The 144179-nt window shown below is 39.2% G+C and overlaps 4 protein-coding genes across 11 annotated transcripts; 3 read left to right on the top strand and 1 right to left on the bottom strand.

Moving 5' to 3' along the window:
- Positions 1-45381: 45381 nt before the first annotated feature.
- LOC104225023 (uncharacterized) lies at positions 45382-63518 on the top strand. 5 transcript variants are annotated; one of them, XM_070156128.1, is made up of 4 exons: positions 45395-45802; positions 45894-47598; positions 55502-62222; positions 63230-63518. In XM_070156128.1, the coding sequence occupies exon 3, from the start codon at positions 56722-56724 to the stop codon at positions 58069-58071; it is 1350 nt and encodes a 449-aa protein (XP_070012229.1). In that variant the 5' UTR covers positions 45395-45802; positions 45894-47598; positions 55502-56721; the 3' UTR covers positions 58072-62222; positions 63230-63518. The 5 variants fall into 5 exon arrangements, 3 of the variants coding, with proteins under 3 accessions (XP_070012229.1, XP_070012228.1, XP_070012227.1); XM_070156127.1 differs by adding an exon at positions 54393-54465 and having other exon boundaries at positions 45395-47598; XM_070156126.1 differs by having other exon boundaries at positions 45395-47598.
- Positions 63519-76447: 12929 nt separating this feature from the next.
- LOC104225022 (receptor-like serine/threonine-protein kinase ALE2) lies at positions 76448-86690 on the top strand. Its single transcript, XM_009776774.2, has 9 exons — positions 76448-76906; positions 77934-78017; positions 78186-78299; positions 78377-78478; positions 82484-82852; positions 82935-83207; positions 83488-83877; positions 84719-84959; positions 85713-86690. The coding sequence occupies exons 1-9, from the start codon at positions 76843-76845 to the stop codon at positions 86431-86433; spliced, it is 2358 nt and encodes a 785-aa protein (XP_009775076.1). The 5' UTR covers positions 76448-76842; the 3' UTR covers positions 86434-86690.
- A 6800-nt stretch (positions 86691-93490) lies between these two features.
- Positions 93491-101081, top strand: LOC104217449 (uncharacterized). 4 transcript variants are annotated; one of them, XM_070156087.1, is made up of 13 exons: positions 93493-93744; positions 93858-93918; positions 94020-94109; positions 94225-94302; positions 95544-95618; positions 95837-95889; positions 96801-96951; positions 97065-97178; positions 99152-99275; positions 99375-99472; positions 100014-100152; positions 100425-100477; positions 100754-101081. In XM_070156087.1, the coding sequence occupies exons 1-13, from the start codon at positions 93647-93649 to the stop codon at positions 100835-100837; spliced, it is 1218 nt and encodes a 405-aa protein (XP_070012188.1). In that variant the 5' UTR covers positions 93493-93646; the 3' UTR covers positions 100838-101081. The 4 variants fall into 4 exon arrangements, 3 of the variants coding, with proteins under 3 accessions (XP_070012188.1, XP_070012187.1, XP_070012189.1); XM_070156086.1 differs by having other exon boundaries at positions 93494-93744; positions 93849-93918; XM_070156088.1 differs by having other exon boundaries at positions 93661-93744; positions 93838-93918.
- A 34643-nt stretch (positions 101082-135724) lies between these two features.
- LOC104225200 (multiple C2 domain and transmembrane region protein 10) lies at positions 135725-139627 on the bottom strand. The gene is made up of 2 exons (XM_009776965.2): positions 138945-139627; positions 135725-138392 (listed from the first exon to the last, which is right to left on the bottom strand). Exons 1-2 carry the CDS (start codon positions 139482-139484, stop codon positions 135900-135902), a joined length of 3033 nt encoding a protein of 1010 aa, XP_009775267.1. The 5' UTR covers positions 139485-139627; the 3' UTR covers positions 135725-135899.
- Positions 139628-144179: the final 4552 nt, after the last annotated feature.

Raw genomic sequence — 144179 nt, 5'->3', positions numbered from 1 at the left:
CTCATAGATCGAAACTTACTGGTGAACACGGAGAACGTAATCCCTTCCCTAGGTCCCCTCTGCTCTAACGTGGAGGGTAAAACTCTTGAGAAACTAGATGATGCTACTCTATCAAGGAGTATAGTTGGCCTCGCACTCAGGGTAAGTTTTTCGACCTTTATTTTTCAATTTCAATGCTTTATGCTTTGTTCTCACTTTCTGATCTCTTCTCTTCTCTTTGTTTTACAATATGGTTTTGGAGATTGAGAGTTCTAGGCGAGAGGCTAGGCGTAATGCTATTACACCCCACATTTTCGTACGTGAAAGTATGTCATAAGTGAATTGATGAAAGCTCGGAAATGAGATGTTATATTTCGCATTTTCATACGTTAAAGTTTCGTCTTAAGTTAATCGACGTAAGTTCGGGAATGAGATTATTTTGGGATTATAAGTATTATGCTATTTCAAACAAGTGATTAGTAAATTCGTAAGTTAAGAGGGTAAGTGAATCAAAGAAAACGAGTTTCGTCGAAGTTTGGAAATTTCGAATAAAATACGGTCCAAACTATAATACCTGGTATTTATGGACTAGTACCATACAAGGTACCACATGAACATGATAGTAAGGTATATAAGGTGTGATAAAAGTGAGTAGTATTTTAAGTAATTTGAGATAATTTTTAAATATGTGGATTGGATAATTAGTGACTTTAGTGGGAGATTTACTAATTAATTAGTTTATTTGGATAAGTTTAATCATTCTCCTTGACGTGGCAGCCCAAGATTACTCTTAGTCATTAAAATAGGTGGCATGTAGGGCCTTAAGGCCAAAGATTAGTCATCCTAAATTGGGGCCCACTTTCTATGATAATGATACCAAGTCATTAAAGGGACATGATATGTTTAGAATGCAATGGATTACAAAAAACTCTTATGAAGTGAGATGCTCTTAAGAGCCAACATACGGATTTTCCCATATCAGTAAGAAAGTGAGGTGCTTATGTTTTCTAAGCTATCGGATGAAAGCCACAAAATTCATATGAGACTATGTAATGTAATAGCAACGGGATTTGCAATTTTAAGGGATCCCGGTACAATCTTTCTCAAGAATATCATACGAATATTTCCCTACTTCGATCCGTCGTTATGTATTATCACAATTGACGTGTGTTAGAGGGATTCTCAAGAGAATCGGCTCAGGTATGTTAAGAATATCCCTTCTTTCCTTTTGGCATGATCTATACGACACGAACGGAATGAGAAAATGCACAACTTCCATAAATAACTTTATTTGTAGAAGTATTAGAGGTGCCTATGTTCTTGAATTCTCATGTGTCTTATTATTACATCTTCTATTCATGGGTATCAGAAAAATACGTAAGTTGAAAAAAGTTTACTTCATGATATTACTCAAAGGCATAATGGTCTTCTGACATTCCGAGAGTATTTATTGACATACTTCTCATACATAGCATTCATTTATATATATACATTGACCCATGACCAGATGGTGTTATATACGTGTGTGTGTATATATATATATATATAGGTGTGTGTCTGTATGTGTGTGTGTGTGTGTATATACATATATATGGGATATGGGAAAAGGTTACGGCATTATATATGCACCACCACCTGATCAGTTGGTATACGTTGATGATTTGCCTATAGTGGCAGAGATGATATGATGGGATGCCCTCAGAGGCTTTATGATGTTATGAACGCATATACTCATGCATGGTATGACATTTATACGCATATGCATGACATTATAATATTAAATGATTCATAGAGCTATTCAGATATACATGTTGGGTCTTTTACTCCATGTTTCTCTCATATCTATTGTTTATTGATTTTCATTCCTTACATACTCGGTACATTATTTGTACTGACATCCCTTTTGCCCGGGGATGCTGTGTTTCATGCCTACAGGTCTCGATAGACAGGTCAAGAGTCCTCCAAGTAGTCTATCAACTCAGCGAAAGATGTTGGTGCGCTATATTTGCTCCGGAGTTGCTTGTTTGGTTTGTATGATTTAGACGTGTATTGTTTGGTATAGCGGGGCCCTGTCCCAACCTTTATGATAAGTATGTACTCTTAGAGGCTTGTAGACATATGTCATATATACGGATACTTGTATGGCCTTGTCGGCCTATATTTTAAGTATATAATGGATCACATTGGCGTTATAGGCCCGTATGTCATAGGTATGAATTTCTATATCAAGTTGGGTCATTCTATGTTGGGTCATTCTATGTCGGGTATTCCCTCATGTTTACTCTGGTTATCTCATGACGCCCCTTCTGGCCCACTTACCTATGATGATGTAATAAGAAAGATACGTTACATTGGTACTCAATTGAGTAAGGTACCAGGTGCCCGTCGCGGCCTCATCGATTTGGGTCGTGACAAAAGTGGTTTCAAAGCAGTTCTGTCCTAGGGAATCTACAAGCCATGTATAGTAGAGTCTTGTTTATGGATGTATTGTGCACCACACTTATAAGCAGGAGGCTACATGGCATTTAGGACTGTCGCTCTTTTGTCTTACTCTAGATCGTGTGGTAGAACTCAGTTGTAAGAATTCAAACTCCTAAACTCTATGTTATTCATAATAAGACAATACCTACATCCAGAAAGATAGTTGGTAAGAGGTTGAATGTGGCTATGAAAGAGTTGAGTTAGATGAACTCGATTTTGCATAATGCTTATGATGAGTAAATGTAAGGTCTTTAGTAGATCATATGTGTACTAAGACGGGAAAGCCTTTTGATAAATAGCCTTAATGTAGGAATATCTATCCACCCCTATGGTAAAAGGCAATGAAAGATTCAGAAGGTAAACACAAGTTTCAACTAGTAATAAGCAAGGTGAAGAAGAGTATGAGGCGCCCAGTTAATGAAGATTATTAGTATTTACAATTCAGGCAGAGGAATATAAGCTTTTGATTACCTTCAACAATAACAGAGATATATACAATTGATCACACCCATCTCAATTATGCCCTATGGGAGCTAACAGGTGTAGTTTAAGAGAAGGACGAGATATCAGGATCCGGTTGGGGTTAGAATAACCCAAAATGGTGAATGGATTGTTTGCGTTAGTTGACATTTCCGAAGGATATTACAAATGTGCTAATAGATCTCCTTGTGAGACACCTAGATGGTGCACTCTAAAATAGTACAGCTAGATATGAGTACTACAAAGATAGGCACCGAAAGCCTTGAAAGGATGAATATTACTGTCACGACCCAAAATCTAACTATGGTCGTGATGGCGCCTATTGTGTTACAAGGCAAGCCTATTTCCCAAAATATTACTACTAATTAATTTTAAGGATTTAATAAAACAATACTAACATTTAAATTTCTCATAAACTAAATCAACTCTAAATATTATTAATATAAAAATACAGAAGATGGCCCCAAATATCGGGGTGTCACTAAATCACGAGCGTCTAAAACTATGAACTAAGAAATATAACTGTCTAACTGCCAATACAGTCCAAAGAAGAAATAACAAAAGGAGTAACAAGTTCATGCGGACACTAGCAACTACCTTGCAATCTCCACAGATAGCCGGCCTAAATTCAACAATCGCTGCGCTCTAACTCACCTAGATCTGCACATAAAGTGCAGGGTGTAGTATGAGTACAACCACATCAGTAGTAACAGAAATAACTAAGGAACTGAGCAGTAGTGACGAGCTAAGTAAAACAGTCTAATTATTTATTTTCACAATTTTAAAAAAATAAACATGAATAAACCGGTAAATTCCATAACTCAGTAAATACCACAAAGAAATTTAACAGATAAATGCAGCAACAACAAAAGTAAATGCAACCTTACAGCAGTGTCACTCCATAACACATCACTCGCACTCAACACTCAACACTCAACATTCAACACTTAATACACTCAACACTCTGCGCTCACTAGGGTGTGTACAGACTCCGGAGGGGTTCCCAAAGCCCAAGCGCTATGCACGGACAACTCACGTGCCATCATATTAATACCTGGATCCGCACGGTCAACTCACGTGTTACGCGGACAACTCACGCGCTATGGTATGAATACCTGGACCCACACGGTCAACTCACGTGCTACACAGACAACTCACGCGCTAAGTTATTAATATCCTCTCAACCAGGCCCTCAGTCTCACTCAATCATGTACCTCACTAGCCTCACCATCATCAATAAATAAGGGAACACAGCCCACATCAAGTATCACAACATATTAGCAAATAATAAAGACTGAGGTAAACATGTACAATAATTTCTATGACTAAGTACAAATAATGTGAGCATGAATAAAGCCTAAGCATGATCTCTAACATGAAGGCAAACAAGTTCAACTACAAGTAAATACATAACCACAGATAATAGCCATTAGGCCTCACAGCCTCACGTGAAGGACCAAGTCTTAATCCCTCGCAGTGCACACCCACACGCCCATCACCTAGCGTGGGTATCACCACCAAACAATCACATGATATCAATTTCTCTGAGTTTATACCCTTAAAGCCAAAGTTAAAACTGTTACTTACCTCAACCGCGTAAAATTCTACTCCGGGATGCCCTCGCCTCTGGACTAGGTCTCCAAAAGCTCCGAATCTAACCATAATCAGATTAATATTATCAACATGGCTAGACAATCGAATTCCACCATAAAACTACAAAAATAGGTCAAAAATCAAAAACCGACCAAAACCCGGCCCCCGGGCCCACATCTCAGAATTTGTCAAAAATGGCAGAATCATAAACCTTGTTCTCTCCCGAGTCTAACCATATAAAATTTATCAAAATCGGACTCTTAAATCCTCACATAAAACTCTCCAAAACTCAAACCCTAACTCTCTTAGTTTCACTTGAAAATCATCAATCAAATCCCAAAAACGATGATGGATTCATGAAATATAACTAAAACCGAGTAAAGAACACTTACCCCAATCCATATGGTGAAAATCTCCTCCAAAATCACCCAAATCCGAGCTCCCAACTCAAAATATGACAGAATGAACAAACCCTAGTTTTATATATTTTTTGCCAGTTATTCTGCCTTATTTCTCATGCCAAACGATTCCGAAACTCATATTTTATGCCTCCAATGGATTCCTTGTGAAATTCTAGTCAAGTTAGGCTTTTGAATCACTCCATTTGACCTTATAATGAATGAGATATGTAGGTTTTAATAGTTGCAAATAGTGCAGAGTTTTAAATACGCTGCTAGTTGCAATTTCGTAATTAATCTGAAAAATCTAGCAACCTAATTCTTAGTAAAATGATCCTAAAATCCGTATACGATGTCCAAATTCGATCATTCTTTTTGCTACGGGTCCGTAATTAAGATACGGATCTAATTCTTCAATCAAAAAAGAAATCGGAGCTCATTTGTTCAATATGATATCATTTATGCTTGAAGAAATGTCGTCGAAACATAAGAAAAACGAGCGCAACACAACCCAAACCTATTCAAAACTCACCCGAGGTCCATGAGACCTCAACCAATAATTTTAACAAGTTATATATCACTACCCGAACTTAGTCGAACCTCCAGAACACCCAAAACAATACCAAAACACCAAATCAACATCGAATTCAAGCCTAAGAATTTCTAAACTTCCAACTTTTGCCAATTCAATCCTAATTCTACCACGGGCCTCCAAATTATATTCTGGACACACTCCTAAGTCTAAAATCACCCAACGAAGCTAATCGAATCATAAAAATCCAAATCCGAATTTCGTTTACTCATAAGTCAACTTCCGGTTGACTTTTCTTACTTAGCTTTCTAACTAAGAGACTAAGTGTTCATTTCACTCCAAAACTACTCCGAACCCAAACCTAACAACTCGATACAACTCAACACAGCTGAAAAATACATAAAGAAGCATAGATGGGGGGAAATGGGGCTATAACTCTCAAAACAATAGGCCAGGTCATTACATCATCCCCCTCTTAAACAAACATTCGTCCTCGAACGAGTCTAAAAACATACCTAGAGTCTCAAATAGGTGAAACCTTCAGCAATACCTTTTCGTCACATTCAATTCATATGAACTCATCTTGCGGTCACATCATACTCATCACGTATCCATCCAGCCACTATTTTTACTAATAGGGACACTACCGAACATATAAGTCCAGCAGCACGCGCTCACACAATCAACACCTTAGTGTTCAATCTACAGTCAAAACCCAGCCTCAAATCCTCCAGACTAGCCCAACATCAACACACAGAAATCACATCTCGCACCTCATCCAAGGAATCACAATCCGTCGATGCACAACTGATATCGAGAACTCATGTGCGCATACAAATGCATGGAATGAATTCAAAGAGTTACACTTCAAGCTGAATCAATACCGTACAATAAGAATTCAAGAAGGTGAAGTTTTCCTAAAGGTTCTGCATAATCTTGAAGATAAGTACAGACGTCTCCGTACCGATCCACAAGACTCTACTAAACCCGCTCATGACTTGTGAGACTATGTAACCTAGGCTCTGATACCAACTTGTTACGACATAAAATCTAACCATAATTGTGATGACGCCTATCGTGTTACAAGGCAAGCCTATTTCCCAAAATATTACTACTAATTAATCTTAAGGATTTAATACAACAATAATAACATTTAAATTTATCATAAACTAAATCAACTCTTAATATTATTAATATAAAAAAATGGAAGCTGGCCCCAAACATCGGGGTGTCACTAAGTAACAAGCGTCTAAAACTATGAACTAAGAAATATAACTGTCTAACTATCAATACAGTCCAAAGAAGAAATAACAAAAGGAGTAACAAGGTCCTGGGGACACTAGTAGCTACCTTGCAATCTCCAGAGATAGCCGACCTGAACTCAATGATCGTCGCGCTCTAACTCACCTAGATCTGCATAGAAAGTGCAGGGTGTAGTATGAGTATAATCACCTCAGTAGTAACAGAAATAACTAAGGAACTGAGCAGTAGTAACGAGCTAAGTAAAATAGTCCAATTATTTATTTTTACAATTTTACAAAAATAAACATGAATAAACAGGTAAATTCGATAACTCAGTAAATACTACAAAGAAATTTAACAGATAAATGCAGCAACAACAAAAGTAAATGCAACCTCACAGTGGTGTCACTCCATCACACATCACTCGCACTCAACACTCAACACTCAACACTCAACACTCAACACTCTGCGCTCACTGGGGGTGTGTACAGACTCTGGAGGGGCTCCCAAAGCCCAAGCGCTATGCACGGACAACTCACGTGCCATCATATCAATACCTTGATCTGCACGGTCAACTCACGTGTTATGCGGACAACTCACGCACTATGGTATCAATACCTGGACCCACACGGTCAACTCACATGCTACACGAACAACTCACGCGATATGGTATTAATATCCTCACAACCAAGCCCTCAGTCTCACTCAATCATGTACCTCACTAGCCTCACCATCATTAATAAATAAGGGAACACAACCCACAACAAGTATCACAACATATTTACAAATAATAGAGACTGAGGTAAACATGTACAATAATTTCTATGACTAAGTACAAATAATATGAGCATGAATAAAGCCTAAGCATGATCTCTAACATGAAGGCAAACAAGTTCAACAACAAGTAAATACATAACCAAAGATAATAGCCATTAGGCCTCACAGCCTCACGGAAAGGACCAAGGCTTAATACCTCACAGTGCACACTCACACGCCCGTCACCTAGTGTGGGTATCACCACCAAACAATCACATGATATCAATTTCTCCGGGTTTATACCCTCAAAGCCAGAGTTAAAACTGTTACTTACCTCAACCGCGTAAAATCCTACTCCAGGATGCCCTCGCCTCTGGACTAGGTCTCCAAAAGCTCTGAATCTAACCATAATCAGAATAATATTATCAACATGGCTAGAGAATCGAATTCCACCATAAAAACTACAAAAATAGGCCAAAAATCCGAAATCGGCCAAAACCCATCCCCTGGGCCCACGTCTCGAAATTAGTCAAAAATGGCAGAATCATAAACCTTGTATCTCCCGAGTCTAACCATATAAAATTTATCAAAATCGGACTCCGTTTGGTCCCTCAAATCCTCACTTAAAACTCTCCAAAACTCAAACCCTAATTCCCTCAATTTCACTTTGAAATCATCAATCAAATCCCAAAAATGATGATGGATTCATGAAATATAACTAAAACTGAGTAGATAACACTTACCCCATTCAATATGGTGAAAATCACCTCCAAAATCACCTAAATCCGAGCTCCCTAACTCAAAATATGACTGAATGAACAAACCCTAGTTTTATATATTTTTATGTCAGCTATTCTTCCTCGTTTCTCGTGCCAAACGAATCCGAAACTCATATTTTATACCTCCAATGGATTTTTTGTAAAATTCTAGTCAAGTTAGGCTTTTGAATCACTCAATTTGACATTATAATGAATGAGATATGTAGGTTTTAATATTTGCAAATGGTGCAGATTTTTAAACACGCTGCTAGTGGCAATTTCATAATTAATCTGAAAAATTTGGCAACCTAATTCTTAGTAAAATGACTCTAAAATCCTCATACGATGTCCAAATTCGATCATTCTTTTTGCTACGAGTCCTTAATTACGATACGGATCTAATTCTTCAATCAAAAAAGAAATCGGAGCTCATTTGTTCAATATGATATCATTTATGCTTGAAGAAACGGCGTCGAAACATAAGAAAAACGAGCGCAACACAACCCAAACCTATCCAAAACTCACCCGAGGTTCTTGGGACCTCAACCAATAATCTTAACAAGTTATATATCACTACCCGAACTTAGTCAAACCTCCAAAGCACCCAAAACAACACCAAATCAACCTCGAATTTAAGCCTAAGAATTTCTAAACTTCCAACTTTCGCCAATTCAAGCCTAATTCTACCACGGGCCTCCGAATTATATTTCGGACACACTCCTAAGTCTAAAATCACCCAACGAAGCTAACGAATCATAAAAATTCAAATCCGAATTCGTTTACGCATAAGTCAACTTTCGATTGACTTTTCTAACTTAGCTTTCTAACTAAGAGACTAAGTGTTTATTTCACTCTAAAACTACTCCGAAGCCAAATCTACCAACTCGATACAACTCAACACAGTTAAACAATACATAAAGAAGCATAGATGGGGGAAATGGGTTATAACTCTTAAAATGACAGGCCGGGTCAGTACAATTACCTTAGTGTGGCTCTCGTCCCTAGTAGAGAGAGAACGTTGAGCAACCCGAAGAGTCACTGGATGGAGCAAAGGGGAGGTAAAAGCAAAAGAATGCCTTGTTGAAGTTTTTAGAATAAAGTGATAGACATAAATGCTAGGGGGAAATAAGAAGAGAGTCAATGAAGCATTATGAGTAATATATGATACATGGATGACAATGGTAGATCTAAAATATGACAGTATTACAGAGTCTATAGTCAAGTGAAGGAAAAGACGAGAGGTGACAGGCCTTGAGACAACAAAATAATATAGGCCATAAAGTCATACTCTCATTTTGAAAAATAAGTTCGTGAATCTAACGTGACTACCAAAAGGAAAAAAATTAGACCCCAAAATAATATAAATCGGTATGGGCTGCTAAACAAGATAAACTAAACTTGAATTAAGGACTGAATGATTTGATAATGGTCGACAACATGAGAATTTCAGATTTCATTTCAGCGATAATAGAATGGACGACAGAAGAATAACCTTTAAAGGTCATTCAGGAAGACGCTTCCCTAAAGCAAGCAATGTGAATAAAGTTAAGTTTAAGGGACTGTATATACCAGTTATACAAAGTGATGGATATAAATTATTCATGTTATTTCATATGTAAAAAATAAGCTTTTAAAATAAAATATGAATAATAATATCTTATCCTCGCATATTTTCTAACATTTCTTGTAGGAAAAAGAAATTATGAAAAAGAAGGAAAGAAGCTAAAAGACAAGAGAATGAAGCAAAGCCACAGTTGCACACATCATGTTCATATTCGCAAATGTGGAATATACGTATGGGCTTATGGAAAGAGACAATTAGATATGAAAAAGAGCTATAGATGCGGAATCTATATACACAAAGGTCACATTTACATATATGGAACCTACATTTGCAAATCTAACCCATGAAGTCAAGAATGGAAGCGAAAGAGTCATATATGCATGTGTGGAATCTATACCTACAAAGGTCACATTCGCATACATGGAACCTACATTTGCAAGTCTAAGTCATGAAGTTAAGAATGAAAGCAAAAGAGTCACATATACATGCATGGAATCTATATTTGCAAAGGTCACATTCGCATACATGGAAGCTACATTTGCAAGACTAACTCATGAAGTCAAGAGTGAAGCACAAGTACCATATTTGCATATATTGAATCTACCTACACAAAGGTCACTTCGCATATATGGAAGCTACATTTGCAAGACTAACTCATGAAGTCAAGAGTGAAGCAGAAGTGCCATATTTACAAATATAGAATCTACGTACACAAAGGTCACTTTGCAGACATGGATTTCACATTCGCAAAAGTGGAAAACGACAAAAGCTACTCATCTTTTCCTATAAATAGCAAGCTCTCTTTGTATAAGGATATCAAATCTTTGGAAGACAAGAACTAGTCTTGGTCTTCTTTCTTTGTAGTAAAAATATTTTCTTGGTCTTTTAAATATTTCTAGTCTTCTAAATATCTTTTTTAGCTTTTCTTACTCCATAATATAGTAATCTCTTTCGGTTGGGATAGTTGATGAAGCTTGATATATTTTATAATACTATCCCAATTTTTATATTCTTGGCTTGAAACTTTTTATTTACATTTCATATTGTGCCGAAATTATGGTTTTTAATTACTCTATCATCACATCTATATATTTTATCTCTAAGTTATTCATATATTAATTTTGTAATTCTCGCGGAGAAAAATTAATATATATTAACCGATGAATAAAATAGTAGTGTGAAAGTAATTTTTCAGTTTACTATTATTTCAAGTCAGTAATCTTGCTTGCCTCAGTTTTAATTCTCACGGAGGAATTATTGTAGTCATGATTATTGATCCTTGGTAAAAATATTCTCACTGTCACGATCCTAAACCCGGACCCGATCGTGATGGCGCCTCTCGTGAAGACAAGGCCAGCCGACACTTCCTATTTCAGTATTTAACAGTTAAACAGTAAGAAATAGTCTAAAGCATGATAAAATAATCCAAGGTTTAAGAAGATGATAGTATAATATGCAGAATACAACCCAACACAGCCCGATACCGGGGTGGCACTAGTCATGAGCATCTAAACAATCCGGGATACTCAGAGAAAACTACAAAGTTTAATACAGTAACTAAAAACATGGAGCAATAAGATAAAGAGAAGCTCTGGGCTGTGAACGCCAACAGCTACCTAGAGACTCCTCGGATCCGCTTGAGCTGGGAAGATCACTCGGGAGTGGGACCATATGTGCCTGAATCTACACACAGGGTGCAGGGAGTAAAGTGAGTACTCCAACTCAGTGAGTAATAACCATAAATAAAGACTGAAAGCAGGAAATCACGTAAAACACATTTGCACACTATAATGAAGCAGTATAATCAGTAAAAGATATGTGAAAGTCATTTAGCGCAATTAAACTTCATGAAAACCCTTTTGAACATTTAAACAGGTAAAGGACAGGAAATTAAGAAAATAAACACATAAAAGTTTGCCCCTCAGGCACAGTATCAACAAATCCGCCCCTCGGGCAATATCCCAGAACAATACCAGCCCCACGGGCTATATCTCACATCACAATGGGTACCCGCGCTCATTGGGGGTGTGCAGACTCTTGGAAGGGCCCCTTACGGCCAAAGCGCAATATCAAGCCATCTCATGGCATCATCACTAGGCTCTCGGCCTCATATCAATCAAGCCACCTCATGGCGTACAAACCTCAGGCCCTCGGTCTCATAATCAATATCAAATGTTTCCTCACAACATAGGCCCTCGGCCTTACTCAGTCAAAATCCTCACAAGCCACTCGGGCAATAGTAAAACATGATTCTCAGCCCAAAATATCATTTAAAAGATCATTTAAGTGTTAAAACAGAGTACATATGGCTAAGTATGAAAACAGTAAAATATAACATGACTGAGTTCAAGTATAAAGTCAAAATAGTGAGGAAATATCAATAAAAGTCCCCTAAGGGATCAAATAGTTGGCACGAAGCCCAAATATGGCATTCAGCCCAAATAATGATGATAACAAATAGATTTTAGTCAAATACGCGGTAAAATAGTCATTTGGGGCGGACTAAGTCACAATCCCCAATAGTGCACGACCTTGCGCTCTTTATCTAGCGTGTGTGTCACTCCAGGGTTTCATACCCTCAGAACATCATTTACAATTATTACTCACCTCAATCCGGTCAAATCTCTAGCTCGCAACGCCTTTGCCCCTCAAATTGGCCTCCACTCGCATCGAAACTATCCAAAATCAGAACGAGGACGTCAAAATATGCTAAGGGAACGAAGCCCAAGCGAAAATAATCAATTTACAACATAAATCCCGAAACTCACCCGAGGCCCTGGGGATCTCAACCAAAGGAACTAACATATCTCAAAACCTTATTCAAACTTGTACCAATCTTCAAAACCCCTCAAAATCAACCAAAACACATTGGATTCAAGCCTAAGTTTCCAAAATCTTCTGAATTCCGCTTTTGATCAAAAATGCAACCAAACCACGTCTGAATGACCTGAAATTTTGCACACACATCCCAAATGACACAATGGAACTACTACAACTCTCGGAATTCCATTCCGACCCCTATATCAAAATCTCACCTACCAACCGGAAATCGCCAAAAATCTAATTTCGCCAATTCAAGCCTCAATCTACTCCGGACCTCCAAAACTCATTCTGATCACGCTTCTAAGTCCCAAATCACCTCTCGAAGCTAACTGAACCATCAGAACTCATATCCGATCCCTCTAACACATAAGTCAACATCCGGTTGACTTTTCCAACTTAACCTTCCTCAAAAGAGACTAAGTGTCTCAAACCATATCAATTCCTTTCCGAACCCTAACCAGTCAACCCGATCACATATAGAACCATTATACAAAGCAATAAGAAGAAGAAATGGGGGAACAGAGTGGTAACTCATGAGACGACTGGCCGGGTCGTCACACTCATGAAGTTTTTACTTTCTTTTAGCACAATTCAAGCAAGAAAAATATTTCGGTTTAAATTTCACTAGTCTTAAATTGATCAATTAACATAATTCTCACGGAGTGTTATTACTTAGTTATTTCTTAGTGAGAAAAATATAATTGTATTAGAAATAAGCAATTATTCTTTAGAGAAATAAATGTAGAAAATGAGATTTTATTATAGTAATATTATCATGTGAATTCAATGACTCCCAACTCTTTTTTTTAAATTATAAATCTTCCAAAAGTTATTTGTTTTGTTAAGTAATTAACAACTTTTAAACCTCACTCACTTTTCATTAATTTGATTCTCTCAAATAGTAGTTAAAATATTATAAGTCTGTAGCATAGATTATCCAGTCTCTGTGGGACGATATCTTAAACTATATTAGAATTTGACAGAGTACGAGCACGAAATTCCAATACACATTGGCCTTATCACTAAGTATCACCCTCATAAGTAAGGAATTTCGTTATCCTAGGTACAGAAAGATTACCGCAAGGCGAGTAAGGGTCATCGATGATGTAAAAAGACGTCAAAGATGAAGAGGTAAAACATCTATGGGTAGAACGTCACAGCACTAAATCTTACTACTCCCCTAAAAGGGGGGGGAATATGGAATAATGTGTTATTAAGTCAGAATTAAGTGGTTCTAGTAACTATGGAATGGTAAAGAAAGAGTGCGATAAAAATGAGAAAGGGATGAGATTGCACTTATTCGAATCCTACAGATATGCTACGATTCCAGGACATTATGCAAACACGACGTCAAGAAAAGGAAGTGAGGGTTTCTGCCTAGGATGTTATTGATAAATAAAGAGTCAGTGCGAGAGGTAAGTTAAGACAAAGGAAATAACCCAAGAAAATTTTCGCAGAATATTGATATGAGAAGGGGCCAACAAGTAATTAGTAGTTGATTCAGGAAGAGCCTAGTTATGGGTATACAGATACAGATAAATCAACAAATCATGCAAGATAAACATAGTGCACCCTAACATGGGGAATTCTGTCTCGCAGATATGATATCGTGATCCTTGAGAACTATTTAGATATGAGTTGGGGTAGTTAAAGGTATCATATGAGTGTTACTAAAATAAAAGAGAATGCCACTGGAAAGACAACCAAAACTTCAGTTCAGAAGCAACTATACGAGCACACGAGCATGGAGATAAGTAACTAAGGATAAATATAGGTGAGTACGAACATCAAAAAATTTATTGAGTATACGATGTAATAAGCTCGCAGCTTTACAAGAGTCAGAGGGTCTTCCCTAAGTACTACAACAAAAGACTAGCTGAGAAATAAGGAAGAAGGCTTCAACCTAAGCACAGTGACCTAAAAAGGAACTTGTAACAACAGTCTCACAACAAGTTTGTATGCACCCCATAAGAAAGTGGCACCTATGGGGTGGATAATGAACGGGAAGAAAAAAAATCAAATCAAAAGGTGATATATAAGATCATATGGATTGTATGGAATTCCAATATGAGTGGGCACTAAGATAAGCCAAGTATTCATTCAACAAGTGGCAGAACGACCAGGAAAAGTAGTTGCTTGCATTTAAAAAAAATAAAGAAGGAAAAAAAGGAATTATTCGATCAATTATCTAGAGTTAGTTACGTTATGAACACACTTAAGATTTCGGGGTGTTACCCATACAGCATATATGTTGACAATCACACAGCCGTAAGAGACTCTGGTATAAGTTAAAAGAAAGAATTGAGTTCAGGTCATAGACAAAAGATTTAATTGTTAGAAGATTGTATCCTGGATATTCCATAGCGTCCATGAAAGGCTAAAGTAATACCATGAGCCGTAGATCAAAAGATAGCTTAAGCCTACTATATAAAGGTTGATCAAAAGGAAGAGGAAACTAAAGAGTTACATCAACAAAGTAAATCAGGAGTCTGATTATTGGACCCAGAAAATTATAGAAATCGCGATTGAGGACATTGCAGAATCACTCTTAATATCAGAGGTACAAGAGAGATAGTACAGTAGCTATATTTTATAACGGCTTTACGATAAAGCCAATTAGAAAAGTACCAGCCTTATAAGACGTCAGTATGAAGCTCCCACCGGATCGTGTATGCACTAGAGGTGCAAGTATTACAATAGAGCTTCAAGTCGTGGATGTGAATTATACCTATGTAGAAGAGAGGTCATGAAAGAAATAGAAGATATGATGCGATATTTTAAGATAAGTAAGGTAAAGGTGGACAACTTACGAGATAATCAAATGCAGAAGGTTGTGAATAGTCCTTACTTTGGATAGAAGACTAGAAGTGCGGGGATTCAATATCCAGGAATAATAGCAGCGGCATTAGTGGCATATCTTCCAGCCTATGGTTTCTAGGTATTGAGAGGTCTAGTTAAGAGTGTAAAGAAGAGTTTGAGACGATGTGATATCTCTCTTGATGTTCCAGAATAACATAAGAAAATCTATGGTGCAAGCAAGTTGAAGGAAGGTGGCGAATAATATAAATAGATATGTGTAGGTCGCAAGCTAAAGTATGGTAAAGTGACAAGGTTTTAGGAAGGCCGGAGTAAGGATAAGAAAGGGCGAGTGAGAAGGTGACGAGAATGGATAAGTCTTAAGAATTAAGCCCATGAAAACAAGAAGAGCTGATGGTTTCTCTAAATTATACAAAGCTCGGTATAGCCTGAATGAATTCAAAGGAGTCTAATACTAATGGCATTTAGAAGAGATGGAATGTTGCCCTGATAGTACAATGAGGGTGTAATTGTGATAGATAAAGGATGACAATTGGGCCTTCAAATGAGTAATGATTTGAAGAGGATTTCATGAATTGTACGGGATTAAAATACCCACGTAAGTGAATCACATTGGGATGCTATAAAATATGGTTATTGAAGTATAGTATCGCTACTAAGTGGATCAAGAAAATCACTTCAAATATTCCTCTATGCAACGTAAGCCCTAGTGGCAGGGTAGTACGTAAGAAGTTTCAAGTTATTAGTGGTATATTGTAGATCAATATTGAGGTGCATCAACATTAGATGGAAAAAAATCACAAAGTATGAGATGAGATTAGGTCGTCATTCTTAAGATGAACAATAATAAGAAAACATTAAAGGACTTAGATTTATACATATGGGATAAGCAAAAAAAGTAACCTGGAGTTTGGTAGCAGACCTCAGTAATGATAAATCGAAGTAAGAGTTATAGCAGTAAAGTCATACGGATGAACGGATCTATGAAATAAGATATAGCAATATTCGTAAGTTCGACAAAGTACCGAACGAAGAACTTCAGCATACCTATAGATGCCCAGAGTGACACCTTGTCAACTTCTGTATATGTTCACAAAGTGAGGCCTAGAGATTGGCTAAAAACTGGAGGAAAGAGGAGAGAAGAGTCGTATAGGTGCACATACAAGGACAAAGACGTACATACTACATGATAGAAGGTAGCAATAGTTACGAGATTGGAGGAATTACGACCATAAATCATGGTGGGAGAAAGAGGCCTAAAGGGGGGAATGCCCTGACCTTTGGATTTATTCATAGAACAGTTGCTTAGATGGCAAGGAGAGTACTAAAGTATTCGCAAGAGCTATAGATTATGATAGTGACAAGTGCATCAGTCAATATTCGAGGACGAATGTTCCAAAGGGAGGAATGATGTTACACCCCATTTTTTCGTACGTGAAAGTATGCCATAAGTTAATTGATGAAAGATCAAATAATGAGAAGTTATATTTTACATTTTTGTACGTTAAAGTTTCGTTGTAAGTTAATCGACGTAAGTTCGGGAATAAGATTATTTTGGGATTAAAAGTACTATGCTATTTGAAACAAGTGATAAGTAAATTCGTGAAAGTGAGAGGCTAAGTGAATCGAAGAAAATTAGTTTTGTCGAAGTTTGGCAATTTAGGATAAAATACGGTCCAAACTATACTACCCGGTATTTATGGACTAGTACCATACAAGGTACCACATGACCATGATAGTAAGGTGTATAAGGTGTGATAAAAGTGAGTAGTATTTTAAGTAATTTGATATAATTCTTGAGTAGTATTTTAAGTAATTTGATATAATTCTTACTTATGTGAATAGATGGGTAATTAGTGACTTTAGTGGGAGATTTACTAATTACTTAGTTTATTTGGATAAGTTTAATCATTCTCCTTAACGTGGCAACCCAAGATTACTCTTAGTCATTAAAATAGGTGGCATGTAGGGGCCTTAAGGTCAAATATTAGTCATCCTAAAGTGGGACCCACTCTCTTTGATAAAGACACCAAGTCATTAAAGGGAAATGATATGTTTAGAATGCAATGGATTACAAAAACGCTCTTATGAAGTGAGATGCTCTTAGGAGCCAACATACGGATTTTCCCATATCAGTAAGAAAGTGAGGTGCTTATGTTTGTTAAGCTATCAAATGAAAGCCACAAAATTCATACGATACTACGTAATGTAATAGCAATGGGATTTGCAATTTTAAGGGAGCCCGGTACAATCTTTCTCAAGAATATCATACGGATTTTTCCCTACTTCGATCCACCGTTACGTGTTATTGCAATTGACGTGTGTTAGAGGGATTCTCAAGAGAATCAGCTCAAGTATGTTAAGGCTATCACATCTTTCCTTTTGGAATGATCTATACGACACGAACGGAACAAGCAAATGCACAACTTCCATAAATGAATCTATTCATAGAAGTATTAGAGGTGTCTATATTCTTGAATTTTCATGTGTCTTATTATTATATCTTCTATTCATGGGTCTTAGAAAAGTACGTAAGTTGAAAAAAGTTTACTTCATGATATTACTCAAAGGCATAAAGGTCTTATGACATTCTGAGAGATTTTATTAACATATTTCTCATGCATTGCATTCATTTATATATGTAAATTGACCCATGACTAGATGGCGTTATGTACGCATATATACATATATACACATATACATACACACACACACATACACATATATATATATATATATACATATACATATACATATATATATATATGGGATATGGGAAAAGGTTACAATGTTATATATGTACCACCACCTAATCAGCTGGTATACGTTGATGATTTGCCCATAGTAGCAGAGATGATATGATGGGATGCCCTCAGAGGCTTGATGATGTTATGAACGCACATACCCATGCATGGTATGACATTTATATGCATATACATGACAATATAATATTAAACGATTCACAGAGTTATTCAGATATACATGTTGGGTCTTTTACTCCATGTTTCTCTCATGTCTATTGTTTACTAATTTTCATTCCTTACATACTCGGTACATTATTTGTATTGCCATCTCTTTTGCCTGGGGACACTGCGTTTCATGCCCGTAGGTCCAGATAGACATGTCGAGAGTCCTCCAAATAGGCTATCAACTCAGCGAAAGATGTTGGTGCGCTCCATTTGCTCCGGAGTTGCTTATTTGGTCAGTATGATTTAGACATGTATTGTTTGGTGTGGCGGGGCCCTGTCCCGACCTTTATGATAAGTATGTACTCTTAGAGGCTTGTAGACAGATGTCATGTATATGTATACTTGTGTGACCTTGTCGTCCTATATTTTAAGTATATAATGGATCACATTGGCCTTATAGGCCCCTATGTCACAGGTATGAATTTCTATATCAGGTTGGGTCGTTCTATGTCGGGTATTCCCTTATGTTTACTCTGGTTATCCCATGACGCCCCTTCTGGCCCACTTACCTATGATGATGTAATAAGAAAGATATGTTACTTTGGTACTCAATTAAGCAAGGTACCATGTTCCCGTCGCGGCCCATCGATTTGGGTCGTGACAAATGCTATTTTCCAGAAGATAGAGCGGAAGTATCACGAGTACCCTAACAAGCACCGCAAGATATGTAGCTGGTATGGGGAGAGCAGCAATTTCCAGGCTCTCTGAGCTGAACTGAATGAGAAGGATAACAAGTTGGTAAGAGTCATCGGAAAATGCAGCATTCTCTAAGGGGAATTAAGGGATAAGGAAGAAGAACTTGAGGTGAGGAAGGGGGTCGAGTCCCAATGTGCCGACCTTCAAGCCCAAGTGGTATCACTGCGCACTGAGCTCAAGTAGTGTCAAATCAAAGTGGACACTCTGAGTGGCAAGGTCGCTGAGAAGGCAACGGAGTGGGAGAAGGTGGAGTTGGCCCGGTTGGGGGCTGTAAGGAAAATAGAGGCTTTTGCGATCGCGGTCTGCATTCTGCATTCTGAGTAGGAAAGTGCTCTGGAGACGTCCAAGCTCAGAAAGGAGCAGCTTGATGAATAGATAGAGGAGTTGGAAAAAGAGGCTTCAGGCCTTGGTGACCGAGTTGCTGCTCCTGAAGTCGGGAAGGCACAGTTATTGGCTCAGCCATCTTCCTCCCGTACTTCTGCTTTTCCTGATATTCCACAGGATATTTATGAGAAGTGGATCCACACCGAGGCCCAACGGGATATATTTAGAGATCTGATAGGGGCGGGAAAAGTTTTGGAGGCCGATTTCGAGGATGCTCGTGCTAAGGTACGTACAAATCGGATTGTTTGTGGCTATGACCTCGCTACACCGGAGGCCAGTGATGACGAGAAGGATGTGGGTGTGGTTCAGATTGAACAGGATGCCTAGTATGAGGATGAGTATCCCGATGGCAATGGCAATGGAGGAGAGGCGAGTGGAGATGGCCTAGGCAATCAAGTGGATGTCGCTGCTGGGTCCGACAACGATTAGTTGTTTTTGCTTTTCTTTTAGTCACAAACTTGTGTACATTTTTTTGTGTGGCCGTCTTTTCTCTCCTTTGTAAAAAGAATATTCTAAGTATGAAATGCTAGTTTTGTTACCCGTACCTGCTTCTTTTTCTTTTGTTCGAGTTTGTGTTCCTCTTTTCTTTTGTTGCTTGGTTGCCTTAGTCATAACAACTTGGTTCGAATAGGTTGAAAAAAGCTGAGGGCCGAATAGGTGTTAATTAGAGTGAGGTCGAGTATAACCTATACTTAGTTATGGCTGAGGGCTGAATATGTGTTAGTTCGAACGAGGTCGAAAGTAAGCTATATTTAGTTATGGTCGGGGCCGAATAGGTGTTAATTCAAGCAAGGTCGAATGTAGCCTATATTTAGTTATGGCCGGGGCCAAATAGGTATTAGTTCGACCGAGGTCGAATGTAGCCTATATTTAGTTATGGTCGGGGGCCGAATAGGTGTTAATTCAAACGAGGTCGAATGTAACCTATATTTAGTTATGGACGAGGGACACTTAGCTGTTAATTCGAATGAGGTTGAGTGTAACCTATATTAAGTTATGGCCGAGGGCCATTTGGGTGTCAAGGCGACGTTGTTTTGGCGAAAATATGGGTAAACTTCATGCATTTGTGCTTTGTTCATACACTTGGAGAAATTTACATATTTTTCAGGGACATTCCAGTCCTAATCTATCTAGTGTTGGCAGGAATTCTAGTCGTAGTCTATCTAGTCTCTTCATTGGTCGACCTAAAAAAGTATATTGAGAGGTTAAGCAATGAACTAGCCGTCATGTGACTCCATTTGTTCGCACTTCCGATTGAAGTGTCCCCCTCGTTGCATCGTTAAAAACCTCCTTGATAAAACCCGATTGGGACAAAACTCAAGTGAGGGAAAAAGAGTATGACTTGAAGGACGCTTTTTCTTAAAAGTTGAAGTACTTGAGGTGGTTGATATTCCAGTTATTTGGTAGTAGTTTTCCTTCCACTATTTCTAGTCGAGATGACCGTTTGTTTGTTAATATTGTGATTTTGTATGGGTCATCCCAATTTGTTCCCTGTTTGCCTTTCTGTGGGTCTTTGCTTGCTTGTGTCTTAGCTTTAAGCACGTAGTCCCCGACTTTGAGTGCTCTGACCTTTGCCTTTTTGTTGTAATAGCATTCTGCCTATTGTATTTTGGTGATCATCCTTATGTAGGCCATATCTCTTCGTTCTTTGGCTTCGTCGATCTCTTGCTTTCTACTTTCGTCATTCCTCGACCCGCTCTTGTGGAAGTATCTCAAAATGGGCTCTCCGACTTCGACCGGTATTACCGCATCAGTCCCATAGAATAATGAGTAGGGCATTTCTCCTATGCTCGTCTTTGGCGTTGTTCAGTAGGCCCACTTCTGGTAGTAACTCCGACCATAGTCCCTTGGCGTCCTCGAGCTTTTTCTTCATGATGTTTAGTATTAATATATTGGAGGACTCCGCTTGCCCGTTTCCCAGGGGGTGATACGATGTTGAGAGTATTTTTTTTATATACCACTTCTCAAAAAATTCGGCAACCTTTTTTCTATAAAATGGGGTCGTTATCGCAATTGATCTCTTTGGGGAGGCCGAAATGACATACGATATTTTTCCATATAAAGGCGGTCACTTCCTGTTCGCGTGTTTGGGCGAACGCTCCTACTTCTACCCATTTAGAAAAATAGTTAGTTAAAATCAAAAGAAATTGTACGTTACCTCACCCTTCGGGAAGGGGGCCAATGATGTCCATTCCCCACTTGATAAACGACCAAGGGGAAGTGACTGAGTGGAGGTGCTCGCCCGCTTGGTGGATCATTGGGGCATACATTTGGCACTACTCACATTTTTTTACGAAGTTTGCAGCCTCTTTTTTCATGGTGGGCCAGTAGTAACCTGCCCGTATGAGGCATCCAACAAGAGCTCGATTGCCGGAATGAGCTCCGCAATGGCCTTCATAGACATCTTCAAGGAGGCGCCGCGACTGATTTGGGCCTAAGCATTTCGCTAGGGGGCCGCCATACATCCTCTTGTATAGGTCGTTATAAATGATGTTGTACATGATTGCTTGCATTCGAAGTTTCTTGGCTTCTTTTTTATCATCTGGGAGTACGCCATCCTGCAAATATGTAACAATACAGTTGCGCCAGTCCCGAGTTAGGTTTATGGTTCTTACCTCGATTTGATTTATCAATGAGTTGAAGAGTGTGACCACGTTTCTTTATCTGATTGTAATACTTTTGGTGGTCGTTGCTAATTTGGCGAGGCCGTTAGCCTCAGCGTTCTGTGCTCGAGGGATCTGACCGAGCTGACATTCGTCAAACTCGGCAGCAGCTTAGAGATCTCGGTCTGGTATTTTTGTAACCTTTGCTCTTTGATCTAGAAAGTCCCTGTGACTTGGTTGACAACGAATTGGGAATCGCTAGTGTTACATGTCTTGCCCTGTATTTGAGTACTAGCCTCAACCCTGCAATTACGCCCTCATACTCGGCCTCATTGTCATTCATGTCCGGGCAACTTATGGACTGACAAATCACTTTGCCGGTCGGAACCTCGAGTACGAGTCCCAGTCTGTATTAGAGGCGCCATCGGTGTACAAAACCCATATGTCCTATGTTTGGGGGGAAGCCTGGGCGGCTTCTTTTTTGACTTCGGGCATTATTTTTGCGCTGAAGTCGGCAACGAATCAGCAAGGGCTTGTGACTTTATCATTGTTCGTGATTGATATGTGATATCATGCTTGCTTAATTCTATGGCCTATTTAGCTAACCTACCCGATAGCTCGGGTTTATGCAAAATACTTCATAAGGGAAAAGTTATGACTATTGAGATGGGGTGACATAGAAGTAGGGTCTAAGCTTTCGTGAAGCTATGACCAAGGCTAGGGCCAATTTTTTAAGCTAGTGTTTTGCTAATGTAATAGGCGTACCTTTATTTTCTCGAACCAAGATTGCACTCACAGCTACTTCGGATACAGCGAGGTAGACAAGAAGGCGTTCCCCAGGTTCTAGTTTTGAACACAATGGTGGTGATGACAAGTAAGCCTTTAACTCCTTTTGGGCTTGGGCGCACTCGGAGGTTTATTGGAGGTCGTTATCCTTTTTGAGTACGCCGAAGAATTTGTGGCACCTATTAGATGATCCCAAGATGAACCTTGAAAGGGTGGCGATACGGTCAGCCAACCTCTGAACATGTTTTTGGTGGTTAAATGCTCTGATATCCCTTTGATGGCTTTGATTTGGTCGGGTTAACCTCGATGCCTCAGTGTGACACTAGGAACCCAAGAATTTTCCTGAAGCCACACTGAATGCATATTTCTCAGGGTTTAGTTTCATTTTGTATTGCTTGAGTATGACGAAGTTTTCTCTCAAGTGGTCGATGTGATCTTCTTTCCTTTTAGACTTGACCAGAATGCCGTCTATGTAGACTTCCATCGTCTTGCCGAGTTGGTACTTGAACATTTTTTTTACCAACCTTTGGTACATTGTCCCTACATTTTTCAGTCCGAAAGGCATAACTTTGTAGCAATACGTTCCTTGATGGTTGATGAAAGTGTTTTTTCTTGATCCTCCTCTTCTATAAGGATCTAATTTTATCCTGAGTAGGCATCCAAAAACCTCAGCAGTTCGTGCCCGGCCGTTGCGTCGATGAGTTGGTTGATATGAGGTAATGGAAATGAATCTTTGGGGCATGCTTTATTTAAATCTGTAAAGTCTATGCATATTTGCCACTTCCCGTTTTTCTTTTTCACCATGACCACATTGGCGACCCATTGGGGTTATTTTGACTCCCTAACGGAGCCATTTTCCAATAATTATTTGACCTCCTCGCGTACTGCATCATTTATCACGGAGTTGAACTTATGCCTAATCTGCCTCATCGGGGGTGGAATGGGTCGATGTTCAACTTGTGAGTGGCAATTTCTTTCGGGATACCTAGTATATCTACATGGCTAAAAGCAAACAAATCTATGTTAGTAGTTAAGAATTGATTGAATTTACCTGGTTCTTGAAGCTTACAGCTGATGTAAGCTTTCTTGTTGTGGTCATTTCCATCTAATTGAACGGGGTCGAGGTCTTCTATGGTCGATTTTGCAGCTTCTACTGTATCCGGGTCTCTGATGATGTCCTCTTTCTCATCACAAATCAACCTCGGCCTTGTTAGTTGCTATGTCTCTTTTGCTTTGCCCTTCATTTGTGAGTGATCATATAATCTAGGGCGATGCGGTAATATTCCCAAGACGTGCGTTGTTGTCCTTGTATGTTGGATACTCCCCATGAAGTTGGAAATTTGATGACTTGGTACAAGCTGGAAGGGATGGATCTCATGGCGTGTATCCATGATTGCCCTATTATGGCGTTGTATGTTGTGTACTGGTCCATGATATGGAATGTGGTTTCTAGAGTGACACCGCCAGCCAGGCCAAGGAGTGTGATTTCTCCAAATGTTCGTTTAACTACATTATTAAATCTTGTTAGTGTGATGCAATGCGGCACTATCTTATCCTCGAGTTTCATTTGTGCAAGTACCCGAGGGTGGATAATACATGTGCCGCTCCCGTCATCTACCATAATGCATCTCATATTTGTATCTAGAATTCTTAAAGTAATAACAAGGGCGTCATAGTGAGGGAATACCAAACCGTGGGTACCTGACTTATCGATGATGATACTTTCTTCGAGTTTGTCATACCGTTCATGAGTGATCGACCGTTTGAGCTTATGGGTTGTGGTGAACTTTATGTTGTTGATAGAAGTTTTGTCACCGCACCGATAATCATTTGGATGGTGTGGGTTGGTGAGGGTAATTTTAGTGGTCCTTGATATCGTTCGCGTCCTCTGGCAAAGTTGGTCCTTCCCGGGTCACTCAGCAATTCTTTGAGGTATCCTTGTTGAAGCATGTTTACAACCTCCTGTCTTAGGGCGATGCAATCCTCGGTTTTGTGTCCTCGTTCTTGGTGGAACTCACAAAGGGCATCTGACTTTCTGGTGCTCGGATCCGACCTTATCTTTTGTGGCCACTTTACCTTCAGACCGAGCTTCTCTAATGCGTAGACTATCTTTAAAGGTGACACATAAAAATTGTGAGCAGATAACAAAGGGGGCATACCTCTCTCGTTCTGGTGAGTCCTTATCCTTGGTCTGGGCGGGCCCTCTTCGTGGCGGGAGGGGGGCACAATAGATCTTCTGACATATTGTAGATGTCGTTCTCGGTTGGGTCTTGGATCTATGAGGTCCCTTCTGATATCATTTCTTCGATCTTTCCTAGATTCGGCTCGTACCGAGGTCAATCGATGAGTTGGCTCATTGAGGTCGTCCTCGTCTGCTCGAACCTTGGCGCAATAGGCGTTGTGTATTTCATCCCAAATGGTTGGAGGATACTTTATAATCCAACTTAATAACTTTCTCATCGCCCTTGAACCATTTCTGCTCAGCCCGTTTTGGAAAGATGCAACGGCCATTCCTTCTGATACATTTGGTAAGGTCATTCTTACTCGGTTGAATCAGGCAAGGAAGTCCCTTAATCCCTCTCCCGATGACTGCTTGATAGCAAATAGATCGTTCACTCTTGCCTCTACCTTTTTGGCCCCAACGTGGGACGTTACGAACTTGTCGTCCATCTCTTTGAATGTTACAATAGAATGCCCGGCAGCTATGAATACCATGTTAATGCTCTTCTACCAAAATGGAGGATACTTGTTCCTTGGCGAGGTCATTGCCTTTCACAGCGGTGACATAGTGAGTTACATGGTAATCGGGGTCGGTCATACCATCGTATATTTTCAGATAGGGCGGCATTTTGGAGGTCTTTGGCATAGCATGCAGGGCAGCTTCATCACTATATGGTTGCTCGACAAACCGACCAGCGTCTCTCTTTGGCAAGAGTTTCGGGGCACCTGGTATCTTGTCGACCCTTTCTTGGTGTTCTCTCATTTGGTCCCGAAACGCTTTGTTTTCGTTCTCCATTTCCTCCATATTTTTCAAAATGGTGGTAAGGGTGATGTCACCCACACTATTAACGATGTTGTGAGTAATACCGGTCATTGGAGGAGGGAATAGATCATGCTGCTCACCCACTGTTGGTATAACGCTAGTCCTTACATTCTCTACAACCGTATCCTAAGCGGGCTTGTGGAGGATATTGGTTAGCGTGTTAGTTAGCCAAGCTCGATGAGCTTTTTACTGCTGGTGGTGTCTCGTCCATCACGGACGTGGAAGCTCTTTTACCGCGAGACATTGTGATGCTGCCGTGAGGAAGAGGTAATCCGCCTCGCCTGGGAGAGGCATTAGGTGTTGTATCCTCACCTTTTGTTTCAGAGATCTCATTGATGGTGTTCAAGAGGTTAGTTGTAAGGTTGCCTATTTCCCTCATTCTTTCTTCTCTGAGGTTGCCTATTACCCTCGTTCTTTCTTCTCTGTTACCTGCCATATCAGATCTGTGCGTACAAGGAAAAGGAGTTATGTTCTTGGGTTTTTTTTATCCAGGCTAGTTGTAGATCTAAAGGAAACTAAAAATTTAACTAGGAAATCCCCACAGACGGCGTAAAATTATTTGGCTAAAAATTATAAACTTTCGGTTAAACTATTAAATTTTATGTAACAAGGGGTTAAACTTAGTTAATGATAATATCTCTAGATTTAGAACTTGACAGCATGGATAATGTAAGATAATGTCGGTGGGAAACTAAAAGTAATGCACATTTAATATTCCAAAAGATGTGAGCAATAATAGGGGAATATCAAGCAATAAATGGCATTTATGTATATAAGGAGAATGATTCACCCAGTAATGAATGAGATAGATGATTATTCCTCCTGGCAATGATGAATGACAAACAAATCCTAAAATGTTTGAACTATTCTCGGATCTGATGGAAAAGTATGGAATAATATGAGCAAGAATCTTGATGAAAATGTAAAGTTTGTATCTTTGCTAGAGAGAGAGAGAGAGCATCTTCTTCTCAAAAGTGTTCTTGCCAAGTGAATATTACATGTCCTACACTATTGTCTTTTTTATTTATTTAAATGAGACACATCCCTAACAAACTCTAATAGCATATTCTCTTTACTATCCTATTACAAGAACTAGCCGTTAATATTTTGTCTTTGATGCTCGACCTCGGTCGTTGTTGACAGCCCATCTACGAATCTCACTGCTTCCTTGTCGACCTCGACTGGTCCTTTCCTTAATGCTGCTTACCGCTAAATTTCCTTAGGGCAGATTTTGGCCTATATAGTATGTTCTCTTCATAGATTAACCTCTCTATAACAGCCTCGTTTGTTCCAATATTTTTTAGGTGTTATAGTGAAGTGATGTTATAGAGAACATATATTATAATGTAATATTAAAACTGGTTCCGAAAAAATATGAATTTTATAGTGAATGGTTGTTATATAGGGATACTGTTATAGAGAGGTCAAACAGGAATATGTTTTCATACATTGCAACTATCTGTTTGGCTTTATTTTCTATCAACTCAATTGCTAGGTGAGCCAGAGCCATTGTCAAGGTCAAGGTTCCCGGTAGACTAGATGTCAATTATTTTCATTTGGACAGTAATATTCAGCTTATGAATTTGATGTTAGTGCTTATGTTTTTTTCTCTCAGCTGCACGATAAATTATAGTTTCCCCCGATCTTGATAAAACTGTTTGTGTCCATTATGTCCTTTGTTAAATAGAGTCTTTAATTGGCGGTTGGGGAATGTTGTTATGGTTTACTTATAGCAGCTTTCGGCACTTGTAAAATTGATACATTACCTAATGTGAATAAGTAATGGTGACTTGTTAGACTGGAATCAAATGTTTTGTTATGGATGTTTGATCTTTGAACTATTGCTTTCACCTAAATGTACAACCTAATTTAAGCATATAACATCATTATGTTATTTGAGAGCGTATTAACGAATCGGATTCAAAATGCAGTTCACATGTAAATTTGAAGAGAATAACAATCATACTTCACCAAGACATGGGGAAGCTTTTTTACCAACTGAATTGTTTGAGAAGAGATACAAATTCTGGTAATATTATCAATTACATGATATATAGAAATTTATTCTTTCGTGATGTTTAATCTACATACTGTAAAATCATTTGGTTGGTAGCTTGTGAGGCCTCATATGACTTAAATGATGCAGGTAAAAATAACACAACCTGCTATGATTTGGGATATTGAGTCTTTCTCCATTCTTGCCGACTCTAAAACTCAAAGTATTTCTAGTAAACTAACCGGAAACTTAGAGAAAAATTATGTTTTGCTAGATCCTATTTTCTATAGAGGTCTCCTTCTCTTAAGAAAAGCTTATTCTCATGTATTTTCTATGATTACCCAAAAAAATTAAAAAATAAGAACATTGAGCGAAAGAATGGAAGTTTTAATAGTTGCAATTAGGGTTGTGCACGGATTGGATCGGATCGGATCGGATTTAGCACATTTCGGATTCTAAAAAATGCAATCTGAATCCAATCCGAATTATATCGGATCGGATCAAATTTTAAAGTTTGGATCGGATCGTATTATGCCTCAAAGTTGCAAATTAATATATCTATTTTCTTTGTAAAAGAGGCATACATTAAGAAAAATTCATATTTATGCAATTATGAGAGTATTATGGTGCCAATATAGCTAAATCTAGCAATTATAAAGGTAATAACTTGGAGGAAAATGTAAAGGAAGTACTGACTATCCGAAATTAAAGTGTAGTATATACATTGCCTCATAATTTTGGATTTCGGATTGGATTAAAATATACCAATTCGAATCCGATCCGAAATTTTAATAAACACAATCCGAAATTCGAAATCCGAAAATGAATGGATCGATTCGAATTTCGGATATCCGATCCGAATGAACAGCCCTAGTTGCAATATACACTAAAACTTCTTTGCTCTGCGTTTATCATGTTGGATACAAATTAAAGACTAGATGTTCTTTTAAAAATAATATAAAATCTGCCAATTGATAATAAGTATTGACATTTTCAAATTTCCGTATTAGAAATGAACAGGTTTTTAGGCTCAGAAACACGAATGTGCATAGGAATCTCCTTTGTGTAAATGGATTTGTACATAGTATATTCAAGCAGTTGGAGGTAGACAAGAAAGAAAAATAGCACAGCTAGCACATTAGAGAAATTAATGACCGTTGTAGATAAAGAATAAATGTAAATCAAATATTAATACACCAGAAAATTCCTTAATTTTAGAAAAAGATTAGCATGGTCGAAAAGGATCGAGAGTTAGCATCAACAAGTTCACTGTTAAACTCTTAAATCATAAACTATTTAGCTACAACATTATGCATGGCTAAGAAGCCAATTTGACCATGGTGAGTGCCTTTCGGCTTCACTTGTTTTCCAACACAGATGGGTATATTTGTTATATTGGTCTATTGATAGTAGGCTAGAAATTCGTATTTTAGATGTATTTTACACTTTAATTACTGTACTTTACGTATGTTAAAGCTTAAAGGATAGTGAATTGCACTTATTGCGTGTTTTATGCCTTGCAGGAAGTGTTTATCAGTTAAAAAGTTAATTTGAAGTTGAATCGAACAAATTGGAGCTTTGAAATCTGAGTAAAAACCCAAGAAATTAAGTTGGGATCGCGTTCGGGGGTTGAGGACCAAGTCTGGATGTCAAAAAGTGGAAGAAAAAAAAACACTCTGAGAAAACAACACTGTCGCGCCTATACAACACTGCGGTTGTGCAAATTCTATTGTCTGCTAGAAATTTGCTCTCTGAAAATGCCCACAAGCGCGTCGTGCCTGTACAAAATTCTTAGAGTTATTTCCAGTTTTGGCTTGGAAATGGTAGTTTTATTCGCACCCACTTCTACACGGTATAAATACACCAAAATATGTTTTTGAAGAGACATTTAACCTACAAAAGTTTTGAGAAGTAACTAAGGCAAGAACATACAAAAATTCATCAAGATTTCAACCAACAATCGGTGCTATACTGTCATGACCCAAAACTCAACATGTCATGATGGTGCCTATCACAGAACTAGGCAAGCCGGCAATCTCAAATAACTATGCACTTTGGATTGAAAACATGATAAAATAATTTTAACAGTGACAAATTCTCATAAATAACCGATAAGAATATACCGCGACTCAATACAAAATCCCCAAAAGCCGGATGTCACTAAGTACATGAGCTACTATAATGTCAACACAGTCAAATTGCTAATACAACTGTCTAGAAAGATAGAACAGTGCTAAATAACTAAAAGAAGGAGAGTCAAGGTTTGTGGACGCCAAAGCAGCTACCTCAAAAGTCTTCAAGCAGATTAAGCTCTAAATCTAGCGACCGTCGTGCCCAGAAGTACCCGGATCTGTACATGAAGTGCATAGTGTAGTATGAGTACAACCAATCTAGTGTACTCAATAAGTAACATGACTAACCTTGGGCTGAAAGCAGTAACGAGATCTATCATGACCCAAATTCCCATAGAGGCCGTGATGGTGCCCAACGTCGCCGTTAGGCAAGCCAACAGTGAACTAGTAATGTACTTGTTCCTTTTTAATAATAAAAAATACTTGATTTTTTTATTTATTAAGTAAATAAATAGTGAGAAATTATAGTAAGGTAAAGCATAAGCAAATGAGATAGTAAATACAGTGAAATAAATACTCAAAAGCATAAAGTGTCTACTAGCATATTCCCAAAACCTAGTGTCACAAGTGTATGAGCAACCAATAGAATATACAAAAACACCTATGTTACTATCTGAAATGAGATAGACAGAAAGTAAATACAAAAGAGAGACTATGGGTGCTGCAGAACGGATTCAGAGAGCAGCTCACCACTACGCCTCGGGGTAACAGGGTTGCACGCCTGAATGATTGTAGATGCACCTGCCTCAGGTTCTACACGATTAGTGCAGAAGTATAGCGTGAGTACATAAATAACATGTACCCAGTAAGTATCCAGTCTAACCTCGAAGAAGTAGTGACGAGGAGTCGACATCGACAATTACTATGGGCCAATAAATAAACTGCAGAAATTCTAAATAGACATGGAATACATCAATAATAATAATAATAACACGATAAAAAAACAGTAAACAAGTGATTCTTTAACTAAAAGTCCATTTAAAATCTCCATTGACACATACTAACTTCAATAATTACGGGCCATCAAGTAAATTGTAATTTCTCAAGTCATAAAAATAATATCAAGTGTAATCGGACTCCGAACATTATCACGCACGATTTTATGATGAGGTTGTACGGCCCGATCCAGAATAATGTGTACACCGCTGAGGGTCGACCGACAGGAACCATAGATGCCTCTATTATACTGTTGAGGCGTTCGGCCTGCTCCACAAGAAGAGAGAATTCTCTACGGACATCCGATTTAAAGGTTATCACAAGACTAGTTCCCAAGGAGACACAATTTCTATCAACGGCCAAATAATTCGCCAAAACTCAAAATAAGTGAAGTTTGGTCTTTACGAATCCTTTAACAAGTTTCAACATAAATTAAGCACTTAAATTAACAAGTAGAGTGCAAACAATACAAGTATTTGATGATAGGGTCCTGAAACTACCCGGACATAGGCATATTTTGTAGCTATGCGCGGACTCTCGTCACTTTGTGCATAGATAGAACCCACAATTAGAAGCAAATATCAATTTAAAATATCTATGGGGTAAATTCCCTCTTACAAAGTTAGGCAAGAGACTTACCTCATCCTAAAGTTCACTTACAATTCCACTCTAAAGCCTCAAGTTGATGCCGAAGCTAGCCAAATATTATATAAATTAATCAATATATACTCGCAAGTTCATAACTTATCTATTAGAGTAATTACCCAACACAAAACGAAAAATTCCTAAAATTCACCCCCGGACCCACGTGCCCGGGTTCTAGAAATTTTTGAAGATAAATGTTACCCATAACCTCACGAACTCAAATATATAATTTCTACCCAATTCCATAATCATTTTCGTGGTTTAATCCCATTTTTATCAAAATCTAGGTTTTTCAACTAAACCCATGATTTCTACCATTTACATGTTAAGAATCTACCCAAAATCCGCATATTAAACTCACATTAAGTAGGAGTCACTTACCTCACGATGATAGGCAAAAAACCCTCTCCAAGAGCTCCAAAATCGACCTCCCCTAGTGAAAATGGGGGGAAAATGAGACTAAGTCTGAATTAAATGAACCTCACTACCTCAGCGATTTTTGCACCTACGACAATTGTGTCGTACCTGCGGCTCCACTTCTGCGGACAAATCAATGCAGGTGCGGACCTTGCCCAGGCCTTCCCTTCTCACTTCTGCGGACAAAGCCTCGCTTCCGCAAGCCTACCTCTACGGCAAATGGGTCGCACCTGTGAACCCAGTCTGGATGGCACCCTTCCGCTTCTATGATCGCCTTCCTCGCACCTGCGAGTTTGCAGGTGCGGTATCTGCTCTACTTATGTGACTACAGGACAGTCCATGCCAGGCCGATTTTGCGGCCATTGGATCGCTTCTGCGAGCTCGCACCGGCGGCCAATTATTCGCAGGTGCGAAAGCACCAAAACGCCTGCTGTTTCGTGCTCCTTCCAAGGTCAACCATGTTTTACACATTGTCCAAATAGCACCCGAGGCCCTCGGGTCCTCGTTCAAACATACCAACAAGTTCATAATCATAAAACGGACTCTCTTGAACCCTCGAAACACGTAAAACAACATCAAAACTAAGAATTGCACCCCAAACTAACTCTGAATGCGCCGAAACATGCCCAAACTACTCGGAATGACACCAAATTTAGCGTGCAAGTCACAAATCACCATACAAAACTATTCCTAGGCTCGGAATCCCAAGCGGACCTCAATAACACCAAAACCTACTTCAAATCTAATTTAAAGAACTTGAAAACCTTCAATGCGCCAACTTTCTATATTAAGCGTCGAAATGCTCCCAGGTCTCCCGATCCGAATACACGCCCAAGTCCAAAATCATCATATGAACCTATTAGGACCATCAAGCCCTGGTTCCTAGGTCATTCACTCAAAATATTGACTCAAATCAAACTTAACCATTTCAAGCCGCTATTAAAGAACTAAGTGTTCCGATTTTAATCCGAACCCTTTCAAACCCGAACTAACCATCCTCGCAGGTCATAAAATAGTAAAAGCACATACAGGGAGCCTTATTTAGGGGAACGGGGATCAAGAAAGCAAAATGACCGGTCGGGTCATTACATTCTCCACCTCTTAAATAAATTTGTCCTCGAACGGGTCTAGAATCATACCTGGAGTGCTGAATAGGTATGGATATCTGCTCTGCACTTCCTCCTCGATCTCCCAAGTCACTTCCTCGACTGGTTGACCCCTCCACTGAACCTTTACCGCAAAAATCTTCTTGGACCTCAACTGGCTAACATGCATGTCAACAACGGACACTAGCTCTTCTCCATAACCCAAACTCTCATCTAGCTGAACTGTGTTGTAATCTAGCATGTGCGACCTGCCAGCATGATATCTCCGGAGCATAGACACATGGAAGGATGGATAAACTCCTGATAGACTGGGAGGAAAATCAAGCTCATATGCAACCTCCTCAACTCACCCCAACACCTCAAATGGACCTATAAACCTTGGTCTCAACTTGCCCTTCTTCCCGAACCTCATGATTCCCTTCATCGGCGAAACCTTCAAGAGAACCTTCTCGCCCACCATCCGATGGTCGAATGACATTGCCGACCATATAAAGTTTCAAATGGAGCCATCTCAATGCTGGACTGATAACTGTTGTTGTAAGCAAACTCGGTCAATGGCAAGAATCTATCCCACTAGCCTTCGAAGTCAATGACACATGCCCTGTGCATATCCTCGAGAATTTGAATTGTCCGCTCCGATTCCCCTTCAGTCTGCGGGTGAAAGGCTGTACTAAGATCCACTCGGGTACCCAACTCGCTCTGAACTGCTCTCCAAAAGTGTGAAGTGAACTGAAGGCCTCTATCTAAAATGAAGGAAATGGGTAAACCATGCAACGGAACAATCTTATGGATGTAAATCTGGGCCAATCTCTCTGAAGAACATGTAGTCACAACCGGAATAAAGTGTTATGACTTGGTCAACCTGTCGACAATGACCCACACTACATCAAACTTACTCAAAGTCTATGACAACCCAGTTACGAAGTTCATAGTAATGTGCTCTCATTTCCACTCAGGTATAACCATCTGCTGAAGTAGGCCACCTGGCCTTTGATGCTCATACTTAACCTGATGGCAATTTAGGCACCCCGCTACATACTCAACTATATCCTTCTCCATTTTCCGCCACCAATAATGCTGCATCAGGTAGCAATACATCTTCTTAGCACCTGGATATGAATAGAATACCGAGAACTGTGTGCCTCCTCTAGAATCTTCTCCCTCAATCCATCAATATTAGGAACACATAGACGACCCTGGAGTCGCATAACACCATCTTCACCGAGAGTAACCTCCTTGGAACCACCATATAATATCGTCTCCCTAAGAACCAACAAGTGCGGATCGTCATACTAACAAGCCTTGATCTGCTCGAATAATGAAGACTGAGTGACAATGCATGCAAGAACTTGGTTGGGCTCGGAAATATCCAATCTCACAAGTCTGTTAGACAAGGACTGAATATCCAAAGCCAATGGCCTCTGCTCTAGTGAAATTATTGTCAAACTACCCATACTCTCAGCCTTTCTACTCAAGGCATCAGCAACCACATTCGCCTTACACGGATGATAAAAGATGGTAATATCATAATCCTTTAGTAACTCAAGCCACATGCACTGCCTCAAATTGAGATCCCTCTATCTGAACAAATGTTGCAAGTTGCGATGATCGGTGTAAACCTCACAGGACACCTCATAAAAATAACCCCTCCGAATTTTGAGAGCATGAACTATCGCGGCCAACTCCAAATCATGTACGGGATAATTTTTCGTGTGGGGCTTTAGTTAACATGAAGCAACCTCCTGCATCAATACACAACCCAGGCCAACGCGTAAAGCATCGCAATACACAGTATACATCCCTGAATCGAAAGGCAACACTAACACCGGTATTGTAGTTAGTGTGGTCTTGAGCTTCTGAAAGCTCGCCTCGCAATCATTGGACCATTGAAATATAGCACCCTTCTGGGTCAATCTAGTCAAAGGTGTTATAAAAGATGATAAGCCCTCCATAAACCGGCGATAATAACCTGCTAACCCCAAGAAGCTCCTGATCTCAGTCGATGTGGTAGGATGAGGCCAAATCTAGACTGCCTCGATCTTCTTGGGATCCACCTTAATACCCTCGACTGATACAACATGCCCCAAGAATGCCACAGAATCTAACCAGCACTTGGAGAACTTAGCATATAACTTCTATTCCCGCAAGGTCTGATGCACAACTCTTAAATGTTGTCCGTGCTCCTCCATGATGCGCGAGTAGATCAATATGTCATCAATGAAGACAATGAAAAATGAGTCAATATATGTCTTGAACACTCAGTTCATTAAATCCATAAATGTCGGGGGCCGTTGGTCAAGCCGAAGGACATCACTAGAAACCCATAGTGGCCATATCTAGTCTGGAAAGCCGTCTTCGGAATATCCGAATCACGAATATTCAATTGATGATACCCCGATCTCAAGTCGATCTTAGAGAACACCCTACAACTAGTCAAACAAATTATTAATACGCGATAACAGGTACGTGTTCTTCATAGTAACTTTGTTCAACTGGTGGTAATCAACGCACATCCGTATAGTCCCATCCTTCTTCTTTACGAACAACACCGGTGCATCCCAAGGCGACACACTTGGTCTGATGAACCCCTTTGCTAGAAACTCCTCAAGTTGTTCTTTCAACTCCCTCAACTCTTTCGGAGCCATGCGGTATGGTGGAATAGAGATAGGCTGGGTACCTGCAGCCAAATCAATACTGAAATCGATATCACGATCTAGTGGTATGCCTGGTAGATAAAATGGAAATACATCGGAGAGCTCCCGAACCACGAGCACTGAATCAATCGTCGGAGCCTCTACGGCAATGTCTTGAAAATAAGCTAGATAAGCCAAACAACCCTTCTCGATCGTGTATCGAACCTTCAGAAAAGAGATAACCCGACTAGATATACTGATAGATGAAACCTTCCACTCCAATCTAGGCAACTCTGGTAGTGCCAAGGTGATAGTCTTGGCATGCCAATCAAGGATGACATGATATGGAGACAATCAGTTCATGCCCAGGATGACCTCAAAGTCGATCATATCATGCAACAGAAGATTCGCTCTTGTCTCATAATCACATAAAGTCATGATACATGATTGGTAAATCTGATCCACAACAGCAGAATCACCCACTAGCATGGACACATATATTGGACTACTCAAGGACTCACGAGGAACACCTAGAAAATGAGCAAATAGAGATAAAACATATAAATACGTACACCTTGGATCAAATAATACTGAGGCATCCCTACCGCAGATAGAAATAATACATGTGATCACAGCATTTGAGGCTATTGCATCTAGTCTGGCTGGAAAGGTATGGAAACTAGTTGGAGCGCCACCTGACTAGCCTCTACCTCTAGGACTGCCCCTACCCACCTACCCTCCACCTCTGGGTGGACGAACGGTTGGTGCGATAGCTGGTGCAGTAATCATAGGTTGATGACCCTGTTGTACTACCTTTCCCCAAATCCTGGGGCAGAATCTCCTCACATTACCAAGATCTCTGCACTCGAAATAACCTCTGGGTGCAGAAGATGACTGACCCTGAGTCTGACTCTGGGGACCTAAACTCCCACTGGAGAAACCCTGAATAGCTAGTGAATGGTAGGAGCTCTCTGGAATAGTGCTGAAATAGGGCCGCACTAGAGTGCCCCGAGAAGGCGGCGGTGCTGGATATGTGGGCCTGCTAGACTGGCCCCTAACAAACTAACCTCTGCCCCCAGATGGAGCACCACTGAACCCTCTAGAATATCAAAACCGATTGTCATCGATGCCTACTCTCGGACCTGCTGACGAATACCCTCGATCCTCCGAGCTATCTCCACAACTTGCTCGTAAGGAGTCCTCATCTCAACCTCTCAGGCCATATTGACTTGGATACCATAGTTCAAACCCGAAATAAACCTCCACACTCTCTCTGTATCAGTGGGGAGTATCATAAGTGCATGGCGAGATAACTCAGATAATCTTTCCTCATAGTCGATCACAAATATTTGACCTTACTGGAGCCGCTCGAACGGACCCCGTAACTCTTCCCTCTGAGAGGGAGGGATATATTTCTCCAGAAAGAGACATGTGAATTGGTCCCAAGTCAAGGGAGGAAAACATGTTGGTCTGCTGAGAAGATAGGACTGCCACCATCAACGGGCCCTACCCTCCAGCTAAAAGGTGGTAAAGTCCACACCTTGGGACTCTAATATCCTCATGTTGTACAGTTTGTCCCTGCAATTGTAAAGTCCACACCTTAGGACTCTAATATCCTCATGTTGTACAGTCTATCCCTACAATGATCAATAAAGTCCTGGGGGTCCTCATGTCGCTCACCTCCAAAGGCGGGAGGATGTAGTCTGGTCCATCTATTTAATAGTTTCTGCGTCTCTCCTGCCGCAACTGGTCTAGGCTCTGGTATAGCCGCTGCAACTGGCTGAGATCCGCCCATGGGTAGTGCACTCGGGGTCTGATATATGGTAGTTGCATGCCCTGAAGCCTGAGCGGTAGGGGTCTATGCTTCCCCTCCCGCCTAGGATGTGGCTGGGTCTGTTGGAAATAAACCAGCCTGCGTCATGGAGTCCATAAATGGCAACATACGACCCATGACCTCCTGACCTGGTACAGACATAAAATCTGTTGGGGCCGACTTTGTTGCAATCACCTCAACCTGCTTCTCAATAACAGGATCCTCCACTAGATCCACTGGTGTCACAACTGGAGCAACTCTAGGACGCCCTCGTCCTCTAGCCCGAGCTGGAGCCCTCCCTCGCTCTATGTATCGGCCTCTAGCAATAGGGGGAGCAACTCCTTCATAGTCAGGTACATCTGTCGGCGCGTTCTCACCATCTGTGAGAGAATAAGAGAAAGATACTTAGCACAACTGCACGGTAGGAGATGAAGAAAGAGAAGTTTCCTAACACCCCATAGCCTTTCGAAGATAAGTACGGACGTCTCTGCACCGATCCGCAAGACTCTATTAGGACTACTCATGACTTGTGAGACCTCTATGAACCTAGAACTATGATACCAAGTTATCACGACCCAATTTCCCTTATAGGCCGTGATGGCGCCCAACGTCACCATTAGGCAAGCCAACGATGAACTAGTCATGTACTTGTTCCTTTTTAATAATTAAAAAAAATAGTTGATTTTTTTAATTAAGTAAATGAATAGTGATAAATTATAGTAAGGTAAAGCATAAGCTAATGAGAGAGTAAATACAATAAAATAATTACTCAATACCATAAAGTGTCTACTAGCATATTCCCAAAATTCGGTATCACAAGTGTATGAGCAACTAATAGAGTATACAAAAATACCTATGCTACTTTTTGAAATGAGATAGACAGAAAGTAAATACAAAAGAGATATTGCGGGTATTGCATAACGGACTCAGAGAGCAGCTCACCACTATGCTCGGGGTAACAAAAGTGCGCACTTGAATGACTGCCAGATGCACCTGCCTCAGGTCCTGCACGATTAGTGCGGAAGTGTAGCGTGAGTACATAAACAACATGTACCCAGTAAGTATACAGTCTAACCTCAAAGAAGTAGTGACGAGGGGTTGACATCAACACTTACTATTGGGTCAATAAATAAACTGCGAAAATTCTAAATAGGCATGGAATACATCAATAGTAATAATAACACGATAACAAACAGTAAACATGTGATTCTTTAACTAAAAGTCAATTTTAAATCTCGACTAACCCATACTAACTTCAACAATTAGGGGCCATCAAGTAAATTGTAATTTCTCAAGTCATAAAAATAATATCAAGTGTAATCGGACTCCGAGCATTATCACACATGATTTTATGCCGAGGTCGTACGACCCGATCCAGAATAATGTACACCGCCGAGGGTCGACCGGCACGAACCATAGATGGACCTATTATACTGCAGAGGCGTTCAGCCTGCTCCACAAGAAGAGAGAATACTCTACGGACATCCGATTTAAAGGCCATCACAAGACTAATTCCCAAGGAGATATCAACGACCAAGAAATTCGCCAAAACTCAAGATAAGTGAAATTTGGTCTTTACGAATCCTTTAACAAGTTTCAATATAAATTAAGCACTTAAATTAAAAAGTAGAGTGCAAACAACACAAGTATTTCACGATAGGGTCCTGAAAATACACGGACATAGGCATGATTGTAGCTACGCGCGGACTCTCGTCACTTAGTGTGTACGTAGCACCATAATTAGAAGCAAATAGTAAGTTTAAACACATATGGGGTAAATTTCCTCTTACAGGGTTAGGCAAGAGACTTACCTCGTCCCAAAGCTCACTTTCCGGCCCACAATTCCACTCTAAAGCCTCAAGTTGGTGCCGAATAATCCGAAGCTAGCCAAATATTATATAAATTAATCAATATACACTCAAATTAGGCCCTCGTCCTCACTCAGTTATCAATCTCTCCAGTCTCTCGGGCTCACAAAACTCAAGCCAATAAGCCAAATTAATGATATATGATGTAACAATAAATAATAATAGAGACGAAGATATGATATGCAAGTGATGAATGCGACTGAGTAAATAATTGCAATTTAAACAAATAACTCTATAATAGAAACGACTTATGTGGGTCCCGATATACCAACATATAGCCTAAACATGATTTCTAACATGAATCACATCTCAATTTCTCTAACACATGGAAAATACATGAATAATATCAAGATTAGATAACTACACAGTTCCACGGAATCAACCGAGTCACAATTACTATGGTGCACGCCCGTGCGCCCATCACCTAGCATGTGTGTTACCTCAACACAATCACATAACACGTCGTTCAGGGATCATACCCTCAGTATCAAGTTTAGAAGTGTTACTTACCTCAAACCACGCAAATCCTATTCCAACAAGTCCTTGCCTCGTGAATCAGCCTCCGAATGACTCGAATCTAGCCACAAACAACTTAATATAATCAATACAAGCTAAAGGATTCAATTCCATATGATAAAGCTAGGTTCTTTAACAAAAGTCAAAAAGTCAACCCAAAAGTCAACTCCGGGCCCTAGTCTCGGAATCCCACCAAATTTATAAAATTCGAACACTCATTAAATAACAAGTTCAACCATACCAAAATTACCTAATTCTGACCTCAAATCTCCAAATATTACTCTCCAATATATAGGTAAAAAATCCCCAATTTTTACCTCAAAAACACCAAATCTATGGGGAAATTCAATGGGTATTCAATATTAATGAACAAAAATGATTAAAAGTGGCTTATCTCTTGAAATATAGTGAAACCCCTCTCAAAAATCGCAACTATCCGAACTCCCAAAGTTCAAAAATGAAGAAATAACTCTAACCCTTCGACTTTATGAATCTGCCAGTGCTTCCATTTATGCAGTCCATATATATAGCCATTTCTGCGATACCGCTTTTGCGATTAAAAATCCGCAACTGCGAAAAAATACTCAACCCCCGACCTGCCGCTTCTGTGCCCAAATGCTTGCATCTGACTGTGCTTGTGGTCCCACGTCCGCACCTGCACGCACAAGACAACATCTAAAACTCCGCACCTGCGACCAACTTTCTACTTTTGCGGACCCGCAGATGCGGTTCTTCTCTGTACCTGTGACACTCCCCTGGCCAGACCAAGCTCCACTTTTGCGCCACTCCAGTTGCACCTGCGATGTCGCACTTACGGCCTATCCTACTGCATGTGCGAACACCAGAAGATCAACTATTTCAGCAATGCTTCCAGTCCAACTTTGATTCGTTAACCATCGAATACACCATAGGCCCCCGGTACCTCAACCAAACCTACTAGAAGTCCTAAAACATGATACAAACTTAGTCAAGGCCTCAAATCATGTCAGACAATATCAAAAGTACGAATCGCACCCCAATTCAAGCCTTATGACACTAATGGATTTTCAACTTCTACAATCGATGCCGAAACCTATCAAACCAACTCCGATCGATCTTAAATTTTACACACAAGTCATAAATGATATAACGGATCTATTTCAACTTTCGAACCAAAATTCGTGCTCGGTAACCACAAAGTCAACTCTCGATCAAACCTCTCAACTCTCCAAACTTCAACTTTTCCAACTTTTGCCAATTCAAGCCAAAATCACCTACGTATCTCCAAATAAATATACGGACACACTTCTACGGCCAAAACTACCATACGGAGCTGTCGGAACCATCAAACTGTATTTCGGAGTTATTTACATATAAATCAAGGTCAACTCTTCTAATTTAGGCTTCTAACCTTGGGACTAAGTTTCCCAATGTATTTCGAAACATCCACGAAACCAAAACAACCACCCCCGCAAGTGACATAACAACAAATGCGTATAGAATAAGCAATAAATGGGAAAATAGGGCTACAATACTCAAAATGATCAACCGGGTCGTTACAAATACGGGAGTTTGTATCGAATCATTAGCATTGATGTTTTTTATATTTTTTAAACCTTATTGAGATGAATATTTCCATCGCTATGGAGTAATATCCCTTAGGGTATTGAGATATGTGGTGTATTGATAACTTGATAAGGGATTCGATTCCTGATAATTGTTTGAATTAATTGATGGAGCTTTAAAGCATATTGTGAAGTTATTTATTATTTTGCTTAATTGAAGGAGGAGCTTTATATTGAATTTATTTACATCGTATATTCTAGTGTAAATTTGCGATTCAACTAGTTAATCAAAAGATCCTCTTGAATTATTAATCGAACTAGAAAATAGGGAAATATTCGTGAGAAGTCACCATTTAGACTATAACTATCATTTTATTTGTTGCAATTGTTCACTGTGCTTCAATTGGATTAATTATTGAAATTAACATTTAATCGAAAGAGGAACATTAACTTCAAGTGTAATCTGATTATCTGTTGAATTCGTGAGAATCAACAATATTATAGAGTGAACTAATTCAAGAACTGGATCCCGAGTCATTTATCCTGCACCTGTCTAGTCAATAACCCTTATTTCTCTCATTGATATTTTTTTGTTGCTCAATTGTTGTCTTTCGTGGTTAATTGACAATTTCTTAATTTTTAGTAGTTAATCGTAGTTGATTATCATTCAACCAGGTATTAATTTTTCTGGATAGTAATTAACTAAAGATTACTCGAACATTGTTTAAATTGAATTCCTATGGAGACGATAATTTTACTATACTATCTTTGGCTAGGGGTGGGCATATATCGGGTAAAACCGATAACCCGGACCGTTAATTCTTTATTGGGTTATCGGTATTGGGTTATTGGGTTAACGGTTCGGTAACGGGTTAATTTTTTTTTATTGGGTTATCGGTTCGGGCTCGGTTTGCATTTTTGTTATTGGGTAAAAACCAATAACCCAATAAGAATGATGTAATTTACTAATTTACCCTTAAGTATATACTAGGGTTATTTATTTTCCTAATTCCCTCTTCACTCTTCAGTCTTCAGTCGTTTGTCTCTCAGTTCTCATTCTTGTTTCCGTCGCAGCCCCCAAGAGTCAAGACGCAAGACTCACCACCAGTTCTCCACCAGACATCAGTAGATACTGCACAGAAGTGAGAGCGTGCTTTTGTTAAGAAACAACAAAAGTTGGCAGTTTACACGTTCTGGTAGTTTGATTTCTTTGTTTATATATTGCAAATTTTTTTAGTTGTTTTATGCTATCAGGTAAACCGATAACGATATATAACCGATTAACCGATAAACCGATAACGATATATAACCGATTAACCGATAAACCGATAACCAATATCTTATCGGTTTGGTTATCGGGTTATGATATTTGTAAACCGATAACCGATAGACAAAACCGATAATGTTCAAAACCGAACCGAACCGACCGATGCCCACCCCTATCTTTGGCTAGCAAATATTAGTTTTGTGTTGTGTTTTGTGCTCGTCATCTGTAACTTTTTGGGATTTCTTAGTTCTTTTGTTGCAAAGCCTACTACTGGTAGTCTTGAGAAAGTCTTACATCAATTGGCACTACATACTATCAGCCAGAGATAACTAAAAAAATATTAGATTTGCTCATTTTTTCCCCTGTATTGTCTAAATGTAATAGGTATGCACTGGCATGACTTTTAAGTAGTTCTCTTGAAATATGTCACACACTTCGTCAATTCAGGAATCAAAGAGATGAATACAAAATTGGAAAACATGTGCCGGAGAATTTTGAATTTGACTCATAAGAAACATGTCCGTAGGAATATATATATCCATCACTTTCTTCTGCTCCTTGTACGTGTGGGTGTGTTTCGCACCTGGAAGAATTTTTTCGATGACATTTGGCAACGCCCCGTCACGTGAGTCACCACCCAGGCAGATTTCCGGACATCTTATACAGCTTTGGTGGTCTCCCCTTCGAATCGTCTTGACCCACCCAATTTCTAGTCGTTTCCGACGAGTTTTAGCACTCCGGCGGCATCCAGTGAGATTTTTCTGGCAACCCTAGGAGTGGCAGCAACGTGTGGCCTAAAACACAGGTCGACAACTTCTCGGTACCCAGGTTCTATTGTTCTTGCCCCTGAATCTTCTATTTTGTGTTGGTAGTTCGTGCGTGTCTACACATATATTTGTTCCTTGAAATTTTACTGATTTCCCTACGTTAGTCAAATTAATTGCTTTAGTATAGAACATTACCTGCCTGATTATTTTTGGCTGCTTATTCTTGCATGTGATTACCTGTTCTTTTCTGTTCTTTTGTCTTGATTCCAAACTTTAGCTTTAGTTATTTCACTTTTCTTTGAACTCTTTGCTTGCTTGATATTCCTATAGTGGCAGTGGTTAACAACGGGAGAGTAAAATCACGTCCTCGGGTGGGGCGGGAGGTGGGGGGCAAGGGGATAAGGGTGACACTAGGTTGAGAATAGAGTCCTGGAACATAGGGACATTGACGGAGTCCAATGAGTTAGTGAAGATTCTCAAGAAGAGGAAGATCAATATAGCGTGTGTTCAAGAGACTAGATGAGTGGGCTCTAGGGCCGGGATGTAGACGGTTTTAAGCTGTGGTACTTAGCAGGCGCGAGGGTAAGAGTAGGGTAGGTATTTTGGTTGATGCGGAACTCAGGGAGCTGGTGGTAGATGTTAGGCGGGGAACGACCGACTGATGGCTATTAAGCTTGTTGTTGGAGGGTTGACTGTTCACGTTATTAGTGCTTATGCGCCTTAAGCATCCTTGGGCGAGGAGGCTAAAAGATACTTCTGGGAGGAGTTGGATGAGGTTGTGCGAGGCGTTTCGCTCACTAACAAGCTTTTCATAGGTGGAGATTTCAATGGTCATACTAGGGCTTCTTCTAAGGGTTAGACGAAGTGCAAGCAGTTTCGATTTGGGAGTTAGAAATGAAGGAGGAACCTCGTTGTTGGATTTTGTTAAGGCCTTCGGTTTGGTTGTATCTAACTCACATTTTCATAAGAAGGAGGAGCACTTGATCACCTTCTAAAGTACGGTGGCCAAGACCCACTACCTTCTCCTTAGACGGTGTGATTGAGGCCTATGCTCGGATGGCAAGGATATTCCGAGCGCGAACATCGTGATTGTTGACATCCAATTTTATCCATCTTTTCTTCCAAATTATTTATTTGAGCTTCTAATATCGTTTTATTATGTAAGAATATTTATTTTACTATTTTATCTAATTAGTATTGTTATTTTATTATTCTTATTTTTGTCGCTATCATCATTAGATATTATTATTATTATTATTACTACTACGACGACGATGACGACGATTTTATATCTCAATTAATTTCATTCAACGTCAATCAACAAATATTATTCTCTTTTACAAATATTTTTCACTGCATTGCATTGATCCTACTCCTATTTATAATATAGTTATTCAGGTGATTTACATATTTATTACATGCCCATTTTAAATTAGTGGTTATATACTAAATAGATTTTTACAACACAAATTTGTAATTATTTAAACACTAACAAATTATTTAATATAAATATTTACTACTAGGCATATCAAGATTTAAGAAAGCCAAATAAAAGGTAAAGAAGAAGAGATTTAGCCCTTTCCATAGCCCAAATCGGAGGCTCATATCCACCAGCCCACCTACTCTACTTCTTTTCCATGTCAGCTCCACATAAGCCCCATGTCAGCGCCACATAGGCGCCAACGGTCTAAAACACACGCCAAGCACACCCTTCATACTCTGACCACACATCTTCTAGAGAATTCTATGTATTTTTCTTTATTTTTATCTTGTTTTATCCTAAGCCTAATCTGAGTCATCCGTTATTTTAATCCAATGGTCAATATTTATCCCTTCAGTTAAATCCAATTTGCTAACCCTGATCTCTCTCCTAACCCAACAGACGCTTCTTCTCCTCCCTTTCCTCTTCTTCACAAAATTTCATCCTTGCTCAGCCATGGCAGAACTTGCTATTACCATTTTTAACCAGAAGCTCTGCACCTTAATTAATTTTCTGCAACATCAACGTTCAATAACTTTCACTCAATTTCGAAATCCCGCCCAAACCAAGAACCCTAGAAATCAGCCTATAAATACTGACCTTTGAAGAGATTTTCGGACAAGCTCTGGGCCGCACCTTTACCCCACAAAAATGGTTGGAGCCGCCTACTTTCACCTCAAATTAGAGGGCTTCAGTCGCGCCTTTTACCCCCAAAAAACTAAGGCTGGAGCCCCCTCCTTTTACCTTTGTTTAGCCGCTATCTCTACCTCTCAAAAAGGTTTCTTCTTTTTAATCTCTCAGTTCTGTTGTTTTGTAACCAAAACAGAAGGTTTTTTATTTATTTATTTGTCCCGGTGATTAATCGTTAGTTCGGGTAGCAAGTTCAGAGGTCGGAGTTCGATAGTGCACCTAAGATCCCCGCCTCAGTTTGCTGCCCTGCAAAAAGTTCGTATCTTTTTCTCTTTCGCAATATTTCGATTCTGATTAGAGCATGTTCGATACTTGATGCATCTTTGTTTCAATACATGTTAGTTTTTGTTAGGCTTCCACATTTTAATACTATAAAGATGGGTGTTTGCTTTTATTTCTGTTTACCTTTAGTTTGGTGAAAGGATTCTATGACTAAAGTTATTAGAAATAATTTTTTTAAGGAGGTTATGCTCTGTATATGCATTGAAACATGTCTGCCTATATTTGATAAAATGCTCATATGAAAATACCCATTTTCTTTTGCATAGTTCTCTGTCAGATTCCATAATTTTAAGAAAGATTTTGTCATGGACTAGGTGTGTTGCAAAAGATTCATTTGTCATGTGATTTAGGACTTTTTATTAGGCACCATGTTTAGGATTCGAACATTTTGTTTTAAGAACAGATTTAGTTAAAAGTAAACTGTTTGGTTTACTTCATGTCGTTCACACCCTAGATTTGGTTTATTTTAACTCATGTCTTAAAAAAATGATCTCCTCTTCATTATTGATTGTAAGGGCTCATGAATGACTATAGAAGATTGGTTTACTCAGTGTACTTTAAGAGGATCACATTTAGGCAATAAAATTATTAATTATTCATTTAAGCATTAAAGAAAAGCAGTCTGTTGAAGTATGAAGGTACATACTCATGGCTTTAGATTATCCTTCACCTGAGGTCTAGATACTATAACTATTGGATATTAAGCTCACAATTTAAAAATGTTTGATTCAAAACTTTCTTCATGCATATCTAGAAACGTGGATTTAAGAAACTAAAAGTATTGATGTAAGTTTGATTGGTTCTTTCATGGTTCTCCGGAAAAAATCATATCTTTTTGAGGTATTGTAATTAGCCTTTAAATCAAAAATGGAATTTTCGCATTTGACAAAGAATCTGTCTAATTCCCTTATATTTTCTTGCTATTAAATGAGTTTGTCTTTCTCGTGAACTAGAAATTAGTTTCTAGGAATCTATTTGAATTTCAAAGACCATAAGAGGGGAGAATACATACCGCTCTTGTTTTACTAGGTCTCGGCATCATTGTGATCAGTATTTTTTGGAATAACTCGATTACTTAGTTGAGATTATAAGTTAAATATGCACATGTTGACTAGTGGATCTCATGCCTGTTGCTTTTCTTGCCTTATGTCAATTTTAGTTGCCATGAATTAGAAAGTTGTTTTACTCGGTTAAGATCTCTATCTATGAATAATGTTCTGCTTTTGGACAAACGCCTTGATTTTACTTGAGATACTGCTATCAGAAAGCATATCGTAGGAGATTATTTAAAATGCACATTGTTCATAATTCTCAGTAGCTTAAATAGGCAGTACTAATATGAAGGGAGTAATTAACCAAATGCTACATTGATGACTAATCCGTTCTTGTTCGGAAATTAAGAAATTGTGAATCGATGCGTTTCTTTAATTTGGTGCATTTTAATTGTCCTTACAATGTATAGCAGTATAAGGCTTCCTTACTAATCTTTATTTTTCCTTTTTTTTTTGCATGAACACTTGGAGCGACACGACTCTCCTCTACCCAAGCATGGAGTCATTATATTTCATATTCCTATAGATGCACCGGATAGCAAGAAAACAAGTAAAACGCTTGGGACGTCCTTCTTTTCTATTCATTATCATTCATGCGATTTAATTCTACTTGTGTGATTTGACTTCATTTTTATTTTGAGATTATATGTTAGAATTCATATTAGCATGGTCGTATTTAGTTATCCTTGTTTCGTATAATCGATTTAGTACTATTTTAATCACATAACATATAGGCTTCAGATATAAGAATTTGGAATCCGTTCTCTTTTAAAATAATGCTTTTCAAAAGCCTTTCATTAAAATCTTTTCTAATGGCGTTAAGCACAAAATGTTACGAAGGCATTGAGATTCCTTTTAAGTTACCTTTTTTCAATGACTACAAAATATTTTAACCACTTCACATTAGTTATTTTATATTGGTCTCACACTTTTTTTTTAGCCATTAATTAACGTAAGTTTAGCTGGTTAACCGTAGTTAACAGATCACATAGGGTGCCTTCATAACCTTCCCTATAGGATTAATTAGAACCCTTACCCATAATCCATAAAATTGAATTAACTTTACTGCAACCGGGCCAAATGAGATCCCAGTTGAATTTGGGAAGAACACTGACAGGGCAGGTTTGGAGTGGCTTACTAGGTTATTTAATGTTATTTTTGGGACGACGAAGATGTCCGAAGAATGGAGGTGGAGTACGGTAGTTCCAGTGTACAAAAATAAGGGTGATAACTAAAACTACAACATCTATAGGGGTATCAAGCTGCTAAGGCACACGATAAAAGTTTGGGAGAGGTTGGTGGAAGTAAGAGCGAGGAAAAGTATATCTATCTCTGAGAACCAGTTCAGATTTATACCGGGGCGATCGACCACTAAAACCATTCACCTTATTAGGAGGCTGGTGGAGCAGAATAGGGATAGAAAAGTGGGACTTACACGTGGTATTCATTGACCTAGAGAAAGCCTACGACAAAGTCGCGAGGAAGGTGCTATATATGGAGATGTTTGGAGGTTAGAGGTGTGCATGTAGGTTATACTAGGGTGATTCAGGATATGTATGATGGTGCTAAGACCCGAGTTAGGACGTGGGAGGGAACTCAAAACATTTCCCAGTTGTGATGGGTCTGCATCAGGGATCTGCCGTTAGCCCGTTTTATTTGCCTTAGCGATGGATGTTCTAACGTGGCACATTCAAGGGGATGTTCCATGGTGCATGTTATTCGTGGATGATATAGTACTAATTGACGAGATGTAGGCCGGTGTTAATGCAAGGCTGGAGGTCTAGAGATGAACCTTGGAGTCAAAAGGTTTTAAGTTGACCAGGACTAAACCAGAGTACTTGGAATGTAAGTTCAGCTGCGTGACTCAGTAAGAGGACGTGAAAGTGGGGCTAGATTCACAAATAATTCCCAAGAAAGAGAGTATCAAGTACCTTAGGTATATAATTTCTAGTAACGGTGAGATAGACGAGGATGTCACACATTAGATTGGAGTGGGGTAGATGAAATGGAAGCTCGATTCGGGGTTTTGTGTGATAAGAAGGTACCACCAAGACTCAAAGGCAAGTTTTACAGAGTAGTGGTTAGATCAACTATGTTGTATGGTTCAGAGTGTTGGCCGGTCAAAAATGCTCTGTACAGCAGATGAAAGTAACAGAAATGAGGATGTTGAGATGGATGTGTGGGCACACCAAGAGAGATAAGATTAGGAATGAAGTTATCCGAGGAAAGGTGGGAGTGGCCCCCGTGGAGGATAAGATGCGGGAAGCTACGTTGAGATGGTACGGACATGTGAAGAGGAGGAGTATAGATGCCCCGGCGATGATGTACGAGAGGTTGGCCATGGTGGGGTGGAGGAACGACAGAGGTAGACCTAGGAAGTACTGGGCAGAGGTGATTAGGCATGACATGGTGCACCTTCAGCTCGCTGAGGATATGACCCTTGATAGGAGGATGTGGAAGTTGGGAATTAAGGCAGAAGGTTAGCAGTTAGGCGGGAGTGTCTCAATTTCATGTCGATCACATTAGTATTACTTTTTTATTTTCATATATTCATATCTGTAGATTTTTTTACCTTATGTTGATCATCTCGCTTCGATTATTCTATCACCTTGTCTCTCTATCACATTATCTTGTTGATGTTACTACGTGTTGTGTCTGCTTCTTTTACTTTTATCTTGAGCCGGGGTCTATCAGAAACAATCTCTCTGTCTTCACAAGGTAGGGGTAAGGTCTATGTACACTTTACCCCAGACCCTACTTTATGGGATTTACATTAGGTTTGGTGTTGATTATATTTTAAGTTCACTTTGTAGTTCCAGTTTGCTCGAATTATTTTTTATAAGGGAAACTAAGAGGAGATTTGGCACATATTTTTTTTAACGAAAGTATTTACTTATTCACCTTGAGCTCGGGCCCGGGCTCAGCACGAGTTGCTCTTAACTAGTTGAGATTAGAATGTACACATTCTAACTATTTAAAGTTCTTGAATAATTGGAAGAAAATAAAAATTATTTAACTCTCCATTAGTAATAGTGTCATATTTTTTTAAATGTATTTAATACAGTTTTTTAACAACAATACACGACACGATAAAAGATGTTATTGATATATATAAATGTGTATAGTGTAAAACTATTATTTTTATAGTACATGTGTGTGAATTACTTTAATAGTGGACATGTATAACTAAAAGGTATGAATATGTAAAAGTTATCAATCTCATATGATTTTTTTGGCTAACGTACAAAATAGTCAATTATGTATCAAGCATGTTAACTACAACAAAAATAACAATACATTTAGTGTATACGTAGACCATAATCTTATAAGTTGTTTTCGACAGTCTCACCTCAAGAAAAGAGTAATCCCAACGGACATGAAAAGTGGAAAGCATGTTAAATAAATACTACTACCGTATTTGATATTTTAGAAGTGATAGATTTGTAGGTGATATAAATGCCCTACATACACGTGTATGTTTTGTTTTTCCTTCAAAAAAGCTGTTTGTGAATTTAATGAACATGGTAAATCTAGCTATCAATTGATTTGGTTGAATCCAAACCATCACCACAATTTGAGCTTTTAATCCAAAATATATAAATTTTATGTGAAATTGATAACGTATGATCTTCCACAATTAATTTATGAAAGAATTACAAGAAAATACACATGACTTCACACCATAACAAAAAATAGCCCATGTTTTTAAATTTTACCTAATCTAGCTTATACTGTACAACAACAACAACGACCCAGTATAATCCCACAAGTGAGGTCTGGGGGGTAATATGTATGCAGACCTTACCCCTACCCCGAAGGGTAGAGGGGTTGTTTCCAGGAGACCCTCGGCTCAAAAAAGTAACAGGAGACGATATATTAGTACCATAAAAATGCATAATAAAATAACAGCTTTATAAGAGATATGAAATACAGAATACGAAATACGAAATAGATGGCTGGTATAGTAAAAACTAGCAGGTAAAGCCCTGCATCAATAGACGACCAATGACATTCCTAGTCTAACTCATAACTGGCTAGTCTCACTCTATTGTGCTGTAGAAATATTCACAACTTTCCCCTAACCTACAACCTTAATGCTCGACCTCCATAATTCCCTATCAAGGGTCATGTCCTCAGTAATCCTAAGTCGCGCATGTCCTGTCTGATCACCTCTTCCCAATACTTCTTAGGTCGCCCTCTACCTCTCCGCGTGCTCACTACAGCCAGTCGCTCACACCTCCTCATTGGTGCATCAGTGCTCCTCCTCTAAATGTGCCTGAACCATCTCAGTCTTACTTCCCGCATCTTGTCCTCCATGGGGGCCACGCCCACCTTCTCTCGAATATCTTCATTCCTAATCTTATCCATCCTTGTATGCCCGCACATCCACCTCAACATCATCATCTCTGCTACTTTCATCTTCTTGATGTGTGAGTTCTTTACCGGCCAACATTCAGTTCCATATAACATGGCAGGCCTAACCACTGCTCTATAAAACTTACCTTTTAGTAATGGTGCCACTTTCTTGTCACACAAAACTCCCGACGCTAACCTCCACTTCATCCACCCCACCCCTATACGGTGTGTGACATCCTCGTCAATCTCCCCGATCCCTTGAATAATCGATCCAAGGTACTTGAAACTACCCCTCTTGGGAATGACTTGAGAGTCAAGCCTCACTTCAACTCCCGCTTCCGTCGGCTCAACCCCAAATTTGCACTCGAGGTATTCCGTCTTCGTCCTGCTCAACTTGAAACCTTTAGACTCAAGAGCATGTCTCCAAATCTCTAGCCTCTCGTTGACGTCGCCTCGTGTCTCGTCAATTAGAATAATGTCATCAGCAAATAGCATGCACCATGGCACCTCCCCTTGAATATGATGAGTCAGTGCATCCATCACCAGGGCAAATAGGAATGGGTTGAGCGCAGACCCTTGGTGCAACCCCGTAATAACTGGAAAGTGTTTAGAGTCGCCTCCTACTGTCCTAACCCGAGTCTTAGCTCCAGCATACATGTCTTTAATCACCCTAATATAGTCAACCGGGACCCCTTTATCCTCTAAGCATCTCCATAAGACCTCCCTAGGAACCCTATCGCACGCTTTCTCCAGATCAATAAACACCATGTGGAGATCCTTCTTCCTATCCATGTACTGTTCCACCATCCTCCTAATAAGGTGGATAGCTTCTGTGGTACATATTTTGAAAATACTAGCTCTTGCAAATTCAAAATCTTTGTTCTTACAAGTTACAACCATTGCTTCTAAAAGCTATGGAGTTAACTCTGTGTTTTCACAACCATTGCTTTCACTCTCTCTTCTTCTTACATCTTTTACATATGCTTCAATAGGCCATCCCCCATTACTGCTTCTCCCACTATGTCACCTGGTTGTAATGTAAAAAGTTGAAGAGTATAAGTCCACCATTGAAGGCCATTAAAAGTCTTGCTTTCGAAAATATAATTTTTTGAGTTTGTTAATTGTTTAGATTGGGTGTTGTTCCAATTGATTGAAAATATCAAAAGGAGTTCAAAATTTAAATTTGAAGTGATTTGGAGTAGATTTGAGAAATATTTGAGTTAAATTTCAGAAAAGACGCAAGGAAGAAGATGAAGTCAGTTTTTTTGTATAATTATGTATAATCTTGTATAATAGTGTATATGAGTGTATAAACACATCTTATATACTATTATACACTTTTATACGCCTTTATACAAGCGTCTGCAGACGAACTTCGACGAACTTCTTTCACGATTTTCAGTTGTAATTCTTATTCAAAACTAGTCCAAATCTCCATTAAATTACTTCATTTTATATACAACCTCCTTATACTATTTCTTCTAACTGTGATGACCCAAAAGGTCATCACTTGTGTTGCAAACATCACTTGTGTTGCCAGTAAATTCAGTGTTTCGAGACCTGAAAACCTCTTTTTTACCTCACAGGCTTTCCGGACCCATATCCGGAAAGCCTGTGAAAAGATGAGAAATAGAAATTTCTAGAGTTAAAATTTAATTTTTGGTTGACTTTGGTCAATATTTTGAGCAAACGGAGCCGGATCCGTGTTCCGACGATCCCGCTAGGTCCGCAGTAAAATATGGGACTTGGATGTATGCTCGGAAATGAATTCTGAGATCCCAAGCCTTAGAAATCAATTTTTGAAAGAAATTATTTTACTGAATTATCTAAGAAATGAAGAAAAGAATTAATCTTTGAAACCATTGGTATCGGGCACGTATTTTGGTTTCGGAGTCCGGTACAAACTTGTTATAGTATTTAAAAGATAAATGTGAAATTTGGTGAAAAACGGAGTTTATTGAAGTGAGTTGGACTTCCGGCTGAAAAGTTATGAACTTTGAGAGTTCTTGATGAAAATGTTGAGTTTTGAGGTTTAATTCATGATTTTACAAGTTATTTTGATGATGTGATTGCACGAATAGGTCCATATGATGCTTTTGAGTTAGTATGCACGTTTAGTTTGAAGTCCCGAGGGCTCGGGTGAGTTTCGGGTAGGTTCCGAGATGTTTTAGGCTTAAAACATAGCTGTTGCAGGTCCAGAGATGTTGCAGATCTCTGAACCCACCAGTGCTGACCGCATTGATTTTGTGCTGACCGCGGAGGGGCCTTTGCGGCCGCACTCCTTTTTGTGCGGTTCGCGGTGAGGAAGGATTTCACTGGTCTGATTTCGGAAGCTTATATCTTTTGATCTACAAAGAATTTTGATATGATTCAAAAACGAAAGTTGTAGCCCTTCGTGTCTAGTTTCCATAAAGGTAAACAAATCACAATTTGGACATATGTAGAGAAAGTTATGGCCAAAATATTAAAGCATGTCACTATAGTTAACATTGTGAGCTCCGCGGCCGCACTCATTTTTGTGTGGTCCGCACAGGGGGTCTGAGAAGGGTATATTTAAACGGAATTTTCAGTTATTTTTCATTTTTCAAAACCCCAAAAATATAAGAGGCGATTTTTCAAACAACTTTTCTTCTCCAAAACATTAGTAAGTGATTTCTAACTCATTTTCTTTACCCCTTAACTTCTTTTTACAAGATTTTATCCTAGAATCAATGGTTTTCATGGGGAAAATTGGGTGTTTTGGGTAGAACCTAGGTTTTTCAAATTTTGGGGATTTGGACCTCGATTTGAGGTCAATTGCAAAACAAATTATATATTTGGGTTCGTGGGGGAATGAGTAATCGGGTTTTGGTTCGAACCTCGGGTTTTGACCATGTGGTCCCGGAGGCGATTTTCGACTTTTTGGAAAAAACTTTAGAAAACTTATTTCCATGCATTAGAAATGATTCATTTAGCACTTATTAATATTATTAAGTAACTTGTGGTTAGATACAAGCGAGTTGGTGGTGGAATCAAGAGGTAAAGCGATAGTTGAGGCTTGAATTGTGTTCGTGGCATCGAGGTAAGTGTTTGGTCTAACCTTAGCTTGAGGGATTAGGAGTTGTGTCTTATTTGCTATGTGCTAATTGTGGAGTACGACGTATAGGCATGGTGACGAGTATCTATACGTCGGTGTCAAGCATGCCCGTGAGTCTTGTACTGTAATTGTTGTGATTCTGTTGAGGTTTATTGTGCTTCATATGAGGATTATCATTATTGTTCCCTTGCCGAGACGTTGTTGTCATATTGTTGTTCCCTTGCCGAGAATATTATTGTTCCCTTGCCGGGATGTTATTGTTATAGTATTATTCCCTTGCCGGGATATTGTTGTTATATTATTGTTCCCTTGCCGGGATTCTGTTATGATTGGTATTGATAAATGAAAAGGGAACGAGTTGCACGCCTGAAACAGTAACATATGAAATGGGAGTGGGTTGCATGCCTGCAACGGAAATATATGAAATGGGAGCGGGTTACACGCCTGCAACGGTAAATATATGAAATGGGAGCGGGTTGCATGCCTGCAACGGTAAATATATGAAATGGGAGCGGGTTGCATGCCTGCAACGGTAAATATATGAAATGGGAGCGGGTTGCATGCCTGCAACGGTAAATATATGAAATGGGAACGGGTTGCACGCCTGCAACGGTAATTATATGAAATGGGAGCGGGTTGCACGCCTGCAACGGTACAATATAAAATGGGAGCGGGTTGCACGCCTGTAACGGTACTATATGAGATGGAATCGGGTTGCACGCATGCAACGGTATTACATGTGTACTTGTTCTTCTTATTTCCTTATCTTTGCTGGTAATTGATTTATAGCATTCCTTATAATTATCTATTGTTGTTACCTGTTACTCCCCGCAACATGTTTCCCCCGCCCAACTTTAGTCGTAATTATCTGCTTCTATTTCTGCTGTATATGATTTAACTGCACACGTTTATTTGGTAGTCTGGTCCTAGCCTCATCACTACTTCGCCGAGGTTAGGCTAGGCACTTACCAGCACATGGGGTCGGTTGTGCTGATACTACACTTTGCACTCTTTTGTGCAGATCCCAGTGCTGTAGACTTCGGACCGCAGTGAGATTGTTATTTTTTGTTCATCAAGCGACCCGAGGTTGTCCTGCAGGCGTCCGCAGGCCTTGGCGTCTCTTTCTATCTGCTATTCATGTTTCTTTAATGTATTTCCAGAGACAGTGTTGTATTTTTTTTTAGACCTTTATTTGTAGCATTTATAGACAGTCTGTGAAGTTGTGACACCAGTCTTGGGTAGATTTGTTATGGATTGGTATTAGCAGTATTATTAAAACTTTACAATGCAGCCTTCCGGTTATTCAATTCTGTTGTTATCTAATTGTTGGCTCTTAACTGTTATCGGATTAAAAATGGAAATAAGGTAAATAGTTCAGTTGGTTGGCTTGTCTAGCTTTCACTAATAGGCGTCATCACGACTCCCGAGTGTGGGAAATCCGGGTCGTGACAAGTTGGTATCAGTGCTCTAGATTACATGGGTCTCACAATTCACAGACAAGCTTAGTAGAGTCTGAGGGATCGGTACGAAGACGTCTGTATTTATCCCCTAGAGGCTACAGAGTTAGGAAAAGTTTCACTTCTACTCTTCTCTGTCGTGCGATTTTGTTCTCTCAATGCTAAATTGAAACCTATATTCTTGCCCTTTCGCAAATAGCAAGGTCACGTAGCGCTTCTTCAGCCGAGCAGCAGCACAGACCGGTGATAGATCAGCTACGTCTTCGAAGGCTTTGTGGAGGTTGGATAAGTTTCACCAAGCTCTTCACTACCACTTCCAGCGGTGCATCTTCTGAGGATCCCCAGTATTATTTAGGCAGTTGTTGTGAGGTTCTCTGGAACATCGGGATAGTGGAGACCAATGGGGTCGACTTTGTTACTTTTTGCTTATCTGGATCCACCAAGACTTGGTGGAGAGATTATTGCTTGGCTAGACCAGCCGGATCGCCAGCTTTGACTTGGGAGCAGTTTACTCAGCTATTTCTGGAGAAGTTTCTCCCTATCACTCAGAGTGAGATCTACCGGAGGCAATTCGAGCGTCTCCAGCAGGGTTCTATGACTCACTCAGTACGAGACCAGATTCATCGATTTGGCCCATCATGCTATTATCATACTTCCTACCGAGAGAAAGAGGGTGAGGAGGTTCATTGATGGACTTATTCAGCCTATTCAACTTAAGATGGCTAAGGAGACAGGGAGTGAGATTTCTTTTTAGGAGGCGGCCAATGTGACCAGGAGAGTTGAGATGGTTCTGTCGCAGGGAGGTGGTCAGGGGTCTGATAAGAGGCCTCGTCATTCAAGCAGATTCAGTGGCGCCTCGTTTGGAGGCAGAGATTCTTTTGGTAGAGGCCATCCTCCTAGGCCTTTTCAGTCAGCACTTCAGGCTTCTTATAGTGCCCCGGGTGGCCGTGGTTCTCACATGCAGTATTCCGATCAGCAGTCCTACAGTGCATCATCAGCTCCTATCAGTGCACCTCCACTTCAGAGTTTTCAGGGTCGCCAGCCCCAGCATCCGAGGGCTTGTTTTACTTGTGGCGACACGAGGCACATTGCTAGATATTGTCCTCGAGCATCGAGCAACTATCAGCATTCGGGTTCCCGTGCCATGGTTCAGGCACCGAGTGTTCCACAGCCCGTCCAGCCAGCTAGAGGTGGATGTGGAGGTGTTAGAGGTGGAGCTCAGGTCGCTAGAGGTAGAGGTCAGCCAGCTGCAGGTCGTCCCATAGAGGTAGTCCATGGTAGTAGGACCCAGCCCCGATGTTATGCTCTTCCAGTCAGGCCTAAGGCTGAGGCTTCCGATGCAGTTATAACAGGTACGGTTCTGGTTTGTAGTAGGGATGCTTCAGTGTTATTTGATCCATGGTCTACATACTCTTATGTGTCATCTTATGTTGTGCTGTATTTGGTCATGCCTAGTGATTCTTTGAGTGCTCATGTTTATGTGTCTACACCGATGGGTGATTCTATAGTGGTGGATCGTGTCAATCGTTCATGCATAGTTGTGATTAGGGGTCTTGAGGCTCGTGTAGATTTGTTACTATTGGATATGGTTGATTTTGATGTCATATTGAGGATGGACTGGCTATCACCTTACCACGCTATCTTGGACTGTCATGCCAAAATTGTGACCTTAGCCTTGTCGGGTTTATCTCGTTTAGAGTGGAGAGGGACTCCTGGTCATTATACCCGTAATGTTATCTCATATATAAAGGCTCGGCGTATGGTTAAGAAGGGGCATTTGGCCTATTTGGCGTATATTCGTGATTTTGTGCCTGTTGTTCGTGAGTTTCCTGAGGTATTTCCTTCAGGAGCAGTTGACTTTTGCATTGATTTGGCTTTGGGCAATCAGCCCATTCCTATCCCGCTGTATCATATGAACCTGCCTGAGTTGAAAGAGTTGAATGAGCAGTTGCAAGACTTATTTGAAAAAGGCTTCATTAGACCTAGTGTCTCGCCTTGGGGTGCGCTGGTGTTGTTTGTTAAGAAGAAGGACGGATCGATGAGAATGTGCATAGATTACTGGCAATTGAACAAGGTTACAATCAAGAATAAGTATCCATTGTCGAGGATTGATGATTTGTTTGACCAGCTTTAGGGTGCCTAAGTGTTTTCTAAGACTGACTTGAGATCTGGCTACCATCAGTTGAGGATTAGGGTATCTGATGTCCCTAAGACAGCTTTCCGCACTCGGTACGGGCATTATGAGTTCTTGGTGATGTCATTTAGGTTGACAAAATGCCCCAGCAGCTTTTATGGATTTGATGAACCGAGTGTTCAGGCCTTACTTGGATTCGTTCGTGATAGTCTTCATTGATGATATTTTGATCTATTCCTGCAGCCGGGAGGAGCATGAGCAGCATCTTATAGTGATTCACCAGACTTTGAGAGACAGTCAGTTGTATGCCAAGTTTTTGAAGTGCGAGTTCTGGTTGAGTTCGGTTGCATTCCTAGGTCATGTTGTATCAGCAGAGGGTATTCAGGTAGACTCGAAGAAGATAGAGGCAGTCAAGAACTAGCCTAGACCAGCATCAGCTACATAGATTTGGAGTTTCTTGGGATTGGCGGTCTACTATCATCGGTTTGTGGAGGGGTTTTCATCTAGTGCAGCTCCGATGAACAGGTTGACCCAGAAAGGTGCTCCGTTTAGGTGGTCAGATGAGTGTGAGGCGAGCTTTCAAAGCTCAAGACAGCCTTGACTACGGTGTCAGTGTTGGTTTTGTCCACAGGTTCAGGGCCTTATACAGATTGTTGTGATGCATCTCGTATTGGACTTGGTGCGGTGTTGATGCAGGATAGCAAGGTTATTGCATATGCTTCGCGTTAGTTGAAGATTCATGAGAAGAACTATCCGGTTCATGATTTAGAGCTAGCAGCCATTGCTCACGTGTTGAAGATTTGGAGGCATTATCTATATGGCGTGTCATGTGAGGTGTTCACGAATCACAAGAGTCTGCAGTACTTGTTCAAGCAGAAGGAGCTAAATTTGAGACATAGGAGGTGGTTGGAGCTATTAAAGGACTATGATATCACCATCCTATATCATCCGGGAAAGGCCAATGTGGTGGCCGATGCTTTGAGTAAAAAGTCAGCCAGTATGGGTAGTCTTGCATATATTCTGGTCGGTGAGAGACCGCTTGCCTTGGATGTTCAGGCTTTGTCCAATCAGTTCGTGAGGTTAGATGTTTCTGAGCCCAGCCGTGTGTTAGCTTGCACAGTTGCTCGTTCTTCATTATTAGAGCGTATCCGAGATCGGCAGTTCGATGTTCCTCATTTGTGTGTCCTTAGGGACACGGTACAGCACAGAGGTGCCAAGCAGGTTACATTAGGAGATGATGGAGTTTTGAGGCTGCAGGGTCGAGTTTGCGTGCCTAATGTGGATGGGCTTCGAGAGTTGATTTTAGAGGAGACCCATAGTTTGCGGTACTCTATTCATCTAGGCCCCGCTAAGATGTATCAGGATTTGCGGTAGCATTATTTGTGGAGGAGGATGAAGAAGGATTTCGTTGCATATGTGGCTCGATGTTTGAATTGCCAGCAGGTTAAGTACGAGCATCAGAGGCCCGGTGATTTGTTTCAGAGGATTGAGCTTCCCGAGTGGAAGTGGGAGCGGATCACTATGGATTTTGTTGTTGGACTCCCACAGACTCGGAGGAAGTTCGATGCAGTGTGGGTTATTGTTGATAGGCTAACCAAGTCAGCGCATTTCATTCCTGTGGCAGTCTCCTATTCTTCTTAAAGGTTAGCTGAGATCTATATCCGGGAGATTGTTCGTCTTCATGGTGTGCCCGTGTCTATCATTTCGGACCGAGGTACCCAGTTTACCTCACGTTTCTAGAGGGCAATTCAGCGAGAGTTAGGCACACAGGTTAAGTTGAGCACAACATTTCATCCTCAGACGGACGGGCAGTCCGAGCGTACTATTCAGATTTGGGAGGATATGCTCCGAGCTTGTGTCATTGACTTTGGCGGCTCGTGGGATCAGTTTTTGCCTTTAACAGAGTTTGCCTATAACAACAGCTACCAATCGAGTATCCAGATGGCTCCTTATGAGGTTTTGTATGGTAGGCGGTGTCGGTCGTCGGTTGGATGGTTTGAGCCGGGAGAGGCTCAGTTGTTGGGTACGGATCTAGTACAAGATGCCTTGGACAAGGTCAGGATTATTCCGGATAGGCTTCGTACAGCTTAGTCCAAGTAAAAGAATTATGCCGACCGTAAGGTTCATGATTTGGCTTTCATGGTCGGTGAGCGGGTATTGCTTCGAGTGTCGTCTATGAAGGGCGTGATGAGATTTGGGAAGAAGGGCAAGCTTAGCCCTAGGTTCATGGGCCATTTGAGATTCTTGATCGAGTGGGGGAGGTGACTTACAAACTTACGTTGATGCCGAGCTTATCAACCGTGCATCCAGTGTTCCATGTGTCCATGCTTCGGAGGTATCACAACGATCCATCCCACGTGTTGGACTTCAACATTGTCTAGTTGGACAAGGACTTGTCATATGAGGAGAAGCCGGTAGCTATTCTAGACCGGTAGGTTCGTCAGTTGAGGTCGAAGAGTTTCCCTTCTGTTCGTGTTCAGTGGAGAGGTCAGCCTGCAGAGGCATCGGCCTGGGAGTCCGATATGTGAAGTCGTTATCCCCATCTTTTTTCCGACTCAGGTACTTCCTTCTTATGTCCGTTCGATGAAGAACGGTTGTCACTTGTGTTGCAAGTAAATTCAGTGTTTCGAGGCCTAAAAACCTCCTTTTTACCTCACCTTGATTTGCGTGCATGGTCCGAACCCATATTCAGAAAGCCTTCTATGTGAAAAGATGAGAAATAGAAATTTCTAGGGTTAAAATTTGATTTTTGGTTAACTTTGGTCAACATTTTAAGCAAACGGACCTGGATCCTTGTTCCGATGATCCCGGGAGGTCCGCAGTAAAATATGGGACTTGGGCGTATGCCCGGAAAAGAATTCCGAGGTCCCAAGCCTTAGAAATTAATTTTTGAAAGAAATTATTTTACTGAATTATCTAAGAAATGAAGAAAAGAATTAATGTTTGAAACCATTGGTATCGGGCTCGTATTTTGGTTCTGGAGTCCGGTACAAACTTGTTATAGTGTTTAAAAAATAACTGTGAAATTTGGTAAAAACGGAGTTTATTTGATATGAGTTAGACTTACGGTTGAAGAGTTATGAACTTTGAGAGTTTTTGATGAAAAATGTTGAGTTTTGAGGTTTAATTCATGATTTTACATGTTATTTTGATGATGTGATCGCACCAGTAGGTCCATATGATATTTTTGAGTTAGTATGCACGTTTAGTTTGAAGTCCCGAGGGCTCGGGTGAGTTTCGGGTAGGTTCCGGGATGTTTTAGGCTTAAAACATAGTTGTTGCAGGTCCAGAGATGTTGCAGATCTCTGAACCCACCAGTGTTGACCGCATTGATTTTGTGCTGACTGCGGAGGGGCCTTTGCGGCCGCACTTCTTTTTGTGCGGTCCGCGGTGAGGAAGGATTTCACTGGTCTGATTTCGGAAGCTTATATCTTTTGATCTACAAAGAATTTTGAGATGATTCAAAAACGAAAGTTGTAGCCCTTCGTGTCTAGTTTCCAGAAAGGTAAACAAATCACAATTTGGACATTTGTAGAGAAAGTTATGGCTAAAACACTAAAGCATGTCACTATAGTCAACATTGTGAGCTCCGCGGCCGCACTCCTTTTTGTGCGATCCGCACAGGGGGTCTGAAAAGGGTATATTTAAACGGGATTTTCAGTTATTTTTTATTTTTCAAAAACCCAAAAATATAAGAGGCGATTTTCAAACAACCTTTCTTCTCCAAAACATTAGTGAGTGATTTCTAACTCATTTTCTTTACTCCTTAACTTCTTTTTTACAAGATTTCATCCTAGATTCAATGGTTTTCATGGGGAAAATTGGGTGTTTTGGGTATAACCTAGTTTTTTCAAATTTTGGAGATTTGGACCTCGATTTGAGGTCAATTGCAAAACAAATTATATATTTGGGTTTGTGGGGGAATGAGTAATCGGGTTTTGGTTCGAACCTCGGGTTTTGACCACGTGGGCCCGGGGCGATTTTTCAATTTTTGGAAAAAACTTTAGAAAACTTATTTCCATGCATTAGAAATGATTCATTTAGGACTTATTAATATTATTAAGTAACTTGTGGCTAGATACGAGTGAGTTGATGGTGGAATCAAGAGGTAAAGCAATAATTGAGGCTTAAATTGTGTTCGTGGCATCGAGGTAAGTGTTTGGTCTAACCTTAGCTTGAGGGATTAAGAGTTGTGTCTTATTTGCTATGTATTAATTGTGGAGTACGACGTATAGGCATGATGACGAGTATCTATATGTTGGTGTCAAGCATGCCTGTGAGTCTTGTATTGTAATTGTTGTGACTCCGTTGAGGTTTATTGTCTTTATACGAGGATTATCATTATTGTTCCCTTGCCGGGATGTTATTGTCATATTGTTGTTCCCTTGCTGGGATGTTGTTGTTATATTATTGTTCCCTTGCCGGGATGTTGCTATAGTGGTATTCCATTGTCGGGATGTTGTTGTTATATTATTGTTCCCTTGCCGGGATTCTGTTATGATTGCTATTGATAAATGAAAATGGAGTAGGTTGCACGCCTGCAACACTAACATATGAAATGGGAGCGGGTTGTACGCCTGCAATGGAAATATATGAAATGAGAGCGAGTTGCACGCCTGCAATGGTAAATATATGAAATGGGAGCAGGTTGCACGTCTGCAATGGTAATTATATGAAATGGGAACGGGTTGCACGCCTGCAACTGTAGTATATGGAATGGGAGTGGGTTTCACACCTGCAACGGTACAATATGAAATGGGAGCGGGTTGCAAGCCTGCAATGGTACTACATGAGATGGGATCGGGTTGCACGCCTGCAACGATACTATATAAGATGGGATCGGGTTACACGCTGCAACGATATTACATGTGTACTTGTTCTTCTTATTTCATTATCTTTGCTGGTAATTGATTTATAGCATTCCTTACATTTATCTACTGTTGCTCTGTTGTTACCTGTTATTCCCCGTAGCATATTTCCCCCGTCCAACTTTAGTCGTAATTATCTGCTTTTATTTCCGATGTATATGATTTAACTGCACATGTTTATTTGGTAGTCTGGTCCTAGCCTTATTACTGCTTCGTCGAGGTTAGGCTATGCACTTACCAGCATATGGAGTCGGTTGTGCTGATACTACACTTTGCACTCTTTTGTGCAGATCCCAGTACTGTAGACTTCGGATCACAGTGAGATTGTTGTTTCTTGTTCATTAGGCGGCCCAAGGTAGTCCTACAGGCGTCCGCATGTCTTGGTGTCTCCTTCTATCTATTATTCCTGTTTCTTTCATGTATTTCCAGAGACAGTGTTGTATTTATTTCTTTCAGATCTTTATTTGTAGTACTCCTAGACAGTCTGTGAAGTTGTGACACCAGTCTTGGGTAGATTTGTTATGGAGTGGTATTAACAGTATTATTAAAATTTTACAATGCAGCCTTCCGCTTATTTAATTCTGCTGTTATCTAATTGTTGGCTCTTAACTGTTATCGGATTAAAAATGGAAACAAGGTAAATAGTTCAGTTGGTTGGCTTGCCTAGCTTTCACCAGTATGAGCCATCAGGACTCCCGAGGGTGGGAATTCCAGGTCGTGACACTAACAAGTCTAAATAACACCCACTCCGGATTTCTCACAAAATCAAATTTTAAATTTAAACTCACATATTTACGCTTGTTAAAAATCTAATTTTCACCACCCAAATAGATTTGGTTTGTTGAACTAATATTTGAGTCGCAGTAACTGATTCGAAAATTAACTTAAAAGCTTGAACAATCTTTTTTAAAAAATTAAATAGTAATTTTGAGAACCTATTGGAGTTGGATATTGAATCATAGCCTATTATTTTTGAACTAGATGATTGTAAATTGAAATATGGGCTATAAAATTGAAAAGTAGGGAGCCCAATTATTCTTATTTGAAATTTTCCCTTAATTTATCAGAGTATTTAATGTCATTTCCTTTGAACTTCACACAAAGATTAAAAACTAAAAATAATTTATTGGAACAAATTGTATGACCATGTGAAAAATATTTACTGGCAATATCTTTTAAATCAAAGCTGAAAAAAACACTATTACTACTACCTAACAAAATCTATGTAAGGACTTTAAGAAAAGATTTTGGAAATTGGATATGATTGTAATAACAAGTAATTATATGATTTGATTTGCTTGTTTGGCCATCAAATCAATTAAGCAACACTGAATCAGTTGTAACTGCAAATTAGTAGGGCTGGGCATAATTTGGTAAATATCGAATTACTGTATCGAAATCGAAAATTTTAGTATTTGGTATATAGTATTTGGTTTAAGTTTTTTAAAAAATCAGTATTAGGCATGGTATTTTGTATTTTAAAATAAAATACCGAAATACGGATACCGTACCGAAATATATATTATATTACACAAAACACATATTATCAATTATAACATAAATATAAAAAATCTAAAATTTTACTTTCCTTTATTCTCAAAGTTCATCAATTAACTCTAAACAAGTAACAAGACCTTTCTAATGATCACATATTCTTTTATGTACAATTTTCTCTATTTGTGTCGATATTTGCTAGTTTTGGACAATTTTTTTGTCAACAAAAATTTTTTAGTTTTGTATATTTGAGTACTTTAATTAAGAATAGAGCGTATGACTCTATGCACTAGTTAGTATTCAAATCGAATAAACCGAAGTTACCGAACCGAATAAACCGAAATCGAAAGGAGAAAAACCGAACCATACCGAATTTAATTAGGTACGGTAATGGTATAGGATTTTAAGAAATCGAATACCGAAAATACCGAACCGAAATGTTTAAATACCGTACCGACCGAACACTCATACAAATTAGTATTACATTCTTAAATTCAAAATAATGTGACTTTTCAAATTTAATTTTTTATTATTTAAATGTCAATTATTCCACAAACCTACTCCAATTTTGTTTCGCCAGTTTTTTAATTAGAATTTTATTTTTACGAGGATGATTTTATTTGAATATTTTACTAGTATTAGTTTTTAGAGAATCTTTTAGAAATCATTATGTTTTAGTGGTTATTAGCTAGTTGTAGCTACTATTTACCATATTACTTTCTACAGCTATATTTTTAGATTTTTTAGAGTGTATTCGATGTATTTAAGCTACTGTATTCATGAATACAGTAGCATTTCTAGGCGTGAAACAGGGGATTACAGCTAGACATATTTTTGTATTCGAGTGTATTCGACTGTATTCATGGCGTGAAATATGGGATTACAGCTGGACAAATTATTGTATTCGACTGTATTCACGGCGTGAAATAGGGGATTACACTGTTTTTAAAAGGAAAGTGAATCAATTAACATAATAGACTCCTAATATAACTCAAGAAACTTAATTATAACAAACAAGTTTTGTATTTCCAGTTATAAAAAAGATTCTCAACCGAAAAACACCCCAAAACATAGCAATCTTCAAAGAAATTATAATACATCTAAATACATAAATTATATTAATTAAAAAAAATATATGAATACATTCATGGAATATAGCGAGACAGTGGATACAATGAAATGCATATAATACAGTGGGATACATTGAAATACAATGAAAAAAAGACAATGAATACAATAAAATATATCGAGATACATTGAAATATATTAATAGAAAATTCAAGTTGCGCAACCCTCAACTCCGTCGTCTTTGTTCAACAACAACCCTAATGTCGTCTCCTTGAAGCAACATCAATATCCAGTTCTCGCTCGCTGTCACCATTGCCTCCGGTTGCCGACGATCCAGCACCGCCTTTAATTCCAATTGTCGTTGCATTGGAGATCGTACGTGATCGAGGTTTCCATGGATTCCAGAAATAGTAGGGGATCAATCATGAGTAGTACCGTTCAGAATTTGCAGGGGCCTTCACCGCCGGTGACGAAGGCTTCGATAGAGGCACTGCCAATTGTTGAAATTGTATAAGAAGAAGAAGAAAAGAGGAGTAGTGGCGAAAATGGCGGTCAAGCGTAATTTGCTTATGATGATCGCTGTATTTGGAGTAATGGTGATGGTGAAAGGTCCGGCAGAAGCCCTAGCTTCTAGTTCTCCTTTTGCTTTTGTTCAAAATGTCATATATTCTAATATACGAGAGAGAAATATAATACAGGTGTATTTAATGACTTAAGAGTAGAAAGTGATCATAAGTAAATATTTGTCTATAAAAATTAAAAAGTAGTTATGGAATATACTTTTTTTTTTAAAAATATTTATTTAAAATAAATAAGGTATCAACCTTTGCTACAGGAGTTAAAAATTCCTAGTTTTAATTTATAAGAAAATGCCAATCAACATTTCAAAACCATAGACAATCGGTGAAGCGACAAAATTATCGAGTCCGAAACCTTTTTAATCAATTTTTGGACAAAAAACACTTTTGTACTACTTAAAAAAAAATTACATAAATGAGTAAAATGCAGTATTATACTGCGAATTACTTTAACGGCAAAATTTCCGTTAAAGTAATTCGCAGTATAGTACTGCATTTTTGTTTAATTTTTTTTTTGTAAATCGCAGTACTATACTGCGTTTTACTAAGATATATTTGTAAAACGCAGTATAATAATGCGTTTTACATTAAATAATTGCATTGTACTCTGGTTTTTGCCCCCACCAATAATGAACTGACATAACAATAATTCAATACATAAAACATAGTATTGTACTGCGTTTTACATAGAAAATTCTACACCCCAACGTCAGACTTGCCTTATTTAAAGGCGTTTCAATTTTATAAAAATTCATTCAATACTTTATTTCAAACTTACGTTCATATTTCTCTCTTCTTCTTATCAATTATTTTTTTACAATGACTGAAGTGACAAAAATAAGGGTTTCACTATATTGGGGGGGGGGGTGAGGTTGTGTTGGAGAATAACTCTGTGAGGTATAGCTCATCTCCACAATGTCATGTTAAATTGTCGCTTACTATGGAGTACGATAAATTGGTATCGTTGTTACATAAAAAAATGAATGAGAGGAGGCATTTGGTTAACCTTAAAATAACCGGTAGATTTCCGTATTCAGTGACTCCGCAGGGGTTTGCTTATTATTCTGAGTTTAACATCGAGGATGATGAAACTCTTAGAGATTTTTTGCTGATTCCGGATGAATATAGGGAATTTATTGTAATAAAAATATTGGAAATGTACGTCAAGGTGGAAGACGTTCCCAATAATGAGGGCGTGCATAGTAGGGATAACCCCCAATCATCGGGTGGTTATTCTGGAGCAGTTTTTGCCGGACAGATTGGTGATGAAAGAGCTTGCCTTGATTTAAACTTGTCACCACCGGCGAATGAGCAGCCACAAAATAATTTTTTGACTTTAGATAATCAACAAGACGACTGGTAAACTTCAATTTTACTACGCTTTAGCGATGTTTAATTTATGTTTTAATTGGATTTGTATTAACACTCATATTTTTCATAGGGGGTACCGTCCGGATATGAATTTTACAAGTTATGACCCTGCCCCTAGTTGGAATATGCGTAGTTCTGGAGTATTGGACCATGGTGGTCCATCTGGGAGTCATCACCAACAAGAAAATATCCATCATGAAACGTCAAGACAGTACGACTTGTAAGTAAAGTGATATAGCTATATCTAAAGTATTTATCTAGTTGGGTAACTTATCATTTTGTTCTTTATGTGCAGTGAAAACGAGCTTCTTGAAGCTCCTGACCTCACACAATTGCCTATAGACGACGTATTTACTCGTAATTTGGCAAATGCGCAGAGTCAGAAAGATGATAGTGATTATGACAACAATGCGGATGAGTCTGGGGATGACACGCCCTTCCATGATGAGAGTGATGAGGAGGAGGAAGTGAATGTTGAACTTGAGTTGATTAGGGAGCATGTTCCTCCACCTCCAGCTAGACCAAGAGTGTACGAGTCCCACGTGCCATTTAATGAGCGGAATATTCCCTACCTTGATAATTTGCCAAGCATGCCGAACGTGGATGCCCTCACAAGGGATGATGATGAATTTCGGTCAGCGATGTGGGATGAGTCTAGACCAGCTGTTCTGACAAAGGGCATGTATTTCCCCGATAAAGCTCGCCTAATTAGGGCTGTAAAAATCTACAGTATAAGAGAGTGTCGTGAGATGACGGTAAGTGAATCAACTAGGGAGAAATACAAGGCTGTATGCCGTAGAGACTTTATGGGTTGTCACTGGATGTTGCGTGCCACCAAGAAGAAATCAGGTTTGTGGAAAGTGGGTAAATTTATTAGCGAGCACAGATGTGAAATGGACACATACAATGAGAATCACTTCAACTTGGATGTGGACTTGATTTCTCTTGTCTTGATTCCATATTTGGAAGTGTCCATTAGGTTCAAGATTAAAGAGTGTATTACAGCCGTCCACCAGGAGTATGGTTGTACTATAACCAAAAGAAAGGCATATCTCGGTCGCAAACGTGCCTTTGAACTTATTTATGGCGACTGGGATAAGTCTTTTTCAAATCTGCCCAGGTACATGGCCGCACTGCAACACTTTAACCCCGGGACTGTTGTTGAATGGAGGCGTGAGCGGAGTCCGGACAGACCCGAATATATTTTCAACTATGTGTTCTGGTCATTTAAACTAACAATTGATGGTTTTGTGTATTGTCGTCCTGTTATTTCCATAGACGGTACTCATGTCTATGGAAAGTATGATATTAAGCTTTTGATTACAGTTGCAGTAGATGCCAACGGGCAAATATTTCCACTAGCTTTTGCCATATGTGCCAACGAAAGTGAAGAGACATGGACGCTTTTTTTGAACCACTTGAAGCAGCACGTTGTCAAACAGCGTTCAGGTATTTGTCTAATATCTGATCGGCATGGTAGTATTTTAAGTTCTGTACGTCACTTGCCTGAATGGCAGGAACCATATGCATACCACCGTTACTGTGTGCGTCACTTGAAGGCCAATTTCCAGAAGAAATATCCTGACAAGGCATTGCATGACTTAATGTGGCTGGCTGCAACTGAGCACCAACAGTGCAAATTCACGAGGCGCATGGAAGCGATCCGGCAGTTAGAACCACGAGCCTATACTTGGTTGATGGGGCATGAGCTTCACATGTAGACATTGCATGCTGATGGCGGCAGACGATGGGGAGCCCTCACTACAAACGTGTTAGAGTCATTTAACGGCTTGTTGAAGTTTGCCCGTGGACTGCCTGTCACTGCCATGGTCCGCATGACACTCAAACAGAGTGCGGAGAGGTTTGTTGAAAGGCATGCATTGATGGTCGGGGGTGTTCAATTTATGCCAATACCCATGAGAAGATTTGAAAGGTCCAGGAGGCGAGAACAGTGGCATTCATTTCTTCAGTACGATCATGAACGGGGTGTTTTTGAAGTTAAGACCGCTATCCACGGACACCGTGGGAATAATCTACAGACGGTGAATGAAAATAGAAGGTTATGTTCATGTGGGAAATGCACCATCTACCACATGCCGTGCGCACATGCGTTGAAGTGCTTTCAACAAGTTGGATATGGGGCAACAAACTATATTGATAGGCAATACAGTGTTGCTGCATACATAGACACGTATAGTGGGAAGTTGCAGCCATTAGGTGCTGAGCATTATTGGCCGCCGGAACCTTTTAAGATGGTATGTAACAAGGACTATTTGCACAAGCTGCAAATGCAAAAGAGAACGCGTATACGGAACCAAATGGATGTTGGTGACAGCGTTTATGCGCGTAAATGTGGCATATGCTCCAAACAGGACACGACCGTCGTAAATGTCCTTCAGGTGGTGTGCGTGGCGGTGGTAATCCAGCTCCTGGTGCAAGTTCGTCGAATGTACCCAACTATCAAGGATACCCCTAGTCTTTTATTTTGGTATTGTTTTTTGTAATACATGTTTTTACTTGTGTATGTTGCAATATATATCAAATAAAATTATGTTCCACAATTTGAAATGAGTGAAAGAAAAAGCTGTTTAATTGTAGGAAATGTAATATGTAAAGCGTGGTTTGATAGTTTCATATGCGCAACACAAGCACTTAAACTTAACTTGCACTTCAATTAAAATAAAGCATTACTACAACACAAACACAAACATAACAGGCCAACATAATAAAAATATATGAAATATGAAAAATACACTAAACACATACAAGCAAATGTTTAGTCCCGGTTGCCATTTATTCTCCGCTCCAACCACTTAAATCGTTCTTTCATTCGTTCTTTTTCTTCTTCTACCTCTTTCAGTTTCGCCTTCACCTCCGCAAGTTCCCGTTTATATTTTTCTTTTCGTTCCTTTTGTGCTTCACAATTCTATTATGCTTTCCATTTTTCTTCTCCCACCTCCTTCAGTTTCGCCCTCATTTCTACAATAATTCTATCGCTTTCTCTTTGTGTTTCCCGTTGGCATAAACATATATTATGAAGAAACTGCAGTTGTTCTCTGTAGCATTCCTGATAACATGGTTCATCAACCCATTCCTGAAAATAACAAATAGGTTCGCCGGAAACCTTGTATAACTGGTTCATACAGCACCAGTAGCGGCGTCCAACTTCACCATCGTCCCAACAATTTTGCATCGAGCATTCTTTTCCACAGTTGCACTTTGGTGCACGAAGAGGTTGAGCCATTTGATGAAATATTTGCTTTTAGTAAAAAAAAACTTACTTTTAATGAAATATTTGCTTTTACTAATTTTTGAGCACACAAAATAACTATAATGATGCCGTTATTTATAGGCGAGACAAAATACATAAAGCGTAGTATAGTACTACATTTTATGGAGTTGTCTTGTCGTTCTGAAAAAGATAAAAACCATGTGAAAAAACTGGTTTATCGCAGAAAAATTTAACACATAAAGCGTAGTATAGTACTACGTTTTATGGAGTTGTCTTGTCATTCTGAAAAGGATGAAAACCATGTGAAAAAAGCTGGTTTATTGCAGAAAAATTTAACACATAAAGCGTAGTATAGTACTACGTTTTATGGAGTTGTCTTGTCGTTCTGAAAAAGATGAAAACCATGTGAAAAAAGCTGGTTTTAGTTATCCTTTGTGCAGTGATGGTTTTAGTTCTATTGTTTGTTTTTCTGTGTACTGCTATCCTTTGTGCAGTGATGGTTTTAGTTTTAGTATAGTACTACGTTTTGCAATGTTTGTATTTCTTGTGTACTGTTTAAGTAAAACTGCTGTTCAAATGCAATTAAAATATAAATGTTGTTAAACAATAATTGTTATCATTATATACATAATGCACTATTTACACAAACTAAAAACCTAAGTAAACCAGTGAGTCCCGCAGTCTGTGTGCTTCAGTACTGCTGCTGGCCTGAGTCGCATCCCCTGTCTCCCGGGTACACTATCTGGATCATCATCATCAAGCCGCCTCTTTATGTGAGGATGTGCAGCAGCATCGACACCACAACTAGCAGGATCGGAAGAACAGGCCATCGGGCCATCAACAACCTACAAAACAAGTACTAAACTTAGCATGTGACAAAGTATATTTGTATTGTACGTGTTAAGTCAAAAAATATATACCCACCGTGGTCTCGTCGGCCTCCTAAATATACGCATTAGTGGTGTCCTCATCAAAGCATGTAGTGGCCTCAAAGATGGGCTGGGACGATGCCTTCATAAGAAAGTTAAAAATTAATTAATGGCAGCTCATTAAGGAAAAAAAACAAAGTGAAATTTTAAAGTAATACAAACATACCTGCGCCTGTGATAGATCTGCATCAACCGCCGGGGATGAGGCATAACTCAACCTGCGCCCGCCATCCACGTCCCGGGTGGGCCGATCCTCAGCTGCGGTAGATGGGCATGCAAAGTACTGGTCTACATCCCCGTCGAATGTACCCGTGATCGACAATGCTCCTGACGGGGTGACATGCGATGCTGGCAGAGATAGTTGAAGGCTGTACGAAGGCATGCTGCTGGAAGGCTCATCTTGCCGAGGTATATAACCCGGTTGGTCATCTCCAAGCGCCACAACTCCAAAGTCCTCATCATGTCCCTCAACAGGTGGGTCGACAGGTGCCTCAACACCCCCTTGCTGGGGACCACCTCCTCGCCGTCCCCCGTGACCCCCGCGACCCCGTGGAGCACCCCTACCTCGTGGGGCACCCCTCTCTCATGCCCTACCCCTACCTCGTGGGACACCCCTACCCCGATGGTAGTCCTCTGGCGCCGCATACTGAGCCTCGTGGTCCAACCTCACGGCATCTCTCTCCTGAAACAGGGTCCGACTAGCCAACTGTGCCACCCGCCGGCCATAGTCAACGACTCCAGGGATGTCGGTATGCTGTTGCATCTCGTGTCCCAACTGGTAGAGGTGATGATGCCCAATAGCCTGTGAAATATTTAAAATATTAATTAAATAACGCAATATAGCAATTATACGATATTAATAAGCCAAAAAACATACCAGTGCCTCGTGTCTCCTGGCGTATGGTCTGTAGCGCTCGCCAAGTACATGAATGGGGTTCCCGATAATCAGTCGGGTGTAACGGCGGTACCATGATGCATACATATGAATAGTGGCCTCCTGGGTAAATGTAGGTGCTGGCGGAATACGGTCAACTTGGTGCTCCTCCCAAATAAGGACCTGCTGCTCCAGCCATCCCATATATATATATCGTCCAGCCTGGCACGGTCATCCCGCTGATAGTGTATAGCCACCCATCCAGGATCCCTAGGTATAGGCTGGGGACGGTGAAACTGGCGAAGCACACGCTCTGTGGCATGATACTCAACCATATCGAAGAAGATCATCGGGACGGAGGTGCTCCAAAGCATTCGATCGACAGAGCAATAAAAGGGCAGCTGAGCTACCAACTCGTCGATGTATGGCGTCCAGATGAACTGCCAAATAATAACATAAAAGTGAGTATGCGCAACACAACTCAATTTAAACAAGTAAGTGTAGGTACATATCTACCTGTCCGTCCACTAGCATATCTAGCACATCCCTGATAAGGGGGAGATTATGATGAGCATCGGTCCCTCAGTAGTTCCCACGCCGGAGAATCCACCTAGAAGCTAGAGGGAGAAACGGATAAGCCTCACCAGGCGCAAGTGCTAGTAGAGGTGGCTGCAACGACATGATCCGCTGCCAGGCCCAAACCTAAGATAAAAGGTTGATGTAAAATTTATGAGTCATTTCGACCATATAGAATTCGGAGAAATGAACAGAGTATTCGAAAATGTTGTCACCTGTAGGAGGGGCAGAAAACCACATATGTCCACCGCTGGGCCCATGCTCGCCCGGCACATGCTCCTATACAGGTATGCGAGAACAGCATCACCCCAACTGTACTGGGGTAAACCATCCAACTCCTGAAGATGATGGAGAAAGCGCATACTCACTTTACTCCCCGAAGTGTTCGGGAACAAGACACACCCGAAAAGCAGGAGCAGCGCCAACCGCGTGTACCTCTCAATATGGAGATCCTCCGTCTCGCCGATAATGTCTGGATGCAAAAATGCCATATGATCTCTGATGGTTGACAAAGCAACACGACTGCCCCCAGCGTCACCCTGAGGTCTATAACCAGTAAAATGCATCATCATATCAAAAAATTGTGCACGCGTCATGGATCTAATGTACTGGGGCAGTGCTACGGCCCGTCCATCTACGCGCAACCCGTACAAAACCTGAACATCCTCCAGCGTGATGGTGGCCTCTCCAGTGGGCAAGTAAAAAGTGTGCGTCTCCGATCGCCACCGTTCTACCAAGGCCGTGATGAGAGACCAATCAAGATACATCCGTCCAAGCTCAAAAATCGTATAGAAGCCCGTAGCCTGTAGGCGCGCGACTACGCGGGCATGGAAAGAATGCTCCCCGATGAACTTCCATAAATCGTCAGGTCTCCTGGGGCAGAGAGGCTGTATCGATAGCTGTCCCTCCTATACAAATGAGGACCTATGGTCGCCCTGCAGCACTAGTAGCTGATCCTCGGCAGGTCCGGGATGCGCAGGCGGAGGAAAGTCCATGTCGTCTACTATAATTTAAACAAAATTAATTGTGTCTGTTAGCTTAATAAATTAAATAATTAATTATGTTTACAATTGGACTGAATAATTATGTATGAGTACCAGGCTCATTTTTTGAGGCCCGGTAGCACCGAGTTATCCTTAATTATTATGCGTGTCAATTTCAACATTTTTAGAATTGTGTCTGTTAGCTTAATAAATTAAATAATTAATTATGTTTACAATTGGACTGAATAATTATGTATGGGTTCCAGGCTCATTTTTTGAGGCCCGGTAGCACCGAGTTATCCTTAATTATTATGCGTGTCAATTTCAACATTTTTAGAATTGTGTCTGTTAGCTTAATAAATTAAATAATTAATTATGTTTACAATTGGACTGAATAATTATGTATGGGTTCCAGGCTCATTTTTTGAGGCCCGGTAGCACCGAGTTATCCTTAATTATTATGCGTGTCAATTTCAACATTTTTAGAATTGTGTCTGTTAGCTTAATAAATTAAATAATTAATTATGTTTACAATTGGACTGAATAATTATGTATGAGTTCCAGGCTCGATTTTTGAGGCTCGATAGTACCGAGTTATCCTTAATTATTATGCGTGTCAATTTTAACATTTTTAGAATTGTGTGTGCTAGCTTAATAAATTAAATAATTAATTATGTTTACAATTGGACTGAATAATTATGTATGGGTTCCAGGCTCGATTTTTGAGGCTCGGTAGCACCGAGTTATCCTTAATTATTATGCGTGTCAATTTCAACATTTTTAGAATTGTGTCTGTTAGCTTAATAAATTAAATAATTAATTATGTTTACAATTGGACTGAATAATTATGTATGGGTTCCAGGCTCGATTTTTGAGGCTCGGTAGCACCGAGTTATCCTTAATTATTATGCGTATCAATTTTAACATTTTTAGAATTGTGTGTGCTAGCTTAATAAATTAAATAATTAATTATGTTTACAATTGGACTGAATAATTATGTATGGGTTCCAGGCTCGATATTTGAGTTAATTTTACAACATATAGGAATTTGTTACTTTTGTAAGTTTATTGTTATAATTAAATAATTAATTTTGTAAAGTGTAATTGGATAGAGTTTGCAGTTACTACATACTTAAACTACATAGACTCTACGTTAAAAGGCTATACATTTTACTACGCTAAAAGACTCTATATTTTACAACACTAACAGGCTCTATATTTTACTACAGTAAAAAGCTCTATATTTTACTACGCTAAAAGACTATTTATTTTACTACGCTAAAAGGTCACTATTACATATAAAAACAACTAACATAAAATACAAATATGAACAACAAACAAAATAAATAATATTAATTTTTTAACAATACAAATAATTTATCAAATTTTAACAATTTTTTGTACCAAAGCTAATAAATCAATCCGGGTATAAATAAGATACAAATTTAAACACAAACATAACACAAATTAACATGGAAACACATTAAACAATACAAATATGCATGTACTATACGAGTTTCGACATAAACAAAATTGAAATACCTCGATTTAAGTTTTTTAAATTTGATTGAAATCGAATTTTTGCACCCGAAAGAAAGAATCAAAAGCTTGTCTTGTATGTGGGACCTACACTCCTTGCTCTTTAGGTGACGGGTGGGGCCCAATTTTTTTTTTTGAAGTTTGGGGGGGGGGGGGGGGGGACCAGCAGAATCGAAGGTTTTTGGTTTCCTTCGGTTCAGTGGTCCAAGGAAGAAGAAGGAACTATATTTTATTGAAGCTGTTCGCAGTAAAACGCAGTATAATACTGCGAACAGCTTTAATAAAATATAGCTGGGCCCAGCATCTTATTAAAACGCAATATAGTATTGCGATTTACAAAAAAAACGCAATACTATACTGCGTTTTACTCATTTATGTAACTTTTTTTTAAGTAGTACAAAAGTATTTTTTGTCCAAAAAATGATTAAAAAGGTTTTGGACTCCAAAATTATCGACCGAGTCATTCTATTTGCTCTTTCAGTTTTTTTTTTTTAATCTTATAAAACTGGAAACTAACTTTGAGAAATATAACGAGTAAATAAACAAGTACTACTATATTGACGGGAGTAGTGAGGTAGTTACTTACAAAGACGATAATGTTGAGACCAAAATGGACTTAAAAGGGAAAAAGGCACATTTTCGCTCGTATTTTCCTACGTCAGAGGGACGACAATATTTTGACTCGCCAAAGTGGAAATCCTAATTTCACGGTATTGCTTTTACGCGGGAACACATGTAAATGGGAGTAATAAAAAAGGAATTGGGAGTGTAGGACACGCGCAGAGGTGGGCCGTGGTAACAGACAATCATCAATTAGCGAAAGCAAGTGTGCTGGTGGCTACACCGGCAATAAAAGCCATCCCACTCACTCCCTCACCTTCCACTCTCTCTCTCTTTCTACTCTCTCTCTCTCTCTCTATATATCTCAGCTGAATTCTTGCCGGAGATCCATTATTTGTCGTTTCTAAGCGCTTACTCCGCTGTACTCTGTGCATAACTGGTAGTACTTTTAGGAGCATTTCCGCATTTCATGGATCTGTAAAGTACAAGCATTGATTGCAGGACCTGCATTGTCCAGTTTTGAGCTAGGGTTTTTTAGGGTTCTGAAGACATGCAATCTTCAGATTTGAGTAAAGGAAGTTCATGGAGGGTGTTTTTAGCTTGACTACTAGTAGAAGAACCCTAGAGAAGTTAGGAGAATGCTGTTCCAGTTTGGATACTGAGGATGGTGTTTGGGAATTGCGCTTTAGAGAGAGAAGATGCCAGCTGCTCTGATGCTTCTCTTTCTTCTTTCTTTCCTCACTCTGCTTCCTACTCCTTCCGGTAATTTCATGTCCTTCTTTAGTTTTAATTTTTTTTTAATTATTTCGTGAGATGCTGGTGGTGGCGGCCTGAGATGAATTTAAATGGAGAATCATGGTTAGTGAGTTCTCATATAGCCGACCCAAACTTGTTTGGCACTGAGGTGTAGTTGTTGCTTGTGGTGTCCGGGTCAGTTTATGCATACATTGACTAATACACTGGGTAGTCTGCCCACGAGCACAGGTGTCGGCTAAACATGCTCATTGGTTCTGGAAAAGATGGGCTTACACTTAGGTTGTAGCTGAGGTTCGATCATTTTTTCATAGAGAAATGGGATTCAAACAACACGCTTACTTTGTTCTTTCCACTTTTTTTTTATTAAACATAGGGGGGAGGGGATTACAAGCTGGGAATCGAACCCCAGAAACAAGGTGAAAGTTCAGGTAGCAACCAACTGGGCTACTATGAAAATTTAGCATAGCTTAGTAGGTGTGAAGCTTGGGATATAATCAAGAGAGAGCCATTCTGTGGAGTTTATTCACGATTCTGGACTGTTGGGGTGGTTGTTGTTGTTATTGTTGTCTGGACTGTTGGGGTATGAAATTTCGAATTAAAATGCACAATTGTCATTGATCAGTAGAAAGGTCCTACTTGCCTGCTTTTGTGTTTCAAGAATAAAAGGAAGCCCCTTCCTGTTTGGAAAGAAATAAAATGACTCGGATTAGAGCAGAACAAATATAGAGAACTCATATAGTTGACTCCAAATAGGAATTACGATTGCCGCATAGTTGATATATAAAGAAAGCCCTTTCCTGTTTGAAAGGAACGGGATAGACAAGCATTAGTTAACTGATGCTTGCGCATTGTAATGTAGAAGTGTTTCCTTTTCAGTTATCCTGTTTTAAGAATTTCTACTGTATAATTTCCCTTTCAGATGTAGACTTGCCATCGGTGAAAATTATGCATACATGAATTTTTGGATTGCCTAATTATTTTTCTATACTTGAAAGTTCGGTTACTTATTTGCTTCTATTACTTCTTACTTCAGGGATAGCATTGCCGCATATTTACCTGTCTCCTACTCTACTGCCAAGCAAGGGTTACTTTACAAGCAAACTTTCCTTAGAAGATGGTAAGACTGATACATCAGCCTCAGCTTCTTATGGCCCTATAATGATATCTGTTGACTGATCTGCGAAGCAATTTGTTTGATGAAGATTAGAGAAGCAATTTGTTATGCCATTTTAGTGATAAATTTGGATTTGGAATATACTTAGTGGTTCTTAACATTGTTTTGCAGTAAGATTATTGTCCAGGCGTGCCTCATTTGCACCAATGTCAGCACCCCATAGACACCATTTTAAGCGATATCCGAAACCCTCTAGTGCACCCGCTCCTTCCCCTGCATCTCGAGGTACTACAAGTTACTTTTTTTACACCATCTTTTAGGACTTATTTGGGATTTTATTGATGTGACACTCTAATCTTTAGGTCTAGCCCCCAGTCCAATTGCCAGCCGAGTGGCAAGACATCACCGTCATAATCATCATCGGGCAAGAGCTCGTGTTTCCCCATCTCCAGCTGCGGGCTCAGGTAATGTGGCGTAATTTAGAATATCCTGTTGATGCTATGTTTTTTTCCCTCCCGTTCATTGCTTCAACTTTGGGTAAAAATGTGGACCAAAGGAAAAAAATGAAAATGAGAATAGGAAGAATGAAGGCCAAGGCTGCATTGGAGGGCACAAACTAACAGCTTACTATATGTTCGCCATTTTGCGTATTCAATGCATCACTGTGTATTCCCTGTCGGTGATGTTGTATATATAGAGCATGCGTCTTGCGTATAAATCTGGCATAATTGTCAGCTTATATGTTACAATGGGTATCTGTTAAACTTGTTTCATAAATATTTATAATTGAATGACCCCCCCCCCCAAACCCCCCCAACCCCCCAATAGTAACTGGCGTTGCAGCTACATAGTTTCTCTACCATTTTGTTGTCAAAGTGCAGAACCTCAAGGGGTTGTTTGGGTTCTCTGATACGTTACACAGGGATTTTAAGATAGAGAGATTGTAATATGGTGGTTAATATACTTGAATTCTTGTACTTACTATTGGATGTTAGGTTCCGGTCATAGATATACTGTGGATGGTCTAAGATGTATGTTTGGTTTTGAATTGGATAGAGATTTGTTTCCAATAATACTCTTGGCCAACAATAAAACTTTATCCAATCTAGTACTAGTTACTACCATATGTAATTGAGAAAAGCTATATTTGTGATTAAAAATATTTAACGTAATACTGTGAAAAGTCAAATAAAAGATATTATTTACTAAGTTTCAATTACCTCAAATGAATAACAACTTTAAGAAGAAAGTTAATGACCCCCCTGGGAAATTCTCGTGTTGCATCCCATTTTTATAATTTACCTTAGTCAAAAAAATAGAAGAAAGTTAATGGGCTATACTAAAATATTAGATAAATAAAGAAATAAAAAAATCTTGAATATCTCTTTTAGATGGGGAAATTCTTATAGACAAATTTCTTATATTCTAAGATCAATACTACAAGCAGTTTGGAAACAGAAGAGAGAGATTAATAAGCAAGAGATGGTTAAAAAACAATAAGTAGTTTAAAGTGTATTTTTGTCATTTACGTAATAAGTGTGGTACTCTAAGACTAACTGTGGTACTCTAACACTATATTGCTAATACATTTCACGTTAATTCAGAGATTAATGCATAAATTATGCATGCATTATCTCTACAAGAAAAAATATGGCCGCCAAGGTTTGTATTGACAGTGCATTGTTTTATGGTCAGGTTATTTTCTCTTATACCTTGGACCAGATGCGCCGGTGATGTACTACTCTTGTTCCTAAATGTATTACTATCACTACTAAATCGATCTCCTACAATTCTCCATTGAATAATCCTAAACTATTGTCCACCTTGTTAAAATAGGAAGTCAATGCACTGTGCTTAATACAAGAGCTACATGATATTCATTTTTATTCTCTTGATGCCGTTTTTTCTATTCCTAAAAAGTAAAAAGTTATATGGTCAGTATATCCTTCCCATTTAGCAGTGAGCACCTCATGCTTACTGCTTATGATGTGTTGCACTGAACTAAGACATTCAATATAAGATAGAGAATTTAGATGCTTTGTAGAATTTTTTAAACCAAATTCTTATATCATAACTTATAGGAGGCTGCAAATGGATCTTCTTTTGGCTTTGTGATTTTTCTAATAACAAAAAATGGGTTTTTTCTTCTTTAGGGCCCTGCTTTACCAGGACTAAGGAAGTAATGTCCCGTCCCATCCATTAGGATGTTGCACATAATATCCTAACTATTTATATTCTCTCAAACATGGGCTCTTACAAGATTCTTTTTTTTGGGTAGTTCTTAAGCTCTAATAAGCTGAAGTTAGATTTAGATGGTAGGTATATGACCATCAATATTTATATTATCACGTCTTTTCTTTCTCCCAGAAAATTTGAAAAGTAGGACTCCCTTTTCTCCTAGAACAAAATCTAATTAGATAGTGAACATAATTGTTATCTGGCTTGAGGGTGCTATTCATTTCATGTATCTCTCACAAGGAGTTATTGAAGGGAAACTCATGGTAGTGATGAATTTGTCAAAGTGATGAGTAGACTTGTCAATTGTAAGTAGAAATGAGTCCAAAAATTTGCAGAAGATATAATTAAGTTGCTTAAGATGTTGAAGTTTCCTTTAGAATTTTTTTGGCCTTTCCCACTCTCTATCTTGTGCTCATCCAATTGTACCTGGGTTCCACTTCATCGAAAGTTAACTCGTATTCTTCTGAGCGAGCTACCGATCCATTTTTCTTTTCCAACCACATACCGACTTTGGCACAAAATTGATGACTTGTTCACCAAGATTTCTTATTAAATCAACTTGAGAAGTCTCGTTAAACAGAAGGTTGATCTTCTTGGTAAGTGAAGCTGTACTGAAGTTTATCTGTTCCCTCTAGTTGTCGTTTATCAATCTTCCAATTGGGCAGCTAACCACAACCAAAATGAACTAAAGAAAAGGAGAGACGTGGACGACTGATTCAGAGGGGTACTGAGGATGAATGAGAACCTTGTACCTAGTAGAGAGCAGTGGCGGAGCCGCATTCAAACAAGGGGTGTCAAATGACATCCCTTTGCTAGAAAATTACACTGTATTGTTAGATAATTTTTTTTATTTTATGTATATTTACTATATGTTGACTCCCCTTGATTTTTTGTGTATTTAATTTTTTTATATTTTGACACCCCTTAATGAAAATTCTAGCTCTACCACGGGTAGAGAGACTAACATTATTCTCACAAGATCGGGCTAGAACATGAGCACATACACTATAAGATACAAAAGATTGTGAGTATTAAAGGAAAACACTACAAGTGGGATATTCAAATTATATCTTGAATTATAGATTTATCAACCGAAGGAAGACAGTAAAATACAAGAAAGGACATGCTTCAATATTCATAACTTCTACCTTAAATAATAATAACTTCGATCCCTCATAAGCTCTCATATGATGGCTTAGAGGGGCAACATTCCACGCCCAACATCTTTTCTTCCTTCTTCTAAATACCAAGATATATAGTGTGTGCATCACGATATCATTCTATGCATGTCAAACCATCCAAATTTAGTGCTTCTTAAATGAACTTGGAATCTTCTGTGGCTTGTTCGTTACAACTGAGAGATTCAAGCATAACTTGGAAGTATAGGATAAGATATGGGTATTAATTTTAAAACATTTGGAGGTGTTGGTTTCAAGTGCTAGAAAAAAGCTGCTGCAGAACCTATTCTGACACGATTTACAAGGAGTGCATATTGCTCCTTTTCTTACTTAAAAAGAAAAAGATTCTTGGGCAAATGGTGTGGTTTAGGATCAATGAAGTGGGTGAAAACTGATGGGAGATCTGGGTTTAAATCCCAGCAGAGATGTTTTCTCATCTGCCTAAGTCTTGGGGACAAAGTATCCAAGCCCAGACATCACCATATTAAAAAGACATGAAGAAAATGCAAATTCTTGATTAGGAAGAAAAAAATAAATGTTGCTGGTCTTATGTCGAGTTTTCTTTTCTTTTTCTTTTTTTGCTTTCCTGTATGCTTTATTATCTTTCCGAGTTTGGTGTAGAAAACCGTCAAAATTAATTAGGTCAACAACAGTTGAAAGAGGGGTAGCATTAGTTGCATATTAAGGATGATAGGGACAGCTAAAAGTTAATTAGCAATAATCACATGATTGAGTGTGCTAAATAGCTAAAGGGAAAAAGATTTTGATTCCATTAGAATTTCATGTATTGGTTGTGCAAGGAATGCTCCATTTATGTTCATTTGCTATAATATTAAATGTCAGCAAGTTCCTTAACAGCATAATATAGCCCCAAGGACGGTACAACTTTATTTGGTTATAATTTCCCCCTTCCCTTCCCTTCTTGTTTTTTTATATTAATTCAAATTATCATTGATATGCTTAACATGCTAATCTAAATCCTCTAGATCATTTCTCCTACAGTTATGTTCCTCGTACACTATTCTATGTTGAATATTCTTGACAAATTTGCAGGTTGTGGCCAGATCTGTGCTGAGCCATTTGCTTCTGTTCCTTTTGTTACACCCTGTGCTTGTGTGTTTCCAATGAAAGTCAGACTTCTCTTAGACAAGTCGCTTTATTCTATATTTCCTGTGGTTAGAGATCTGGGAATTGAGGTTGCAGAAGGCACCTATTTAGATCCAAGTCAAGTTGTTGTAGTTGGAGCTAGTGCCGATAATCAAAATCAAGAAAGAACAATTGTTGATATTAACTTGGTTCCCTTAGGGGAGAAGTTCGATAACACCACAGCTATGCTGACCTATGAAAGATTCTGGAAAAAGAAAGTGCCTCTCAATAAAACGATGTTTGGGGATTATGAAGTGATGCACATTATCTATCCAGGTACAATATGAAGTGTTTATTGTTATTTTCCTTTTAGCTTAATGGAGTTATGGTGAAATATAATCTGAACAAGTTATTCCAGGGCTGCCTTCTTCTCCTCCATCTGGCATTGATTCTGGTAATGGTCCAACTGGAAGTGCTGTCAATCAACAATTCCCTATTACTGCTGATTTTGTAAACAAGAGTCAGAGAATGAGTCCCCGAGTCATTTTTCTCATTGCTTCATCAGCATTAGTACTGTTGGTTGTATGCTGTGGAGCACTAGTTGTCCTCTTAAAATGCAGGAGGACTGGCCGACCATCAAATGCTGTTGGTCCAGTGTTTACACCATCTATGCACAAGAGATCTGGTAAAGGTAGGTACTTGTTTCTTTGTTTCAAATTACTCATCAGTGATCTTTGAAGGTGGGATTTACTGTGAAGAAGCAGAGATGTACATTTTGAAATATATGTTTAATTTAACCACAATGTTTTTTTTTTTTTTTTTTTTTAATGTTTGTGTAAAAGAAAAAACATGCAAGTTTATCTCCTTCTGCTGTTAGTTATACACTGACCTGTACTATTAAAAATTTTGACTTCCCTTAAGCCTCTCAATTATGTACGTCATGAAGATCGAATGAATATTTTGGTTTGCAGGAATTGGGTCTACATTATCAAGTAGCGCGGCTAGTTCAACATCGGTTTCCCTCATTTCTGCTATGCCTGCTTCTATCCTTTCTGTCAAAACGTTTACGCTTGCGGAGCTTGAGAAGGCAACTGACAAGTTTAGTTTTAAAAGGGTTTTAGGTGAAGGAGGATTTGGACGTGTTTATCATGGTATCTTGGAAGACAGAACAGAAGTTGCTGTGAAAGTGCTGACTAAAGATAACCAGAATGGAGATCGTGAATTCATTGCTGAAGTTGAGATGCTGAGCCGATTGCATCACCGTAACTTGGTGAAATTAATTGGTATATGCAGTGAAGAGCGGACTCGCAGCTTGGTATATGAACTTGTTCGGAACGGTAGTGTGGAGTCTCATTTGCATGGTATACTCTCTTTAAATCCTCTACCTTCGTTGTTCAGTTGTTCTCTTACTAGTTTTACTAGTTCTTTTCAGGCTCAAAGTTCCTTTAAATCACTTTTGATAATCGTGTATTTCAGAGCACATTATAATCTTAGTCATCCTATGGACAACATTATGGAAGTCCATTAGTGCTTCTTTGACTACACGTTTCCTTTCTATTGCTAATATCAATGTCACGTTTCTTGAGACAGTTTAGTCTATCTACTCAGCGATTCCTTCTCTAAAGGAGGATTGCCGGGGACCACCTAACTTTACTCTTTGAACTACATTCTGCGGAATTTTTTTTTGACTTCTGGAAAGGCATTGTATTCACCTTATCCTTGTTTTTCCTTCTTTTAGTTTTAAGCCAGCAGCTCCTTCCTCCTGCCCAGGACCAGTTTCCTTGGCTTTCTTTTCTTCTTTCTCTTGTTTCTTTTGTTTGTGGGGGAGGGGGGAGGGGGAAGGTGCACCTGCAGTTTCTGCTGTGGTCCTGGCTACCATTTTTTTCATTTTTGCATTTCTGTTCTTTCTTTTTGTCTGCTTTGCTGCCCACCCAACAACAATGGCTAAGAACTCCTATCCAAGCTGGTGGGACTTCGTTTCCTCTCATTCTTCCAGGTTGATTATCACTACCAGAATAGATACAGAGAGTAATTTGCCAACGTGAACAAGTTAATTGGTCTTATTTTCAATCGAGTGTAAAAAATTTCCAAGAAGCTTCACCATTTACCAGCTAGAAGCATAAAAATGTCTTTGTGCCTTGGTGCAAGTAGAACCTATTACCATGTGATTCTCCTTAACAGAACTCTACTGCTATATTTCAGGAAGAGAAGGGAGAAAAGCGCCACTTGATTGGGATGTGAGGTTGAAAATTGCTCTTGGCGCTGCGAGAGGACTAGCTTACCTTCATGAAGATTCTAATCCTCGTGTAATTCATCGTGATTTTAAAGCCAGCAATGTTTTGTTAGAAGATGACTTCACCCCTAAGGTTGCAGATTTTGGGTTAGCAAGGGAAGCAACCGAAGGAAGTCACCACATATCTACTCGAGTCATGGGAACTTTTGGGTATATATCTCTGAAACATAACTATTCTTGAAGTGGTCACAATTCACTCAAATAAGAGTGTAATGAACTTGTAGTGTGATAGTGAAGCATACTCATCAGTAAAAAAGAAGAAGAAAAGAATGAACGCAAGTATGATACCAAGAATAACTATCATAAGCTCCAATTGGTTTAAATGGATCATCTATAGGAAGTTTTTACGAGTACTAACAAAAAACTTGTTAAATTCTCTGTCAAGTGATGCTTGGCTGTGTTTCTGGAGGTGTAATTCATGAACTGATGTTGAAATTTGTGCTGTTATAAAGTTGTTGGTGTTAGAGAAGGTGATTAGATAGTGGGAAACTATTTCCTGCACATTGTCTGAATTGAGTTTTCACAACAAAAGGAAACAAGAAACCCTCTCCTGAAGCTGTATTTGCAGGGATATCTATCCACTGTACCAATTTTGTCATGAAATTTTATCACCCTACAAAGAGGATGGTCGTCTCAGCCCTGGCCAGTAGTTCTCTAGTGCATCAGGCTGTGGTCAATATTCCTAGATATTGTGAAATCATGCTGTTACATTTTTTTAATAGTTTCTTGGGCGTCATGTTTTGTTCGCCGCTTATAGGTCAAACAGATATCATGTGTCTCTTTTTCTTTGATTTTTTATTTAAATTCTTTTGTACATATAGCAATTTTATACTTGCCCTTATTTGCAACTCTGATTTGTGCTATAAAGCAGTTGCTAACATTCCCTATTTAATGGGTTTTCAGGTATGTTGCTCCTGAATATGCAATGACGGGACACCTACTTGTTAAAAGTGATGTGTATAGTTATGGAGTTGTATTATTGGAGCTTCTCTCCGGAAGAAAACCTGTGGACATGTCTCAACCTCCTGGAGAAGAAAACCTGGTAACTTGGGCGCGACCTCTTCTGACCACTAGAGAAGGTTTGGAGCAACTTGTGGATCCTTCTTTGGCTGGAAGCTATGACTTTGATGATATGGCAAAGGTGGCTGCCATTGCTTCAATGTGCGTTCACCCGGAGGTGACTCAAAGGCCATTTATGGGAGAAGTGGTGCAAGCTCTCAAACTAATTTATAATGACAATGATGAAACTTGTGCTGATGGATGTAGCCAGAAGGAGTCTTCTCTGCCAGATTCAGATTTCAAAGGTGTCCCTTCCGATAGCAGTTGGTGGAATGCTGGTGGGGTTACACCAAGATTAACATATGGACAAGCCTCCACTTTCATGACCATGGATTACAGTTCTGGTCCGCTTGAAGAGTTCGAAAACAGACCGTTTTCAGCTTCAAGTTTTAATCTTGGTGGAGGGGCGGGTTTAACAATAAGCCACGGTAACAGATCAGGTCCTTTGAGGACTGTAAGGAGTAAACCTGCTCTCTATAGGTTAAGGGGCAGTATGAGTGAACACGGTGCACTTCTTCCAAGACATGATTGGAGGGATGGCACCAATTATGATGCTTCTTTTTAGAGTGATTTGTCAAATGTACAGTGCCGAAGGCCGTTTCTATTTGGGAAAAAAGATGGTTCTCCGGTGTAGATTAGGAGTTTGAAATTGCCGCTGTATCCCTGAGAGAGTGGACTAAGCCTTCTAATTTTGGTAATCTTACATTCATTTTAATAGACAGGAAAGATAAACAGGACACTCCTTGTTGTATATGTTGTCAAATTAACTTTTTCTTTAGTCCAATATTGGATTGGACTACTAGTCTTTCTACGTTTCTTTCATTTCTCTTTTGTTTCTTTTACAGTTTGTTGAACTTGCTTGGAATTGAAACGTAGTTGTTATATCCGCTCAATTCCCAACCTATAGGCTGAGGGGTACTTGCTCACTAACCGGGCAAGTTCTTGTATTAGTCTTTCTTTGTTTCCTCTTCGGCTTTCAATAAAGTTTTCGGCCGATGAGCATAACATGGTTTTAAATTTTTGGTGTTCCTTTAAGGCAATGGGTGCCATTCTTAGGTGAACCTAACTGTTAGTTTACTTGTCACAAAAGATGTTAGTTAACTTACACAGTTGTTTATTCTCTTCAAATAAATTAGTGACAGATCCAGAAGTGGAACTCCATGTGAAGAAAATATCACCCTGAATATTTTGTTTGAACACATTTTGATGTCACGAAAACAGAGATTAATCGGAAGGTTCTGATTCACATAGACCTTGGAGAAGTTCTGACTAAAGAAAGACGCTGAGGAGTAAAGAATGCTTAACCAAGCAGTTGTTAGTAATGATTTATTCGGTATGAAAAAATATGTTTCGTGTTATAAATATATTATATTATGGATGTTCATTTAGTACTCCGTTGTAAATAAGCTTCTTGATATGAGACTCTACCGTAAATATGTTTATCTATTTAGTACTCTATTGGAAATAAGCTTCCTTAAGAAGCTTATCACTTCGGTACCCGGTTATGGATAAATATTATCCCCGATAGAAGATTATCCATACCGGGTATAATAAGCTTATCCTTTCAGTACCCAGTTATGGATAAACATTACCCCCGGTAGAAGATTATCCATATCGGGTATAATAAGCTTATCCTTTCAGTACTCCGTTATGGATAAACATTGCTCTCAGTAGAAGATTATCCATATCTGGTATAGTAGCAGCTTACACAACAGCTTCCTTTCTTCTATAAATAGAAGAGATTTCAGTTCATTATGTACATCAGTTTGAATTCGAATAATATAACAGTTTCTCTCTATACTTGTCTTTACTTTACAGTCTTTATTTTATAACACGTTATCAGCACGAGACTCTGACATCTCGAGCAAATACTTTGAAAGTATTAGAGGTAAGAACTTTCTTTTCCTAAATAATGTCAAATCTTTCTAAACTTGAATTTGTAGCCCTGGATATATCGGGCAAAAGCTACATGTCTTGGGTGTTTGATGCTGAAATTCATCTTGATGCGATGGGTCTGGCAGACACCATCAAGGATAAAAATCAGGCATCAAACCAAGACCGTGCCAAAGCAATGATATTCCTACGCCATCACCTTGATGAGGGCCTGAAAATGGAATATCTCACTATTAAAGATCCAGTCATACTGTGGAATAATTTGAAAGATAGATATGACCACCTGAAGATGGTCGTTCTTCCACAGGCACGTTATGATTGGACTCATCTAAGGCTACAAGATTTTAAATCTATCAGTGAGTATAATTCTGCTATGTTCAGAATTATTTCCCAATTAAAATTATGTGGTGATAATATTACTGATCATGATATGTTGGAGAAAACTTTCACCACTTTTCATGCCTCGAATATGCTCCTGCAGCAGCAATATCGAGAGATGGGATTTAAAAATTATTCTGAACTTATCTCACATCTTCTTATAACAGAGCAACATAATGGGCTATTAATGAAAAATCATGAAAGCCGACCTATTGGTTCTTGTCCATTCCCTCAAGTGAATGAGACGAACTTTCACCAATCTAAACGTGGAAGCGGTCGTGGCCCCAGTCGTGGTCATGGCCGTGGTCGGGGAAGAAACCCCAATCATGGTAATAATAATGCACCAAAGAAGCCTCCTCACCACCAGCAGTGGAAAAGGAAGGAACAAAAGCATGAAGCGGTGCAAGCGCCAAATGCAGAAAATGCATGCTATAGATGTGGAGGAAAAGGGCACTGGTCACGTACTTGTCGTACGCCAAAGCACCTGGTTGAGCTTTATCAAGCCTCCCTGAAGAAGACAGAGAAAAATGCTGAAGCAAATTTTATTTCTGAAGATAATTTAGACTTCATGCATTTGGATGTAGCTGATTACTTTGCACTCCCAGAAGGAGAAACAAGTCATGTAATCGGTAGTGAATCTGTAGAAATGTAAATATTTTAATTTTTGTTGTTTGTAATAGATAGTATGGTTATGTAATTGTTGTACATAAATAAAAGTTATGCTTTGATAATGATGTTTACTATAATATATTTTATTTATGTTATTTTGAAGAATATGGATAACCCTCAAATTATGTTTGGATCAAAGACAAATCATGAAGATATTTGTGTTATTGATAGTGGAACAACTCATGCCATATTCAACGATCAGAAATACTTTTCTTATTTGCATAAGGAAAAAGCAAATGTTTCAACAATTTCTGGTAATATAAGTTTGATTGAAGGCTCCGGAAGAGCCATAATATTTCTGTCTAAGGGAACAAAACTTATTATAGACAATGCATTGTTCTCCTCCAAGTCCCGAAGAAACCTGTTAAGTTTTTATAGATATCCGCCGAAATGAGTATCATGTTGAGACAATAGATGAAATGAACAGGGAATATCTTTGTATTACAAAGAATATTTCTGGCCAGAAATGTATTGTAGAAAAGTTACCAACTTTATCTTCTGGCTTATACTATTCAAAAATTAGTACAATTGAAGCACACTCTATCGTAAACCAGAAGTTTACGGATTCAAATACTTTTGTGCTTTGGCATGGCCGTTTGGGCCATCCCGGATCAATAATGATGAGACGAATTACTGAAAATTCGAGTGGGCATCCATTAAAGAACTTGAAGATTCTTACAAATGACGAATTTTCTTGTGATGCTTGTTATCAAGGAAAAATGATCACTAGACCATCACCAATGAAGGTTGGTATTGAATCCCCTGCCTTTTTAGAGCGTATACATGGGGATATATGTGGACTTATTCACCCACCAAGTGGGTTGTTTAGATATTTTATGGTCCTAATAGATGCATCTTCAAGATGGTCTCATGTGTGCCTACTATCATCTCGCAACCTGGCGTTTGCAAAACTATTAGCCCAAATAATTCGATTAAGGGCACAATTCCCAGATTATCCTATAAAGGCTATTCGCCTTGATAATGCTGGAGAATTCTCATCTCAAGCTTTTGATAATTATTGTCTATCCGTTGGGATAAAAGTTGAACATCATGTAGCTTATGTTCATACTCAAAATGGACTTGCAAAGTCATTTATTAAACGCCTGCAATTGATAGCAAGACCACTACTTATGAAAACAAAATTGCCCATTACTGCTTGGGGCCATGCTATTTTGCATGCAACATCACTTATCCGTCTCAAACCGACACATTATAATAAATATTCTCCGTCACAATTAGTTTTTGGTCATGAACCAAATATTGCCCATCTACGAATTTTTGGATGTGCTGTATATGTGCCAGTAACACCACCACAACGTAGTAAGATGGGACCACAAAGAAGGATAAGAATATATGTTGGGTTTGAATCACCCTCTATTATTCGCTATCTTGAACCATTGACAGGAGATTTATTTACTGCTCGATTTGCAGATTGTCGGTTTGATGAAACAAATTTTCCACAATTAGGGGGAGAGAAAAAGGAAATCAAAAGAGAAATTGTGTGAAAAATTTCATCATTATCTCACTTTGATCCCCGTACCCCTATATGTAATCAGGAGGTCCAGAAGATCATCTATTTACAGAATATAGCAAATCAAATGCCAGACGCATTTACTGATTTGAAAAGGATAACTAAGTCACATATCCCAGCAGAGAATGTGCCTATCCGAATTGATGTCCCAGTAAGACCATCTACTAGCATGAGAGATAGTGAACCTAAAACACGCCTGAAGCGTGGTAGGCCTTTGGGTTCTAAGGATCGAAATCCTCGAAAAAGAAAATCGACAAATGATCAAAACGATACTATGAAGGGATCTCCTGAAGAGACCCAAAATCTGATTAGTTCTGAGATTCCTGAAGAAATCAATGAACCCGAAGCTCATGTGAGTGAGGAACTTTTAATAAGTTCGATTGGTGATGGGATTAATTTAAATCGATCTGAAATAGTGGTGGATAATATTTTTGCATATAATGTTGCACTTAATATTATGCAAGATAGTGAGGATCTTGAACCTCGATCTGTCGAAGAATGTCGACAAAGATCTGATTGGCCAAAATGGCAAGAGGCAATTCAATCGGAATTGAAGTCACTTGCTAAAAGAGAGGTCTTTGGACCAGTAGTCCAAACACCTGCTGGTATAAAACCAGTTGGTCATAAATGGGTTTTTGTGCGAAAAAGGAATGATAAAAATGAAGTTGAAAGATACAAAGCTCGCCTTGTTGCACAAGGATTCTCACAACGACCTGGAGTCGATTTTGATGAAACATCTTCACCTGTTATGGATGCCAAAAAATTTCGATATCTCATCAGTTTAGCACTACATGAAAAGCTTGAAATACATCTAATGGATGTAGTTACAACTTATCTGTACGGTTCACTTGATAATGAAATTTATATGAAAATCCCTGAAGGATTTAAAATGCCTGAAGCAAAATCTCAGGAAATGTATTCAATCAGATTACAAAGATCTTTGTACGGTTTAAAGCAATCTGGGCGCATGTGGTATAATCGCCTTAGTGAATATTTGCTGAAAGAAGGTTACATAAATGATGTTATTTGTCCATGTATTTTTATAAAGAAAATGACATCAGAATTTGTTATACTTGCTGTTTATGTTGATGACATAAATCTTGTTGGAACTCCAGAAGAGCTCCAAAAGGCAATTGAATATCTTAAGAAAGAATTTGAGATGAAAGATCTTGGAAAGACAAAACTTTGTCTTGGTCTGCAAATTGAACATTTAGCAGACGGGATCTTTATCCATCAATCTGCCTATACAGAAAGGGTCTTAAAACGCTTTTACATGGACAAAGCGCACCCATTGAGTACACCAATGGTTGTTCGATCACTTGAAGTGAATAAGGATTTGTTCCGACCTCCAGAAGAGGACGAGGAACTCCTTGGTCCCGAAGTACCCTATCTCAGTGCAATTGGTGCACTAATGTATCTTGCTAATGCTACAAGGCCTGACATAGCATTTTCTGTTAATTTACTAGCAAGATATAGTTCTTCTCCTACACGGAGACATTGGAACGGGATTAAGCATATATTGCGATATTTAAAGGGAACTCTTGATATGGGTTTGTTTTATGCTAACAAAGATAGTGCAGACCTTGTTGGTTATGCAGATGCAGGTTATTTATCTGATCCCCATAAAGCTCGATCTCAAACCGGCTACGTATTTACATATGGAGGTACTATCATATCATGGCGCTCCACAAAGCAATCTATTGTTGCTACTTCTTCAAATCACGCTGAGATAATAGCTATTCATGAAGCAAGTAGGGAATGCGTATGGTTGAGATCAATAATTCATTTTATTCGAGAAAAATGTGGTTTGGAATGTGAGAAAAGACCCACAATTTTATACGAAGACAATGCTGCATGCATAGCCCAATTGAAGGGAGGATTTATAAAAGGAGATAGAAAGAAGTACATTTCACCAAAATTATTCTACACACACGATCTTCAGAAAAGCGGTGACATTGATGTGCAACAAATCCGTTTAAGTGATAATCCAGCAGATTTATTCACTAAATCTTTGCCAACTTCAACTTTTGAGAAGATGATATACAAGATTGGAATGCGGAGACTCAAATATTTGAAACAAGGTTTTCATCAAGGGGAGTAAAATACGCGATGCACTCTTTTTCCCTTACTAAGGTTTTTTCCCATGGAGTTTTCCTTATAAGGTTTTTTGAGGCACCTGACAATGCGTCTTACTAAATATGTGTACTCTTTTTTCTTCACTGGGATTTTTTCCCACGTGATTTTTCCTAGTAAGGTTTTAATGAGGCACATTATCTTTTAATGAACATCCAAGGGGAGTGTTATAAATATATTATATTATGGATGTTCATTTAGTACTCCGTTGTAAATAAGCTTCCTGAAGAAGCTTATCCATATGGGACTCCACCGTAAATATATTTATCTATTTAGTACTCTATTGGAAATAAGCTTCCTTAAAAAGCTTATCACTTCGATACCCGGTTATGGATAAATATTATCTCCGGTAGAAGATTATTCATACCGGGTATAATAAGCTTATCCTTTCAGTATCCAGTTATGAATAAACATTACCCCGGTAGAAGATTTTCCATACCGGGTATAATAAGCTTATCCTTTCAGTACCCAGTTATGGATAAATATTACCCCGGTAGAAGATTATCCATATCGGGTATAATAAGCTTATCCTTTCAGTACTCCGTTATAGATAAACATTGCTCTTGGTAGAAGATTATCCATATCTGGTATAGTAACAGCTTACACAATAGCTTCCTTTCTTCTATAAATAGAAGAGATTTCAGTTCATTATGTACCTCAGTTTGAATTCGGATAATATAACAATTTCTCTCTATACTTGTCTTTACTTCACAGTCTTTATTTTATAACATTTCAGGCAGTTTGTGTTTTTCAAAGAATAAATCATTCTGATGTTTGGTTGCTACAAAATATTTCTCGACGGAGATGGGAAAATAACATTTCAGTTGTAAGTTATTTTTCTTAAACCTTTTCCAATTTTACTTCAACCAATGTTATTATCCATCTTTAATATTAAATTTTTTAACCAGAAAATTATCTTATTTTCTAATATTTAACAACTTTTTTCTTAAAATATTTTTAACTTTCCAGTCAAACATAAAAATATATTTTTAAGAAGATAAATTATTTCTCAGAAATGCATGTCCAAAATCAAGAAAATAGGCCTAAAAATAAGGCGGTGCTCTCGCTTCTCATCTACATCAGGGGATATGTTATTGGCAGTCATTAGAGACACGCGCGGTTGATCAACGCCACGCGCTTCCGCAGTTTAGTGCTTAATATCAGGTCCTCAAAAATGGCGACTTTAGGACAGCTGCTTCCAAGTTGCGGTGGCACAGTGCTAAATTCTAGTACCCTTTTGCCGTCTCCCTTCCCTTCGCCAACTACAGCTAGGTATACTGACTTAATTTAAAAACATATTTTTCCTAAAGATTATTTAAAAATACACAGTTACGTCAGCCCTGTTTCACCAGAATAAGCTGACAGTTGTAGTGCAGAAATTTCAGAGTGAAAATGTCAATTCCGGCGACTCAAGCTTCGATAGTGCTCCCCGAAAATCGCATCATAGTGGGTCCCTTTTCCTCGGCTTCTTATGGACTTGTAGTTATTATTAGAGTATGTTTTATAGTATACTAATAGATGAATTTTGTTATGTAATTTGAGCACAGTTAGGTTGCGGGTCGGTGGGAGTGGACTTCTTGGCTGCTGTTGCTTCTTATCCTAATCCAGATGATAAGATTCGAAGCACTAGCTTTCAGGTTCTTTTTAAACATTTATGCAAAGACTGTTACTGCTCAAGTTTGAGCTCGGTGTTCTTTTTTTTTTTTTAAAATTCTTTGCAATAATGAGAAATGATTATTGTGGTAATTACAGGTCCAGGGAGGCGGTAATGCTGGGAATGCTTTGACTTGTGCAGCTCGCCTTGGCCTAACTCCTAGAATTATTTCAAAGGTCTCTCTCTCACTATGAAATTCAGCTCTTTATGCATCCTCTACTCGGTTGTTATCTGTATAAGAAGAAAAGATGTATTTATATGGCGTAGTTTGATTAAAGGTACCACACACACACACACCAAAAAAAAAAAAAAAAATCCCATCATAGAACTTTTTTTTTTTTTTGATAAGGTGAAGATTAAATCCCATCATAGAACTCTGCATGATTAATGTGACATGAATTCCTGCTTAAAACTATACATTATTAAGATGACTCCACTAATACAGTTTTTTATTTCCATTGAAAAACTACGTGTAGTTAATTCCTGCATAGCTCTTTTTAAAAAAAAAATGTAATACCCTATATAATTTCTGTTTTTATAACCAAGAAATCCCTTGGTTCGGAATTGTGGGGAGAATGGGCCTAGCCCTCTAACTTGGGGCAGTCCGGCGCACAAGGCATCCCGCGTTCATGTAGACAACCTACCCTAATGAAAGCCCTCTAACTTAGTTGGGGCAACCCGGTGCACAAGGCATCCCGCGTTCACGCAGGGTCCGGGAAGGGCCGCACCCCAATGGGTGTGATGTAGACAACCTACCCTAATGCAAGCCCTCTAACTTGCTCCCACTTAAATACCAGCGTCGTGTCGGTGGCAGGGTTCGAAATCATGACGTTCGCCCTATCCACTCAATCCATGTTACGTTTTTTTTTGGGTAGGTAATAAAAGATTTTATAATACTTGAACTAAGCCCGTGCGTTAGGTATAATTACAGGTTATGCAATCCCTATTACGTCTAGCATAGCATCTACATCATGTACAATAACCAGATTGCACCAAAAAGCTAACAAAAAAATACATCTCTGTTTAAGGCCGAGTGTTTCTCTTTTGCCTTCCAAAATTCCATGTTGCATCTTTACCGTTGAACCAAAGCCCTGGGGCCTGTAAGACCTATATAACTTATGAGGAAATTGCTGTCTTATTTTATACAGGATGTACGTGTATTAGCATTTTCATGATAGGCTTTGGTAATAACAATCCATTTATTGTAGTCCTTGCATAACTAGTCTCTCAACCAACCAACCAATGGTAATGCCTTTCATCATGTTGGATTGCTAGAAACAGTCTTCAAGCAGTAGCATCCATCAATCTTTCCTCTGGCTTTCTTAATTTCATTTTCAATTTGTAACTTCTATAACCTTTTGAATTAATGTCCTTGAAATCTTCACCTTTATCTCCTAATTCCTAGTTGTTTTCTTAGGTCTCTAATGACTCTCAAGGAAAGGGGATACTGGAGGAACTAGAAGCTGATGGTGTAGATTCGTCTTTTATCGTGGTGAGCCATCCAGACCTTCAATGCTTCTAGTGCTAGAAAAATGACAACTAGAAGGTTTTTCTGTGTTTTTGTAGTTTGTTTATATAATGGAAATGGTCCTGTACTTTTTTAAACAGTGAAATCGTGATTCTGCCTTTTTCTGTCCTCAGGCTTATTGCCATATACTCACCTCTAAGGGAAGTATTTAATTATTTATACCATATGTTTTTTAATTCCAGGTGTCTGATGGGGGCAATTCACCATTTACCTACATCATTGTTGACAACCAAACGTGAGTGCCTTTTGTTCTGTTTTCAGCCATTTCCAGACTGTTGATAGTGATTAGTTACGATTGCGAAGTAGTTGTCCTGACATGGATTTGCAGCGCTGAAGTTTATATCCAAGTGTTAGTTGTGACTTGTGAGTCCTGTCTAATGTTTTCTTTTAATTTCTATGTCAAAAAAATTCTATGATATACTATTTGCTGGGTGGCAGCTGCAAATTTTAGCGCTGTGCTATTGAAGAATCAAACTAAATTTCAAGTCTCTGAGTACTTATCAGAAGTCAAACAGCGCCATAACATGCCCATCTAAACCAAAATTCAATAGATAAATAATGAAAATATGCTGTGCTCTAACTTGTTCTAACTGCGTTGACTCTGATGTTTAGTTCCCTTAGTCAGTTTCTGGTCAGTAAATCTTCTCTATTGAGACACTGGGTTGAAATTACATCAAAAGTTTGACATGTTTAAAGATGGAGACTGACGTGTCTTGGATACTGCTTACTGCAGCATCTTTGCAGCTTGTATATCAACCAATCAACGAACTGTTCCTCAATCACGCTTATTGGGCTTGGTTATGAATTTTCCGTTGTGCTTCTGCTCTATTTGGACAGATTTAACTTCATTATTGGTAAACAATTTGTTTTTAACGGCAAATTAGGGGTTTTCTAATATTAGATGCTCTCTATATCTCAGATTTCCCTCCTAGACTGCCATACAAGTCTCTACCCGAACCGAGAACTTCAGGAAAATAACAGACGCAACATCAATGAATCTTAATCCCAACTAGTTTTTATCGCATAGTTGATCATTTTTCTTGGCAGCTTGCATGCTGATTGAATTTTACTGGGGAGGTTCTAGCATTAATTGTAGGAAAACAGGTTGCCTTTCTATTGAAGAACTACTTGTGTTTGATGTTTCAGGAAGACTCGCACTTGCATTCACACCCCTGGATATCCACCCATGATACCTACTGATCTTTCCCAATCAAATTTGTTGTCATCATTGGATGGTGCTAAGCTTGTCTATTTTGACGGGAGATTGCATGAAACTGCTGCTGTTGTAGCAGAGGAGGTATTTTCCTCTCACTTCTCTCTCCATCAAGCTTTCTGAGTTCTCAATACTATTCCTGAATCCAATACATTTAAAATGGAAATAAACTGCATGCTTTTGGATTTCCAGTGCAGGCAAATACAAGGGGTATACCCATTTTAATTGATGCTGAGAGGAAAAGAGAAGGATTAGATCACCTTTTGAGCTTCGCAAGCTATGTTGTTTGCTCAACCAAATTTCCTCAGGAAAGATATTCACTCTTATAAACTACATCTGTCTAGTTTTTTGGCTGCAAGCATATGTATGGAAGTATGTGAACATCTCTTGTCCTGCTTCTAGCCTGTCCCCTGCCTTTGAATGAGTTGGACAATCACTAATCTTCATAGAGAATAATTTTAGATTGGGATAGTTTCCTGTAGTTCCTCGTTAAAGCTTTTTCATGGACCTTTAAAGGCCCTATGAATGTCCTCAACGTTATTAATATTACTCTACCAAATTCTTAGTCTAGCGCTCTATTTTTCACTATTCAGGGGCTTATCTTATCACAACAACAAACCCAGTAATTTTCCACAAGTGGAGTATGGGGAGGATAAGATGTACACTGCTTTACCCCTACCTGGAAAGGCAAAGAGATTGTTTCTGATAGACACTCGGCTGGAGAACGGATGAATAAAGTAATGACAACAAGCAGGAAAAACAACAAGATAAAAATAAGACCAAAGCCAAGAAAGCAGTTAAACTCTAGGTGGTAATAGCAATCTATGAATAAAAGGATATCATACTAACACTAATTGCTAGCGAATTGAGTAGGACAAAGAGAAACGCTCAACTACCTGCTAGCCTTCTACCTTAATCCTCGACCTTCACACCCTCCTATCTAGGGTCATATCCTCAGTCAGCTCTAGCTGCTCCATGTCCCTCCTAACCGCCTCTCCCCAAGACTTCTTAGGCCTACCTCTACCCCTCCTGATACCAACTAAGGCTAACCTCTCACCCCTTTGCCCCTGCTTCTCCTCTTAACATGCCCGAACCATCTCAACCTCGTCTCCCGCATCTTATCCTCCACAAGCGCCACTCCCACCTTATCCCGAATAACTTCATTCCTAATCTTACCTAACCTGGTAGAGTTCTTGACATGCCAACACTCTGCTCCATACGTCATAGTTGGTCTAACTACTACCTTGTAGAACTTACCTTTAAGTTTCAGTGGCCCATTCTTATCACACAAGACTTCGGAAGCGAGCCTCCTTTATGTAGCTTGAGAGTGGTCATGCTTTTGTGAAGCTCATATTATGGGACCGCTTAAAGAAAGTATGAAGAAGCTAGAGAAGAAATTCTAGAAAATTAACTGCAAAAACGGTAGAGAAAAGCTCCTTGAAAGGGAAGGGAATTATTCATGTTCTTTATGAAGAGAAGACTTTGATGAACATGGAGATGCCATGTGGAGACAAGAGGGGTTGCTCTGATGGTAAGCAACCTCCATTTCCAACCAAGAGGTTGTGAGTTCGAGTCACCCCAAGAGTAAGGTGGGGAGTTCTTGGAGGGAAGGATGCCGAGGGTCTATTTGGAAACAGCCTCTCTAACTCAGGGTAGAGGTAAGGTCTGCGTACATACTACCCTCCCCAGACCCCACTAGTGGGATTATACTGGGTTGTTGTTGTTGTTGGAGATGCCATGTGGGGAACAGAGTAATTATAAGTGAGCACATTTATGCAAAAAGAATGAAGCTGAAAAGGTCTTTGCTTTTTTATGGTAATAATTGCAGTAAGGCTGTGATGAGCTATCTAAGAGATTTCAGCTTGTGACACCTCACTCCATTAGATGCCTCTACTTCCTTTGTGGTTGGAACTTGGTCAAGCATGTCCTCTGTAGTCTGCTCTTGACCAGGGTATTTAGGCCAGACTGCAGCTAGCCTTAGCTCAACTCTTTCAATATAAAGTCTTTCCAACTTCAGAATGAGATGAGAATTTGGTTCTATGTACGTGACAAAAATTTAGACTACTGCAACTGCAAGTGTCTCACAGCAACAACCTTTATGTTGGGTGTAGTGTTCACACATTTGGTTTTATGATATATAAAGGGCCATACTGGCTAAAAATTGTATGTCACACAGCATCTTAACCGTTCTCACTTACAAGCAAGTTTTGAGCTATTTTCATTCACATCAATTCTTTTTGTGATGCTCTGATAAGGAAATTGTATATTGATTGACTTGCAGGAATGGACTGATGCTTCTTCTATTCCAAGCGCCCTTCTTTCCATGCTCTTAAGATTGCCAAAAGTTAAATTTGTTATTGTGACGCTGGGTGAAGATGGTTGCTTAATGCTACAAAGGACAGAAATGGGTATTTGCGTGCTTTTTTTTCCTTCTCTTTTTTATCAACTAAAGACTGCAACTATTTTTATATTTTCTGCATCCTACAGAGACTTAAATGCTTTTGCAGACAATCAAGACCTGGAAGAAAGGGATGTCGACGATTTGTTTGAAAAGCTGAATCAGAAAAAAGACACTAACGCAACATCGCCAGCATGCATATCCTCGGTATTTACCTGTTCATCGTTTTCTGTAAAACAAGCAGTTATGGAGGAATCATGCAAAAGTAGGCACATGGAACCTTATTTTACAGTTAACTTATGGCCTCTTGGGCTCATTGATAACCTCTGTTATGATAGTCTTTATTCTAAACCATGGTATTATTTGTTTATCTTCTTGGCTAAAGAAAGTATCAGCACTTCTATTTCCTTTTACTTGCCTTTCAAACCAGCCTTTTTAACATGTACTTATTAAAGATGCACCCCCCCTTCCCCCCCCACACACATTCACATTTCTTGTTTGGATTTCTCAAGTTTCAAATATATATAAAATTGTTTATACGCCCTTTAACCCTTAAGACTGTATGCTCTTTGACTTTTCATCATTTGATCTTTTCAGTCAACGTTGAATGCAGTCAGGTGCTTCTTGTGCCAATGAAAGTGCTAATTAGAATTTTGTTTATCTGCTGGTCTTGCTATTTAAGATTTCACTTGCATGTAGATATGATTATGGTGTATTAGCTTCAGATTATATGTTTTTATGGCTGCAGAATGTGGCAAAGCTACATGCAAAAGGGATAGGGACAATCAGCGGTAAGTTACTTGTGGGAACAGCTGAAAGTATACCTCAGACAGAACTAGTTGATACAACTGGTGCTGGAGATGCATTCATTGGTGCAGTTCTTTATTGTATGTATTTATCCAACATAATCTATTTCGGTGTTGTCCCTTTTACTGTGATCCCATGGCCTTCCTACACGCTGTCTGAAATATGAGGGGTTGGATGTCCCTCAATTCTATTGATCTCCTTTCTTCTTGAAGTTAGATTCAATGCGTTAGAGGTTCCTTTAGTTTCTTGTTAAAGATCTCACCATCTTGGTCTCTTTATGTTTGCGCGCATCCATTTCCATTTGCTCTCTTATTGAAGTCTCATCTCATGACTCCTATATTATATCTTGCAGCTATCTGTGCCAACATGCCACCAGAGAAAATGTTGCCATTTGCTGCTCAAGTGGTTAGAAATCTTGTTTCTTTGGACTAGTTTTCTTCCCCTTTTGGTTCCTTTCCTCCATTAGCCTAGGAAGTCACGAGTTCAAGCCGTGGAAACAGCCTCTTGCAGAAATGCAAGTAAAGGTTGCACATGATAGACCCAATGTGGTCCGGCTCTTCTCCAAACCCCATGGTTAGCCGGAGGCTTCACTTTTCCTTCCCTTACTCCGAGAGTCTGGAGGTGTAACCGAGGCAACAAATGTCAGGAAAAACTAACCTGTGATTTGTGGGTGGATTGCAGGCAGCAATTAAATGCAGAGCCTTGGGAGCTAGAGCTGGTCTTCCGCATTACACAGACCCTCGCTTGACACCTTTTTTAGTCTAGAGAGCCCAAGGGATGGCCATGGTTGTACTGTTGTAGAAAATGGAAGCAAAACTGGTCATCGGCTTGGGCTTTTTCTTATTGTGTTTTTAACAGGGTTTCTGTGGACTGACATTCTGCTTCTTTTCTTACAGCATCTACCCTGAAATTTTATGGCAAAGGCTGAAATGTCCCTTCTATGTGTATAATTCGATGTTACGAGCTGCTCGAGTTTCTTTGATTGTCTGATGGGTTTGTTTGTTCTTGAGTCATAGTTCCTCATTTTATCCAATCAATTGCTAAAAGAAATTTCATAGGTGAAAGATCATAAATTGGAGACTAGTTATAAAAGTTTTCTTTATTCTTTAACATAATCTGTAAGTTTAACAAATTAAATACACTAGGTAGATGAATTGAAGGACCAAAAGTATAAAGAAGGTATGATAAAGGAATTCAAACTATATCTCTAAAAAGTACTTAGACTTCTCTATAACGACATCAGTATATAATAATTATTCACTATAAAAGTCAAGTTTTTTTCGGGATCGGTTCTTTTATTATGTTATAATACTTTTCATCTATAATTGCACTTTACTATAACTGCCAAAAAATATTAGACCAAACGACTTCTCTATCAACCTTATTTTCAACTATTTGATTTCTCTTTTCGATTAATGAATTAATATTTTTTTTAAACTTCATATCCAAATTTACTTTTTGATTAATGAATTAATACTTTTTTACTATTTCCATATAATATAGTAGTGAAATGTTAACATTTTAAATTTAGTGTTCAGTCAATCACGTCATATTATCAACAACAAGAAGAAAAAAAAACGAATTGGTTGGTTTCTTATGGACACTACAATCTGTATTAGTAGAGCAAACCATAAGAATTGATGAAACACAGTAGCATTAGAGTAAGGAACTGAGGGATCCGAGAGGAGTTTAACTTTTGTGCATTGGCAATACATAATTTTACTCTATCATGTTAGGATTACTTACAACTACAAGTAATTTTCTATATTGATTTTTAGCTTAGTAATATAAAAATGCAGCAAACAACGTCATAACCACTATTTAACTACTAGTCTCTCCGTATGCGCGTTGTGCGTATTATGTCATATTAATATTGTTTACCCTAGAAACTGGATAACAATTAAATTTATAATGTGATTTTAAGGATACGTGATTTCACCTAATACCAATTGATAAATATAAAGATTAGTAATGGAAATTGACAATAAAATAAGGCAAAACAGTGTCACAACGTAATTAAGCTCTTGAGCTCGGATATCCTCGAACTGGTCAATGTAAGAAGAGTAAAAAAAATATGACAAGCTGATAAACAAGAGAATGTAAATTAAAGAGAGAATATTGTATTGCTTTGATATGCATGAATGTGAAGTGTTTACAAAATGATTATAACCCTCTTTATATAGCAGATGAATCCTATCTATGGTATAATTCTAATTACGGAAGTAAATCCCTTGATTAGCCTAAACAATCGCCCTTGATTTGATTTGTTCTAGGATTTCTGCCATGATCTTTGTCTGGTTATGATATCTCGCTTTTTTGTTATTGCGCTTTGCTCGAAGTCTGTCATATTTGGTCTCGAGTGCTGCTGGCCTCGATCTTGACATGATACCTTATCTTTGTTCTCTATTTTGATCCATTACGAGGCTGGCCCTTGATGCAATTCCCTGGTCTCGATCAAATAGTAAAATCGGGTAGGCCCGTTTTTAACCATATACAAATAGTCCCCTCGTTTCTTGGAACGTAATGAGAAGAAACGAATTGAGCCTTCGATTTTGTATCTCGATCTGTCATGACATCATCCTTGTTACGTAAGCGACGGAAGTGACCGAAATGTCCTATTGGTACAGTTCCCAAAATTATTAATGAGCGTCAGTTGGCGGTCGGCCACCAATGCCTTTGAACCATCACCATGAATCCCTTAAATAGGTCTTCTTCTCACTTCTTAAAACTTTGAATTTTTCTTGTACTAATCTTCAAAATCCCTTTGAGTTCTTCAAGTTTATCTGCAAATCTTCAAAGCTCTTTACATATTTTAAGACGTTCCGTTCTGCACAATCTCTAGGCCTCGTTATCACCTTCCCTCAAACCACCAAACCTTATCATCTTCTTCTTTCTTTAAACTTACACAAAGATGGCGAAAACGTCAAAAATGTTCCATAAAAAGAGGGCGCTTCTTCATTGCGATCGGCCGGTGGAGCCACGCCCTGAGGAGTGCGTTCCCGAGGTGGGGTGTGATATTTCTTCCAACTTCAAAGTCGAGAAAACTTCATCTGTCCCTGGCCGGTGTGAGCCAATGTCGGGATACATGTGCTTGATAATTGAGAGTGACCTTGAGCGGGTCAAAAAAGATTGCCATTGGGAGAAGAAAGAGGTGGTGATTCCGACTCCCGAGGAAGATATCACTACCCACGTGAAAGAGTTTCTAAGTGTTTACACTTACCCTTTAACGCTGGGCCCTGTCGATCTTGTCATCATCGAATTCTGTCGCCAATACCAAATAACCCTAGGTCAGATCCACCCTTCCTTTTGGTGGATTGTGATTCTGTTCCGATTTTTCGCGAGCAAAGCCAAAGGGACCTCTTTCACCCTCGACCACCTCATCAGGCTGTACAAGCCCCATCTTTTTCGAGGTGGGTTAATAAAGCTTTAGCGTCGGGCCAACAAGGTGCTGTTCTCGAGCATAGACGAGGAAAAGGATCGAGGGTGGATGGGTCGGTTCGTTCGAGTGAAGACTTACGACTTAAATCCTTCCTTTAGCTTCTATTCAGTATTTTGTTTCCTTTACTCATCCTCATCGATATCCTTTTCCATGATGTAGCGGTCGCTTGGATGCCTGGTGCGATTCTAAACCTCGAAACCTGGGTTCGGACCCTAGATTCGACCTTCTCGTACGCTAAGCGCTCATGGCGCGACTTAGCAAGGGGCCGGTGGGAGGCCAAAAATCTCGGTAAGCCTTTTCTTTACGTATTTGATGGCTTTTGTTAAAATGTTTCCCTCTTAGGCTTACTTGATTTCCTTTCATACAGGCCTCGGGAAAGATGCCGTCATGAGGCCCCCGTCCGGGGAGAAGGAGGTTTCGCCCCAGGTCCCGAAGCCGTCGAAGAAAAAGAAAAGAAAAGGGGTCCTGCCCTCCGATACTCCAAAGCCCAAAAAGAGCAAGGCTCGCAGGTCGAAGAAAGACGTCGTCGTCCTTCTTGCTAATGTAGCTCAGCGACTAAGGGAGGAGAAAGAGGAAAATGAAGATGCTGGCTTCGAGCTAGTAGCCCGAACGAAGAGGAGTGCCGAGGCCCCAAAGGCCGCTGATCCAGTAATGATCGAAGAGGTTCAGCCTCGAACCGAGGAGATCTCGAAAGATGGCCCAAGCAAAGTCCCCGAGTCGTCAGAGGCTGAAGATGCCTCCCACCGCGATGAGCAGTCGACAGATTTGCCTGAAGGGGTTGGTTCCGAGGCCCTTCGAAACGAAGAGAATACCCCAAATGACTTGCTTGGGGCAATAGATATTGGTGATTCACCGACCCTCCCCATATTTTATGAGGGGCAAATTCAGGAAGCCCAGGACATGGGGACCCCCGCTATGGGAACAAACCACGAAGGGGAGGACCTTTTCCGTGGTTGCTTCACGGGAGTCAAAGATGCTACCGACATGGGTGATGCATTGAGTTTCTTCGATGAGGCTCAATGACTTCTGAGCTGGGTAAGCCTCAGCTCGCTCCATCAATATTACGCTTGTATTTATTTCTTCTTGCATGATTTCCTTTCTTTCTTCATAGGCTTTGATACTTCATCGGGAAGCATTCTCTAAGTACTGGACAGAGATGATCCGGTGCGAGGACGATCATAAAAAGCTCACGGAGGAGAGAAATGCCCTCAAACTTCTCAGTGGGCAAAAAGAAGAGGAGATCAAGGAACTCCGAGCCGAACTGGCCACAACCCATAAAGAGAAGAACGACCTGATTGAGCAGTTAATGAAATTTTTTTAGAAGCTCGATGTATCAATTCGGGAATGACGACTAATACTTTGACCATGCAGGTTCAGCAGAAGTCCTAAAAGATCGAGCAACTTCATGAGGAGGCCAACATGATGAAGGCTAAGACTTTGGGGTGGAAGCAAAACATGGACCCCCTTGCTTCAGAGAAAGATACTGCTCGAGCCTAACTGTCATCGGCCGAACATCAACTCCAAATCATGAATGAGGAAAGCTTGGCCCGAGCCAAGAAAATTGAGGAGCTCGAGGCTCGGTTGGCCGCCGAACTTACAAAGACCGTATCTGAGGCAGGAAAAGTAAAGGCTGACGCAGAGGCAATCATGGCCATCTACCAAGCTGATGCCTAAGCTACTCAAGCTTGAGCAAAGGAAGTTGCTTATAAGGCTTTGACTCGATCATACTGGGTTGCCGAGCATGCCAAGTACTAGTCTCGAAGAGAGATTCTTAAGGAGATTTATGCTCGTGGCTTTAACCTTGCTGTCGATATCGAGAACGTGAAAGAACTTGAGGCCGAAGCCAAAGCGTTGCTCTCTTTCGATGATGATGATTCTGGGAGCGCGAGTGGATTTGAGAGTGGAGAGGATTCTGATGACGAAGACGCAGCTCCCAAAGAAAATTAGGCACTTAGGATTTTGCCTTTTTTTTGAATTTTTTCTGTAGGATCCTGACCGATCCATGTAAATAATTTCATATATATATATATAACGTTTCCTTTCTTATCACGACTTTTGCCTTGTGAAAATTCCATTTACTTTTTGCATTATGACAATTTTGATACACTTTATACCTTGCGAGAATCTTGACTCACTTCGTGCATTGTGAAAATTTTGTTTGTGAATCTGAAACTTAGGCGACTTGATCAAAATCAGACTAATATAGTCTCTATAATCGATGAGTATTTGCTCGAACTCAAAGTGAGGGTGGATTCTCGAACTCAAAAATATAATGGCCCTTAGGCTCTTGAATTGGGACGATATGGACTCAAAAGAATAGCTTTCCCCCCTTTTCGGCTTAAAAAGTTTAATCATATAAGAATTTGTTATGCCTTAACACAAGATAAATCTGTACCCATTAGGATTTTCGAGGGTTAGTGTTATCGAAAACCTTTACTTTGTTATGCCTTAGTGTAAGCTTGTTCGAGAGTTTGAACAATTTGATACCCCTTAAGGTTTTTGAGGGTTGATGTTATCGAAACCCTTTGTAATTTTGCCGAGAGTAGCCCTTTTAACCGGTTTTGTAAAAATATTAGAAGGCATATTTTGTTACGGAATTAGGACGTCTTCGAACCGTGTTAGTTTGGCCGTAGCCTTTAACTTTGAGATTTGCCCTTTGGGTTTGTTTCTCAATTATACTTCGAACTTGTTCAAAGCGACAGTCCCCGAGTGGGGTGGCCGTGGCCTATAAAAACGAGGGTTGCCTTTTTAAGGTCTTATAATCTTGAAGTTTAATAATTCGAGCATTTTGATTTTTGGATGGCAATTCCCGAATACAGGGTTGATTGTTCGAGTGTGATGGTCACTTGAGCCAGTTTCCACAATAGATCATAAGTATGAAATTGTATAGTAGAAATTCACTAAGGCATGGAAAATCTGATAAGGAAAAATATTTCTTTCAATAGATCATTTATGCGTACATGTTTTTCCATTAGGTCTCGAGTAATCTACATGGACACAGTTCATTTGACGTTTAGCCCTTTACAAAATTTACCTACCGAGACCCATTGACACGAAGTATTTTCCTTGAAAACGTAACATCCGAGGGTGATGCCCTCCAGTATTTGAGGTTGATTGTAAAGAAGCCTCAAATACTATTATATTGCTCTAAGTTAGCACTGTCACACCTCTTTTTTCACTACCCCCCGAGAAGGGGTATATAAGGGAGTTTTTTCCAACTTAAAGTGACAATCGAAACGGGATTATTTATTTATTAAATTCAGAGTCGCCACTTGGGATAATTTATGGTGTCCCAAGTCACCGGTTCGAATCCCGAATCGAGGAAAAGATTGACTCTATTTTACAGTCCGCGAACACAGAAACTCGGGTAAGGAATTCTGTTAATCCGGGAGAAGGTGTTAGGCATTCTCGGATCCCGTGGTTCTAGCACGGTCGCTCAACTGTTATAATTGGCCTATTATCTGATTTTAATACATGTTTTAACATATTGTGCGATTTTAAACTTTATAACCGCTTTTAATTATTTTTAAGGAAAAATTACAACGTCATTTAAAATACGTCTTGAACCACGTCATATAAATGCACCCGCGACTCTCGACATATTTTATCTAACATTGTTGAGATTTGGATTTGGGTCGCATAAATGCGCACCCTAGTTTAGGAAGGTAAATTATTAAAATAACGTGCCTAAAGCAACTACGCATTTGCAACTTTGCGAGGGCCATGGAAAATTTGCTAAATGGCACGCCTCGATTTCTAAGGATAAAAATATTAATTAAACAAGGGCCATGCAATTTAAGGTTTTGTTCGGCACGACGCACCTCCAATCTATTTGTCTAAAATTGATCAAAATATTGAGGGCCATAAATTATACATTTGGCTAATATGGCGCGCCTCAACCCATTTTTAAAGAGTCTAGTTAATTAAAGAGAAAGGCCTAAAGGAATTCGAAATGTGCTCTATGCTAAAGTTCAGATTTAAACATTAGAATAAATAATTAACAATGGGCAATGCCCATTCCACTTTCAAACCTGGGCCTAAAAAGGGGCCCAATAACTTATCATAGTTGCAAAGCTACTATTGAATTACTGATTTCCAGCGGCTTAAACTAAGCCCCAAATGAAAGCCCAACTTGAAAGCATAATACAACTGTAACGCGGGGACTCAAGATCGAGTCCCTGCAGCGGCACAAAACAGCACCCACACAACTTGGAATTAGAACTGATCCCATGTTAATTTTCGACCTTGGTGAATTCAGATGCCTTTAATCATATGTGAAACACCATTGAACCTCACTCTCATTATATGCCAAGATTTAACCTTCTAAAATGATAGTCAAGTGTTCATACAAAAACTGCTTTTCGTTTTACATTCAAAGATCTAAATCTATGCCAAATTCTGATTTCAAACTAATGCATTTAAACAAAGCTATACAACCCAAAGCTTTCCAAAGGAAACTAAATGCAGGAATTTAAATTGAATTCGAACGTCAAGCAGACCACTACTTGGCTTTTTCACAAATTCAAATGGAAAAATAATGCTAAAATTGAACAAAGCCCAAACTCAATCTAATTGAAGACAGGCTATTCATCTCGATTAGTCCCTATTGCAAGTAACCAATTAATCTCCATCAGCACATAATTCCAAAATTATTTAACACACCAGCGTACTAACATAGAATGTCTGTCCAGATTTACAAATTAGATTTCAACCAATCATGACTGGATAATTGAACAGATTCAAAAAATCTAAGATAACACAAAATTACGAATATGAAATATCAATAATTGCACATTAATGGTCTTGAATTACATCTTAGTTACAAAACTTCACATCTTGCACTTCATAGGCTAAAGAGATCCAAGAAATACCTGAAAAGCAAGAAAATAAGAACAATGAAAGGTCAACAACAACAAAGCAATACCAACAACAATGTAATAGTGTTTAACCAGTTGAAATTGATCTAAACTTCAAACCAAACTCCAAAAACAACTCAAATCAGACTTCCATACTTATACTCAATCCATTTCCACCCAGATGCACAATTATGGAACTTTTCAGTGATTTCAACTAAGCAATCAGGATCAAAAACCAAAATCAGCAACAATGTGGTAAATTTTAACCAGAAAAGTGTCAAGAATGCAGAGTATAGCCGTTGTTGTTTTCAGGGGTTTTTTCTAAGAAAATCCTTGCCTTGAGCTAGAAGGTAAAGGTGCCTTTATAGGCAAGGTATTAGGTTGCAGAGATTGGACTAAGTTTTGCCTTTAGGACCTTTTCTAATTTTTATTTTTGCTTAGAAAACCTTCTTCAATTTTTGTCTTTACTCAAGTACCCTTAATTTAAAAATCAAAATTTCAGAATAGCCCCAACCCCAACTTCCTAGAAGCTCCCTAATGCAGTTGCATAAGATTCACCAAGTTACTTCAGAATTCCAAATGAGTCAATTTCACCCAATGACTTAAACCAAGTAGAACGGGCTTCACTTTGCAATGGGTCGGAAACAAACTAAAGCCCAAACAACAAACTAACCCCACTAAATTTTATAAGCATCTGGAGAAACAAAATAACACAAACACTGAAACGATTTCCGCAATTAAAAATCTAAACTAAGTTACTGATTAATTAGCACAAATACGCAGGGAATTAACTAAGTTATTAAATCAAAACGACCTAATTAAATTAAACTAGGTGGCTAAGACAGAAGGGGGAAATCAGAAATTTGAATCATGCCATTAACATAGACCAAACAGACCAAGAAAAATCAAAGGACAAGCTTTTACAATTTGAAAAAGAAACAAAGGGACAAAACGAACAGAAAACAGTTTAAACTCAGGAAATTGGTTGAGTTTTCGGCCCGAGCAAGAAAAAAAAATCTAACTAAAGAAAAGGAGAGGAAAAGAAGAGGAATAAGAGGCGTAGAAAAGTGAGGGGAACTCACCGACTAGGCTTAAAATCGATCGACCTTCTGATTTAAACCGCAAAATAATATTAATCACTTGTTCTTTGTCAAGAACAGGCGAATAACATTGTTTCGTGATAAAATCAGCTTTGAACGCTCATAAACACTGGAGAGATAATCTTGCATGAATGAATTTTGGCTTTGGCTTCTAGGACTCGAACCCTAGATTTAAGATTCGAGGGATTCCAGCCCTATTCGAGGGGAATGGAATGTGGATTCGGAATGAGGGGGTTGTGGTGGTTCTGTGGTGTAATTTTTGTGGTGTTTGGAGCTGGCGCCGGTGGCGGACGGTGGTGGGGAATTTGGGGCGACTGCTAGGGTTTTGGGTCTCTGAATGGGGTGGATTGAGAGAGACGAGAGATGATTGGGGGGGGGGGCTGAAGTTCCGACATTCTTATATTAGGGACAAGCCACTTCTGGGCCATTCGATCAGCTGAGATCAATGGTCCTGATTTAGGCTATGAAAATGGGGTCGTTTGGGATTGTGTGTGGGGCGGACTGGGTATTGGAGGCGGGTCTGGGCCTGGATTGGGCGGGTACTGGTGTGAATTTTCATTTGGGCTGGGGAAAATTAAAGACTTGGCCCAACAATGTGATTTCCTCAATTCCTTTCTTTCTTTTCCATTTTTTTTTCATAAATTCTTTTCCTCTTTTCTTTTTTTCAAAAAAATTAAAATCTAACCCAAATTAATTCCTAAATCAAAAATACCCTACCAAATTAAATTAATTAACTCTAATTAATAATTACCACAATTAATTAAAAACCAAATTAAAGGAAAAACGATCACAATTTAAGGGTGCAAAAAGTAAACTATTTTTTGTGATTTTTTCATTTCTATGGGACAACTATATTACTAATTAATTTTAAGAATGCAACATTAAATCCTAAATGCAACATATTTTTGTCGTTTTCATAATTAAACAAAACAAACATGCGCAGACAAATGCAAACAATTAACGAAAGATGCTACAAAAATCTACGAAATTGCAAACAATGGAAAATTTTATTTTGTTTTGAATTTGTGGGAGTAATTCATATAGGGCAAAAATCACGTGCTCACAGCTTCCCCTCTTTACTCGGAAACACGAAGGGTTTTCGTGCAAAGATAAAGTGAGCGGATACGAGCGATTTTTGCCCGTTTTAATACTCCGTGGGAAGCATTTTTGAAAAATTTGACCGCACCTTGCTTTCGAGGTTGCCTACATATTCTTGGCTAAAAAGGAATCAGGTCAGTATAGTTCAGGAAGTTTTGGTAGCTGGGACTACCATGAAGCTGTGATTTCACTGTTGCTGCTGCTGCTACTACTACTGCTTACTGAACCCCTTATTACACCATGACACAATAAAAGAAACTAGACTAAACTATGATCTATGCATTACAAGAATCCTATATATATCTTCAAACTTGATCTTGTAATTCATGTTGCCTTGTATTTTCTAGATGAAGTCCCTTTGTTGCCGACTTGAATTGTGATATGAGACACTTTCCCTTTTCTTCAGGTGGATGCCTGATTGCTGAACTCGAATTATAATCTGAGATGCTTTCCTTTTCTCCAGGTGGACGCCTGATTGCCAAAACTTAAACTGTATTCCCGTGCTCTCCAGGTGGGCGCCTGATTTCTGAACTTGAACTGTATTCCCGTGCTCTCCAGGTGGGCTCCTGACTGCTGAACTTGAATTGTATTCCCGTGCTCTCCAGGTGGGCGCCTGACTGCTGAACTTGAATTGTATTCTCGTGCTCTCCAGGTGGGCACCTGATTGCTGAACTCGAACTGCTTCTCCCTGTTCTCCAAGTGGGTGCCTGATTTCAACAAAATAGTCAAAACAAAGAAAATTTTCTGCCCCAGTTTGGTAGCTGGACACATATGTGAGTGTTAAACTGAATCATGTCACCAAATATTACTACGAATTTGAAAGCTAGGTCCCATTATCCAGGAGGGGTCCTGACAACTCTTAATTAAACTACAATTTTAAATCTAAGTTATATCTTCTAAAGATGTGACTTCTGCTAAATCTTGTTATCTAAGAGGGTCTTAAACTACTTCCCATTATCCAGGAGGGTCCTGAAAATCAAAAATCAAGTATTATCTTAAAAGTGACAATTTTTACGGCTGAATTGCACTACCCTACAACAGAGCTTACGCTAAATCTTGTTATCTAATGGAAGTCTTAAAGCTAAATCCCATTATTCAGGAGGGTCCTGACAACTCCTAATTGAATCTTATCTCAAGCATGCAAACTTTGAAGCCAACTTATATTCCTTTGGGGTACATTTAATGCTAGATTTTTCTACTCATGATCGTTTTGAATTTTAAATTAAGTCCCATTTTCCAGGAGGGTCCTGAAAATTTACAGTCAAACCTGTCTGATGCTTGCCTTTCCTTACGGTAGGTTTCTCTGAAACAATCGAAATTTCCTGCCCCTGTTTCAATCAAAGAAAAATCTTGTCAGTTTAAAATGAGGTGGTTAGTTTGTGGCATTCTTGCTGAAAATGGCCTCCATGCTGTCGTGCTTTGTTTTGACTGACTTCTCCTAAACTGGACAAGAACTGCTTGACTTCCCGACTGACTTTCAAACCCCATGACATTGGATGACCCGAGTGTTCTATACCCAAACCGTTGTGTTACATCTCTTCCCTATCTGTTTGAACCTCTGCATTTCCCACGAAATTACCAAACCATTTCACCGATGGAACTTCCTCTGACCTTTTATACCCCATTTCACATCATACTATCTCTAGCAATGCCTTGGCCGCCCTGTGCCTTGTGCAACTTTGGAAGTTGGGAGTAAGCTTTAAAATTCCTTCTTATTTCCTTAAACAAAACTGACATTGGGAACATCTTAAAGAAATAAACCCAAAAGGAATGAAATGCAATGACTTTCAGTGTTAAGGATAAGAAAAATCCAAAACTAGAAGATTATCTGAAGGGGAAAAAGAAAAGAGACTTATCTGAGTGGAGCAGCTGACACCAATGATCATGACATGCATTTCAGATTAATCGGCCCAATCTGTCCAACCAATCAACTTTCAGTTGCCATACTTTGTTGCCCCGGAGTTTCCATAACCTGATTTCTTGACCAAAACCTTGACCTTGTTCGGCCTGCAGTGCCCTGAAGGTTTTTCACCAACAAGCCTCTCTCATTTGTTCATTTCTCAACTCACTTTTGCCTTACGGTGCCCGTGAGGGTTTTTACTAATAAAACTCTCTCATTTTTTATTTCTCTCAGCTCCCGTCGCCTTATGGTGCCCATGAGGGTTTTCACCAATAAGACTCTCATTTTCAACATTTTTCTGCTTGGACTAGAGTGTTGCCCCTGATATGAATCATTTCTACTTGCTCGACTTGGCATTTCTCGAAAATTGACCAGAAGGTCTTTGTTTGGACCATAACGTGGGCTTTTGGATAGGGTTAGAAAGAAAGGGTATCAAAGGCTCAAAACAATTCAAATGGGTTCAAAATTACAACTTTTGGAATCAGATTTCCTACAACAAACACAACTTCTGCCCCAGTTTCTTTGCTTGGGGATTTTTGAATTTTTATTTTGATAGGGACGAACCATGAGGCTGCCTACGTATCCTTAAAAGGAATTAGGTCGAACGTAGTTCATGACATAGAAACTGCTTTGCTGTTGTGATTTTCTCTTTCTTTTCTTTCTCTTTTTGCTTTTTTTTCTTTTCTTGTTGTTTTGTTATCTTCTTTTCTTCTTGTTTTTCTTTCTTTTTTCTCTTTTTTTCTTTTCTTCTTTTTCTTTCTCTTTTCATTCTTTTCCTTTCTCTCTTTTCCTTTATTTATCTTTCACGCTTGCGTTTCTGATCTTTGCTACTGATTCCAAAAGAGGGGTATGAAAGGAAATAAACAATGCTCAAAGGGATAACAAAGGATAAAGTGTTTAGATAGAAGAACAAAATGCCTTCGTCATTCCAATCTTCAAAATATGCCAAGTACAAACAAATACAATTTAAACAAAGAAATCATACATAATATCTCTTGACCGCATCAGAATTGATGGCCATTTCTACACACTTGCCTTCTATATCTGTTAAATACAAAGCACCATTGGAAAACACTCTAGCTACGATGAACGGCCCCTGCCAATTTGGGAGAACTTGCCTTTCGCTTCTGCCTGATATGGAAGGATACATCTCAACACTTGCTGACCCACTTCAAACTTCCGCGGACGCACCTTTTTATTATATGCTCTTGCCATTCTCTGTTGATACAACTGGCCATGAAACACTGCTGCCAATCTTTTCTCATCGATCGGGCTTAGTTGTTCCAGACGGGTTTTGACCCACTCATCATCATCGATTTCAGCCTCCGCAACAATTCGAAGGGATGGGATTTCCACTTCTGCGGGTATCACTGCTTTGGTACCATACACCAGCAAATAAGGAGTCGCCCCTACTGAAGTACGAATAGTAGTGCGATAACCCAGCAATGCAAAAGGCAACTTTTCATGCCACTGTCTAGAACCCTCCACCATTTTCCGAAGTATCTTCTTTATATTCTTGTTGGCCGCCTCAACTGCTCCGTTTGCCTTGGGGCGGTAAGAGGTGGAATTACGATGTGTAATCTTGAACTGCTGACATACCTCTTTCATCAGATGACTATTGAGATTAGCCCCATTGTCTGTAATGATCACCTTTGGGATCCCAAACCGACAAATGATATTTGAGTGCACAAAATCAACCACCGCTTTCTTGGTTACAAACTTGAACGTTTTAGCCTCCATCCACTTGGTGAAATAGTCGATGGCCACTAGAATGAACCTGTGCCCATTTGATGCTGCCGGCTCAATTGGCCCAATGACATCCATGCCCCATGTGACAAAAGGCCACGGTGCAGACATTGTGTGCAATTCCGATGGTGGAGAATGAATCAAAGCTCCATGCACTTGGCACTGATGACACTTACGCACAAAACTGATACAATCTCGCTCCATAGTGAGCCAATAATAACCTGCTCAGAGAATCTTCTTTGCCAACACGTATCCACTCATATGCGGTCCACAGACTCCAGAATGTACCTCGGTCATGATAGTTGTGGCCTGTCTAGCATCTATGCATCTCAACAATCCAAGATCCGGAGTTCTTTTGTACAAAACCCCTCCGCTAAAGAAAGATCCGCTCGCCAACCGCCGAATTGTTCTCTTTTGATCATCTGTGGCTTGTACCGGATACACCCCCGTCCTGATATATTCCCTGATATCATGAAACCAAGGCTCACCATCAAGCTCTTCTTATACCACATTACAGTAAGCATGCTGATCATGGACCTGAATATGCAATGGGTCGACATAAGCTTTATTCGAATGATGTAACATTGACGCCAAGGTAGCCAAAGCATCAACAACTTCGTTATGGATCCTTGGAATATGCATGAACTCTACTGATTGAAACTGTTGACAAAGATCATGCAAACATTGCCGGTACGATATGAGTTTTAAATCTCGTGTTTCCCATTTTCCTTGAATCTGGTGTACCAGAAGGTCCGAGTCTCCCAAGACCAAGACTTCCTGGACACCCATGTCTGCAGCCAACCTCAAACCCAAAATGTACGCCTCGTACTCAGCCATATTGTTAGTACAGTAGAAACAAAGTTGAGCCGTAACATGGTAGTGATGCCCTGTTTCAAAAATAAGTACAACCCCTATCCGATGCCTTTCATGTTAGCAGCTCCATCAAAGAAAAGTTTCCTACCTAGATCCCCAACTGGTTCCAATTTATCAATATGCATTACCTCTTCATTAGGGAAGTAAGTCTTCAAAGGCTCATATTCTTCATCTACTGGGTTCTCAGCCAAATTATCGGCCAGTGCCTGGGCTTTCATCGCAGTCCTAGTCACATAGATGATGTCAAATTTTGTGACCAAGATCTGCCACTTTGCGAGTCTCCCTGTAGACATAGGCTTCTGAAAGATATACTTTAATGGATCCAAACGAGATATGAGGTATGTAGTGTAAGATGACAAATAGTGCTTCAACTTCTGTGCTACCCAAGTTAGGGCGCAACATGTCCTCACAAGGTGAGTGTACTTAACCTCATAAGATGTGAACTTCTTGCTGAGATAATAGATGACCTCCTCCTTCCTGCCGGTGATGTCATGCTGACCCAACACACAACCAAATGAATTGTCCAGGACCGTCAAATACAGAATCAAAGGTCTCCTCGGTTCTGGTGGAACCAACACAGGTGGGTTCGACAAGTATCCCTTTATCTTATCAAATACTTCTTGACACTCGTCTATCCACTTGACCGCAACATCCTTCTTCAAAAGTTTGAAGATAGGCTCGCAAGTTGTCGTAAGCTGAGCACTAAACCTGCTGATGTAATTCAACCTCCCTAATAGACTCATCACCTCAGTCTTGTTCCTCGGGGGTGGAAACTCTTGGATAGCTTTGATCTTTGACGGGTCCAATTCAATACCTCGACGACTGACTATGAATCCCAACAATTTTCCAGATGGCACACCAAATGCGCATTTTGCAGGATTGAACTTAAGATTGTACCTGTGAAGCCTTTGGAAGAATTTTCTCAAATCTCTGACATGATCAGACTGCTTTCTAGACTTTATAATTACATCATCCACATAAACCTCGATCTCCTTATGTATCATGTCATGGAATATGGTTGTCATTGCCCTCATGTAAGTTGCCCCAACATTTTTCAAACCGAAAGACATGACCTTGTAGCAGTATGTTCCCCATGGCATGATGAATGTTGTCTTCTCTGCATCTTCCTCATCTATTAGGATCTGATGATAGCCTGCATAGCAATCCACAAAAGACCCAATCTCATGCTTGGCGCAATTGTCAATCAGAATGTGGATATTTGGCAGTGGAAAGTTGTCCTTGGGAATCACCTTGTTGAGATCACGGTAATCAACACACACCCTGGTCTTGCCATCCTTTTTTGGCATAGGTGCTACATTGGCTAACCAAGTGGGATACCAAGTGACCCAAATGACTTTTGCATCAAACTGCTTAGTGACCTCTTCTTTGATCTTCACACTCATATCAGTCTTAAATTTCCTCAGCTTCTGCTTGACAGGAGGGAATGCCGGGTCAGTGGGAAATTTGTGAACCACCAAGTCAGTGCTTAAACCCGGCATGTCATCAGATGACCATGCAAAGATGTCTTTGTACTCAAGTAACGCTTTAATTATCTCCTCCTTGAGTTGAGGTTCAAGATAGACACTTATCTTAGTTTCTCTGATATTATCTGCGTCCCCTAAATTGATTGCTTCTGTATCACTCAGGTTAGGCTTGGGTTTCTCTTCAAAATGACTTAGTTCTTTACTAATCTCTTCAAAGGCCTCATCCTCGTTGTATTCTGATTCATCATCACACTCTATTTCTTGAATTACTATTTCAGAATTAGATTGGCTTTTAAGACTGGGTTGAAGATTCCTCATGCATGTCATGTTATTGAAACCAGCATAAAAAGAACTGTACAAGGAAGAAAAGAAAACAAAAATAAAACTATCAGGAATGAGGAAAAAAAGGAAGTTGCATTTCATTGAAATTAAAAGATAACAAGGTTTATACATCCAAACGGACGAAACTTAGAATCTAAATTACAACCCTGGAATAATCCAGATAAACTGAAAGAAAATCAAAGCAAACTACCAAAACTTCTTCCTGGTGGGGAGAGAAGTAGCTTCCCAATTGTTAATCTTTGCACTGGGCCCAACAAATTGCACATCTGCCTTGCTAGAACCCTCTCCAGCTTCCACCATGTTCACATCATCGAATAACTTCTCGAACCTTTCAATCAACTCCTTATCAGGACCAACCACAGCACTGGGAACTGTTGTTACAGGGCGTTTCTTGGTGCCAGGCCTGACAAATGATCTGGAGAGCCGTGTTATGGGCTTTGGGAGGACCCAGACCCTCTGTTTCAACTTTCTAGCTCTTTTCACGTCCGCAACTGTGGGCTTGAACCCCAAACCAAATGTATCCAAGTTTCTGGGAAGAGACACCGGTTGTACGATACCTTGCAAAGATGCACCCAAACCTTTGCCCGATACAAAACCATTTTTCAACATTTCAACGGCTACCATGACTGATGCAGCAGCTACCCTCGGAGTTGGAATGCACTTCCTTTCTAGAATCTTCTCTACCGGTACCATGTCAAAAACCTGATAAACCCATGGCCCCTTGTCGTCTTCAAACTCTATGAACGGAACAATGGCATCACTGGGAACACACAAATTATCTTCGCCGTGCACAACAATTTCCTGCCTATCCCATTCAAACTTGACCATTTGATGCAGAGTAGACGGGACCGCTTTTGCAGCATGAATCCAGGGTCGACCTAACAGTAGATTGTAAGAAACAGCCACATCGAGCACCTCGAACTCCATGGTAAGTTAAACTGGCCCTATTGTAAGCTCAAGCACTATGTCCCCGACTGAATCTTTCCCTCCACCGTCAAATCCCCGAACGCAGATACTGTTTTTGTGAATTCTTTCATCATCCACCTTTAACTTGTTCAGAGTGGAGAGAGGGCAAATGTTCGCACTAGAACCATTGTCAACCAGTACCCGAGTAACCACAGAATCTTCGCATTTCACCGTAAGATAGAGGGCTCTATTGTGCTCAGTACCCTCCACGGGCAACTCATTATCAGAAAAAGTGACTCTGTTTACCTCAAATATCTTGTTAGCTATCTTTTCCAAGTGGTTTACTGAGATTTTGTCAGGAACGCGGGCCTCATTCAGGATTTTCATTAAATCCCGATGGTGCTCTTCTGATGGATCAATAATGACAATAGTGAATTCTGAGCCAGTGTCTTCCTCAACTGCTCCACAATGGAATAGTCCTGCACTTTCATCTTTCTCAAGAATTCCTCTACTTCTTCCTCGGTCACAACTTTCTTCACTAGCACTGGGTTGTCTTTGGAGATCTTAGCTTTTCTCAACTCTTCGGGGGCAAAACATCTCCCCGATCGAGTCAAACCATGGGTCTCACAAACTTCTTCTTTAACCTCTTTCCCCTTGTAAGTCACTGTCACTCGTTCATAATTCCAAGGACCGCCTTGCTGTTGACTATCAGTAATTGAGTTACCGGCTAAATGATAGGATCTGTGCGGGCACCCTCCACAATTACAGCAGGTTTGTTCGCCACTCCTGGCACAATCACTTTTACTCTTTCTTGTTTTACTGCTACATCACTTAGGGTCCCCTTCTCGACTACTGCAGATGGTTCACTGTTTGCCCGGCTCAACCTGATCACCGATTTCTCACTTGTTGGCTTTTCAACTGGCCTAACTTCACTGGACCGAATCATCATGACGGTTTGCGAAGGCTTCTTAGGCTCCCCTCCCTTATGCACTATCTCGATTATATTTGCCTAATGATGGGCCGACAACGGATTCTGGTTCATATTGGGTGCCTTCGGAGCTTGGACCTCAATCCGATTAGTATCAATGAGCTCTTGAATAACTATTTTCAATTGCCAGCACTTCTCTATGTCATGCCCCGGAGCACCAGAACAATATTTGCAACTCACAGAGTGATCAAGGATCCTCAGGGGAGGATTTGGCAGTTTTGCCTCGATCGAACTCAGCATACCCAATTGTCGCAACCTGTGGAACAAACTGGTATAGGTTTCTCCCAATGGAGTGAAAGTTTTCTTCTTTTGCAACATCTTGTTCTTAAATGCTTGGTTGGGCCGAAAACCTGATCCAGGAGGGTTTCGGTAGGCTCTTGGGGGTGGATAGGCATTTTGTGGAGCTGGGTACGTATTTTGTGGGACTGGTGCATGCCATTGTGCGTGGGCCGGAGGTTGGCTGTATGTTTGGGCATGGTGGACAGAAAAATGGGGGTCTGGTGATGGGTAGTAGTGTTGTGGTGGGCTATATGGGGTATGAGGGTAGGTTTGGTGGTGGGGTCGAGGCTGGTTATAGTAATGTGATGGGCCCCTGGGTCCGAACCAAGCTCCTGAATCAATCGTTGCTACATCCTTTTTCTTCTTCTTTCCAATTACTCCCCCAGTTCCGCTTTGAATGGCCTGGGTGGTTGCCTTAATAGCCTAATAACTCATGATTTTGTTTGTCTTGAGCCTTTTTCTACCATACCTCCCATCTTTACCATTTCATTGAAGGACATACCTATAGCTGATACCAGATGACCGTAATACGTAGGTTCTAAAGCCTACAAAAAATAATCCACCATTTCACTTTCTTTCATTGGAGGGTCAACCCTTGTTTCCTGTTCTCTCCACCTAAAACCATACTCTCTGAAACTCTCATTGTGCTTTTTCTCAAGTTTCGTCAAAGACAGACGATTCGAAATAATCTCGAGATTGTACTGGAAGTGGCAAGCAAATGCATGAGCTAGATCATCCCATGTGTACCATCTTCCGTGATCCTGCCGAGTGTACCACTCCAACGCCGAACCACTCAGACTTTGAATGAAATACGCCATTTAAAACTCATCTTTCCCGCCAGCTCCCCTCATTTTGCTACAAAAACCTCTCAAATGCGCCACTGGATCATCGTGCCCATCATACAAATCAAACTTGGGCATCTTAAACCCTGCCGGTAATTGCACATCTGGAAATAGACATAGATCTTTGTAAGCCACACTTACTTGACCTCCCAACCCCCGCATGTCCCCGAATGACTGTTCTAGGCTTTTAACTTTCCTGAACATCTCCTTCTGTTCGGGATTTTTAGATGGTTTTTCGGTTTCCGCAGGGAGGTCAAAATGAGGAGTGTAGGAATAGGGTTCGGGAACCTTGAAAGTGGGCTCCGTGGGGTAATACTGGTTGTCGTGAGTCTGGAACAGAGGCTCATTGGAGGATCGGTGTAATGCAGCAGGTAGGGGTGACACAAAAATTGGAGTGACTAATGGAGGAGGGTACGAGACTTGTTTGGGTGGTGGAGCTTGTGATGTATGGGAAGTGGTGCCGTAGCATTGTTGGTAGAGGGGAAAGGCCGGAGATGAGTTCGAAGTGGGAGGTCCCTGGGTCTGAGCCAATGGCGAGATAAAAACAGGATTGGCGGGGTAAACTGGCGGTGGGTGCCCTTTTGCCCATGCTTGGTACATTTCAGCCATCTGCTACTTCAGCTTATACAACTCATCTTTCAGATTAACCTCCGATTCTTCCACCTCTTTTGACGGATCGACAATACTTTCCTCAAGTTCTTGGTTGGCCATGTTCAGCTTGTTTTTGGACCGGGTGTTGTAGGAGTGAGTTGTTAGAATGCCAATCAAACTAACCACCTGCCTGGACTATAATTTCATCAATAACAAACTTGTTAGCGATTAGGGCTTTAACGGATAGGCAATTGCACATTTGAGGAGTGAATGCACCTAAGCAGTTAACTGTTTCTATTATGCATTTGATCGGTTGCTTGCGTCATCCCGACTTTTCCTTATTTCCATTTGCAACTTCTCTTTTTTTTTCTCTTTTTCATTCTTGCCTTTGCTTGCTTGGTCTCTCTTTGTTTTTATTCTTTCATGTCTTTTTCTTGTTCTGCCATTGTTCCATCCCCACGGTTTCTTATTTTTCTCTCTTTTCTTTTCTTGTTTTTCTCTTGTTTTTCCTCTTTTTTTTTCTTCTTTTCTCTTTTTCTTTTGATTATGGCCGAATCATATGGAGATTGCCTACGTATCATGACCCCGCATAAATCAGACCAAGCTTAGTTCTGGGATAAGTGTAAAAATAAAATATTTCGGGATTTTCAGATTTTCATAAAAAGAAAATGCTTTGATTACAACGACTCAAAAACTAACAGACTCAAAAAGACACTGACAGACCTTGATGAAAAGATGAAAATACACACTCAAACAGAAAGATGAAAATAAAACTCGAAAACAGACTAACAGACTTAAATGAAAATCACGAATACATCAACGCCTCAACTGCTCTTGAGGCCCGAGGGACATCGTTCGGTCTCGCCACGGGCCTATGCGCTAAATCCCCTTGGAGGTGGTAGAGATCTTCCATTATGTGGCGAACAAAGGTCATCACGGTGGCAAAGAACATGAATCTAGTCATATCCTCACAACTACTACATTTCATCGCGATGTAGTCGGCGATCCTTCTTACTCTCTCTATTATGACACCCTTTTATTGCAACAAATGCCCAATCTGCTGGGCCCTGGCTTTCAAAGTTTGTTCGGCTACATAATTCTGTTCTTGAAGTTGTTGCAAATCTCTTTCTAACTGTGCCATCGCTGCGTAACATTGTTCCCTTTTTGCCTTAAAGTTTTGCCTGTTTGATCATTTTGTTCTCAAAGATGGTAACCCTTTTCTTCAACCCCAAAATCTCATTGTCATATTTCTCTTTTAACTGTTTAACCAAGTGCACTTGTTCTTCTGCATTCTTAGCCAATTTTGTTCGAGCCCTGTCTAGTTCACCCTCTGCTTTGTTCAAATCAAAACCATACTCATCCACCTTCTGCCTAAGGTTCTTTATAAGCTTTTCATCCTTTGCACTTCTGGCGGGATTTTCAGTTGCTGTTTTCATTTTGTCAAATCTGGGCTCGAAGGGCCTCATTTTCTTTGGCTATCTTTTTCTTTTCACCTTAATCCGCCGCGGCTTGCAAACCATTCTCAATTGGAGATCCCTGACTTGCTTTTCTAGTTTTCCTATTGTGGCCCTATACTCATTCTCCTTGGCCAACCAAGCCCACTGTTCTTGCGATGCTTCAACGAATTCCTGAATGTGAGGCTTTTTGGCTGGTCTTTCAGGTTCAGCCCTTATGGCGTTCTTCTTTCTATACCAGGCAAGATAGGCGAGTGAGACCTCGCCTCTAGATAGGTCACGCACTCGAGTGTTCGCTGCCAAATACTGGCACTCATTCCAAATAGAACGAACTGTTTCTTCATAAAATTGGCCGTCGGAGCTAACCTCGACCGCATAAACACTAAGATCTTCATCTGGGTGCATCACCTGACACCTTCCCAACTGTCTCATCACCCGATATGGAGCGTAAGGATGAATTCCTCGAAGACCTATTAGGAGGAAGTAAGGACCAGTGGCAGGCATATACACAATTTCTTCAATAGGAAGCCAACCTAGTGTCCATTCTATTTGCCCCGAAGTGATGGAGCGAAGGCGGGATACCCAATCTCCAAACCCCTTCGGGAACTTTAACCCTGAAATTCTTGTGTCGAACTCTTCAACGCAACTTTTATCTACGATCCCACAACTCATATACTGAGGGCGGTGACACAGGTGTTCGATCATCCACATTTGTAGTAGCAAATTGCATCACTCAAAGGAATTTGCCCCAGCTTTACAAGCTGTGAGAGCTCGGTATATCTCAGATACTATCATAGGGGCAAGGGTGCTCTTGGCGTTGGTAATAAAGACTTTGATGACTCCAGCCACCCGCAGATCGATGTTCCCATCTTTCCGGGGAAACACCACGAGGCCTAAGAAAGCTACCATGAAAGCGAAACACCTATGCTCATCCCATTTTGATCGGTTCCCTTTGCTACAAACACCGCTTTCCGGGTTGTTGAATCCTCCTATATGCCCGTACCTCTGGTATATAAAACGTAGAGTGGAAAAACCGTCCTCCAACTCGGAGTACGAGACTCCCTTGCTTATTTTTAGCAAGTCCATGAATTTGTGAGAGTTAACGGCTCTTGGAGCTATCAGATACTTATGCCTCAGACCTTCAGTACTTCCCATATAACATGCAATCTCTTCTAAGGTGGATGTGAGTTCAAAATCCGAGAATTGCAAGACATTATGAGATGGGTCCCAAAACGTAACCAACACCCTTATGATGTCTCCTCTAGGACTGATCTTCAACAACCCGGTGAGGCCTCCCAGATGTAGATTGACCTTATCTTGCTCTGATTTACCCAGATCCTCCCACCACATATGCAACTCCAAAGGGATCTTGTTCATGATTGTTATTTGCAAACTTTGACTCGTGCTCATTCTGCACATTTATTAGGGTGATTTTCATCAAAAGAAAATTATGACTCAAGAAAAATGACCATTTTTTTCTCAATATTTTCACAAAAATATTCGGCTTTGTCGATACGGCCTTTCAACACTTCGAAAACAAAGATTTTAAGGCTGTGTCGTCTAACCAGCCAAAACCTTTAAAAATGACTAAAGGTGGTTGTTCTTGCAAAAACAGCCTTCCGACACCCTTTTGAGGGACATTCAACTATTTTTGACAAGAATGACATCACCTTACTTATTTTCAATAAACATAAATTTTTTGTTCTTTTTAGGCTATTTTTGCGAAAAGGAAGTTGGACCCGATGGGGGTTGCCTACGTATCTTACATCCGGTGAGAATCAAACTGGCGTAGTTCGGGCAATTTTGACAAAACAAAAACCAACTTTTTTTTTCAAAACAAAACAAAAATTTCTCTCTTTTTTTTTTCTCAAAATTTTGGCAGAGTTTCAATATATTTTGGGACATCGATTTTTCAAAACAAGCAATTATCTCTCTTAGCCCTCACATTGGCTTTCCTTCTCTCAACCTTTTCCCTATAAGCCGGTCAATATGCAAATTCGAGGCAAAAAAATGCACAAGTAGCAAGTAGGATGCATCATGATGGTCTTTTCATTTCAGGTACACCTGTCCTAGATAGACCCAACCCCTGTGTTGAGTCTCCAAAGTCAAATGCACATGATGCAAGCAAACGTTCCTACTCGGGATCCAACATGAGGTCTTGTTATACTAGATTTAAAACCTGGGTTTATTGTTCTAGACCTGGCTTACCCGAGCGGACAACTCGAGCCGGGGGGGGGCAGCATACCGGGAATACAGAAGCTTTACCGACTTTGCAACTTGTTCGAACCTCGTTCTAAAATTTGGGATATGACTTTAACAGAAAAGAAGTCACACGAAGTGCACACTCCTCCATGATTTAAAAGACTCAGAGAGAAGAAGGGTTTCGTAGCAGTTTATATACAGTTCACAGAATATCAAAGCGGTAAAAGCAACACGTAGCACATTAGGCCCAAACATGTAACAAAATCAGATAATTAATAAAGCCAAATATAACAATTCATCTAAGCTCGAATTCTGAACCCTTAACCAGAGATTCTGGGTTCGATCCCCAGTAGAGTCGCCAGAGCTGTTACACCTCCTGTTTCACTACCCCCCGAGAAGGGGTATATAAGGGAGGTTTTCCAACTTAAAGTGACAATCGAAACGAGATTATTTATTTATTAAATTCAGAGTTGCCACTTGGGATAATTTATGGTGTCCCAAGTCACAGGTTCAAATCCCGAATCGAGAAAAAGATTGACTCTGTTTTACAGTCCACGAACACAGAAACCCGGGTAAGGAATTCTGTTAATCCGGGAGAAGGTGTTAGGCATTTCCGAATTCCGTGGTTCTAGCACGGTCGATCAATTGTTATAATTAGCCTATTATCTGATTTTAATACATGTTTTAAACTATTGTGCGATTTTAAACTTTATAACCGCTTTTAGTTATTTTTAAGGAAAAATTGCAACGTCATCTAAAATACGTCTTGAACCACGTCACATAAATGCACCCGTGGCTCTCGATATATTTTACCTAACATTGTTGAGATTTGGATTTGGGTAGCATAAATGCGCACCCTAGTTTAGGAAGGTAAATTATTAAAATAACGTGCCTAAAGCAACTACGCATTTGCAACTTTGCGAGGGCCATGAAAAATTCGCTAAATGGCACGCCTCGATTTCTAAAGATAAAAATATTAATTAAACGAGGGCCATGCAATTTAAGGTTTTGTTCGGCACGGCACACCTCCAATCTATTTGTCTAAAATTGATCAAAATATTGAGGGCCATAAATTATACATTTGGCTAATATGGCGCGCCTCAACCTATTTTTAAAGAGTCTATTTAATTAAAGAGAAAGACCTAAAGGAATTCGAAATGCTCTCTATGCTAAAGTTCAGATTTAAACATCAGAATAAATAATTAACAATGGGCAATACCCATTCCACTTTCAATCCTGGGCCTAAAAGTGGGCCCAATAACTTATCATAGTTGTAAAGCTACTATTGAATTACTGATTTCCAACGGCTTAAACTAAGCCCCAAAAGAAAGCCCAACTTGAAAGCATAATGCAATTGTAACGCGGGGACTCAAGATCGAGTCCCTGCAGCAGCACAAAACTGCTCCCACACAACTTGGAATTAGAACTGATCCCATGTTAATTTTCGACCTTGGTGAATTCAGATGCCCTTAATCATATGTGAAACACCATTGAACCTCACTCTCATTATATGCCAAGATTTAACCTTCTAAAATGATAGTCAAGTGTTCATACAAAAACTGCTTTTCGTTTTACATTCAAAGATCTAAACCTATGCCAAATTCTGATTTCAAACTAATGCATTTAAACAAAGCTATACAACCCAGAGCTTTTCAAAGGAAACTAAATGCAAGAATTTAAATTGAATTCGAAAGTCAAGCATACCACTACTTGGCATTTTCACAAATTCAAATGGAAAAACAATGCTAAAATTGAACAAAGCCCAAACCTAATCTAATAGAATATATGCTATTCATCTCGATTAGTCCCTATTGCAAGTAACCAATTAATCTCCATCGGCACATAATTCCAAAATTATTTAACACACCAGCATACTAACATAGAATGCCTGTCCAGATTTACAAATCAGATTTCAACCAATCATGACTGGATAATTGAACAGATTCAAAGAAACTAAGATAACACAAAATTACGAATATGAAATATCAATAATTGCACATTAATGGTCTTGAATTACATCTTAGTTACAAAACTTCACATCTTACACTTCATAGGCTAAAGAGATCCAAGAAATACCTGAAAAGCAAGAAAATAAGAACAATGAAAGGTCAGCAACATCAAAGCAATACCAACAGCAATGTAACAGTGTTTAACTAGTTGAAATTGATCCAAACTTCAAACCAAACTCCCAAAACAACTCAAATCAGACTTCCATACTTAGACTCAATCCATTTCCACCCAGATGCACAATTATGGAACTTTTCAGTGATTTCAACTAAACAATCAGGATCAATAACCAAAATCAGCAACAATATGGTAGATTTTAACCAGAAAAGTGTCAAGAATGCAGAGTATAGCCGTTGTTGTTTTCAGGGGTTTTTTCTAAGAAAATCCCTGCCTTGACCTAGAAGGTAAAGGTGCCTTTATAGGCAAGGTATTAGGGCTGCAGAGATTGGACTAAGTTTTGCCTTTAGGACCTTTTCTAATTTTTATTTTTGCTTAGAAAACCTTCTTCAATTTTTTTCTTTACTAAAGTACCCTTAATTTAAAAATCAAAATTTTAGAATAGCCCCAACCGCAGCTTCCTAGAAGCTCCCTAATGCAGTTGCATAAGATTCACCAAGTTACTTCAGAATTCCAAATGGGTCAATTTCACCCAATGACTTAAGCCAAGTTGAACGGGCTGCACTTTGCAAATGGGTCGGAAACAAACTAAAGCCCAAACAACAACCTAACCCCACTAAATTCTATAAGTATCTGGAGAAACGAAATAACACAAACACTGAAACGATTTCCGTAATTAAAAATCTAAACTAAGTTACTGATTAATTAACACAAATACGCAGGGAATTAACTAAGTTATTAAATCAAAACGACCTAATTAAATTAAACTAGGTGGCTAAGACAGAAAGGGGAAATCAGAAATTTGAATCATGCCATTAACACAGACCAAATAGACCAAGAAAAATCAAAGGACAAACTTTTACAATTTGAAAAAGAAACAAAGGGACAAAACGAACAGAAAACAGTTTAAACTTAGGAAATTGGTCGAGTTTTCGGCCCGAGCAAGAAAAAAAAAATCTAACTAAAGAAAAAGAGAGGAAAAGAAGGGGAATAAGACGCGTAGAAAAGTGAGGGGAACTCACCGACTAGGCTTAAAATCGACTGACCTTCTGATTTAAACCGCAAAATAATATTAATCACTTGTTCTTTGTCAAGAATAGGTGAATAACATTGTTTCGTGATAAAATCGGTCTTGAACGCTCATAAACACTGGAGAGATAATATTGCATGAATGAATTTTGGCTTTGGTTTCTAGGACTCGAACCTTAGATTTAAGATTCGAGGGGTTCCAGCCCTATTCGAGGGGAATGGAGTGGGGATTCGGAACGATGGGGCTGTGGTGGTTTTGTGGTGTAATTTTGGTGGAGTTTAGAGCTGGCACCGCCGGCGGACGGTGGTGGGGAATTTGGGGCGGCTGCTAGGGTTTTGGGTCTCTAAATAGGGTGGATTGAGAGAGACGAGAGACGATGGGGGGGGGGGGTTGAAGCTCCGACATTCTTATATTAGGGACAAGCCACTTCTGGGCCGTTCGATCAGTTGGGATCAATGGTCCTGATTTAGGCTATGAAAACGGGGTCGTTTGGGATTGTGTGTGGGGCGGACCGGGTATTGGAGGCGGGTCTGGGCCTGGATTGGGCAGGTACTGGTGTGAATTTTCATTTGGGCTGGGGGAAATTAAAGACTTGGCCCAACAATGTGATTTCCTCAATTCCTTTCTTTTCTTTTCCATTTTTTTTATTTTTTCATAAATTCTTTTCCTCTTTTCTTTTTTCCGAAAAAATTAAAATCTAACCCAAATTAATTCCTAAATCAAAAATACCCTACCAAATTAAATTAATTAACTCTAACTAATAATTACCACAATTAATTAAAAACCAAATTAAAGGAAAAACTATCAAAATTGAAGGGTGCAAAAAGTAAACTATTTTTTGTGATTTTTCCATTTCTATGAGACAAATATATTACTAATTAATTTTAAGAATGCAACATTAAATCCTAAATACAAATGCAACATATTTTTGTATTTTTCATAATTAAACAAAACAAACATGCGCAGACAAATGCAAACAATTAACGAAAGATTCTACAAAAATCTACGAAATTGTAAATAATGGAAAATTTTATTTTGTTTTAAATTTGTGGGGTAATTCATATAGGGAAAAAATCACGTGATCACAAGCACGAAAAATGGTTGCCTCGGTAAAAGCTTTGCCGGAAAAACCCATTTGGGATAAAAACCGGTCGAAGGGAAAAAGAGTGCAACATGTGCTTTCAGGCTTAAGGACTTCGTTTTTGGAGAGAACTTCGATGCCTTCGATCGAACACCTGCAACAAGTTAGTATAAAATACAAATGAAAAAGGAGAAGGTTATACCTTAACAATAATATCGTTTGAGGCGTGATATGTTCCAATTATTTGGCAATTGTTCGTCGTTCATCTTGCTAAGTTTGTAAGATCCTTTTCCGACGATGTTGAGGACCTGATACAGTCCCTCCCATTTTGGACTGAGCTTTCCCTCATTTGGGTCTCGAGAGTTGATGGTGACCTTTCTCAGAACTAAGTCCCCAATTTTGAAGTGTCGAAGATTGGCTCTTCGATTATAATATCTTTCGATTCGTTGTTTCTGGGCGGCCATTCGAACGAGGGCGGCTTCTCGTTTTCCATCTAGCAATTCAAGTCTTGTATTCATAGCCTCATGATTTGACTCTTCCGTTGTGTATCGAAACCTTATGATAGGTTCCCCGACTTCGACTGGTATCAGAGCCTTGACACCATATACTAAGGAGAACGGCATTGCCCGCTGGATTTTGATGTTGTTCGATACGCCCAAAGGACTTCGGGCAAAATTTCTCTCCATTTTCCCTTACCGTCTTTCAATCTCTTCTTTAGATTCTGAATGATGGTCTTGTTTGTTGATTCGGCCTGTCCGTTCCCACTAGGATGATACGGTATCGACAATATCCTTTTTATTTTGTGATCTTCGAGGAACTTTGTTATTTTGCTGCCAATAAATTATTTTCCATTGTCGCATGATATCTCGACGGGTAGCCCGAATCGGCATATGATGTGATCCCAGTTGAAGTCTATGACTTCTTTTTTCCTGACTTTCTCGAAAGCCCATGCTTCAACCCATTTAGAGAAATAGTCAGTCATAAATAAAATTAATTTAGATTTACCTGGGGCCGATGGCAGAGGGCCGACGATATCCATTCCCTATTTCATGAACGGCCATGGGGATATGACTGAATAAAGTTGCTCTCCGGGAGGTGGATCATCGGTGCATATCTTTGGCACTTGTCGCATTTTCGAACGAATTCCTTAGTATCTTTTTCCATATTGGTCCAATAGTATCCCGCTTTGATGACTTTGTGAACCAGTGATTTAGCACCGGAATGGTTCCCGCAAGTACCCTCTTGAATTTTTCATAGAACGTAGTCGGTGTCTCCCCGACCCCACCGTATTGCCAACGGTCCATTGAGCATCCTTCTGTATAATATTCCATCTTCGGTCAATGTGAATCGTGCAGCCTTTGTTCGTAGAGTCCTCGATTCCTTGGGGTCCGATGGAAGCTTCCCTTTTTTAGATACTCGATATATTTATTCCTACAATCCCAAGTTAGGCTTGTGGAGTTTATTTCGGCGTGACCTTCTTATATTAGTGACTTCGAAAGTAGTACGATAGTCCCCGAGCTAATTTTATCGTCTTCGACTGATGACCCCAAATTTGCAAAAGCATCGGCCTTGCTGTTCTGTTCTCGAGGTACATGTTGTAGGGTCCATTATTTAAACCGGTGTAAGGTTACCTGCAATTTGTCCCAGTACCTCTGCATCTGATCTCTTCGAACCTCGAAGGTCCTGTTGACTTGGTTAACCACAAGTAGGGAGTCACATCTGGCCTCGATGACGTCTATCCCAAGCTTTTAGCCAGCTCGAGACCTATAATCATGGCCTCATACTCGGCCGTATTGTTAGTCAACTTAGGGGTTTTGATAGATTGTCTAATTGTATTTCCTATTGGCAGCTTCAAAATGATGCCTAGCCCCGACCCCTTCACATTCGAAGCGCCATCTGTGAAAAGGGTCCACACCCTCGAAGATGTACCCTTTTTTTAAACAAAAGTTCCTTTTCAACCTCGGGTACGAGGGCTAGCTTGAAATCGGCCACGAAGTCTGCTAAAATTTGAGACTTGATGGCTGTTCGAGGTTGATACTATATCAAACCCACTGATTTCGACGGTCCATTTAGCCAATCGGCCCGAGAGTTCGGGCTTGTGCAGGACATTACAAAGAGGGTAAGTGGTCACCACACAAATTGGGTGGCACTAAAAATATAGTTTTAATTTCCTAGAGGCGCTTATTAGAGCAAGCGCTAATTTCTCTAAGTGTGGGTACCAGGTCTCGGCTTCACCTAAAGTTCGACTAACATAGTAAATAGTAAATTGCATAACTTGCTCTTCTCAAATTAGGACACCACTTACTGCAACTTCCGAGACTACCAAATATAAGTAGAGTTGCTTGTCTGCTTTCAGAGTATGAAGTAATGGTAGGCTCGAAAGATACCGCTTTAACTCTTCCAATGCCTGTTGGCATTCCGGGGTCCAAGAAAAATTGTTATTCTTTTTGAGCAGCGAGAAGAACCTGTGACTTCGATATGAAGACCTCGAGATGAATTGGCCTAAGGCGGCTATCCCCCCTGTCAATCTTTGTACGACCTTAACGCTATCCGCAATTGTGATGTCTTCGATTCCCTTAATTTTATCGGGGTTGATCTCGATTCCCCGATTTGACACCATGAATCCGAGGAACTTGCTCGAACCGACCCCGAATGCACATTTCTCAAGATTGAGCTTCATGTTGTATTTTTTCAATATGTTGAAGGTTTCCTGCGAATGTGTTAAATGGTCGCAGGGACTTAACTAGCATATTGTCAATATATACCTCCATTGATTTGCCTATTTGTTCTTCAAACATCCGATTCACTAGGTGTTGGTAAGTAGCACCAGCATTTTTTAGCCCAAACGGCATTACATTATAACAGTAGGTCCCGTATTTAGTGATGAATGAAGTTTTTTCCTGATCCTCCAGGTTCATTTGAATTTGATTTTACCCGGAATAAGAGTCGAGAAAACTAAGGGTCTCGTGGCCGGCCGTGGCATCGATCATGCGATCAATATTCGGCAAAGGAAAAAAGTTTTTGGGATATGCTTTGTTTAAATCTTTATAATATACGCACATTCTAGGTTTGTTCCCCTTTTTAGGGACTACAACTATGTTTGCTAACCATTCAGGATATTATACTTCCCGAATGGATCCTATTTTGAGAAGCTTGTTTAACTCGTCCTTGATGAATGCATGTTTTACCTCAGACTGGGGCCTCCTCTTTTGTTTTACCAGTTTGAACTTCGGGTCCAGGCTCAATCGATGTGTTGTGATCTCTGGTGGGATACCTGTCATATCTAGGTGAGACCAAGTAAAACAATCCATGTTATTTAAAAAGAATTGAACGAGTTTTTTCCTGAGCTCGGGAGTTAACCTCGTGCCCAGGTATACCTTTCGATCGGGAAGATGCTCGATCAATATGAGTTGTTCCAACTCCTCGACCATCGACTTCGTTGCATCAGAATCGTCGGGGGTTATAAAGGTTCGAGGTATCATATAATCTTTATCCTCGAAGATCTCCTGCTCCTACGATGGGGCCGAGGCCGGTACTAATGGTTGCTATTTGACTTCTTTTTTTCCCTTTGACTTTGATCCCTTTGTTGACGAAAGCGATGATATTGGTATCACTTCGTCAATTGCAAACATTTCTTTGGCGGCGGGTTGTTTAACGTATGCCGTTTTGACTCATTCCGAAGTTGGGAACTTCAGAACTTGATGAAGTGTCGAAGGTACTACTCTCATGTTATGTATCCAAGGCCTTCCGAGCAGTGCGTTGTATCTCATGTCACTCTCAATCACATGGAACTTTGTATCTTTGATAGTCCCAGCTGCATTCGCTGGCAAAATGATCTTTCCTTTGGTGGTCTCACTTACCATATTGAAATCGTTAACTACCCGAGCTGCGGGCATGATCTGATCTTGGAGGCCGAGTTGCTCTACGACCCTTGATCGAATAATATTTGCTGAGTTACCTGGATCAACCAACACATGTTTAACTTGAATTTATTCATATGGATAGATATTACCAGTGCATCATTGTGAGGTTGTTCGATCCCCTTTGCGTCCTCATCGTTGAAAGACAAGGTTTCTTCTGGTAAGTAGTCCCGAGTTCGCTTTTCCCTCGTGATCGTCACCTTGGTGTGTTTGAATACCGGTCCTTGAGGGATATCGACCCCACCAACGATCATATGAATTACGTGTTGTGGATCTTCCTGTTCGTTTTGCCTATTCGAATCTCTATTTTTGAAGTGATTGTTGGCCCGATCGCTTAAGAATTCTCGAAGGTGGCCCACGTTGAACTGACGTGCTACCTCCTCTCTCAGTTATCTGCAGTTTTCAGTTCTATGACCATAGGTACCATAGTATTTGCACATTTGATTTGGGTTCCTTTAAGTTGGATCAGTCTGTAAGGATCTGGGCCATCTAGTATCCTTAATCGAACCGATGGTTGATACAACACCTGATGCATTGACGCTGAAGTTGTATTCTCACAGTCGAGGTGCTTCCTTGGATCTGGAATCCCTATCGAAACCGCTTTTGCTTATAAGCCCCTGGGAACTCTGTCCTCGATTGTTCCTTCTATTATTCCGTATGGGGTTGCGTCTGGGCCCGCTATTTCTTTGATCTCCATTGTATGGATGGTATATATCTCTATTCGATCGTGGTTCCCGATAGACGTCCTTTTTAACTCTGTCCATAGACGTGTTGGGATAAATCGAACCAACTAGAGTTCCCAGCTGATCATCTTCGACCCTAATCTTTGATTGATACCGATTTTGTACATCGGCCCAAGTGACAGCTGGATATTCGATCAAATTTTGCTTCAATTGTTATGAAACTATGGAACTCCAAGTGTTGAGACCTTGTGTAAAAGCTCGAACATGCCAGTTGTCGGTGACTGGATGTAAATCCATTCGCTCCATTTGGAACCGAGATATGAATTCCCTGAGCATCTCGCTATCCTTTTGTCTTACTTTGAAGAGATTTGATTTCCCTGTTGCAACCTTAATGGCTCCGGCATGGGCCTTCAAAAAAGAATCTGCGAGCATAGAAAATGAATCAATATAGTTGGGTGGTAAGTTATGATACCATATCATGGCACCTTTCTGTCACGCCATCTTCAATAAAGTTTCTCCAAATTTCTTCAATAGAACAGATTCAATCTCATCATCTATTAAGTCATTTCCCTTTATTCCGCATGTGTAAGAAGTGACGTGCTCATTAGGATCGGTGGTCCCATTGTATTTGGGGATGTCCGACATACGGAATTTCTTAGGAGTGGGCTTCGGAGCCGCACTTTAAGGAAAAAGCTTCTGCACGAAGTTCTTCGAATCCAAACCCTTTAAGATTGGGGGTGCCCCCAGTATTTGGTCAACCCGTGAGTTGTATGTTTCTACCTTTTTGTCATTAGCCTCGATTTTCTTTTCACCTGATTCGATCCGTTTAGTGAGCTCTTCAAGCATCTTCACAATGGTAGGGTCAGTCCTCGATTCATTAGCATTCGATTTCTCCGGTATAGGATTAACTCTATGAACAACCTCTTGTGATGTTTCGAGCTCAATTCTGCTTGGCGCTCGATTCTGATTTTGGAGTTGCGCTATCGAAGCTTGTTGAGTCTGCAACATTTCGAATATCACTCGAAAGCTAATTCCGCCTTCTTCACCACTCTGTGCGTTCTGATCGGCAGCTCGGGCATCTCTCCGGACACTATTTCCAGGGTCGACGCCCATATTTGCATTTAGGGCGATATGCGAACTAACATCGACGGGGTCTGCGATTAGTACTCCCTAGTGGCCAGCTTGAGGCACTTCGATGCCTGGGGCGGCGACATTACCGTTTTCTCCATGAAAACCGAGGCCGTCATCGGTGTGAGTGGGTACTGCTCTGCTTGCGAGTTAGACATGTAGATCCTGAAATCAAAAATACTCACAAGAGCAAGCGTAAAGTAGTGTGTGTTATGAGAATGAATACCAGACAATCACTATTATCGTTAACCCTACGGTGGACGCCAAACTGTTTACCTTAAAAACTGGATAACAATTAAACTTATAATGTGGTTTTAAGGATACGTGATTTCACCTAATACCAATTGATAAATGTAAAGATTAGTAATGGAAATTGACAATAAAATAAGGCAAACCGGCGTCACAACATAATTAAGCTCTCGAGCTCGGATATCTTCGAACTGGTCAATGCAAGAAGAGTTAAAAGAATATGACAAGATGATGAACAAGAGAATGTAAATTAAAGAGAGAATATTGTATTGCTTTGATCTGCATGAATGTGAAGTGTCTACAAAATAATTACAACCCTATTTATATAGCAGAGGAATCCTATCTATGGTACAATTCTAATTATGGAAGTAAACTCAATGATTAGCCTAAACAATCGCCCTTGATTTGATTTGTTCCAGGATTTCTGCCGTGATCTTCGACCAGTTACGATATCTCGCTTTTTGTTATTACGTTTTGCTCGAAGTCTGTCATATTTGGTCTCGATTGCTGCTGGCCTCGATCTCGATAGGCACCTCGATTCTCGAACTCGATATCTTGTCTTCGTGCTCTGGTTCGATCCATTACGAGGCTGGCCCTCAGTGCAATTCCCTTGTCTCGATCTAGTAAAATGGGATAGGCCCAGTTTTAACCGTATATAAATATATTATGTAAATCTTTTAAAAATATGTTTGAGTACAAAAAAGAAAAAAGTATGTGATGTTGAAAATAATGAATATTGATCACATTTAACTAAGTTAATAGAAGAATAAACCCATAAAAAAATTATAGAAAAACAGCTCAACAAGAATAGAATGTATTGATTTATATTCACACTGATTGCATTAGTATTTCACCCCTTCAATGTATGTTTACACTTTTTTAGTGAATTTGAAAATGCTAGCTTAAATGTCACAAGCCTTCATAGCTCTAAGAAGATAGCACAATATTTTTAATATATAAGGAATATCACAATTATGACATCATGGTATGGTAAATCTAAAATTTCACCAGTTAGAGCAACAATAACAAAAATTATATCTATTTCCAATGAATATAAAATATATTATTATCTTATGATCAATACATCGAAAATAATATTTTGCACTCATAGATGAAAAAACATATTTAGTGATAAGAGCGCATATTTTTTAAATATGTTTTATGAAGAACAAACTTGAGTTGCCATATGATTATTATCTTATTTGAAATAGTATTGGGAGGTTAAAACAAATGTTTAACCACACCACTTTCAGCAACACAATAGTCTAGGTTACTTGTTAGTATAGAATATAGATATAGATCAGTATATGTACTCCAATGCAACAAAAAGAGAATAGAAAGTACCCCAGATATATTACAATGAAACATTGAACAAACAGACTAGTACAGCAAAAGCTCAGGGCAAGTCTACACCTGAAATCCAAAATAGAAAACCCAAATCCTAATCTTGATAAAATTCTGATCCTACAGTTCATAAAATACATGCCTAACTCCCCACCAATGACTAAGATTTTACAACATGCTATCTGCCCTGGTTGGCAGCCTCTTCAAGAAACAAACAACACTAGATGGCAACCTGTTCCTGAACTTAGGTGGTCTCAAATAATACAAACCCCAAAGAGCCACCACCCATTTGATTGGAACCAAATAGAACCCAAATGCAGCAAAGAAGCAAAATATTACAAACAAGAATGTTGCTCTTGGATCCCTCCAGCTTAACAATGCCTGAAATCTCTCCCCTTGTGTTGCCATATCTCCAACCACAGTTTGAATCCTTCCGGCCACGCTTCTCAGCCTATCGTATCTCATTCGAACGATTTCTGCACTTCTACTTGTCGGGAACGAATCAAATTCCTCGTCTAGTTCATCAGGATAAACGCTCTCTGCATATGAGAGCCGAGTATCCATGTGGGGAGGTTGGCGTGGGCGGGACCTATAACGCCATAGTCCTACCGCAGCCAAGGTGAATAGTACACAAGGGATGATGAGCTCGGGCACCAATACGAGAATGATAAACGCAATCAGCACTAACGCTGAGTACACTGGCTTATGCCAATTGCGTGCGGACTCAAGCAACCTGCTCATAGTAACAAACCAAGAAACCACATTTGTCAGCCTAAAGAAATTTGCTTTGCTCTTTCTCATGCTCCACATGTGAGAATCATGATCAAGCATGTACTCCACCACTTCTCTCCCCAAAGGCGGCTCAGATCGACTAAGCCTAGCTGCCACCACATTCATAGCCTGGTGCCTCAAGGTGTCTAACTGATTTACAGACAAAGGCTGAACGTAATGCATCTTCGGAAGCAATGGCATCGTGTACATATGAAGCATATTTACCATATTAGCACAAGAAAACCGAACAGCCAAATGAAGCTCCCCCATTTTTTTCACCCCAGAAGGATGCAGCATCAAGAGTGGATATGAATGAGTATAAACTTTATCTGATTCAAGAGTTGATAGCCTGATCCTAACCTTCCCAATTCGAGAGTCCCGGTTTCCAGCCATAGAGTTAGCCATATTCTTGTCTACACGAGAATTATCAAACACCCCAATAGTGATAACAGTGCAAGGGTCAAAGACTTCCCAAGTATATTGCTCATTCCATTTAGGAGACAAGCTGTCCACCACGGTCCTAGTTCGGACCCATTTCTGCCCATACTTTGCCACACAGTACGCATCTGTAGAGCCACCCTTGCCTTCTTTCATTTTCATTGGCACGAGATTGGTGGCTCCCAAAACCCCAACCTCAAGAACTCCAATGTGAGGCTTCCAGAGCTGCTTTGCTGTTGGCCTAACATCACTGCTATACATTGTGGCCTCGTCGAGCACATGGTAACCTCCATCAAGTGAGGCTCGGAGGTGAATCCGCGAGGCAAATCTAACCACAGCTTTGGGATCATTCGGGTTGCCCAAATGGGTATCAAGATTGAACCACCTCGAAGTCACTGGCTTCTCGTTTAGTCGTCTTTCTAGGCTTGAAACAGGCAAAAGAACTCTCCCCACGATTTCCTCTCTGTTGGGAGCAATTCTATCCTCAATAGATACAAGCAAGAAGTCTTCAAATGGCTCTGCAACCACAAACATTAAGTCCTCGTTCCAAAAAGGATTTGAAAAGCTTCTAGTAGCAGCAGGCGGAGAAACTCTAGTCCTCAAAACCTGGTTCCCAACTTGAACTTTGGCGAAAAGCTCAGGGTATCTCATCAGTGATGACCCTTTTTCCCCCATAACAATATCTTGAGCTTCAATGACCCCAACTCGTAAATACCAAAGCTTAGGTGACAGATACACTTTGGACTTGATAGAACACAAACCATCAAAATGCACATTTGCTGCTTTAGAATGCCAAGCCTCAGCAAAGGCTTCATCAGCTTGAGTTCCAAACCAAATGGCAACCATAACTTCACCACCTTTAGACTTATCGCCTTTCTTGTCTTCCATTCTGTACCACTGTGGAGCCAACTGACTATCCGGCGGAGCTCGTTTAGGGACCTCATTGAGATCAAACCAAACACGGCCCAAGTACTCATCTTTATTATTTTCCTTCACAAAAACTTCCACCACAGACGACTGAACACAATCTTTTGAAAAGGCAAAAACTTGGTCCCATTCAGCATGATTTGAGGAGACCTTTTTAGTAATCCCTCTGTAGTTTCCAAGTTTCACCTCTGATACAAGCTCACCACCACCAAAAACAGAAAAATCCCTGGCCTTAACAACTCTAACATACAAATACTGCATTTGTTCCACCAGGTCATATGTTGAGCTAGTCTTGTCCTTATTCAAACCACCACCAAGATGTGGACTTGTTTCTTTGAGAGAAAACTCACCTTGTCCAGAAGTGTACAAACCAACCCCACCACCATGACCACCGCCGCCACCGGTGACATGGCCACCGGACATGGCAGGGATAATGGGGCCAGGGACAGTAGTAATAACAACAGGCTTAATGTCACCAGGGACTGGCTCCACTGGCTTTGAATGGTTCTGGTTTTGAAAATTTACCTGTTAAGACGTAACATATTTAAATAAAAGTTGATACATAACATCATTAAATAATAAAAATGTGTTCTTTCTAATATATTAAGCTTTTAGATGAGATTTCATGCAAAATCAACATTGTACCAGGACGGACAAGAGGTCCTGGGTTGAAATCTCACCCCAATAAACAAAAAATGCAACCAAACAAAAAAGTATTTTCATATGTTTAGTCCAATGAAAGAAAATCAAGACTATATATAAGGGGTACTTAAGTAAATAAAAGTGCATACATAACATTATTAAATAAATAAGAATGTGTTTTTTTTTATATTAAGCTTTTAGATGAAATCATACTACAACTTCCAACATTTTGTATTAAGATGTCCAAGAGATTTTAAGTTCAAATCTCACCCCAACACACAGAAAATGCAAGAAAAAAAAGGTATTTTCATATGTTTGGTCCATAAAAGAAAATCAAACTCACCCGTGGAGAGGGTAATTAAGTAAATAAAAATATTTATTTTCTACTAATTGCTTAAGCTTTTAGAAGAAATGATGAGAAAAATCAAATATTACCTTAATTTCTTGATCCATTTGGAGCACCATGTTAGTAGCATTTGTTTGTTGCTGCAATTTCTTGTTCTTCTTAGATGAGGAACTAACATTTTGGGAAACCATACCACCATTACCACTAATAACTTGTTTCACTTCTTCTGTTGTAGACAAATAAAGTTTCAAACTTAACTCACCACGTACATGAGAAAAAAGGCTTCTTTTATCAAGAGTATAAAGCTGTGCCATTTCTTCTCCTTCTCTAGCAATGTTGGAACCCGAAATCCGAACCCGACCCAGAAAATTTCTACTTGTGTTTGACCTTTTCTCGTTAAAAACATTTACTTCAATAGTCCGGTAAGGAAGGTCAGCCACGTCACTAACATTAAACACAAGCTTTTCGTTCCAAACAGGGTTTAAATCTCTCATTTTAACTTGAGTTTTTTGTCTTTGGTTCTCAAACTCAACTTCTACAAATGATGATGATGAACCTTCACCATCTTTTGGCATTAAGTTATGTGCTGCTACCACTTCTACTACCAACTTTTCTTTACCGTTGTTCATGGCTAAATTTTTTAAGAAATGGAATGAAAAACAGAGAGGGTGGGTAGTGACGAAACGAAACTTGAGGGGGTTAATTATTTGTTTAATAAACACTAACAAGAAATACAAAAGAAAGAGAGACAGAGAAGGAATGAGATTTTACAACAGTGAAACAGAGATAGATATATGAGACAGAAGTACAGAATAGAAAGGATTTGAGTTGTAACTAGACAACCGGGGGGGGGGGGGAGTGTTTAGATTACAGAGAAAGGGACATGGATTTAGTTGCCTTAAATGCCAAAGATGTCTTCTTTGTAATTGGTTCCTTATGGCGGAGCATCAAAAACAATTCTTTTCCAGTCAAAAATATTTAAAATTTTGCTATTTTTTCCCTTCAAAAATGTTAATATGATAATGACTATCCTAATTAGAAGGATCAGGCTTTATAACGTCTATAATGGAGAATTATGAAATTACCGAAGTCCTAGTATCCTTGCTATACCAGAACCATTTCCATATTTGGTGGAATTTGGCAGGGAAGACGTTGGGAAAATATTTAGTGGGCGTTTGGACATTTGAATTGTAAAATTCCAAAAAAAAAAAAAGTGAAAAAAATTTCAAGTGAAAATGATATTTGAAAATTAGAGTTGTGTTTGGACATTGATATAATTTTGGGTTGTTTTTGAAATTTTGTGAGTGATCTGAGTGAAAATTTTGAAAACGGTTTTTTGGAGTTTTTCAAAATTTCGAAAAATTCCAAAATGCATGTTCAAGTCAGAATTAGAAATTTTATAAACGTTGCTGATTTTGAAGAAAAGTGAAAAAAATTCGAAAAAAGGGAAAAAAATTCTTATGTCTAAACGGGCTCTTAATCTTATTTGGAAAATACATGAATTAAAAGACAAAATTAAACACTAACAAGCATAGTATATATCTTTTAAATTATGTATATTAGTATATTTAATTAATTATAACAGATAAGTTTTGTCATCATAGTGAATTAAAGGTACTTTTTTCTTCTTCCACATTTTCTTTCTCTCAAGTGGGTTTAAAAGACATATATGGGGTGATTTGGTACCGGTAGAATCCGAATTTTTGAAGTTTATAAGTTCAAAATTTTAATAATTTTAGATTATTGAGTTTCAAATTAATAATTTGTATATATTTAATATATTTTTAAAAGATAAATACAAAGTTGAAATCGAAGTTTTTGGGTTCCTCCAAACTTGTGTTCAACTTGTTATCTCCGCCCCTAATTATTGGGATGAAATAGACGAGGATATTTCATGAATTGGAATATCCCATGAGGATTAGCTATCCCATCTTTTATATAAAATAATTAATCTCAGAATGGTAGTACATAAAATGGCTCCTCGGACTAATTTATACACATAATCAAATGCGAATAAAAATATTTTCTATTTTATTTCAAAATTATTATCCCTTATCTTATAAACCAAACAACCCCCATAAGATTTTACGTAATATATACTAACAGTCCAAAATAATTAAGTTGTTAACGAAATTTAACAATAAATTACTATACAAAGTCAACACACCTGACTTAAAACTCTTTGGGGTTGTTTCGTGGAGTAAGATGTAACAGGGAAATTAATATATGTAGTAGCTTTAGTTTTTGTTTGATACTAGTATTTTTCAATTTACGTATAATTAATACTTGTATTAGTTATACATTATATTCAGTATTATATTCTTATACATAGCAAACCATGTTATAAGCAATATCATAATTTTTAAAATTTATAAAAACATAATTATTTTTTAAATCCTTTCCAAAGAATATGAAGGGTATTTTTGTAAATAAATAATTTAAAAAAATTAGACAATATATATTATTTTTAATACATTAAATTAAATAATGGACAACAAATTAATAATTTCAATATAACTACCAACATAATTACTTTCGATATTATTAATTCCAACATTACTAATATATTTTATTAAATAATAGAGTATTATTCTTATATACCCTACCAAATGATCTCTTTCCATAAACAAGCCTAATAGCATGTTTGACCAGTAAAAATTAACTTATTTTGAAAAGTGTTTTTTCTCAAAAATACTTTTGGTGAGAAACAATTTGTGTTTTAGTATTTGGCCAAGCTTTTAAAAACTATTTTTAAGTGTATTTTTTTTAAAAGTACTTTAGCAAAATATTCTTGCAGAGAAATTATTTTTTTTTCTGCTTTTACTTCTTTTTCAAAAATATTTTTATTTTTTCAAAAATTTGGCCAAATATTTTAATTTAAAAAAATATTTTTAAGATTGAAGAAGCCTGGCCAAATATGTTACTATAAGCTTGCCGAAGATGGCGTGGTGGAAGAAGAGAAGGGAGTGGCGAGGGGTCAGCAGTCAGCAGTCAGGAGTCAGCAGCGTGTGACAAAACCTGCAGAGAATTCGATAATTACTTTACTCTACCAACAACGCAAAACATATCTCGTGGTCCGAGGTTTTATTCAGAGGAGTTTCGTTTTGTTGTTTTTGTCTTTTTTATACTATCTTTTTAGTCCTTTTCTCAAACTTCTCGTTTCACTACCTTACCTCAAATTTTATATTCTTTTCATTTATTCAAGAAAAATAATAGAATTTGAAATACAAAAATTTAAGCGCCTAGTTTTTAATATTCAGATATATTATTCCTTAAAACTATTTTATTCAAAAATTAATCAACGTTGAAATAGATATAGGAAGATAGAAAAAGAGGAGGAGAAGTCAGGGACACTGGTATGCCGGGGCAAGACATTGTAAAGTTGTTTTTTATTGTAAATAAAAGCTTTCTATTTTACCAAAAAAAAGTTTATTTAACCAAATAGAGTACTTCCATGAGAATATTTGAAATTTCAATATCCAAAAGCCGATTTCTTTTTAAGATATTTAAATTATATTGCAAATTTTATGATTCAAAATATTATATGTAAATATATAATTTTAGAAGCATTTTGCTCTGAAATAATAAGGTTGACTTAATAAGAAAAAAATCCTGGCATAAAATTTTGCATAACTAATTCAAGTTTTGATTTGAACATAACCCTTAATAACTAATGTAGCATTTGCAGAACTAATACAATGCTTGATTTTCTGTATTAAACCCCATAATATTAATAACTCTATAATAGATGCAACAAACTGTATTTACCTTTGCAAGACAAAATGTGAAATAAATTTTTTAATCTCAGCAATACATTTATAAGAATCTAAAAGGAAAAAGTCTTTAAAATAGACAATTATTCCACAATCATATACTCCACTATTGTTCTTCATATAACAATTGATATTACTTAATTTATTACACAATAATATTAATATTAATAGTTATTGCAAAATAATTTCTGGGAAGTACAATATATGTTGTGGTGTGAATCAATCGATCTATATATAAAGGTACTCTATATATCTTTTGGAACAAAAACATTACTCCTATAACTTGGTCAGAATGTTGGGAAATTTTCGCAGTTACGAGGCGCGTGAAATAACGTCGCCACTGTTCTGCTGGATTATAGCTGTTCAGGTGGGACCATCGGAATTGGAAACAACACTTGTAACTCGTGGGACGAGATAACTCTTTTAACGTTATTTTTTCTCCTTTTTTTAGGAGCGTGGTGTGGTGTTGGAATTTGGGGGTGAGAAATCCGAGCGTTTGAATCTATGCTCCTACTGCTGTACTCCTATTGTGTATTTGTGTCTTTGATATTTTTCCATATGCAGGTTAAACCATGTGTTACTATACATTTTAATATTTTTTTTTCCTCGTTAAATTTTGCTACCTTATTTCGTTTTTTTTTTGGGAGGGGAAGGATGGATATAAATTTAAATTAAACGTCCATACTGCATTAAAAGCACGAATACTCTATCGAAATTTTTAACACAATTCAAAATTTACATAGCTAGGGGAGCAATGCTCCCTGGTAGTACAAAAAGTTGTTTATACCAAATTAGTATTACATTTCGAAATTTGCCTATAAAAAATAGTTCCTAATATGTTTGCCCAAAAGCAGCATTAGCAAGCAAACACAAGAAGAACTATTAGGATTCTTATCATCTTTGCAGCCCTTTTCTTTCCATGTAGCTTAGCTATTCGATTTTGCTCCCTATAGTTATGGCTGATTACTTGGTTCCCTAGCCTCTCCATCAGTAACCTGCATTCCGAAATCAAAACATCATAAGTAGAATGATTATTTTAAATCAGTCTAATTACCACAACAAAGTCAGAGGCAATCCCTAGAGGAGTGAGATTGTGTTGGACAACAATCTTAATCCCTGCATGATAGCTAATAGCTTAGTAAGGGTATTGGTTGTTTTAGGGATTTGATGAGCGCAAATACAACACGAAATTAATGCTCGCTAGCCAAAAATAGTATAGTTATGAATATCGTCTTCACATGGATTGGATTTGAACAATGTTATAGTAATTTCTGGTTTTACTGCTATTCAGGATGGTCAAAACTTGATTGGATTGATTATGAACTACAATTAACTACTAAAGTAAAGCAATTGACAATCGACTGTAAAGAACGAGAGATGAGCAAAGTTAGTTTCTTATCAATGCGAGGAATAAGGGTTATGACAGGATAGGTGCAAGATAGCAATTTGGGATTTAACTCTAGTTTAATTCACTCTAATATTCGGATGATTCTCACAAATTCACTCGATGATTAGTTTAAAGTTCAAACGTGCAGTCAAGACTCATCTCTC

The sequence above is a fragment of the Nicotiana sylvestris genome, chromosome 9 (genome assembly GCF_000393655.2).
Source record: "Nicotiana sylvestris chromosome 9, ASM39365v2, whole genome shotgun sequence".
Lineage (NCBI taxonomy): Eukaryota > Viridiplantae > Streptophyta > Magnoliopsida > Solanales > Solanaceae > Nicotiana > Nicotiana sylvestris.
The sequence above is the reverse complement of the archived record's forward strand: the minus strand, read 5'-3'. Positions and strand labels throughout refer to the sequence as shown.

Excerpts from the sequence above, each read along its gene's own strand:
- LOC104217449 (XM_070156086.1), top strand. The coding sequence starts at position 93,647 with ATGGCGACTTTAGGACAGCTGCTTCCAAGTTGCGGTGGCACAGTGCTA. Across the intron at positions 93,745-93,848 it reads CCTTCGCCAACTACAGCTAG|AAATTTCAGAGTGAAAATGT; the intron begins GTATACTGACTT and ends GTTGTAGTGCAG. Across the intron at positions 100,153-100,424 it reads CATTGGTGCAGTTCTTTATT|CTATCTGTGCCAACATGCCA; the intron begins GTATGTATTTAT and ends TATATCTTGCAG.
- LOC104225022 (XM_009776774.2), top strand. The coding sequence starts at position 76,843 with ATGCCAGCTGCTCTGATGCTTCTCTTTCTTCTTTCTTTCCTCACTCTG. Across the intron at positions 78,018-78,185 it reads CAAACTTTCCTTAGAAGATG|TAAGATTATTGTCCAGGCGT; the intron begins GTAAGACTGATA and ends ATTGTTTTGCAG. Across the intron at positions 78,300-78,376 it reads TCCTTCCCCTGCATCTCGAG|GTCTAGCCCCCAGTCCAATT; the intron begins GTACTACAAGTT and ends TCTAATCTTTAG.
- LOC104225023 (XM_070156128.1), top strand. The coding sequence starts at position 56,722 with ATGGTTCTGTCGCAGGGAGGTGGTCAGGGGTCTGATAAGAGGCCTCGT.
- LOC104225200 (XM_009776965.2), bottom strand. The coding sequence starts at position 139,484 with ATGAACAACGGTAAAGAAAAGTTGGTAGTAGAAGTGGTAGCAGCACAT. Across the intron at positions 138,393-138,944 it reads AAATGGATCAAGAAATTAAG|GTAAATTTTCAAAACCAGAA; the intron begins GTAATATTTGAT and ends ACGTCTTAACAG.